Source organism: Abrus precatorius, unplaced genomic scaffold (genome assembly GCF_003935025.1).
Source record: "Abrus precatorius isolate BTA unplaced genomic scaffold, Abrus_2018 Scaffold5, whole genome shotgun sequence".
Taxonomy (NCBI): Eukaryota; Viridiplantae; Streptophyta; class Magnoliopsida; order Fabales; family Fabaceae; genus Abrus; species Abrus precatorius.
In genome coordinates this window covers 9,951,996-10,096,174 of record NW_020874395.1, presented here as the reverse complement: position 1 = coordinate 10,096,174, position 144,179 = coordinate 9,951,996, and the positions used below count along the sequence as shown (strand labels likewise).

General features: G+C 32.5%; 2 protein-coding genes and 3 pseudogenes across 2 annotated transcripts; all 5 read right to left on the bottom strand.

Annotated features, from left to right (window-relative positions):
• Nucleotides 1-31,207: 31,207 nt before the first annotated feature.
• On the bottom strand, nucleotides 31,208-34,620 carry LOC113866642 (annotated as a pseudogene).
• A 34,654-nt stretch (nucleotides 34,621-69,274) lies between these two features.
• On the bottom strand, nucleotides 69,275-72,597 carry LOC113866640 (annotated as a pseudogene).
• Nucleotides 72,598-92,546: 19,949 nt separating this feature from the next.
• Nucleotides 92,547-95,795, bottom strand: LOC113867843 (annotated as a pseudogene).
• Nucleotides 95,796-113,477: 17,682 nt separating this feature from the next.
• On the bottom strand, nucleotides 113,478-113,882 carry LOC113866639 (uncharacterized mitochondrial protein AtMg00810-like). Its single transcript, XM_027501455.1, has 2 exons — nucleotides 113,663-113,882; nucleotides 113,478-113,608 (listed from the first exon to the last, which is right to left on the bottom strand). Exons 1-2 carry the CDS (start codon nucleotides 113,880-113,882, stop codon nucleotides 113,478-113,480), a joined length of 351 nt encoding a protein of 116 aa, XP_027357256.1.
• Nucleotides 113,883-137,356: 23,474 nt separating this feature from the next.
• On the bottom strand, nucleotides 137,357-140,789 carry LOC113867316 (BAHD acyltransferase DCR-like). The gene is made up of 2 exons (XM_027502565.1): nucleotides 140,302-140,789; nucleotides 137,357-138,539 (listed from the first exon to the last, which is right to left on the bottom strand). Exons 1-2 carry the CDS (start codon nucleotides 140,749-140,751, stop codon nucleotides 137,646-137,648), a joined length of 1,344 nt encoding a protein of 447 aa, XP_027358366.1. The 5' UTR covers nucleotides 140,752-140,789; the 3' UTR covers nucleotides 137,357-137,645.
• Between the last annotated feature and the right edge of the window lie 3,390 nt (nucleotides 140,790-144,179).

Here is a 144,179-nt window from a genome sequence, read left to right as displayed (position 1 = left end):
ACTTTGAAGTTTCGCAAAAATTTTCTCGGCTACCAAGATGTATCTTTTTTTCTATAAATGATTTTTGCAATCTACCAACTCTAAACACTAATAGACACTAAAATAAATGTGGACACAAAAATTTAGATCAAAATTCAATCTCTAGCTATTTTTTTTGGAATTTTTCAAAATTGGATGAATAGTGTGTAAACAGTACGTGAACAGTGCACGATGAACAGTGAAATCTAATAGCAATTATGCAGCATCTATGTTTTCTATTCCTACTAGTCCTCTATTTTTCGCATCCAGCCACACACAATTGACCACAATGGCACCAATCACACAACTAAACACTAAAAACACGAATTAAATCTGCAAAACTAAATGTAATAAACAAAAAAAAAAAATAGACAAACAGAATCCCTACGATGAAAACGAAAACGCCCAAGAAAATGCACACGAAAACACAAAGAAAAATGCACACGAAAATGCAAACGCAGAAGAGTGAATCACAAAAACACACAATCACAAAATGATGAAATAAAAACAAAATGACTTATGTTCCCTGGCAACGGCGCCATTTTGATAACCACGTCGCAATGGTATCAAACAAGCTAGATTTTCTCAAAAATTTGTGCAATACAAGAGGCAAACCTAGGTCATCTCTCAAGGACATAAAATACATTTTATTTTTAGTTCCATCATGCAATTTCAAATTAGATTGGGGGAGGATTTGTTTTGAATTTAAACGACAAAATAACAAAAACAAAAATTAAGGATTATGAAATTCAACCAATTCAAGATCTCAATCCCTACAATGCAATTCTCGTCGTTCACACAAATATAATCCTAACGAATTTCCAATCACACTAATTCAATGCGCATCAACAACCCTAAAATCTAAATCTAGATTATGAATTCCATCAAAACAAGAACCGCAATCGCAAACCCAATGCTTTAACAAAATTTAGAACAATTGATTGATTAAATTAGGTGAATCCAATTAATTCAAATCTGAAATTAACCTATTCTTTCTATTTAGGATGCAACGAAAATTCCATATCATGAAAAACGTAATTAACCTAATTAGAAAAGAGGAAGGAAAGGAGGAAATCGATAAAACCTATTTTGAAACTCGAATGCAATGTAGTTTTTGAAACCTTGAATCGGTTGATGAATTAGCCTTGCTTCATAATCATGTTGCTCGACCAATTAGAGAAGGGGATGAAGTTTCTGAAAATAAAAGAGAGGGAGACGAGAGGAATCCTTACGAAAGCTTTTATTTAAAATTCTGAAAATTAAGGCAAAAAAGAGGAAAGAAGATCCCCACGCGAAATCATAAACCCTATTTAAAGACAAAATAATTGGGCTTAATTATGGCCCAGCTTCCTAACGAGGTTCCTAAAACCCTAATTAAGTAATGTCAACAATAAAACCAAATTCTGAAAAATTCATTGCAGGACCGCAACATTGTGACGCATTTTTGGGCCTGAAGATGTTCGAACTGGGCTTTTCTCGCAATAGAGAAGTTGTAGACCACTCTCTTATCTTTCCAGGGACACCAATTTTGTCCAATTCCGAGTAGTGTAGCTCCAGATATGGTCTTTTCAAGAAACTGTATCAAAACAAGAATTTATGGTGGGAATTAAGAAAGATTTAAATTTAAATCCTAAATGACTTACCAACACAAATCTAAACTAACACATCAAAATAATATACTAAAAAGACTCAATTAAATCGAAAACATAGAGAGAAAGATGTATTAAAATATGACTATCACTACTGCTCTAGCAAGTAATTGCAACAAAAATAGTAGCCCAGCAAGTGCAGATTCTACTCCTACTCCTTGTGCTACTTCTGCTAATGTAGTAGAAAATTTTGAGCAACTTGCTCCTCATTCATTTCTTTCGGTTTGCTATATTAATTTGTTGAATGATTTAGTTGATGATAATTTGGCTGAGTTTTCTGAATTTTCATATTGTATTAATTATCCTAACTTAGCCAATTATCCTGATTCCTTCACTTGTAATGCATGTAATGATTCTACAAAATGTAGCTTTTGTCTGAAATTGATACATATGTGTATGGTGATTTTGATGCAGCTATTGCAGATTCTGAGTAAGTAAATCATGATGCAACCATTGTAAGTTCTAAGGAAATGAATGATGATGTATTTGAACCTTCAAACAATTCAGAAGATACTGATTTGACTGCAGCAATTACCTATGCATCTAACTTTGTTGAAATGCAAGCTGCACATCCAGCTCCAATTTTTACATTGCCTCCTGCATTGGAATTGAAGCCTTTGCCTGAGCTCTTGAAGTATGAATATTACATCATTGTATATCCAAGAGAGCAGCGGCCTAAGTACAGCAGCAGAACATTATATTCTGCACATCAAGGCAATGAAGAGCATGAAGACAAGCTCATTGAGTTAATCAAGCAGCTGGATGTCCCTCCGCAATTATTTCTTCCACGTTCCCAATTAAATGAAGTGTTGTAGATTTTTGAGAAAAAAAAAATCTAGGGATACAACTTAAACTGTTATCATCAAAAGTATCTCCTAGAACTAAAGATCATAAGGCATCAAGCTAGGGACGTTAAAAGAACGCTATGTAAGAGACAACTCACAGATTTCCTAGGAATTTTTAATTGGTTTTTGCATTCAATAATGGTCTTACATTTGAGTTATGATGATTGATGAGTTTGCTGCATAATTTTGTTGCACAAGCACTTCACTCTGCATTAAGCTTGTTAATGATATGTGTTTCTGCATAACTTCAGTTTTGCAAAGAGAAATTGCATCCTTTGGACCCAATTCCTGCTTAAATTCAAGAGAGGATCAAGTGCAGCAGGAGTAAACACTTTCAGAGCTTAAGGTAACCACTTTGGTGAGAAAAACAAGAGTCTATCTTTGCACTCTCTGTAGTAAGCACTTTCAGTGGCCATAGTAGTTACTTTGAGCTCAGGTATGCATTTCTGCCCTCTGTAGTTAACACTTTCATTACTGATAGTAGTTACTTTTGAAGCACTTAAAGCATTTTTGAATTTTGCTTTCCCTGTAGTGATTACTATTATGCATAATACTAAACACGCGCAATACCCGTAAGTGTTCTTTAAAAAGAAAAAAAAAATGCACCAGAGTAACTACTATCATGAACGATAATAACTACGCGCACCAGAGTAATCACTATTGCTTACCATAGTGATTACGCGCAACTCACCCACTTCATCCACCTCTCTGGAGTGATTACTTTGATTGTGCATAGTGATTACTTTGCACACCTAAACCACATAACCACTATTTTTGCATAGATTTTTGCTATAATTTCACCCAATTTGATGGAATTGCATGTACTGCACACCGTTGCAGCTTACTTATAACTTGCATAATTCACTCACTACTTCTCTCTATGTAGCAAAATGGTGAATACACCTAGAAACACCTCAAGGACCAAAGAGGCAGGACTGCTGGAACACTTTCCTCTCTTTAAGCTCTTCAGAGGAAGAAGGAGAGGATGTAGCTGATAGTTTTTCTTCCTCCAACTCAAATGAAGACCTGATTTAGTTTTAGTTTCTTTTATGTCATTTACCTTTTAGTTATTTTTATTTCATTTCCTTGTACATATTACCCACCATTTCCAATAGTTATTGCACTTTATCACTTTTCTTTTCTTGCTTTACTTTTGCCTTACTGGTCTATCTTTGAATAGTTACTTAATGTTTTCATTCTCTTTTATATATAATTATCTGTTTAGTTTCCATACTTCTTCTTTGTGCTGAATCCATTGTGCGTCTCTTGAATTCAATTAATAGTTGAATGAGAGAGACATTGCTTAATTAATCCTAATTCATTTTAATTAGATTCTAAACTTGAATTTCTTAATTCTAGGTTTATTACTAATGTTGCGTAATCTTGGGATGAGAGATTAGAGTTCATTGAATTGCTTAATTCGAATGGAAACATAAGGTTGATTTTCGCTTGTTAAATTAATCTAATTCTGGGAGGAGAGGAAGAGTATTAAATCTTGAGAGGAATAGGGATAGAATCTACATGAATGAATTAGGGGTTACCACTTTTTATTGATTGAACTTTATAATTTTGTTTCTGGCTTTTTATATTGATCTTGAAATCACAAAACCCCCTTGTTTACTTGCTTTTTGAATACACTGCACACTATATGTTTGATATTTGGTTACTCATCCAATGATTCATGGGAGACAATCTAGGTTAGCACCCTAGTATTACATTAATTTCTGTTTATATTTTGATGAGGATTCGCGACAAATCTTTCGTTCATCACTCGCCATTTGGCCCAAAGCATCATAGAAAGAATTTACAGACAAAAATTTCTGTAGTAATTTGAAAATTAGCAATAATTTTGGGACAAGAGTTACAAACGAGAAAAATACATTGGTAAATATGGTCATTTTTACTAACTTTTTATTTGCTTATTTACAGACAAATTTTTCTGTCTATAATTGTCTTTGGTGGATTTATAGATGGATAAATCTATCTTTAATTGACTTGTAAAATACATTATTTCATTAAACTATTTACACCAGATTTTCTCGTTTGTAATGTGCGAAACACATCAAAATTGGATCTCCTACTTCATCACTTTCAATTATATCTTCTTTCTCTCATCTCTCTATCTATGTCTTTCTCTAGCATCTTCAATTTTTTGGCCTTTGCGACTGGTTGGAGCATCTATTTGGAAAATAATTTGCATCATTATGTTTTTGGTACAATACTCTAACTTTTAATTGGTTTAGTTTTTTCTAATTCTTGATGTATAATAAAGACTTAAATTTTCTAAGATAGAGTTGTAGGAGTGGAGATTGTATAACTAAGGGGATGGGTGTAAAGGTCCTTCTCTGAACCTAATTATTATGTGTTGTGGAATTGTTTGTTCTTGCAAAGATTGTAGAATATGCATGTTGTGGAGTTACAAGAGGATGTGCTCTATAACAGTTTAGGATTGTGATGTGTATATTCTTTATGTATTGATTAATAGATTGTTATATAATATATAGATTGTCAAGGAAATTTAGATTTTTGTATTAAGTGTAAACAAACATAAGGAAATATTCATATATTAGGGGAGATTCTGCTGAAATTTATATTAGAAATTTGAGTAATGTAAAATAAAAGATTGATACAATATTGGGTATCTGTATTAGGTTTATATAGTTCTTGATCTAGATATTTCTTGGAAATTGTCAATAGATATATGATATGTTGCACCCAAGTCGGGGGAAATAAAATCTAAATTCTTTAAAATTGCTGAGAAATTCATACATGTTTGTTATAATTCATTAGTAACTCATCATCAACCAGAAAGTTAGGTGTCCATGTTCTAAGTGCAAGTGAATAAAGTCAAAGTTAAGCATAAAGTCAAAAGTCAAAGTTCATTGATCAATAGGCTACATTAATTAGTGAGCTTAGTCCCTAACCTGACTCAATCCCAAAAGACTTTTACCAAGCAAAAAATTAGTTTTCAAACTTGGATTAAAAGAAGTCAAAATTGATTGTTGTTTGAGAGGATGTATGCTCTATTGCAAAGATGATGCTATTTTGACCAATTGCAAATTCTGTAGAGAGCCTAAGTTTAAACAAGAAGAGGTGATAGAAGTGGTAAACATAAAGATGTATCGCAAACTAAAATACGTTATTTGCCTTTAATCCCTAGGCTAAAATGGTTGTATGCGTCTATGAGTTGAGCTTCTTATATGACGTGACATGTTGAAAATAAGAAGAGTGATGGGATAATGACTCATCAATCTCATGTTGAGGCTTGGCAACATTTTGATCAAGTTTATCCTGAGTTTGCATCTAATCCTAAGAATATAAGGTTAGGGTTGTGTGCTGATGGTTTCACTCCAAACAATCAGTATAATAAACTATATTCTTGTTGGCCTATTGTTGTTACACCTTTTAATCTTCATCCTAAAATATTAATACAGATTTATAATGTTCTTGTATATGCTTTAAATTGTTAAGACTTTTGTGTACTAAAGTTACTTTAATTTCTATTAAATACAAATTTATCAAATGAAGTTATAATATTTTCATTAAATAATTATATTCTTTAGTCAATTCAAATATATTTGTTTCTTTTCTTTCATTAAATGGAATTAATTTCACATTTTAAATTAAATAATCAAACATTTCATTATTTTATTATACTAATTTTTGCAACATCAATGTGTAATTTACATTGCATTTGATAGTCTAACAAATTATAATAGATTTATATATAGCTTACGCTATCTTAAATTCTCTTTCAATATAAACCTCTAACTTCGAGTATAATTCCAAATATTTCCTCTTAGATAAACATATTTTTAAATTATTCATTTTTTTAATGATTTACAATACAATTGTGTAATTTTCCTTTGGCTTCTATATTGTTTATCATAGGATACATGTATAACTATGTTACCTTATATCCTAAATGTTATTATCTTATAAAAATAATTTTAATCTCAAAATAAACTTTCTCCTTCTAAATTTAGTTTAATCAACCAACTTCAGAATTTTATTATAGAATTGCATGGCCTTTAGTTTTTTAGTGCACTTGAGGATACGTAGGAGTAGAAACTAAACCTGTCAAGTCAAAAAAAAATTCAAAATAAATTTTTTCCTTTCCTTAAGATACTAATTAATATTTCGATAAAGAAATTTTCTTCCTTTAAAAAATAAAAAAAATAGTAACATTTATTATTTAGGGGTTAAATAAATATTTTTCAAAATAAAAACAGATTTACATAATTAATTTAAGGTAACTATTATTTAAACGAATGTTGTAGGGTGCTTATACCTCTCCAACACGTAAACGACTCTCAAACTCATTTCTGGCGTTAAAGATCATAATGTCTGATGATTCATATTTTGTACTCACATTTATAGCCTTATTGCATCTTCCAAATTATCTTTTCTTCTTTATTTATTTCATTTAGCATATTTTTACATTTCTTACATTAAATTGGAGTTTTCATTAATACTTGTTATCTTTACTTTATATTTCATATTTTCGCTATTCTGACCTTTGTCCACTATTTAGGCCATAACTTTTTCTGTAGATTTCCTTTTTGGCTGATTCTTTTTGCAACAGATTTTTGGCTTTTTGAGCTTCAATTTGGATATATGGATCATGCTGTTTGAATTTTAGAGCTATTTTTTTAATTAAATTTTAAAGTTCATACTTAAAACATATCTTTTATAATTAGGATTTTTATTTAGGGCTTTTATTTTAATTACTTGCGGCAACCTTGGCCCATTTATTTTTGTTTTCATTTAAGACCAGTATATATAGGGGGTCAAAATGTTGATTTTGCAACCTCTCTTTTGATAATTTTTATTTTTCTGTAAAGACTCTTTCCCGCTTTGAAGGACAACCTTTTTTGTTCCATTCACTCGCCTCCTTTCGGATTCTGCTACGTTCTCAATTATTCTTTTCTCGCGAATCATCTCGTCACAAGCTTGGGTTGCAAGATTGATTGATCGCTTCGAGTTTATCTTTTTTACTTTCTCGCAATTCTTGATTAGGTTTGTGCATGCATAATTTGATTGAATTTGATTTTCATTCTTAAGTGTAATAGTTATCAATTGATTTCTTTTACATTTGATATTTAGGCAAATTCGGTCGAATGAAATTATTTTCGTTTTAAATCATTTTTTTGGATTTTGCTTCCAATTCATTTTTGTTTTGAATTCATTTTGTTTTCCTGCGTTAAATTATTTTTTGTTTTCATTTTTAAATTTGCTTTTAGATCCTTTTTCGTTCTAATATGCATTATGCATTAATTCTTTTTGATTTGCACACATTTTAATTGCTTTTGTTCTTTATTTAATTCTGGGTTTAATTCAATTCATTGTTGCCAATTTTATGTTTCTATTTGAATTCTTAAAAATCATAAAATCCCCAATCTAACCATTGTTGCTTGCATTAAACTAGAAATAGAATGGATCTGTGTCCTTGTGAGATGACCTGCCAACCTCTCTATGACCTGATCAATGAATGGGAGAGGGAAGTGGTTCTTCTTGGTAGCCTAGTTGAGCCACCTATAATCAATGCATACTCTCCATTTGTTGGCAACTCTGGTGGAAACTAACTCATTATCCTAATTCTGCACAACAGTTATCCCAGACTTCTTAGGCACCACTTGTGTAGGTGAGAGCCATGTGCTATCTGAAATGGAGTAGATGATTCCAGCCATCAGTAGCTTGGTCACCTCCTTCTTCACTACATCAAGAATGGTGGGATTAAGTCTTCTTTGTGACTGTCTTACAGGTTTAGACTCATCCTTTAACAAAATCCTGTGCATGCATATGGCTGGACTAATTCTAGGGATATCAGCCAAAGTCCAGCCGATGGCTTTCTTGTGCACTCTCAGAACATTTAGCAACATCTCCTCTTTGTCATCATGAAGGCTACTGGAAATGATTACTGGGAGCCTCTGCTCTGTATTCAAATAGGCAAACTTAAAGGGGTCTGGCAAAGGGTTCAACTCCAGTGGTGGCTGCTACTATATGAATGATGAAGGAAACTGTGAAACTTCAGCAACTATGGATATACCAAAATCTGCACCTGCAGAGGAAGGTGAAATATAGGATATAACAGTATCAATCTCAGCATAGATGGCACACAAGCCACTATCACATGTGCAGCTAGGAAAAACATCATTGTCTAAATTAGAAAATTGCAAAAACTATGAAAACTCAAAGTCTATGTCTAAATCTACTCCTGCTCCTATGGTTCTGTTACAAAAGTGACTTCCCTAATCACTTATTTCAGCCTTAGGCACACCAAACCTGCAAAATATGTTAGTCCGAAGAAAATTTGAAACAATCCTAGAATCGTTAGTCCTGGTGGCCTTTGCCTCCACACATCTAGAAACATAATCAATAACAAGTAAAATGTAAGAATATCCAGAAGAAACAGGAAAAAGAATCCACGAAATCCATACTCCAAATATCAAAAATCTCACAGAAGATGATAGGCTGCTGAGGCATCTCATTCCTCAGGGTGATGGTCCCTTATGCTTTTTGATATATCTCACAACTCTCAGAAAACCTGGCTGCATCCCTAAAGATGATGGGCCAATAAAATCTCTATCGAATACCCTCCTAACTGTTCTCTATGGTCCAAGATGGCCTCTTACAGATGTGTTATGACAAAAATGCAAAATATCCTGAAATTCATATTCAGGAACACACCTACAAATAACCTGGTCACTACAAAATTTCCATAGATATGGATCATCTCATACATAATATTTAGTATCACTTTTAAACTTATCAACTGGAGATCTAGATGCATGAGGAGGTACAACAGAAGTAACCAAATAATTAACAATATTTGTAAACCAAGGTACATAATCTACAAAATATAAAGCAAACAGATAATCATAAAAAAAGTTATCAGAATGGGTAAGGGATTTGATGTCTCTTCAATACGGCTAAGATGATTAGCAACCTGATTCAACACACCACTCTTGTCTTTTATATCAATATCAAACTCTTGTAAGAGAAGCATCCACCTAAGTAATCTGGGTTTAGCATCTGGCTTCTTCAGTAGGAATTTCAAAGCAGCATGATCTGTAAAGACAGTTATTTTAGAGCCAAGCAGATAGGACCAAAATCTGTCGAATGCAAACATAATAGCTAAAAGCTTCTTTTCAATGGTGGTATAATTTACTTGAGCTGCATCAAGAGTTCTAGAGGCATAAGCTATGACATATGAAAATTTACCTACTCTCTGTGACAGTACAGCTCCAAGTGCATAATCTGAGGCATCACATATTAACTCGAAGGGGAGCTCCTGGGGAGCTCCTAATCTGGTGGCTGCATGATTGGGGATGTGGTGAATGTCCTCTTCAACTCCTCAAATGCCTCCTTACATGAATCATAAAATATGAATGACACATCCTTCTACAGAAGACTGGATAGTGACAAGGCGATCTTGCTGAAAAATTTGATGAATCTTGTGTGAAAACTTGCATGTCCAAGAAAAGAACGCACCTCCCGCACAGACGCAAGGTAAGATAGAGAGGTATTAACATCAATTTTAGTTTTATCAACCTGTATTCCTCTATCAGAAACAATATGTCCTAAGACTACACCCTTATTTACCATAAAATGACATTTTTCATAATTAAGCACAAGGTTATTCTTAACACATCTGTCTAAAACTCTGGTCAAACTATGCAAGCATGAATCAAATGAGGAACCATAAACTGTAAAATCATGCATAAACACCTCCATGCAATTTTTAATCAAATCAAAAAATATACTCAACATACATTGCTCAAAAGTAGCAGGTGCATTGCACAAACCAAAAGACATTCTTTTATATGTAAAAGTGCCAAAAGGGCAGGTGAATGTGGTTGTGACATAATTAATTTAAGGTAACTATTATTTAAACGGACATTGTAGGTGCTAATACCTCTCTAACACGTAAACGACTCTCAAACTCATTTCTGGTGTTAAAGATCATAATGTCTTAAAAGTTTTTCCAAATTTTCTTTAATAGACTTTGCTAACGACTATTCTTATTTTTAGAAAATATTTTTATTAGTAAAGATGTTTTTCTAAATGCATTTTTGTTGTGACCCTGGTTGTGACATATGGCAAAACAAAATTACAGAATATAAGACCAAAAATTTCAGCCATTAAACAAAAATAGATACAATTTATCTTTGGACAAAATTTAATGAACAAAATTGTAAGATTTTTATGTTTTAAATTTTTTAAATATATGCAATGGACAAAATAAAAAATTATATATGATAATCTCTTATAAAATATTTATTCTCTTAGAGACTAAATTGGAAGAGGTAGAATGAGTTCAATCTCGTTTCAATCAATTGAATCACATTAAAGAAAAATGATTGAATGTATTATGTCATGATCAACTATCTCAAATAATGATAATGAATGCTTTTGACAAAAGGTTCATTTGAGAGAATTTGGTGAAGGAAACATGATAGTAAAAATTTTACCAATATAGTAACATTATTATGACATGTGCTCTCCAAATTATGAAGAACCTACATGGAAAAGAAAAATTCCTCAAGAGGAGCTTTGATCATCACAAATATGGATAAAGAAGACCTCCCAAAACCTATGAATTCTAATGCTATTAAAAAGTACTATGCTTGAAAGTGCTTTTCAAAACTATAATAAAAAAGAAAGAACAAAAATAAAAGAAAGAAAAGAAGAAAATAAAAATAGCGTGCTAGGTTGAAAGCTTGAAAGGATAACATAGAGAACAATTAGAGCAACTTGGTAAGTTGAAAACTAAAAAATGAGCATGTTAGGCAAAATTAGGATAAAGTAAAATTCTCCATTAGACTGAAAATTAGAAAAGGAAATCTAGATGAAGGTTAAACAATTAGCTTTGAATTGGTAATTTGGCATCATTAATATTTCAAATTAGAGGTAACTTGACGTGATGACACACTAAACTCATGTAATTGACATGTCCAAATTCTTAAATTGAGGGAAAGATGATATAATCAACTAGGGCATTATATATTATTCCTTATATTTTTTATTTCTTTCACTGTTAGCCACTAAAAAAAAAACCTTTCAAGTGATTTTATGTTATTAATTTTCGTGGTAACTGCTTGATTCATCTTTCATTTTCCTTTTGTGTTATTATCCTTTTATCAAGACCTATACTTAAAATATTGATGTGCTTAACCATATGTTCCTCTACCTCTTTTCCTTATCACTCCCCATACCTTAACCACCTCTTGAATGAAAAATGTTAGAAGCTTAGGTTGCTGATAAAAATAGCTTATCAACTAACAATAGAGTGTCATTGTAGGCCTCTCTACTTGTATTGTTCGTTTGGAGTCTCTTATCTCTAGCATGATGTATGCATAAGGGGAGGATCTAATTACTATTTTATTTTCTATAATGACAAAAAGGGGAGAACATGTATACAACATCTTTGATTCATATGTAAATATTCTTGACATATATAAAATGTATTTTTCATTTCATATGTGTACTTGTTGATGAATTAGTTGTCGATTTATTTTCATATAAATATTTGTCTAAAATTGAATTGTAACTAAATCATAATCTTGTTTATTCATCAGATAGTAAGACCATTTCTCACCATAAAAAGGGAAGATTATTGAAACAAGTTCTCGAAATGATAAAAAGTAAAACTTTTGATAATAAAAAAAATACTCTTTTATTATATGAATTTTTAAATACCTTGTTAGTTTGTTCAAGTGTTTTAGTGTAGTCTGCTAGACAATACAAGTGTAGATAATTTGAAAGCAACACAATTATACAATGTTTGAAAAAGGTTAAAATATCAAATTATCAACACATATAACAAATTATTTACTCATAAAAAGCAGTCTGAACTTTGAAGATATTAGAGTCAATATACTCAAAGTTGACTTTATATATTTGAAGCATACATTGAGAAAAACAAAGAGATAATTATGTTGAAAAGATAAGAATAATTTTCTACACTTCTTTTTGCATATTACACAAAAAAGAAGAAAAAAATCAAGAGTATAAAAAGCTCGCAAATATACTTTGTAACATCTTTTTATGTAAATAATTGTCTTTAATAATTTATATTGTTGGAAATATAATTAAGAAAATTCATAGGAACTTGTATAGCTTTGGTCAAATGGTATAATATAGAAATATAAACTAATAAAATTTGATAGATTTATAACATTTTACTAAGTTAAAAACTTCAATGTCAATGAAATAAAGATATATATATATATATATATATATATATATAAAATTTAAATTATCACATCTATTACATTGGACCAATTCTTTCCCACAAATCCTTGACGAATATGACCCTAAAATGGATCAACCATCTCCATCTCTTTTCTTTCATTACCTGAAAAATATCAGTAAGGGTGAGTATTTTTCGCCCCCACTAAATCTCTCATTCTATAGATTATCTTAAATGAAACTAAAGTTATGGCCTAACATCCTATTCTAACTCATTACCAATAGTAAACAACTTACATTAACAACCATCATATCAAAGCACATACAACAAGACAACCTTCATATCAAAGCATATACAACAATTTAATCATTCTTGACCCATGCCTATGACATACATTTCTATATTAACCTATATGTCATAATACATGTATCATATGGTCTCAATTAATATGTCACAATACATGTGTCCTAGTAGCACCCTGTCGATGTACTACAACACATGTATCGTAACAACATAAATCGATTTGTAATAATGCATATATTATAATCATACAAATTTTATACTATTTCACATCTATAACACTTTCATATTCATCATACTTCCATAGTCATTGCCCCTGAGATTTTTTAGAAATTCATAGCATAGATAACTGCTGGTTAGCCGTGTAACGCCTCGAATTTTGTAATGATATTTTATATATATTGATGATGGTCTTTTTCGAGATGTTTAAAAGATTTGTCGTAAATCCTCATCAAAATTTAAACAAATTAATGTAGTACTAGGGTAACCCTAGATTGTCTCCCATGAACATTGGTTATTAATCTTCATTAGACATGTTGAAGGCATAAATTAAACAAGCAATTAAAATGGGGGGTTTTGTGGTTTCAAATCAAAATAAAGAGCAATAAGCAAATGAGTTTAATTAATTCAAACAATAGAAAACAGCAATCCTTAGTTCATCCACATAGATTCTATCCTCATTCCACTCAAGATTTAACATTCATCCTCTCTTCCATGAATTAGGTTAATTTAACAAGCGAAAATCAACCTTATGGTCCCAACGAAATTACGCAATTTGTTAGGCTCTAATCTCTCATCCCAAAATTACGCAACCTTAGGATTAAACCTAGGATTAAGCAACCCTTAGTTTAGAATCTCCTTAAAACGAAATTAGGGTTAATTGAGCAATACCCCCCTCATTCACCATTAATTCAATTCAAGAGACAAGGAAGAAGTAATTCATGAAAGAAAGGAATTATATTATCATTAAATTCAAGGAACTCAAGAACCCATGTGAATTCATTAAGGATTACACAAACTTAGCCCTCCATGGAAATGGGGGTCAAAAACGCAATTGAGAAATGCAGAAAACTCATTAACATTAATGTAAAAGCAAGAGAAATGAGAAACCAAACCCTAGGTTGGACCCTTGGCTGTCACCCAAGATTGCCCTAAGCTCTGGAAAATATTCTAAATTTAGTAAAGAAGAGAAAAGGTTCAAAAAGTTTAAGAACTCCCTACCATAATTTGGTAAAAATCTATTTATACTAAAGCTGGCGCCCTCCAAAGTAGTTACTTTCATTCTTTCATAGTAAACACGCGCAGCATCAGTTGAGTTTTTGCCTCTCTAGAGTGATTACTATGAATATTCATAGTAACCACGCGCAGGTTTGGTTGATTCTGGGCTACTGTAGTTGTCACTTTAAGCTTTGAAAGTGATCACTTTGGTCCCTTTGCTGGAAGTGGCTTGCTGTAGTTGTCACTATCAATATTGAAAGTAGTTACTTTCAACTCAAATTCCTCAAAATCCAATAATTCTTCAAAATAAGCTTGGGGATTCCTGCCATATTATTCAAATGATCAAAATATGTAAAATAAACTATCTAAATTCATGTAAATTAACAAAAAACTAAGAAAGCTATATTATTTAGCCTAATTGAAATATTCATCTTATTTACACTATCTAAGTCTATTCTTTTCTATAAAAAGTAATAAATGATGTATAAAAATGTAGTAAAATGTGGACTCATCATATATATATTGATTTATTTATATAAATGTGTGAATTGATATTTGATTGTACATTTAATGAGTGTAATGATGTGAATATACGCGAATATGAATATGTGTGTATATATATATATATATATATATATAAACAAGCATAATTGTGGATATTGATTGTGGATTGATGGCTGAATGTGTTTGAAATAGACTAAGTATGTAGTGCAGGGGTTTTCTCGTTGTAGCGAGAGGGATCTTGCTGTAGCGAGAGGGATCTTGCTGTAGCGAGAAGGCCTAGTAGAAGGACATGAAATTGTCGCGCTCTCGCTGTAGCAAGTGTAACGCCCCAAATTTTGGTAATATTATTTATTATATATATATTCATATGTGTGTTGATTTATTTGATAATGATGTTTATATGTATTAAGTACATGGATGTGTGTATTTATGTGTATGCATGACTAGATAGGGCTAAGATGGGCTAAGTGCTTAAGTACATGGCGTGATATTGGGCTGTTCTTGCTATAGCGAGAGGGTCCTGGGAGGAAGGACCAAAATTGTCGTCTTCTCACTGTAGCGACAGAGCGATAGTTTGGGGTGCATTTCTGGGTGCAGTCTCGCTGTAGCGAGATTCTACAAAAACTAGGGCGCAATTTCGTCTGATATTTTCGCTGCAACGTGAAGGCGTGTCGCTGCAGTGAGAATATATCGTTGTAGCGAGAGTGTCGCGACCAGAAAAGGATTAAAGGGGGTTTAGGGTTTGAGAAGTTATTTTCTCAAAAATCCCTTTGAATCCCTCGACCCAAAACCCTTTTCCACTTATTAAATTGCCTCCAAAGCCGTTCGGGAGCTTGATTGAAGGTTGAATCCATGTGGGGAACAATTGGAGGTGAGTTTTAATGGTTAGGGTTTCGTTTCTCATCCCCTTTTCTCTGTTTCTCGATTTCTTGGAGTTCTCGTGGAATTCTTCCATGTGTTTAGGCCGCAATCTGTGTAGGAAGCACGTCTGTGGTCAAATCCGAGTGTGAGTCTTCAATCCAAGGTAAAGGGGGACTCTACCCTATCTCAATGTATTGTAATTCTTGTGTGTTTTGATGATTAATGCAATGTGGCTGAGATAGAAGATAGAAATTGTGTGTTTGATGGAAATTGATATGCAATGTGATGTGTGATAGTAAAATTAGACCCTGTGAGGGTGATTGTGTGTGATAGAATGCCATTGATTGGTGAATTAATGATATTGTGAATAAATGTGGGCTTTGTGCCATGTATTTGAGTGTCATGTGGGCTGTGTGCCGTGTGTAAGTATGACTATTGCATGCGTGAATAAAATATGTGTGGATGGGCGTGTTAGCGCCGTTGTAATATGCTGTGAATGGTTCAGCGATACACTGGGGGTGTGGGAGATAAGGACAGTATAAATACCTTGGGGAAGAGGGAATGGTGGTGACACTGACTGCGAAATGGGTGCACCACGGGCCACACACTCTCTTCCTGACTAGACCTCTAACTATTATCTTTGTTGAGCGACCCGTGACTGCCCACGTGGTATCCGTGAGGTGGGGGTAACCGGCGACCATTCACAGTGAGAATATGTGATCATAGTGCTGCAGTGAATATGGCTGGCGTGCATATGCATGGGTTTATGAATTATACTTATGGATGTGGAATGCTACTTGTGAAAGTAATTGTTTAATGTATTGAAAAAGTACTGAAGGTGAGACTCTATGTTGACTGTGTGTTTTTAGGTAGTGTAGAGTACTCACCTTTACATTCATTTTTCAGGTAATCAAGACGATCAGCACCAAACTCAGTAAAGGGACGGATGGGCTGCTATAGGACTTGGATTTTATTTCGAAATGGTTGTAATCGAACTAGTCCTGTAGCAGTTATTTGGTATTAATTTGTAACCCTTCACTTATTTCAAAATCTTTTATGAAAATTTGGTTATCAAATTTATGAAATTATTATTTAATTGAAATTAAATTTAAGGTGTTATAGTGAGAAAGCGATAGTGAAGGTGCATTTCTGGATGCAGTTTTGCTATAGCGAGAGGGTCTCGCTGTAGCGAGGTTCTAGAGAAACTAGGGTGTAATTTCCTTTGAGATTTTTGCTATAGCGAGAAAGAGCGTCGCTGTAGCAAGAGATGCTTTGCTGCAACGAGAGTGTCACAACCAGAGGGGTATCTGAAGGGTTAAGGTTTGAGGGAATAGATTATTTTACATTTTTCTTCCCTTCTTTGGCAATTCTCTCAATCCTAAACCCATTCTTACCAATTAAATTGCCTCTAAGGTCGTTTGGAAGCTGGATTGAAGGTTAGAGTCACGTTTGGGACATTTAGATATAAGTTTTAATGAATAGGGTTTTGGTTTCTCGTTACCATTCTCTGTTTTCTTGATTTTTCTTGATTCTCATGGGATTCTTCTATGTGTTTAGGATGAAATCCGTGTAGGAGACACTTTCATTGTTGATTTACGTTGTAGGTCTTTGATTTGAGGTAAGAGGGGACTCTACCCTATCTTATTTTGCATGGAAATCTATTTATTTGCTATATGTTGTAATGTGGTCGAGATAGGATGTGGAAATATGCGTGTTTTGATGGATTTCTCGTGCTAGACATGATGTGTTAGATGTCGGTTGGTATTATATGTGTTGAAATGGTTGAATTGTGATATGGGTTGTAACTAGGAATTATGTGTATAGAATGCAATGTGAATGAATGTGGGCATATGTGCCGTGTGTGAACATGAATACTATATGTAATTGAGAATGTGGCTGAAATTGGGTGTGAATGGCATGTTAAATGCGATTATGAATATGTTGGAAGCTATGAATGGTTCAGCGATATACTGGGAGTGTGGAAGATGAGGACGGTAAAAATACCTTAGGAAAGAGAGGGTGGTGGTGACACCAACAATAAGCGTGGGTGCATCACAGGCCACACATTTTTCTCCTGACTCGGTCTCTAACTAATACCTTTGCCAAGGGGCTCGTGACTGTACACGTTGTATCTGTGAGGCGGGGGCTAACCAACAACTATCCATGGTATAAAACTGAGTAGTCCCTGAGGTTGAGGGCGTCAGAAAACTGTGATCACAATGCCACATTGAGCGTGACTATGAACAATGAGCACACGTGTGTGTGTGGATTGTTTGATGGTGCAATAAGCACACCAGTGTGTGGATTGGTATGATATGTTGAAAAGTGATGAATGTGTAATTAATGAATGATTTGAATTTGGTTATGAATAGGTATGATATGCGGTGAGTCTCTGTGCTTATGTATGTCAGTGTAGAGTATTTACCCTTATATACAGTGAAGGGATGGATGAAACTGCTATAGGACTAAAATTTTATTTTGAGAACTCTGATGTAACTGAATTTGTCTTGTAGCAATGATTTGATGCAAATTGTAATACATCTTTATTTTGAAATATTTTAATGAACTATATATTGGGAAACCATTTGAATGAACGTTTTTATTTCTCCCATTTTGCAAATTTTACTTATTTAAAAATTAAATTAAGGTGTTACAAGCTGCAGCAACATGGATACACATGTGCTGACCCGACCTCTTTTAGCAAAGGTATAGTCAGGAGTTTCGTCAAGAAATGAGGGTGTGGCCTATGAATACTCTCATTTTCAGCAATTTATTGTGCATCCATTTATAATTAGCATTCACCATCCTCATTTTTTTAAGATCTTTTAAATCTTCTCTAAACTTTATACTCCTAGTGTATCTCTGTAACTATATATACTTATTCTCTTTCTCTTTCTCAGTATTTCTCATTTTTCAGTTCCATATTCTTTTTATCGATCAACATGTCATGATAAGTGAGTTATTAATTTATATAAATTCGTGTATCGCAATATATATATATATATATATATATATATATATATATATATTATAATACACCTTTCAATGTACCATAGTATATATTTTGTAATCACACTTTTCAAGTTGTTTTAACCTACGCATCATAATCATGCATCTCATTCTTTCTTAGTCATATTCTATTTTCTCTTTCATATATCACATACTTTTGAAATAAATCAACACTTCAATTATTCATGTGAATTTATCCAATTTGGACACCTATCAGCTATCAAATTATATCTATACTTATTGCATCATGCCAATCTAACATAAAAAATTATCACACACTATCACATCATATAATTAGTACAATATGCCAATCTAACACAGAAATTATCACACAATATCACACCATACAATCAGTACAATATGCTAAAGGTCGAACACCTTCGAACTCAATCCAATTCATATAATCTCAATATGGTCTTCTAACCTAAAGTTCAGTATTTTGTGTTTTTTATTACTTAACTCATATGCATCCTAAATAACTTAGTCCTAAAACTTCTTAATGTTGTTCTAACGTATAACTTTTTTCTATACCAAAAATACACTTTTCACCATATGATTTCATAAAAATTTATTGATCATTACTAAAATAGGTTATTCAAATTCTCATGGGATCACTGTATGTATGTGTGTGTTTGTGTATATATATATATATATATATATACACGATCGTCTTACACCAGTGTAAATCTAAAACTCTTACACCCAATTTGAGCCTTTTATTTAACTTAAATCTAACGGTTATGATTTATTACTTCATTGACCATTAGATTTAAGTTAAATGAAAGACTTGGATTGAGTGTAAGAATTTTTAAACTTAAACTGGTGTAAGAAGATCCTTCTCCATATATATATATATATATATATATATATATATATAACTAAGGCTCAGGAATACTCTCTTTATCTAGAAATGAGTCTCAGAACTAAGTTCTTCGTGAGCTCTAGGAAGAAACTCCATGTCTCAACTGGTAAAACTTCCCAAGAACTAAAGTTCTTTCTAACGTCACAAAATAGATTACTATTAGAAGGAGAAAGAGCAGAGAAATAGGAACTAGAGTTGAGAGTTGACGTCCAAAAACTTAACTACATCAAAGTGGGATAGACGTTTGAGCTCCGATCCAACAGAAATTCAAAGATATTGAAGGCTTTCTCTGGGTTAGGAGAAGGAGAGAATAGAGAGATTAAAGAAAGAGAAGTGGTTTTGGAGAGAAATGAAAGATATTCTCGCCTGAGAGAGGACAGGTCCAGAGAGCACCCTATTCTCCTGCGATACCTCGCTTGAGCGAGCTTTATCTCGCTTGGGCGATCTGCTTCCCGCTTGGGCGAGCTCCCTTCTCACCTGAGCAAGAGGAAAGTTGGGTCAACTTTATCTCATCTCACTTGAGCAAGAGAGTTCCAGAATGTCCTCTTTTAAAAAATCCTATCTCGCTTAGGTGAGATCTATCTTGCTTAGGTGAGATCTATCTTGCTTGAGCGAGAAATCTTTTATCCAAATTCTTATTTTTTTCTCATAACAACAAAATTGAGGGTGTTACATACTTACTATAAAAAAGACATGGTGATATTAGAAGATATTAAAAAAAGTAATTTAATGTGTCTAACCATCAAGTTGAGGTGTTTGATATAAATATTTTTTTATATTATATAAATTGAAGACGCTCCCATAAAAAAGTGATATAAAAGATAACTACTCAAAATATTTTCAAAATCAATCTTTCTAAATATATTTTTCTTTGCAAAATAGAATTATGGTTAGCCTAAGAAGACAATGTAAAAAACACTTTTAATTTATTTTTATCCAAACAAACAATGTTGAAAAATAATACATATAGTGTTTAAGCTTTTAGAGACTAATGTTAAAATTCATAAGTTGAGATATTTATTGTAATCTCTATTAATAATAAAATTCTTAACATAGATAGTGTCAGAACTAGACATACCTGAGATTTGAGGGTAAACCTATATAAACTTGTGTCTTTCTTTGGACTCTATATGTCTTGCAATTTATAGAATTAAAATTGTTAAGAAAATAAATTCAATTTCCCTTCTTTTTTTTTTTTTTAACTACTTCAAAATGTAACTAAAAAAATTTAAGTGAATTGTTGAAAAATAAAATGAGAGTGAAAAGAGACATAAAGTGAGAAAACTATGAAAGAATAGTAAATTTATTGATAAAATATATATTCAATTGATAGAAATGAGAATTTTAAGAAATAGAAGTAGTATACCATATAAAAATTATAGAAAAATTATTTTTTTATATGAACAAAAATCTGAACCAAATGCAATATGCAATGTGGTTTTTAAATTTTTGGTTCGATTAATTTTGTATTTAATCAATTTTTAATTTTTTTCTGAATGTATTTGATGTTTTAAAATTAGTTTGACTCGATTTTATATCCTTGCTTTTAAGAAATGAATTCTCCATTTTATTCTATTTGTTGTGTACTCATCAATATTTTTATCAGTCTCGTCTCTTCTCATGTGGAAGGATTGAAGCATCAAAACCATCAAGTAGATTGATCTCTTATTTTCTTAAATCGGAACATCCAGGTCTATGAGTCTTGTTTTCTAGTTCTCTTCTAGATAAGATTTTGAATTACTTTTGTAATTTAGTTTAATTTAATATTTTTATTCATATAAATAACTAAACCCATAATTAAGAGCTATGATAAATTCTATCATGTCTGAATTGATTTTTAACCATTTTTTAAATTTGAATATTTATATACTTATAATATTTGTCTCATCACTTTTATTTCATTAATCAAAACTTATCATCCTCAATAATAAAAGGTAATTTTACCGTTATCTAGTTAACATATCTATGAGAAAATTCACATATATCCCAACTAGTGGTGGCTATAGATTTGTTTAGGGATGAAGTATGAGAAAAAAAATTACTCAATTCAGTTAAAATATAATAGAGTTAGATCAAGTTTTTATAATTTTTCTATATGTAACTTGAACTAATTTGACCTAATTATTAACAGATTAAGTTATGTCAGGCAATTGAGTCTTTACACAAAATAAATATTTTTATAATTTATAAAAATTAAAAATTGTCAAATTAAATTAATTTATTATTTAAAGATATATATATTAAAATATAAATATTATAGAATATTTTAATTTTTTTTATATGTAATGAGTTAAGTCAAATTTATCGAGTTAAAAAAAGTAAAATTGATATCTAACTTGACTCGTAAAATTTTTGTTTAAATTGAGTTGAGTTAATGAAATTTACTTGATACATGAATAGGGATGGAAACAAACTAGGCTGCTTGACAAGGGCTGTATGTAAAGGCATGTTTATTGCGTATTTGCTAGCCTAAGCCTGATACAGTTATATATTGAAAATTTTATGCTTGTAGGATGGTTACAAAATATAAGTTGTTTAGAGTATAATATAATCTTTCAATGATATTGTATGAATTACTTATTATTTTACACTTTAATAATTGTATCAATTTTTTCAGTACTAACCATTATCAATGGAAGATTTATTTGAACTTTTATTTAAAAAGATTTTTCAATATCATAAATTGGTATGATACAGTTGTTTAGTGCAAGTTTATAATATATATATGCAGAAATATAAAGATGCAGTAGCAGATTCAGAAGAACACAAGAAGCTAGTGGCTATAGTAAAAGAATTTCTGATTTTGTAAAAAAAAAAAAAAAGTCTACTAATAACCAGATCTACTTGAAAGAGTTATAAATAATTAAAAGATATGTTGTTATGGAACCAAATGAGGGTGATGTGCCAGATTTAAATTTTATGATGTCTCGTCTTCTGCGCTCCTTCTCTCGTATTTCTTTTCGCTCTGGTTTTAGTTCATCCTCCTCTTCTCCAACCAAAAATACACTTTTCAATGATCAGGAGAAAAAGTTTCCTGAAATCTCACCAAAACATAACCTCTTCGACGAAGAAGTTTGCTTTGAAGAGATCAACCAAAGAATGGATGACTGGACCATCCCAGAAATCCCTCAGGACACATTATATGTTCTTGAAAAACATTCCAAGAAAAATAGTTTTGATTATATTATTAAGACTGTTGAAAATAATATTCCTTTAGGAAAAGATTTAGGAGAAGAATTCCATCTCCTGTCCAAATCTTCCATCAATAAGCACAAACGCAAATATAAGTACCTTCACATAGGATGTATTTAGGTAGCTATCAAACCTCTCATAGACATAGGTATAGATGCTGCTATCTTAATGTGTCTTAGAGATGCTCATCATAATAATTTTAATGATTCTCTAATAAGAACAGCAGAAACTAGTTTGGGCCAAGGTCCGATTTATTTCAACTGTTTCTCAAACAAAACAGTGAGTCTTTTAGATGAACATATTCTTGACTCTCTGTTTCTCAATATTTGTTTTCATGGTTTAAACATGAAAGAGGGATCTATTCCCGCCGCTTTAATCTATAGGATGCAGTACAAAGCCATGAACTCTTGTGCTTCTAGAGTCATTCTCAAACCTCAGAGAGGTGAGACTACTTTGTTTATCACTAATATGACAAAGGCTAATGTCTCTCTTCCTAGAGTCATCAAATGGGATGAAGTTTCTCTCCCAGAAAAGTGGGTTTTGGATAAAGCTACACCTTGTGTCCCAAGACCTGCTCCTGAAATTCAAAATATTTCTCAAGATAATTCTGGAAAAGTTGAAATAATCTTTGATAGGAGAAACTCTTTCTCTTCAAGAGTTGACGCTTATAGCAGTCGATCTGATTTTGCCTCTGCTAGAAGGTCATTTTCCAATAGATCTCAAGCTTTTAGGTTTGAAATATCCAGATCTGTTCATCATGTTCCTTCACATATAAACTTACAAGGTTTAGATACATCTTCTAATATTCCTAGGAATGTCTATCAAACCGCTGAAAAAGAAAAAGAAAACCAGAGTATCCAATCTCCAACCTACTCTTCCCTTAATGAGTCTTATGATGTTATTTCATAAATTCATTATAGATAAAGAAACCCTTAGGAAAGATTTCTACTCTGAGGAATGGAAACCTCGAAGAGAGTGGTTCTTCCAAAATTACAAGGGTAAAAATAGATCCGATATCCAAGAGGAATTTTACCAATTCCTCGAAAAAGTCAAGCAAAATATTCCTTTCTTTGATTGGTATAATGCATATACCATTCATAATAATATTAATTATCCCTGGCAAGAGGATGTCATTAGTACTTCCTCTGCTAATGTTATATCTTGACAGATTAAAGATGGAAAAATTGTTCAGAGTGAACTGCCACCCACAACTCATTATCAGTTACCAAACTTGAAAGACAAAAGTCGTAACCTTGTTACGGCTACTCCTTTCAAAACCAAGAATACTAACGAGTCTATCACTCCCAATGATATCCAAAGCCTCATGGAATAGGCCAATTACACTAACAAATACCTCCAGGTTTTAGGAGAAAAGATATCTGTGAATCCTGTTAAACCTAAGGTGGAAGAAATAGCTTCTTCCTCTTCCCAACCTCAATTAGAAAAACCTCTCTTCAAGCCTTTTAAAATTAGCGCCAAAGCTAAATAGAAAATCCTAGAACTTAGACAAAAAGAAAGAACCAAAGCCATTGATGATAACCAAAATGAGCTACTTAGTAAAATTACTAGTCTGCTCACTACTGTCCCTGATACTCCCCAAACTTCTGAAGAATCTAGCACCAAGCCTAGGACTAGATCCCTTGCTAAAACCGTTAATGCCATCTCTAAAGCTGATTCAGAACAACATTCTGAGACAGACTCCGTTTTAGCTATTAATCCAGTTAATAACCGGAAAAATTCTTCAAAGCTTTATTATAATAAAGCTACTGCTCCTGATCTTGTCTTAGAAGATAAGCAAGATTATATTCAAAGTTTTAATTCTAATGATATTTACATTTGGAATATTGATGGACTATCTGAATATAATATCATTGTCAAACTTCAAAATATGTCTATCTTTGCTATGAGCTATTTTACTAACCAAAATATGCCTGAAGATACCATTGTTTACATTTCTAGTTGTAGGTTTCATTGGTCAACTCAAAGGTTGGTGAAATAATTATCTCACTGAAACTGATAGAGAAAATATTCTCTCTGCAGTAAAAATTGATGACAAAGGCAAAGCCATTGTCAGTGATAATGAATAGCTCCCTGATGCAGTGTATACTTTATTATACACTATATCTCAACATTTTCTTGGAGATCCTTCTTTATGGAGGGAGAGATCTGGTAAGCTTTTATCCAATCTTCGTTGTAAAACCTTAGAAGACTTTAAATGGTACAAAGATACTTTTATGTCTAGAGTTTTAACCAGAGAAGATTGTAACCAGGCCTATTGGAAGGAGAAATACCTTGATGGCCTTCCCAAGTCTTTCGGAGATCTTATTAGAAGTAAACTCCAAAGTCACTCTCCTAATGGAGATATTAATTATGACAGTTATGACTATGGTCAGCTTACTGCCATTATTATTCATAATGCTATCAAAGTCTGTCAAAAAGATAAACTTCATAAACAGCTTGCCAAAGAGAGAGCACTGAACAAGAAAGATTTAGGATCTTTCTGCGAGAATTTGGTCTTCCTTCTTGATCTACCAAAACGAAAAAATAGACTCCTAAAAAGGAAACTGTTGAAACTCAGAAGAAGCCTTATAGGAAGTATAATAGGAAACCTCCTTCCAAGAAACAAGAGGAAAATGTCATCTCCAGCAATATCCCTAAGAAACCCAGAACGGGTGTAACTTGTTACAACTGTGGTAAACCCGACCATATCAGTAAATACTGTAGGCTTAAGAAGAAAATTAGTAGCCTCAATCTTGATCTTTCTGTTGAGGATTAAATCAACAACCTCCTTATTGAATCTTCTGAAGAAGATTCTGCCAAGGAAACCAACGAAGATGTCAACCAAATTCAACATAATGATCAAATCTCTTCCTCTGATAGTGATGATACTCCAAAAATCAATGTTTTAACAAAAGAACAAGATCTTCTTATAGAAGCAATAAGTTCTATTTCTGATCTTCATGAAAGAAAAGAATTTTTTAACAAATTCAAAGATGTTTAAGAAGCAAAACCAAAACCCAAAGAACTTTTTACTACTAATAAGTTTGATATAACAAATATTTTCAAAAGATTAGAAAAGAATTCTAATATTAAACCTACCACTATTCAAGATCTCCATATTGAGATTAACAATCTCAGAAAAGAGATTAGAGATATCAAAGAACAACAAATTCATCAAGTCATTCTTTCCCAACTTGAAGATGATGATGAATCTGTAGTTGAGAAAGAGAAACCTCTTGAGAATAATGATTCTGAGAAAGTTGATTCTGGTAATCTGGAAGAAACTTTTATGTGTTTGATCAACAAGGTCAAAATTCAAACATTCTATATTAACATCATAATCATTATTGATGATTTTGTTCTTGATACTTTGGCACTCTTTGATACAGGTGCTGATTCAAATTGTATTTTGGAAGGATTAGTTCCTACAAAATATTTTGAAGAAACCTCTGAAAAACTCAGCACTGCTAGTGGTTCGAAGCTCAAAATTAATTATAAATTATCCAAAGCTGTTATAGAAAATCAAGGATTTAAGATCGAAACAAACTTTCTCCTTGTAAAAAATTTGAAAAATGAAGTAATTTTAGAAACACTTTTTATTAAAGCCCTTTTTCCACTTCAGATTTTGAAAGAAGGTATTTCCACCTATCATTTAGGTAAGCAAATAACTTTCAAATTTTCTAGTAAACATTCTACTAAAAATATCAATTCTATTCAAAATAAAATTAATCAAATTAATTTCCTCAAAGAAGAAGTTTCTTTTGCCAACATTGAAAAACAATTAAAGAATCCTTCACTTTAGAAAAAGATCCAATCCCTTTTAGGATCTATCCAATGTTCTATCTATTCTGATCTTCCCAATACTTTCTGGGACAGGAAGAAACATATTGCTAGTCTTCCCTATGAGTCAGATTTTAAGGATAGCCAAATCCCTACCAAGGCTAGACCCATTCAAATGAATGAAGAACTCCTTCAGTATTGTAAGAAAGAAATCAAAGATCTCTTAGATAAAAAACTCATCAGAAAAAGTAAGAGTCCTTGGTCGTGTTCTACTTTTTATGTCAATAAACCTGCAGAATTAGAAAGAGGTACTCCCAGATTAGTAATCAACTACAAACCCCTTAACCAAGCCCTCCAATGGATTAGGTATCGTATTCCCAACAAAAAAGATCTTCTTAATAAATTAAATTCTGCTAAGATTTTTTCAAAATTTGACATGAAATCTGGATTTTGGCAAATCCAAATTTGTGAGAGTGATAGGTATAAGACCACCTTCACTGTCCCCTTTGGGCATTACAAATGGAATGTTATGCCCTTTGGCTTAAAAACTGCCCCTTCTGAATTTTAGAAGATTATGAACGATATTTTTAATTCTTATTTCAAATTTGTCATTGTCTACATTGATAATGTTTTAATTTTTTCTTATTCTATTGATAAGCATTTTAAACATATAAATGTTTTTATCAATGTTATCAAACAAAATGAACTTGCTGTTTCCAAGTCTAAAATTAATCTTTTTCAAACCAATATTAGGTTCCTTGGTCACAATATTCATCAAGGAACTATCATTCCTATAAGCAGATCCATTGAATTTGCTGACAAATTTCCTGACAGAATCCTTGATAAAACTCAGCTTCAAAGGTTTTTAGGATGTCTTAATTATGTAGGTGATTTTATTTCACACCTCAACAATATTATTAAGCCTTTACATGAGAGGCTTAAAAAGAATCCCCCTTCCTGGACTGATGTTTATACCAATGTCGTCAGGGATATTAAAAATAGAGTCAGGGAGATAAGTTGTCTTTATCTCCCTATTCCTCAAGCCTTCAAAATTGTTGAAATTGATGCCTCTGACATAGGTTATGGTGGCATTCTCAAACAAAGAATCAAGTCATATGAGCATATTATTGCATATATTTCAAAACATTGGAATTTTGCACAACAGAATTATTCAACTGTTAAAAAAGGAGTTTTAGCAATTGTTTTATACGTTTCAAAATTTCAATCTGATTTGTTAAATCAAAAGTTTCTTATTAGAATAGACTGCAAGTCTGCTAAAGAAATTTTACAAAAAGATGTTAAAAATCTTGCCTTAAAACAAATCTTTGTAAGATGGCAAGCAATTTTAAGTGTTTTTTTTATTTTGATATAGAATATCTTAAAGGCACTTCTAATTCCCTTCCTGATTATCTTACCCGTGAATATTTACAGGATAAGTAAGATGCCCAAAAAGGCAATAACCCCTTCTAGGGGTGGTGGAACATCCAGAGGAAGAGTTAGGTTAGCCTTGACTCTTAATAAATCAAAATCAGAGTCTGCCGAGGCAGACTCTTGTTCTAATTCTTCGGAGTCATCTACTCCAACTGGGTCATCTACGCAAAAAACCATCTAGATTGTAGAGTCATCCACTCAACAATATGCGATTCCTAAAAAAGACTCATCCAACAAGGCTGATTCCTCACAATCACAAACTAAAATTGCTAAACAAACTAAAGCAGACTATGCTTTTCCCATTAATACTCTTTTAGCTATCCAACAAGGAAGCTTGAACAGTTTACCAAAAAAGTCTTGGGCTGACATTGCCTCAGAAGATGACATGAAAATTGATTTAGCAAGGCTAAACACTATAATTCAGTCTTTTAGTCAGTCTCAAAAGACAATCAGTCTTCCTGATAAAACAGAAAAAGCTATTAGCCTCCAAAAAGACAAGCAAAAAGCCTCAAATATTAACCATTACATGGCAAAAAGAAAATTCTCTTCTGTCATTCAAATGGAACTTGAGTTTTGGGATAAAAATCCCTACAAAGCCATTACCAAAGTTTTTCCTCCTGGTTTCCAATTTAGGCCTTATGCCATGAATAAGACCAGACAATTCTATGAATTTATTTTAATAGATTCAGATTCTGTCTCTATTAAACATTATAAAGATCAAAAAGATCTTTCTGTTATTACCCACTCCACAATTCAAATTCTCAATGTTCTTACACCAAAGAAATTTGGGAAAAATTTAAACTCTCATAAAAAATTCTCCCAACCACTTGATCCAGTAGGATATAATTACTGGGATTATATTGATGCTTGGACAAGGACCTTTTGGTTCCAAAATAAACTCAATTGACACTCTTGGTTGATATATTTCAAAAGAAATCAAACTTATGACTTTTCTAATTGGTTCCTTCAATGGTGGGATTATTTCGGACCAATTGATGATATCCTACCTTCTCTAGTTAAAGAAGGTCATGCAATATTCAAAGAAAGAATTTTACAGGATTCAAGAATTCCTGCAGATCTAAGATACTTTTCTGATTTTGCTCTGGCATGGGTATTCTCTTGGCAATATAGATATAGCAAGGCAGAAAGTGAAGAGACTCTTCCTCTACTTCACAGATATTCCTTTGTGAAATGGTGGAATCAGTTCAACGCAGATCATGCTGGGCCATCTGGAGTTGCTGAATACTTGGGAAAGAATCCAAAGTTATTAAAACTTGCTGATCCAGAACATTTCAATTCATGAATCAGAAATAAAAAATTGCAGCCTTCTTATCTGGATGCGATTCAAAAGAAAAAATGAAACAAAATTTGAAAGATGTTCTTCTTCTCCTAAACCAAGATGAAGCAGAATCATTCACAAAACAAGATTCCAAAGCTGACATATACCAAAATGAAGATGACTATTTTGGAATAGATATTCAAGAACTTTGACCTATACTATAGTTAATAGTTCTAGTAATTAACCAGAACTGTAGAAACAGTAAAATTTTCTTTTATAAAAGGAGTCCTTTACCATGTTGTGAGGCACCCTTTCATTCAGTAATCTTAGAGAGAAAAACTAGTGAGAAGTGCTTTGAGATAATTTCTTTGTAAGCTTTTCTCCAAGTTTCAATAAAAGTTTGTTGTTTTAAATTATTTTCCTCTCTTCTCCCTCTTAGCCGATTCTGTTCGGACTACTGTCGTCCGACTTTCTTCTCTCCTCCCTCTACTAGATCTATGCTAGTGCTACCGCTGTTCTAGTTTCTATGTTTTAAATTTACATATTTACTTTCTGCATATTTATTTGTAGTCCTGCTATTATTTACTTTCCTTTGATCCACTTCGGGTAATCTAGTACTGCATATATATATATATATATATTTTACTGCAGAAAGGATATTTTTTCTATCAGTTTCAGTGAGATAATTATCCCACCAACTCTTGAGTTGGCTAGTAAATCCAGCAACTAAGATGTAAACAATGGTTTCTTCATCGTAATTGTTATTTGTAAAATAACCCATAGCTACAACAGACATGTGTTAGAGTTTAGAAATGATATTATACTCAGACATATCATTGGAATTGAAACTTTGAATTGGAATATATATATATATATATATATATATATATATATATATATATATGGATGAGGCATTTTAATTGGCAAAAGAAAAATAAAGTGACCATTATTAATGCCTCTCACCTCTCATAATAACTATAGAACTTTTTCAGCCACGCTACATATGTTGAAACTTGAAAGCTTAAGCTGCTTCATACAAATTTTAAAAAAATTATATATGTAGAAAAGCCAAACAATATACTGTCAATTAGAAATATACGTACAGAGAAAATAAAAGCAAACAAACATAAACCTTACTCAACTAAAAACATTTTAGGAAAGTAAAAAGAAAAGAAACAATAATCACCAACGAATACAATTTCTCAACACCATCAACTTCTTCAGCTTTGCCATCTTAATTACCATTGTAACATAAATATAATCTGCTTTCTCATCCACCTATCTTAAGTAAGCATGTCTAAAACTCTTTTTGAACAATAGAAAACCAAAAACTCCCCATAAATCAGTTACAAAGTCAATAGTGCTAATATATTTGTCCAATTCTATCATGGATGAATCAACCAATGTTATCTTGAATGAGCAAAATTCTGTTAGAATTTTCACCTTTGCATGCTTATGCAGTGGACTACAATTTATTGAATTGAATATTGTGTTTTTTTAATCATAATCTAAAAATTAATGCTTTTAAGATACAAATAATAGAATCTTTAAAATATAGTACAATCCATATTATTTAAATAATTTATTATTTTTCATTTTAAAAATTACGTCAATTTTTTTAACACTAACCATTATCGATGGAAGATTTCCTTGAACTTTTATTTAAAAACATTTTTCAATATCATCAATTGGTCTAATGAAGTCGTTCCGTATAAGTTTATAAAATTTTTTGATAGATCAGTTGATTCTTTTGGATGACCATTTCATTGTCCAAATGCTAACTTTAAAACTTTTTCAGCCACTCTACATACGGTTTATGTATTATTTTTCAGCCTACATTTTACCTTGTAAATTAACATGTAAATTAAATGATGAATGAATTCTAATTACGTGCATAAGTATAAATTGACGAATTCTTCATGCTTTACTAATTAAGTCAACACATTAACTTGAGAACATTGAGACTATATTTTATGGACTTTGTTTGCTTAAAACAATAGTTGGTGTTGTTGAAACATCAATGCTTAAGCTACTTTTGGGAAAGGAAAAAGAAAAGAACAACAATCACCCACAAATACAATTTCTCAATGCCATCAACTTCTTCAGCTTTGCCATCTTGATTACCATTGACACATAAATATCATCTGCTATTTCATCCACCCATCTAAAGTAAGCATATCTAAAACTCTTCTTGAACAATAAGAAACCAGTAACTCCCCAGAAACCAGTTGCAAAACCAACTGCTATGACAAAGAAGAACCATATTCTTTCTACTTTATCTTTGTTGCCATCATCATCTACATTGCCTTTGCTTTCAGGGGCTATATTCAAACCATCACCAAGACACTTTTTTGAAAGTGGAGATCCACAAAGATACAAGTTACCAACATAAATAGATGGGTCATCCAAAGTTAATAATTAATTATCTTTGGGAATAGGTCCTGAAAGGTTATTGTGTGACAAGTTTAAATGACTAAGTGAAGTTAAAGCAGACATGCTATTTGGAATTATGCTTGAATATGTGATACATCCAAGGATTCCAATGAGTTCATATTTCCTATCATCTTAGGGATCTCCCCTTTCAAATGATTGTTTGACAAATTCAAGCCATGCAATCCAGTAAGGCGAGTTATTCCAATGGGTATGGATCCAATCAAATTATTTTCTGACAAGTCCATGTTCACTACTAACTTCAAGATTTTGATGTAATCAAGTTCTATTCCTTTCACAGTTTCTTTGACATCCTCTTTATACCATTCAGGTTCAGGAGGTTCTGCCCTCGCTGTATTATGAGGGAAGGGAGCCAATTCTCCATCTGCTTGGTTTGATAATTTGTTTAGAGTCATTCCTCTGAGATTGCCTATGCACCGAGGTATGAAACCTACCAATTTGTTATGAGAAAGATCCAAAATCTTTAATGTTGTGAGTTGGCATAGTTGGGAAGGAATTTTACCAGTAAACATGTCTTTTCGCAATCTAAGAATTTGTAGTGAAGGAAAAATGTTTGTGGTCCATAATGGTATACTCCCAGAAAGTTGATTTTCACCAAGATCTAAAAGTACCAATTCCTCCAAATTTCTCAAAGGCATTGGAAGCTCTCCTTGAAGACTGTTATTGTTCAAATGCAACCATAATAATGAAGAAAGATTTCCCAATGAACTTGGAAACATACTTGACAACTTGTTTGATGAGAAATTTATTTCTGTCCATATTTCATTATCCTTCCAACAGTTTGGAATTTCTCCAGATAAGTTATTCTTTGAAAGGTCAAGGTTGACCAACTTCATTTGGCACAAAGAGGTTGGTATTGAATCACTTATGAGGTTATTTCCAAGTAACAAATTCGTGATTTGGCGCATTATATGGTCAATATTTTTAGGAAGTGTACCACTGATTTGGTTATTGGAAAGGTTCAAGTGAAATAGATTATGGTTCTCGCAATTCAGAATTTTCCCAGATAAGTTGTTCTTTGAAAGATCAAGGTAGCCTATTATAGTTTGGCACAGAGAGATTGGTATTGAGCTACTTATGTGGTTACTTTCAAGAATCAAGCTTTGCAAATTAGGCGTAATATGGCCAATATTTCTTGGAAGTGAACCATTGATTTGGTTATTTGAGAGATTCAAAAACACTAATTGAGGCATGATTGAAGACCACTCTTTTCCCGCTGGAATCATTCTGTTTAACTTATTTGATGAAATATCCAAGCTTTGAAGATTTATAAGTTGATTGAAACTGTAAGGAATAGGACCGATAAAAGAATTATTTGAAAGATCAAGATATTGAAGATTTACAAGTTTCCCTAGCCTATGGGGAAGAGTCCCATGGAAAAAATTTGATCTCAAATAAAGATTTTTTAGATTTTTAAGTTGTCCCAACCAAGTTGGCAACTGATCACTAAATTCATTATCAGTTAAATATAGTTCTTCCAAATCATATTTATTGCATCCAGATAATTCATGATGTCCAAATGGTTCCCCTTGAAGCTTGTTTTCTGCTAAATCTAAGCTTTTTAAATGACACATGCTTCTGAGAATTGATGAAAGAGAACATTCCATCACAGTGAGTTCATTTTGACCAAGATCAATATGCATAAGGCTCTTCAACTCAACAAACCATGATGGGATTGAAGTGAAAGCGTTATATGAAAGTTGGAGGGATTGAATGGAAGTCATGTTTCGAAATGCCTCAGGAATTGGACCATGGAGCATATTCATGGAAAGATCAAGATCCACAAGCATTAAGTTGCCAAACCACGATGGAACTGAAGATAAGTGGTTTTGTGAAAGATAGAGGTATCGAATGGAAGTCATGTTTCGAAATGCCTTAGGAATTGGACCATGGAGCATATTCATGGAAAGATCAAGATCCACAAGCATTAAGTTGCCAAACCACGATGGAACTGAAGAAAAATAGTTCCACGAAAGGTCGAGGAACTGAATGGAAGGCATATTTTTGAAGGCATCAAGAATTGGACCATGAAGCCCGTTGTCTGAAAGATCAAGATGCACAAGTTTGTTGAAGTTGGGAAACCAGGATGGAATTGAAGTTATATTGGTGCGAGAAAGGTAAAGGAATTGAATGGAAGTCATGTTTCTAAAAGCATCAGGAATTGGTCCATTGAACTGATTCCATGAAAAATCAAGGTGGACAAGGGATGTCATGTTTTGGAAAACATAGAGAAGTGGAAGTGTAAGTTGATTTCCCCCAAGATCAAGAACTTGAACTTTAGTAAGATTGACAAGAGACATGAGTGAACTGTGAAGACCACAAACACGCAAGTAAATACGTAACAAGAAAGGAAGCGTGTTAAGTACTCGAAACAGCTTGTGTGCGTCCCCAAGGTCAACCCTACTCATGTCAAGGTGTTCCAATGACTCGAGTTGAGAGATCCAATTGATGTCATTGGCTTCTAAATAAAAATTCCAACTGAGATCAAGAAGGGACAGGTTCTTGAGATTTCCCAGGCTGCTCGGAATCCTGCCACCAAAATAAGAGTCAGAGAGAGAAAGGTACCTGAGACGTTGCATAGAGCCGAAGAACATTGGTATTTGACTCCGATTGAAACGATTTCCGCTGAGGTCCAAATATGTTAAGTATTCCAACTGCAGTAGACTTGAATCAACATTTGGAGCTCGCATGGAATGGTCATCATTGTAGCATTCCTCTGGAGGATCGAAAAATTGTTGTTTTAGCCAAGATGGAGGCGAACAAGGACTTCGGAGATCAAGTTTGACAACATGTCGAGTCACATTGTCGCAGGCTATTCCCTCCCACTGGCAACAGTCAATACCTTTCCACGAGGAAAGCCTGTTTGATGGATCAGAGGTGAAGGAGGCTTTGAATTGGAGAAGAGCTTCTCTCTCTTTTCCTATGCAGGCAACGGGTGAACTTGCACACAGACATAACTGAATTTGTGCAATGATTTGAGCTAACAGCAAAAGTAGCACAGAGGCAGGACGTAGGTGTCTTCCCATGTTTAGGAAAACAGAACAGATATTTTAAGTGTTGATGCTTTTGGATAATGGGTGTGGAATCACTTCACTTATATACACACAAACACACACTCCATTTCACTCTTATGAATTTCTTGGCAGCTCATGTATGGAATCAATTGTCAAAGTCAAGCTTTCAAGTCAATTTTAAAAAACCGTTACTTTTTGTTGTGCCCCACGATAATGTTCGGGTACAGCGCGAGAGTGACAAAAGAAAATTGATGACATATAATAATTATTAAAATGTAATATATCATTGATTTGTAAACATTCGTATAGAAAAAATATATATGATATAATTAAATAAAAGCAAATTTTTTTATTATATTTTATGCATGTTATTTATTATTTATTTAAATATTTTATTCATTTTATTAATTCATATAGATTAATGACCTCTGTTACACCTTTATTAATTAGGAGACAAGATTTAAAGGTAAAAAAATTTAGTTTGAATCATTGCAAAACTAAAAGAAGTTAAATGTCAGCAATTAAATCTGAAAAAATAAAATTACACATGAATTAAAAAATAGAAACCAAAATTATAATTCAATCTAGATTTAAATAAAAATTATGCCAATACTAAAAAAAAATCTTGAATTTATTATCTTAAACTCAATCCTTTCACATTTCATTAACTGTTAAGAAAGTAATGGCTTCTTCACAAACAATAATTAAATATGATAAAAACGTCAATAATTAAATATGATAAAAACGTTTTAGAGAAAAGAGAAGGCTAATTTTATATCAAAGACTTAAAAGATGGCTTATAATAATATTTTCACATTAAAATTATAGCTTGAATAGGAAGATTAAAATTAAAAATAAAATTTATTATATATATGTTTGATACTACTAGAATGCCTTAATAAAGCACTACAACACTTACAAGTTCGGGTGCAAACTATCTAATTTAAATAGATTTTGTAAGGTTGATGTTTGATTTGCTTAACTTTTAAATTTAAAGCTTGAACTTACTTATTTACTAAATAATGATTATCTTTTATAGTTTACTCAGTTTGGCGAGCCTAATTAAAAGTCTACTTTATAATAAATATTTTAAATAAATTAAAAAAACTTTATCACCTAGTATAGGTTTTTTCTTAACCATGTAATATATTATTTTAAAAATTACAATCAGTTAAAATATATATTTAATTATTATAGTTGACATTTATTTACAAATTAATCTTTATACTTAAAAAAATAACTTACATTTTAATTTTTATACAAGTGTGTTTAATGATAAATTTAAGTTATAATATATGTATTTTTTAAAATAAATTTAGTGTTATGTATTCTTTTATAAATTATAATTAATTAAAATATATATTTAGTACCTGTAGTTGATTATTATTTCTAAATTAATTTTTATACTTTAAAAAAAAAGTTGTTCATATTACTGTATAAGTATTTTATTATATTTTATTTTATTTTATTAAAGTGTTATGACAATCAGACTAAAATATAACAAAAACCTTATATAAAGATTAAAATATAATTTTTTAAGTATAAAAATTAATTTATAAACAGTATCAATTATATGAATTAAATATATATATATATATATATATATATATATAATAGCCTAATAATAATAACAACATAACAATAATTATTACTATTATTATTATACATTAATTATGAAGCATAGAAACTATTGAGATTACCTAAATTAAACTTTTTTAATAAATAAACTTGAAGGCAACCTAAACTCCCACCGATTAACTTCATCTATTCCCAGTCCTACAATAAGTGCAAAGTGACATATTTTGTCATTAGAAATATAAAATTTCCCCCTTAGTATTATCAGCTATCTTCTGTCCAAATTACGTATTGATCTTAAATGTGATTCAAAAGATTTTAAAGAAAAAAAATTTAGAATCATCTTTTGTAAATTAATATTCTTAAATTTTCATTTGAATTTATACATAAATTGAAACTACTAAAATTCATTACTTAAAAAATATTATAATGTACACATTTTACATAAAATAATGCTTTTATTTTTTCGTTAAAAATAAAGCAACATTCATGTTTTTGATCTGACAGTGACTTACTGGTATGGCCACCGTATAATGGTGACGTATAGAAGGGGCTCATATAAATATATGTATACAACATATATTAAAGGACTATTGGTGTATATTGTTTGTTTAATTTCATAGCTAGTTAAAAAAGACGGTTCAGTATCGTGTAAAATTTAAGAAAAAAACAAAATAAGAAACTTCAAAATATTATATAATATATATATAATAGAATTTTCTTATACTAATATAAATTTAAAAATTCTCACACTTAATATAAACTTTTTATTTAACGAATTATAATTTATTACTACACTAACTATTAGATGTAAGTTAAATAAAAATTCAGATTTTTTTAGAATAATTTTTTTTAACTTATATTAATATGAGAAGATTCTTCATATATATATATATATATATATATATATATATATATATATATATATATTATATTAAAATAGATACAATTCATTCAAATTCAATAAGTTTTTATCTTACAATTATTCTAGATGTGTAGTTATAAATGAGATAGATGATTAACAATTTTATCCATTCAAAAATTACATGTAAGAAGTTTTATAATTTATTTTCTAAAAAACTATTATAATAAAATAATTTTATTGTAAATTTATAGATATAAGCAAAGATATCAAATTATAGTGAATTTGTGAAATTTTTTCCTTTCTATTTTGTATTGGTGCTTATAGGGGATACATGCTTTTCTATATAGGTGCTATAGGGATAGAACAAGCGATGAGCTTCTATAATATTTTGTTTTTAAATATTGTTCATATTATAGGGATATAAAAAAAATTGACTTTCTAAAAGATTTTTTTTTTATATAGGGAAAACATATATTATTAGAGAGTTCAAGGAAAACTCAAAACTCATATACACAGAGAAAAAAAATTAATACTTACTCAGAAAAATAAAAAGCAAAAATATATTTATACATAGCTAAGACATATGCAATTTCGTGGGTTTAAATACTAATCAACTAACAAAATAGCTTCTACCTTATTAACAAGTGATAGTCATTTCTAGGATTTCAGAATAATAGAATCTAGGACTTCACTCTCATCCAAAACACCATTGGAAAATACAATTCTATTTCTATGTAATCACAAAGACCACACTGTACTTATCCAAATAATTAATAAACATACCCCTTCTCTTTTATTACAACCAATACCAACTCAAGAAAGCAAGTGAGTCGATAAATATGAAGGCAAAAGCAGTGAGAATCCAAGTCAATGTGCAGTAAAGTATTATATTTGAAATGAAACTGAGCATATTAAAAATAAATGAGTTGGAAGTTCTTTTAAATCATGACAGAAGCAACAAGTTATATCATCAATTTGAATACCACGATCAATCAGTAAAACTTTACAAGAAAGTGCATTCAATAACAATTGCCAAGAAAATACCAGACACTTAAAAGGGACCTTCCCTCTCCATAATCTTTGCAAGGCGTTCGCCGTACACTGATCTACACTATTAGGACCACCAAAAAGTTTAAATAGCCATGAATATGCAGATTGCACTGAATAACAACATGTAGAATCTGCCCTTCATACTCATTTATCTTCTTGTCATACCTAAATAGAAATTCCATCCACAAGCTCCAACAAAAGATTAAAAATTAAAGCTTAAGATCTCATGTTAAAAGAGTCCTCTTTGCCAACTAACATTCCAAACCCGCCTAGTGCCATCATGAAAATCATTCTCCAATACACATGATTTAACATTCCTCACCATCGCAAACAATTGCAGAAATGCCTCACACAATCGCACTTCACCTACCCACTTATCTCTCCAAAAAAAGAGTGTGCAAACTTGCACCCACACTCCTATCCAACTTCTCATCTAGCCATGAATTTCCTTGATGAATAACCTCCAACAAATCACGCCACCACAAAGAACATTTGTTGTGGACTGATGGACGCTGAATAGAAGAAGCTAATCTGTCATACCTAGCTTCCAACACCCGCATCCACAATGAGTTAGAACAATTAACACCTCGCCACAACTATTTACCAAGAAGCATCCAGTTAAACCATTGCACATTTCTAATGCCCAAGCCACCATTCTTCCGCAGTCTACAAACTGTTTTCCATTTCACCCAAGGAATTTTAGATCCATCCTTAACACCCTTTCATAAAAATTTCGTTAGATAGTGAAAATTTCCTTTATCACCGACTTTGCTGCCTTAAAAAAGGATAACGAGTGCAATGACATAGAATTAAGAACGACATTAATCAAAGTCACCCTGCCTCCAATCAATAAATACCTATGCTTCCATGATGCCAACCTCTTTTTAAGAGCCTATAACACACCCTTCCATGCACTAGGCTTCCTTGGGTTAATGCCTAACTATAACCCGAGATACTTTAATGGAAAACTACCAATCTTACAATGTAAGAACTCCGCAGCCAAGTTTTCAAAGTCATCGCTAGTGTTAATTCCCAATACACAACTTTTATGAAAGTTAATTTTCATACTTGACATTAACTTAAAGCTACGCAATATTACTTTTAAAGTCCACAAGTTCTAAACTGAAACCTCTCCTATAATCAATGTGTCATCCATAAACTGCCAATCTTACAATGTAAGAACTCCGCAGCCAAGTTTTCAAAGTCATCGCTAGTGTTAATTCCCAATACACAACTTTTATAAAAGTTAATTTTCATACTTGACATTAACTTAAAGCTACGCAATATTGCTTTTAAAGTCCACAAGTTCTGAACTGAAACCTCTCCTATAATCAATGTGTCATCCATAAACTGCAGCAAAGAAATATTCAGTCCCCCTACCCCAATCTTCACACCAGAGAACAACCCACAAGTCACTGCCTTTCGCATAAAAACTCCTAATCCTTCTGCTGCCAAAATAAAAAGAAAAGGGGCAAGAGGATCCCCATGTTTTAGGCCCTGCCCAATATGAATCTCCAATATAGGACAATCGTTAATCAAAGCTGACAGGATACCCCTCCACACACATAAGCTTCCATCCAACTGACCCATTTTTCTGAAAATCTAAAGCTACGTAACATAAACAAAAGATATCCCCACTCCACCGAATCATAAGCCTTCTCATAATAAAGCTTTAACACAAAACACTTCTTGTTATGCCTCCGCACATAATCAACTGCCTCATTAGCCACAAGCACACTATTTAATATGTTCCTTCTTGGGATAAGGGCTGATTGTTATTATGAAATTATTGAATCCATAACCCCTTTCAACCTATTTTCCAAAAGCTTAGAAATAATCTTATAAAGGTAACCTGGCAATGAGATAGGCCGAAAAGCAGATATTTGTTGTGGGCAAGACACTTTTGTCACAAGTGCTACAAAGTAGGATAACAAAGACCTAGGTAGTTTTCCATTTCTAAAAAATTTAGTAAGTATACTGGTGTGTAAAAATCGATTACTGGGCAAATGTACCCGTTGTCAGAGTAATATTATGAAAAATAGAGTACCAAGTGTCATATCCACAGGGACTGTTATTAAGAATTACTTCCTTAATTACATAATTGTTAATGAATATGATAAATAAATTTTTGTTATTAAAATTACTAAAAATAGAAGAATAATAAATTAAAAGGAACTGATTTCTTATGATAATAAATTATAGAAAAGTATGACTAAAGGTATTCAAGGAGAAAAGGCGAGTATCTAGACTGTAAATCCTCCTAAGTGTCCAAATAACTAAAATTCTTCTTCAACTACTTAGTTCCAAATCCTTATCGCTGTAGAAAATTCTGAATTAAATCAATATCTTTCTCAAGGATAATGATTCCTAATCCTCGGTTGATCAATCGGAATCTCTTCCTTAATTAATACCCCTAGGTTGCATTAAGTTCATTATGAATTCCATAATTAGGGTTAATCCTAATACAGAAAACTTACGTCTTTCTATTTCTAGAAATACATTCAAGTCCTTTTAATTGAGCAATGTTAATTTCATGCAGGAATTTTACTCAAATTCAAATAAGAAAATAAGATGTAAGACAATTGATACTACTCAATTAAACCCAAGAGAAAAGAACATGAAATAACATTAGAAGAATTTTAGAAAATTTGGTCAATTAGGATTCATTACGTCTAGATACTTAAAGGAAAATTAGAACCTAAACATCTTAAAACTAAAATTACAAAAGAGATGAATAAAAGTGTTTGATCCCATCCTCCAGCCGTCTCTGAGTCTTTCTTCTCCTTAGAACAGTGTCCCCTAGGTTTCTGTGCCAAGTTTCCTTTTATATGAATAGCCTAAGGGCTCATCTTCTCGCAGAAATTTAAATTATGATGCACGTTAAAAGTACACGCCCATGTACTTCGGCTGTGTACATCTCTGGTCTCTAAAAATTGCACTTCACATCTATTTTGAAAAGTACACGCCTATGTACACGGCCATGTACTTTGACCGTGTACATCTCTAGTTTTGATGATACACTTCAATTGACGCGATCAGTGAGATACACGCTCATATACACGGGCATGTACTTGCCCGTGTATATCTCTGGCTCTTTGTGTGCTTTAATTCCCAATATCTTTTAAGGCTTTCACTTCTTGATCCTTTTTCCTGAAATATAAATAAAATGAAATTAATAATAGTAAATTTTCTCAATGAATAGCTTAAAACTCTCAATTATCATTCATGAATTATAATGTAGGATCAAGTATAGAAAGCATTTATCACATACCCATCACTTCTTCCTTGATCACTCTCCAAAACCTCTTAAGGAACATAAAATTAAAACCATCAGGCCCTAGACTTTTATAACCCTCACACTCCAAAATCATCCTCCCCATTTCCTCCTCCGAAAAAGCATTAACAAGCCTCTCATTCTGTAGAACAGAGACTCTTGGTAAATGATTAACATCAGTAGTAGGGCGAAACCAACCTCTACTACTAAAATGATCTGCAAAATAAGACACCATATGTGCTTTAATCTCATCAACCTCTTCGACACATCTCTCCCCAATTTAAAGCACATGTACATTATTTCGTCGCCTCCTCCTGTTAAAACACAAATGAAAGAACTTTGTATTTAAATCACTCTCGTTCCCCCATCGCACCTGTTAACTTTTGTTTGATGTTAAATAGCATTAGGATGTGTTAGGAGTAAAGTGAGAAGAGTTTTAGCGGAGGTTAGTGTAGGGAATCTCGCTCAAGCGAGATTGAGCGCCCAGAAATATCCTGTTTCAGAGTAATCTTTCTCAGGTGAGATGATTCTCGCTCAAGTGAGATAGGATAAAATTAGCCCAACCGTCACTTAGCTCAGGCAAGAGTTACCTCACTCAAGCGAGTTGTGTCGTTCAGGCGAGGACTCACAGGAGAAATCTCGCCCTCTCTGGTCGCCATCTCGCTCAAGTGAGATGAAGCTCGCTCAAGCGAGCACACCAGAAAAATGTTAGGAAAACCATTATCTGCATATCTTGCTCAGGCGAGAGATTCGTCGCTCAAGCAAGATGTCATCACTCAAGCGAGAGCGCACGGGGCTGAGGGGTATTTAAGAGATTTCCAGCATGGAAATTTATTTCATTTCTACAACACACATACCTCTCTCATATTCTCTGAACTCTCTCTTCCTTATCACAGATAAAAGCCATAGAAACTCCAATATTTCACTGAACACGAGCTCAAACTTCAATTCTAAGGAATCGTTGGTGAGTATCTTAAAGCTCAAACCTCTTATTTCACTTCTATCTTCTCTATTTTCTCTTTTCTCAAAGAATCTCTTTTCTTTAAGGTGTAGAACTACCTTGGTCTGTGAACCAACTTTTTTCTTGATTTCTTAACACCTAAGAACTAGTTTTCTAAGGTAGGGAGAGTTCTATCTTATTACTAAGAAATGTTGTGTTGGTATGTATGAAAGTGCTTGATTTGATATGTATGATGGATGATACTATGTTTTGATATATTTAGAATATGACTTGCTATATGTGAAGTATGTTTTGTGGTGATTGATGAGAAGTATGATCTTTATTGAATATATATATACATATATATATATATACATATATATATATATATATATATACATGTATATGGTGGATTGAGATCGAGGGAACTAACTCTCGGCAATGATTGAGTAATATGTGATAGAATAATGAACTGTGGAAAACTATAGAAAATGAGATAGAAACATAGAAAGGAAAAAGAAATGAGAAGGAATATGATAAGGACGGGTATAGATAGTTCAGAGATACATTGGAAGCATGAAAGATGGAGAAGGCTGAAAAATCTTGGAGAAATAATAGTGATAGATACTCCTCTTAAATTGCGCAAGACAAATGAGAATAAGATCACCACAGGCCTCACACTCATTTCCTGACTAAACTCTTGACCATGTTTTTGTTAAAAGGGGTCAGGTTAGCATACGTTGTATCCGTGTAGCTGCGGCTATCCAGCGACTATCTATGCTAAGGAAGACCTTAAGGGATTCTAGGGGCAGTGAAATGAGAAAATTAAGGTGTTAGTAGTAATGAACTTAAGTTAAATAAATTAGAGTATTAATAATCTTGTTGTATGATGCTTGTGTGATTGCTTTATCTGTATTATTGAATTATTGTGATTGTGTGCTTGTAATGAAAATAGATATTCATCCTTACATGACTATTTCAGGAAATCAGGATGATAGCACCCACCGAGAGGATTAAATTAGTAGATAGTTCTATAATTAATAGATTAAATTATGTATTTAATGAGTACCAGCGACTTTGTTTCTTTAGGATTATTGTATATGAAAGTGATGTACCTATTGACATTATTATGATGGAAATAGAATTAGCGTGTAGCATCCCTTCTGATTTCCCCTTAAGTAGAATCCATCATACTTTATATGTATATATCTTTCCTAGCACTGTGAGTACCCTAACAACATTGACGCATCTGTTCACGTACCATGACTATGATTATATTGGAAAACCATCTCATTGGACGTTTGAGCGTACTACTGGTACCCAGGTTACTGCGGACCCTGGTAACGTATATCTCGGATCAGATGACGACCTCAACTCCAATGATATTGCAATGATAGAGGGATGGCATAAAGATGATTAGTGTTTTTTTTATCACGAGATGAATAGGCTGCTCGTTAGGACTTGTTTTATTTTGTATTTTGTAAATGTTGATAAATAGTCCTAATGTATTTTAATGTATTTAATGAATATTTTGTAAATATTTACATCTTGTATATTATCAACTCAATGTATGTTCATGACATTTTAATGTTTCCACTCAAAATTCGTTTAATTATTATTGTTTTGATTATTTAAAGTTCTTATACATTTGAGTAAAGTAACGAAATATATTATAATTTCACTGTTATATTCGGCCAATAATAAATTTAACTAGTTTTTCATTGTATTTAGGAAATTTTATTCTTATTATGTTAAATAAAAATAAGGATGTTACAGCACCAATTCTTTTTGGGCTATGAGACTCTCCATATTCTTCTTAGCCTTCCAAATATGACCCACCAATATCTGTTGACGTTCATTTTTCACATTGGAAAGTTCTATCACAGAATTTTTATCATCATCAAGCTCAACTCAATTGTCAAATCAGAAATCACCTTTATCAACATTTCCAAACACCTCAATATTATATTTTTTAATGAAATCTTAACATTCCTCAACCTTTGACTAGCTCTTTGGGCAGCCCATGGAAGGGTAATATCTCTATTCCACGCTTTCTCCACCACCTCCACAACTCCCTTAAGAGTTAGCTAATAATTGTTAAATAGAAATGACTTTGGACCCTATTTAACCACTTTGCGCTTTAGAATAATGGGACAATGATAAAACACATCTCTGCTTAGAACTTGAATAAAACCATCTCCCTAATAATGAAGCCAAAAACAAAAAACAAAGACTCTATCTAGCCTGTTAATCATAGAAGCATCCTCCTTATCCATGTAAATTTCTTACCCACAAGTGGAAGATCCGCAAGTTCCATTTCTTGAATGAAAGAATTGAAGCCATCCATTTTAGAGATATCATGGTCTGCTTAACAGCCCTTTCTCTCTTTCACCTGTCTCACATCATTGAACTCACCCAATATACACTACATAAATTTGCCAAAACCCTTTCTTGTCATGAGCAAATTATCCTATAACTTTCTCTTCTCACTTAGTCTACATGATGCATAGACATTCACCACAACACATAGGTTCCCAATAGCCAATACTTGCAGGAAAACACCCAGGAATCTAGTATTAGAAAAAAAAGAAAAGTATTTTACCTTTGGAAGTATCCTAAAGTGAAAGCATACCCCCTGCCAACGGAGGGCAAGGCAATCCAATCAAAATCTACTGAACTCCACAGCCACACACATAAGTTACAATTACATATCTTAAGTTTTGTTTCTTGAATTGCCAAAGCTTCAGACCTTCAGAGCGAACAATCTCACACACTTTTCGCTTCACCTGGCTCCCCAGCTCTTGACAATTAAATAAGCCAATCTTCATTTAGAATCAAAGTGAACCCATGTTCTTTCGCAATCGTTCTGTCACGTACCTCCATCTCAATCAATTTCTCTCAAACTTGCTCATCATTTCTATGTACGACCATACTAACCTTCTTACCATTGTCTAGTAACCTTGACGCCACTACCTCATTATCACAATCTATAGCAGCCATTCGCTCCCCCACCTCCACTAAAAGATCATAAGGATGCGAGTTGTAGGAGTTCTCGGAAGCATTAGCCAAGATTTCATTAGCTAGCGATACCTGTCTTTTAAGTTGCGACAGTAGTGACGCTTCTCTATTGTGATCTCTAAGGTAATTTTTAAGAGGTTCTATGAAAATTGTGCTCTTATGTCTTTTTCCTCCTTCATCACTTCGAATACCTTTCACAGAGCGTGCTTTCCGAAGGAATTCACGCACATTAACCCTCTCTTTCCCAAAACAAGCTTTGGATTGAAAGGGGTCGACTTGCGCTGTCCCATTTGTCTCCTTACCCCTTGATTCTAGATTTTTCCAAATCAATGCGTCTAATCCAAATGGGTTTGATAAATCCAACCAATCTCTTGCTATTAGGACTCCCTTCTCCACATTTTCAGAAGGCTCATTCACAGCATCACAGATAACATTGTCGGACCCATAGCTTCCACACCACCAGCCCCCCAAACCCTCATCCACCAAATACCCTTTTGCTGACATTGACACTTTACCCCTAATAACAGAATTAACCAAACGACCCTTACTTCTGATATCACCTTGCAGCACACCCTCCTTCTCGCTAGAATAGTTATCCAATGCTTCTAACTCCATTGAACCAACCTCAGAAGAGTTAGCCACGCCTTCCTCTATTGTGGCTACAATGTCACAAGCATACTCTTCAAGCATGACTATTGAGTAAAAACAATCATTGACTTTCACTGTAATGTTTTGCTTGATAAGCTTAACAATGGTATAACCTAATTGTATCCTCCTATAATCCAATCGTCGCCTTTCTACCATGACTTGGTCTATCTGGATAAAATCGCCAAGCGAAGAAACCAACTTACAAAAGAATAATTCATCCCAAGCATGCAAAGAGATCTCATAACAACGTACCCAAGTCACCCTCCGCGTAGCTACCATACTTGGGTGCCACTCCTGTAAATCATAGAACCTTTTCTCCCACCACAATTTGTTAAGTGATACTGTATCCTCTAAATCTACTCTTGTATCATATTTCACTAACACCATGTCATCACCCATGGTCATGAGATTAATATCCAATATACATTTCTGCAGGAGAGCCCCTCGTATACTTTTCAAATCCTGTTTTCTATGAAGGCATCCAACCATAGCACCTCTACACTCCTCAATCCGCCCCTCATCCACCTCAAACTCAAGGTGAGCCCAAGCTTTCTTCTTTTCCACCCACTTTTGTCCCATGTGTTTTCCAACTAGACGAGGTGCTTTAAGCTTGTCCCCATACGTATTTCCTGACGTTTTTGTAGCCCCTGTGACATCGGAGTGTCTCGTTCTGTTGCCCTCCGCAGACACCTTTGTACCTACAATTTTTTTTTTCTTGCATGCCTCGTCAAGTTGATAGACAAGTGCATCTTGCCAATGATAATAGATCTAAGCTTAGCCTCAAAACTCTTGGCTTCCACCATGTCCATAAAACGCATAAAACTAAAGCGATATTCTAGTTTGTCACTCTTTTGAGGTATGAAAATATCAACCACCTTCTCTCACCGTTGTGATGGAACGATTTTTCACTACTCGTTATGCACAAAGATTGTCATTAATCCTCATCAAATATGCAAGATATAAATGCAATACTAGGGTGTTGTCCTAGGTTATCTCCAAGGAACTTTTGGTTGGGAACATACATCGAACAAGTGTAAACATATATTTTAAAGCAAGTAAATTGGGGGGAGGTTTGTCAATTTCTAGATTTTAATCAAGAACAAAATGTAAACTAATGAAATTCAATCAATTAAAAAGAGTAATCCCTAGTCAATCAATGAGTTCTATCCCTATTCTTTCAAATGATTCAATAATCCTCTATTTTTCCCTTGAATTAAGTTAATTTAACAAGCGAAAATTAACTTTAGTATCCCAATTAAAATTAAGCATCTTAATGGGCTCCAATTTTCTATCCCTAAGATTAAGCAATCTCAAAGATTAATCAAAATTAAACAATTTTAGATTAGAATTTCGTTGGGTAATTTAGGGTTCATTAAGCAATGTTCCCCTCATGCAAATTTCATTTCATTTAGAGATTGGGGTTAATAAATCCAAGGAAAGAAAGAGTGATATTGCCATTAAACTCAAGAATTCAAGAACCATATGAGTTGACTAGGAATTACAAGAGAATTTAGCCCTCCATATGGATGGGCTTCACAAATGAAAGAAGAGAATGTAGAAACGTAAGCAACATTAATGTAAAATCAAGGAGAATCAAAGGGAAATTGGAAATTAAAACCTATAATGGATCCCTGGCTGTCACCCAAGAATCCTAAGCTCTGCAAAATGCTCCAAAAGTGGTAAAAGAATCTAAGGAAAAATTGCCTCCCGTACCCTAATTTCTAAAAGTCTATATATACTAAGTCTGACATGGCCCCATAGTGATCACTCTGTAAAACAAGAGAGTAAACACGCGCAACAACTTTAGCTTTTTCCCTTTCTGGAGTGATTACTCTCATTTTTTAGAGTAAACACGCGCATGACACTTCCTTCTGGGCGTCTCTGGAGTGATTACTCCCATTTCTGAGAGTGTTTACGCGCAGGACACTTGGGGTCTGGGGCTTCTGGAGTGATCACTCTGATATCTGAAAGTGGTTACTCTGGCCTATCCCTTGAAACCAGCTCCCTGGAGTGATTACTCTGGTATCTGATAGTAGTTACTCTCAGTTCATATTTTTTTCAAAGAGCCAAAAATTCATGAAATTTGTCTAGAATTCCCTGCACAATTATTCAAATGATCAAAATTGCAAAATATATTCACAAAAATTAATGGAAATAAGACAAAAATTAAGAAAGCTATTGTTTTCTACCTAAATAAGATTTTAATGTTATTTACAGCCTCTAAATCTATTTTTTTTCTATTAAAACTTTATAAAAATCAAATAAAATATCTATAAAGTGTGGATTCATCACGTTGAAACACCTACTGCAAGGCCGAGACACCGGTGACAAGTGAAAAATTTGTAATAAAGTAAGACGTGGAATTGTTGAGAGTTTTTTCAAAATGCCCACCAAATTTACCTCCTTTCCTAGGCCTTTGTTCCACCGTTGCATTTCAAATTAAGAAAGAAAACGATCTGTAAGAGAGAAGAAGATTGTGCAGTAAATTGCGCTGCTTCTCTCTCTCTCACGTCCTCTTCTCTCTCTTGCGCCACCCCAAAAATTAACACTACAGTGCCGAATCTGATGTAAGTGTCCTCGGAACGATAAAAATTAACACATCAGACGTGGCAGCAGTTGAGGAGCAAACTTTCTGAAAGCTGAATAAATTGTTCATACTTAGGGATGGCAATGGCTAAAGTACCTGATGGGTACCCGCAAAATTTACCCTCAACGGGTAGGGTATTTACCCGCTACACGGGTATGGGTATGGGTATGGGTATGGGGAAATACCCGCAAATTTCCATGGGGATGGGGGCGGGTATGGGTACCTAAGTACCCACCCCGCCCATACCCGCATATATTATTATTATTATTATTATTTTGCTACTTATATGAGGGAGACCTTAACCCAAAAGCCCATAATGGGAAGGAATTAGGGTTAATACTTTATGTTACTCAAGGCTAGGTCTCTTTTATAATCATTGATAATTATATAATTATATGAGTTGCTCCACAATTTGCCTATCGAGAGTTGTGTTTTAGGAGTGTAACTTACAGAAAGATCTCACCATCACTTCTTATAGAATTCAGAGATCAAGTACAACAAATTTTGCAAGTCTTCAACAAGTAAGCCTAAAACTCTATTATAATTATTATTGATATTTCTAATTACTTTTTATTGTTCTAATTTCATATATTATAGTTTGAATAATTTTTTACTTATAATGGAGGAACTAATAATTTAAGAAAACAAGAATCTAACCTACTTTTATATTTTAGAAAGTTTTTGTGGATGCTTTTGTAAAATTTTGCTCAAGATAAAGATTTTACTATTTATTTTATATAATTTCATGTCTTATATTTTCTACTCAGTTCAGACTTCTTTTATAGGTCATATTTATTTTATTTTATAATACTATATTTTCAAAAAAATTTCTATGCAAAATAAAAGGTTGAGAAATTTAATATAAATACTTATGTTACTCAAATAAAAGAATGCATATTTAAATATATAAAAATCTATCTAATTAAATTTATTTTATAAGATTAACATAAAAATATATTTATCAATAAAGTAAATTTTTTTCATATTTTTAATAGAAAAATTTATTTACTATTTTATATCGTTTAACTAGACTAATACAATTTAATTATTATATAGTTGATATGCGATTGATTTTTTTTAAAAAAAATTATTTATATATGAAACATACAAAATGTTTAGAAATTTAGTGATTAAAGTTATGTGATATTATATTGACTTGGGTTAAATAAGATTTTTTATTTAAGTTCTTGCTTTTATATAGGTAATAACAAATGAAAAATGTACGTGGAATAACTCCTTCAAAGGAATCTGAAAGTAGCTCTTCTCCAATTATTTTCATTACTCCCACACAACCTGAAAATGTTCCTAAAAGTACACTTAATGATTCTGGATCGAGTGACAGTTCTGATATTAGAGATCAATCTCAATCCCAGTCTGATACACTTCCTATTTCGGTGGATGGAGATGATTGTGATGCAACTCATGATGAAAAAAAAAGAAAGATGTCGATTGTATGGAATCACTTTAAGAAAAAAATTATTAATGGGGAAGAAAAAGCTATATGCAATTATTGTAACAAGCAACTGACAGGTAGAAGATCAGATGGAACAAATCATTTGCATAAACACTTTCAAACTTGTAAGAGGAGGCCATATAAGGATATAAGACAATCAATCTTATTGAGAGAACAAAAGAAAGTAGACAGATCATCCACTTATTTGAGTAATTATCACTTTGATCCAGAACAATCTAGAAGAGATCTTGCTTCTATGATAATAATTCATGAGTATCCGCTTTCTATAGTAGACCATTTGGGGTTTAGAGCATATTCTGAAGGCCTCCAACCTTTATTCAAGGTTCCTAGTCGGAACACAATAAAAGATGACATTATCAAAATATATTTGAATGAAAAGTTGAAGACTATGGGACTCTTAGAGAAGATTGGAAGTAGAATTGCTTTAACAACAGACATGTGGACAACTAGCAATCAAAAGAAAGGGTTTATGGCTATCACAACTCATTACATTACTGATGATTGGGATATGCAAAGTCGCATATTGAGGTATAATTTTTGTAATCATTATATGATATATTGATTTAGTAATTATTTGCATTATTTCAATATTTTTTTTATATATGTATATAATTTATTTTAAATTAATAGGTTTGTATATGTGAAATGTCCACATACAGCAGAAGCTCTGTCTAAAATATTAGTTGAATGCATGCTAGATTGGAATATTGATAGAAAGTTATCTACCATCACTTTGGATAATTGTAGTACAAATGATTCTCTTGTTGGTTTGTTACTAAACAAACTTGATTGTTCTTCTCTTATGCTTGATGGTCAATTGTTTCATATGAGGTGTTGTGCACATATTCTCAATTTAATTGCTCAAGATGGTTTAAATATTCTTGGAGATGGTATAGAGAAGGTTAGAAGTAGTGTTGCTTTTTGGACAGCTACACCTAAAAGAGAACAAACCTTTAAGGAAGCAGCACGTCAAATCAAAGTTTCCATTACAAGGAAACTTGTACTTGATTGTAAAACAAGATGGAATTCTACTTACCACATGCTTGTTGTTGCATTGGCTTATAAAGATGTTTTTATTCGTTTGAAAACAAGAGAGCATATGTATACATGTATCCCTACAACAAATGACTGGGAAATTGCTAAAGAAATTTGTAGTAGGTTGGAAGTCTTTAATCGTGTGACTGAGATGTTTTCTAGGACACAATATCCTACAACAAATATTTTCTTCCTATTGGTTTGTGAAATAAAGTTATCTCTGCAACAATGGAAAATTTGTTCAATTAAGGCTATTAGAAATATGGCTACAAAAATGGTAACCAAATTTGAGAAATATTGGTCTGTTATACATGGAATCATGGGAATTGCCATTTTTTTGGATCCAATATATAAATTAAAGTTGTTAAAGTACTTCTTTCTCAAGCTCTATGGAAGTTTATCTTCTTTTCAAATTAACAATGTGAAAAAATTATGCTACTTGTTGTTTGAAGATTATCAAGCTAAAGCCATGGGAATAGTAGAAAGTTCAACTGAAAAGTCTAATAAGACGGAAATGAATTTGGATATAGTTAATGTTAACAATTTTTTAAGTGATTATGATTCATTTGTTAAAGATACAAATGATATGCAATCAAAGTCTGAGTTGGATATCTACTTGGAAGAGAAGGTATTGCCTAGAAGTGCTAATTTTGATATCCTTGAGTGGTGGAAATCAAATGGGATCAAATATCCAATATTGCAAAAAATTGCCAAGGATATTTTGGCCATCCCAATTTCAACCGTTGCTTCAGAGTCTACTTTTCGCACAGGAGGTAGATTGTTGAGTCTTCATCGTTCTCGACTTCATGAAGATACTTTAGAAGCACTCATGTGCGCACAAAGTTGGCTGAAACATGAAAATGAAGGTATTGAATACTCTATTAATATATTTATTTAATTAAATATTTTTGTTAATTTTAATTTGATAGCTTAATTATTGATTTTCTTATTATGTACTTGTATGTTTTAGTTTCTATTGGTATTACTGGTCCAAAGCAATATGTAAACTTGAAAGATAAACGTTTACAATCATTTGGAGAGTCTGATTGTGATGAAGAGGTAAAATAGCCTAACTATATTATTTTAACTTTATAATAAATAATTAACTAATGCTATTTTTTTAGGTCTTGCAAAGTGACAATACAGGAATATAAAGTTTAGGAGTTTGTTGTTTTACAAGATCTTGAAGTTGAAGAATATGTGTGTAATTTTGTTTTTGATTTTTAAGTACTGTAGTTTAGAAAGTTGATGTCTTAAGATACACTTAACACTTATGATCTTTGAATATTTATTTTTTATTTATACTTAAACTTTGTTCGGTAAAATTATATAAGCATATTTCTTTTATAACTGCTTTTTTTTCTTAGACATGCGCGGGTAATAGGGGCGGGTATGGGTATGCGGGTACCCAAAGGGTACGGGTATGGGGACTAAAAGTACTACCCACGCGGGTATGGGGCTGAGTACGGGTATTTTTTTAAAATGCGGGTATGGGGATGGGTACTATAGTACCCTACCCATACCCTACCCATTGCCATCCCTATTCATACTTGTGAGAATTATGGGTTTTTGATATAAGCCTTGTTCAAATAAACTTATGGATAAATCATTGTAAGTGAAAGAAATAATATAAAAACTCAATAATTTATTTTATAAATTAATATTTACTTATATTTTTCAATTTTTTAAAGGTTACTCTTATTTAATTTTTTTAAAACTTAAAAAAATTATTTTTAATTTATAAAAAATTATTTATTCTTTATATTATTTTTTCTATGGCTTATGTGTAAGTTCATCCAAACAGAATCACAATGAAAAGTTTAGTGTTTCCTTGATTCTCATTTCATTGTCGAAGATTATTAAAACGTTCGAGGTAAATCAGTAATGGGTAATGATTTGACATGAATATGGTGCAATAAATAAGCAATTTAAAGTAAAAATTGGAAAAGATAGAAAGTGTCGAGGAATTTTGCAGAATTAACAGTGATAAACCTAACAACAATTATTTTAAATAAAGCATAGTTCAACATATTTTGATTACTAAAGCACCATTATACTTTATTGCAAAATATAACGTTTGCAAAATATAACGTAAACGTGGTGTATAAATAGTTCTATATATGTGAATTAAGCTTTGTTTAATAGAACTAGTTGAAAGTGTTGGGTAGAAGAAATTTAGACTGAGAGCCTCACAATGAATAACACACTATAATGTAATTTTAAAATTTTAAAACAATAAATACATAAATCAATCTCCTTAAAATCCCTAACTTGTTCATTTTTCATTAGACTTTATAGTAAAATACAACGATCTATAAATGTGAATTATGCTATGTTTAATAAAACTAGTTGAAAGTTATATATTTATCGTACGGTGGTGTGATTTGAATACGGGAGATGAAAACATCTTTAACATGTTTCTGTTTTTGTATTTTTAAAATAAAATTTTCAGAACAGCTTTTGAAACGAGGAGTAATAAACAATCGCACACATTTTTCTGTACTGTTTTCAAAAACAATCAAACAATGAAGCCCGTAACAAAATTAACATTTAAAATAACCAAATTCTATAATCATGTGTTTTTGAAAACAAAATAAATTCTAACAGAATAATGATGTAACAATACTATTTTCCAAAATATCATATGGGTAACATTTTCTCAGAAAATATCATTTGGCATCGCTCAAATAATCTAAACATGAAGTCGTCGACGTGCGGAAGGGATTCGTATGAGTAAAGGAAACTGCGAAGACTGCGTTGACGGACAAAGTAAACGGCGTCAATCACTTTGTGAAATAGACACAATTGCGTGCATTTGGGGATTCCAAAGTCCAAAGCAGTCATTATCTCATTGACTCAAAGGTCCTTATTATAAACATTTGGTTATTCACATCACAGGAGATCTAAACAATGGACCACATCTTATATCATATATGCCCACAATGACACAATAATCAAATTATATTAGGAGTATAATTTTTTGAATGATAATGTTTTGAGATATATTTTAAAATAAGAATATTTTTAAAAATATATTTTATATTATTTTAAAAAATTTATCTCTTAATTTAACTTATTAAAAAATATTAATATTTATATATAATTTGTGACTACAAAATATTAAATTGTAGTATATAATCAAGTTTCAGAAGTAACTCTAATAAAAGTTCATGATTCTAATTCGGAATGCTGGAAATTTTTTTCTTTAGATTTGTTCTTATTTTATTATAGTTGTAAATATTTAATTTCATATTTTGTTTATAAATATTTGATTTATTAATTTTTGTCAATGATAATATTTAATTAAATAGTAATAAACAATCGCACACTCTTTTTGCTGTCCTTTATGCGCCATCGCCCAATTCTGTCACTTAAGTATTGACAATTTCCTTTTCTTCCTTTGTTCTATCAAAATTATGTGATCGTCTTAGATCCAACAATTTTATTTTCATACAAAACACACACATATATTGAGTTATTCAGCTGATAATACTTTATTATTATGTGGGCTTCACATACTTTGATTCTTTCTCCATCCTTTTCAATTAATCCAAATGAAGTGAAAATTTTTGGAGATAAGGGTTTTCTTTCTTTATTATTTATTTCCTTGAATCAGGCTTTTCCAAACGAACAACAATTGTTGAGAAAAATTTTATTTAGTGTTGAGAAATTTAAGATATTAAATAGTGCAAATTTGAAAGAAAATTATCTTTACTTTAAACTTTTCTGAAAATGTAATAATTTGTAAGATATTGATGGATTAATTTATTTTTATAATTATTTTTTAAAATTATATAAAATTGATAGTTTATTCGACGTACTTAATTATATAAAAAAATTTCAAAATACATATATTAAGTGTAGAATAGTGTTCACAAATTTAGTAACTATTGGTTAGTGAAAAGAAAATTTTCAAAACTTAAATGAATAAAATTTTACCTAAATTCATCAATGTCTTCACAAATAAATGAATGACTCTTTTCATTTGTGCTCACTGTTATATAATAATTTTTTTTATTAAAAGTTGAAAATTTTAGTATTTTTATTGATTAATATTATGTGATATTATGTAATTTTTAATAAAAATTTATTAAATATAAAATTGTATTGAATATTGTTAGACATATTTTAAACATCAATAAATGGATTAGCTTTATTAACAGTTAAAAAATATTAAATAAAATTAATTACAATGTTTAATTAGTAATTTTATACCCTAAAAAGTTTGGAAGATAAAATTAAGTAAAATTATAATAATTTGAGTGGATTATTTTAATTCTTTTCCTCTCTTTATATGATTTTTAAAATCATCAACATTAATTTTAATCCTTTTTAAAAATTATGGGACTTTAGAAGGTGAAGTGGTGATCTTGGATGAAGTTCTAAAGCTAGTAAAATATGTCTCTAAAATTTTGTTTCACCTTGTAAAGTCTTAAAAGTAATAAACAATACAGTCTTAAAAATTAACCATTAGTAAATACAGAAAAAATATATCTCAAAGATGTTTGTTCGTAGTTGCTCAAATATACTAAACTGTAGGACTTTAGATCCCCTTTTAAAATCCTGTAATAAAAAACAATAATAATTATATATTGTATATCTCAACCTCGCCAAATTCAGATTTCTTACAATAAAAGTGTATAGTATTTTACCCTGAGCTTCACAAGATCTATTTACATCTTTACTCCTTATATTTAAATTTATATATAATATTAGTTTATTAATTTAATTATTTTACTTTTATAATTTTTTAAATGTTTGAATTAAGTTAATTATTCTTAAAATTAATATAATAATTAAAGATATAATATATTGTTAATTTATAACAATTTGCAAAAACATATATAAAAAAGAATTAAGAATATAAAGGGCTGATTATATTTTATATTTATTAATTTACCCAAATCAATAATATATTACACTTCTAATATAATTTTGTTAATTATTAAATGATATTTATAGTAAGAGATTTAATTTAACAATTAAATACAAATAATTAAAATTTTAAAGATGAAAACCAGTCTAGTTAAGCTAAATTAAAATAAAGGTGTCGGGTAATTGAAGTCATTATGGTGAGGTATATATATACTACACACCAATAAGCTATTTATTACAGTATAAATATTTTATAATAGGAGATAGAAACTAGAATTGTAATACATTTCATACATCTTTTAAGAAAAATGATGTTATTTTTATAATAAAAAGGTATAGTTCAATTTTTTATTGAAAGTGCAATTTATTTTAAAATAAATTAGTGTGTTAGCGATGGAATTCATATGTGAGCTTAGTGCGCCGATGCGGGTCACACCTTGATTACCCTGTCTTTGACTTGGGAGTGAAATCGAATCCAGAGAGTTATCGACAACAACAACACATTTATCGTATTCGTCGTAAACATTCAACAGTTGTATACAGATAAGACTCTCCTTTGTTAATATTAGTATGCATTATTGCACCAATATTATACAATATGATCAATATGAAAAATGATTATTTTATAAAATTAGGAACTAAAATAAGAATTTTATAAAGTTAGAAATTTAAGCAACTAATGTTTAGACGATGCAATTGTTGTTTTAACGATGCAATTCTCTGATGATTATCATATTAGCTAGCAGTTTCTATTGTTGTTTTAACAATGCAATTGTGCATGTTTAAGAAACTTGAATCCCAATGATTTTTTATAATTGAGAATATTAATACATATACAGTATTAGTAAGGCCCACTATAGAATATTTATGAGTCTACATTTTATTATGATTTTGTGATTACTTTTAATTTAAATTGTTAAGCTATTGTGATTACTTGTTAATGAATATAATATATATATATATATATATATATATATATATATATATATATAATTGATCCTAGTGTTAGGTGTTAGTTGAACTTCACCCCTTTCTATTGTATTACTGTATGGATACGACAGTTAGAGTTGAAGATGGCAGATCCGCGAGTACGGATCACTATCGAGATTGAGGGGAGACTGAAGAAGGAACCACCAATAGTCCTATTGTAGATATCCATGTCGTCATGAAACCCGTCAAGAGTAGCACGAGTATGCCAGCAGGCACACCCATTACTCCATCACCAACTCCTATTATTATCTCTTCATCCTTTGATTCTGAGTTAGATTCCCCACTGCCTGACCCTTTCACCCCACACTACTCTCCACTAGGATCTCCTGTTCATACTCACACTATTTTGTCACCTCCACCTAGAACTAGTTTACCAACTCCTAAAATGCTTAAGGTTACCTTACCTATTTCACCCACTCACCGTAGGGTTACTCATTATAGGAAAAATGGGAGAGGACCTGTCTGCATGACCACCCTTGTGAAAAGCGTTAGACCCACTCCCAGTCCCATCTTATTTACTGTCCCACCTACTCCTAGTAAGAGTCCCGTACAGTCTAGTGACGTCTCTCCAGATTCTGATCCCTCTGAAGATTTGGATGAAGACATAGTGATTGTCGTGGATTAGAATTTCATTTCTAATGATGGAGTATCTTTTGTATGCGTGTATATTTATTTCATTTTTTGAAAAACTCATGCTACTCACTTGTGTATATATATTCAGCATGTTGGCCTTTTGTAGTCCTACTAAGGATGAATGCACATTGTAAATATCTTCATAATAGTCTATATGTTGAACTATGTCCATACCTTCCAGCTTGAATTAATGCATGTACTTGTGAATGTCTATACCTAATGCGTATATTGATTTTTAGTTAGATCAATTGTTGAGAAAAGATCTTTAATTGTCTTGCAATATATTCCAAAAAAAAAAGTACCAATTTTATTCATCTCTCTAAAGCTCACTGCAAGTCACCAAACGAGTATATCGTAAGCCAATTGAAGATCTAGTCTTGACAATAATCATTGTGTGAATAAATGAATAAAAAAATAAATATTTCAAATAATAATTTAGAAGTTAATTTTAATTATTTAAAAATATATTTTATTTTAAAAATAAATTTATATTACACAAATTATAAAGTAGTTCAATTATATGTAAATCTTTACAATTATATTAATTACACCTAATATTTTTTGAACATTGTTTAATTTTTATTTTATTTTTTGTAAGAATGATTAAATAACTGAAATCACAACTAGTTCAGTGAAATGAATAAAATATCAATTAAACAAGCATGAAATTGAAAAAAAAAAGTATTCAAATGACTATATAATTTAAAAACTATATTTAATTTGAACAATTAAGTATTTTGTAGTTTTTTATGAATTAAGAAGATATTTATAAACTTTTTTTTAATCTTTTTTTTTGTAGAAAATTATTAATTTCACTTTTTATAATGAAATTTAAGTAATTAATAAAACAATGAAGAATCAAGTTGCAATTATTACTTTCATGACTTCAACTAAGAATAATTGTCATCACAAAAATTGTAATGACATCATTCTTGAAAGATTTTTTTAATCTTGCACTCTTCAAAGGAGTGTAGTTGACTTTACACTAAATTAAACTTTGTTAGATGATATCAGTACATCATTATTAAATCATGGTATATAGACCCGATCCTTGAATTTTGGAATAATGCCACTAAGATTGATGTAACATTAGTTGACTGTGTAAGGGAGAAGACTTTCGGTATTTCACTAGATACTTAGAAAAAAGTCATTAGATGTTGATGGAGCAGTCTTCATGGAAGTAAAAACTGAGAAACTAGGATCTCTAACAATAAAGTTACCTAGTTCTCTTTAGAGTAACAATAAAAAACATATGAAGCACGTAATTATAAAATCAACATGTGTCTTACTTTGCATCATGCTACATATTGTATCACCAAGAAAAAAGGTTAAGGACACAATCACAAAATTGTACCAATTCTGCATCCATCATCTAATAATGTAAACCAACATTTGTCTTCCATCTATTCTTATTGTAACACCTCGAATTGTTGTAATATTGTTGATTATTAATATAAGTGTTTATGTGAATTTTTGTGTGTTTGTGTATTTGATATATATAGATATATGTATGTATATGTGATGATGTGAACTTGCATGAGTGTCTGGGTGATTGGAATTGGATTGAAAATTTGGCTAAGTATCTGGTGCAAAGAGGGTTCTCGCTGCAGCAAGAGATGCTCGCTGTAGCAAGAGGACCCTGGGAGGAAGGTGTGAAACTGTTGCCTTATCTCTGTAGCGACAAAGCGACAATTTTGGGTGTATTTCTAAGTGCAATCTAACTGCAGCAAGAGTGTCTTGTTGTAGCGAGATTCTGTAGAAAGTACCATGCAGTTTTCCCTGATATTTTTGCTATAGTGACAGGAGGCGTATTTGAAAGGGTTAGGGTTTGGGAAATTCATTTCCCATTCCGCTCTTCGAAATCTCTTCGATTCCCTCAACCTAAAACTCTATTCCACCGATTAAATTGCTTCCAAAGCCATTTGTGAGTTTGATTGAAGCTTGGATTCATGTTGGGAACGCTTGGAGGTGAATTTTAATAGTTAGGGTTTCGATTTTCATCCCTCTTCTCTATTTTTTGGGTTCTCATGGAGTTTTTCCTGTGTTTTAGGGACGAAATCTGAGGGGGACCATTTGTTACCATCATTTTGTATTGGGTCTTTGATTTGAGTAAGAGGAATCTACCCTATCTCATTATGTTTGAATACCATGTAGTTTGCTATGCAATGTCATGTGGATGATTTGGAATGTGTGTGTGTTTAATAGAATTAATTGATTGTAGTAATATTGTAGTGGAAAGATTGAATAGAGTATAGGATGTATGATGGAATAAATTGATGAATGTGGATTATGTTGGATATGTTATGTGATGGAATATGGGCACTTGTGCCACGTGTTGTAAACGAATGTGGGCCAATGTGTCGTGTAATGTGAATGACTATGGGCATTGTGCAATATGCTATGAATGAGTATTATATGTGGCTAAAATGTGTGTGAATGGCGGATGTTAAATGCCATTGTGATTATGCTATGAATGGTTCAGCGATACACTAGAGGTGTGGAAGATGGAGACGGTAGAAATACCTTAGGGAAAAGAGAGTAGTTATGACACCAACAGTGAGTGTGAGTGCACCACAGACTACACACTTTCCTCCTGACAACTACCTTTGCCGAACGAATCGTGACCGCCCATGCGATATCCGTGACATGCGATATCCGTGAGGCGGGAGTAATCAACAACCATCCATGTGTGAAACTGTGATCACAGTGAGCATGGCTAGTGTGCAGTGAGCGCACGTGGTTGTTGTCTATCAATTGTGTGATGGTGTAGTGAGCGCACCGGTGTGTAAGTTGAAATGGAATGTTAATCGTGGCTGCAACTGCTTGATTTGAATTGTTCTAGAAAATGTGTGAAATGTGTAAGGTGAGACTTTATGTTTGTTTATATGTGTTGAGTAGTGTAAAGTACCCACTCTTACATTTATTTTTCAGGTGACCAAGACGATCAGCACCAGGCTCAGTAAAGGGATGGATGACACTGCTATAGGACTTATAATGTTTATTTTATTTTGAAAATGAAATGTATTAATTAAGTCATGTAGCAATTATTTGACTTAAATTGTAACCCATCCTTATATTTCAAGATATTTTGCTAAACTAAACATTAGAAAATCGTTTGAATGGAAAGTTTTTTTTTTTTTATTCCAATTTTTGTGAAATTTACTATTTTGGAATTAAATTTAAGGTGTTACACTTATCAATTATTTCCTTGCCTATTTTGATAAGAAATAGAAGATTCCATATAGGATGCTATTCATAGAACTTTTCCCTATACATAATTTTGACTACATCATCTTAGAAGGAATTGGTGGCCGAAACAAAGTTAAAGGTTAGTAACTTTAAATAAAGAGTGATCCTTATTTAGGAGGCCAAGTTAGCACACAAGATTATTGGAGTTAATGACAACAACGATGAATAGACTACATGCAGTTGGCCTATTAAGAAGGCACTATATAAATAGCAATGGACTAAGCATAAAGCCTCTGCCTAATAACTTACTAGAAACAACAATCTCCAAAAAGTAAACGATGATGACTTAAGGAATTGAGAAATATATGCAGATCCTTGAAAAGACATACATACCAACAATGTATGTCATTATTGACTTCTTTTCCTTTTTCTTCTCATGTATATTATTCTTCATTGTCAAAGAAAATCAAGTCTTTTGAGCTTGAAGTGTAACATCCCTTATTTATTTAAATAATTTTCTCATTTAAGTCTAGAAATATCAATATGATGGGATTAAAATGAGTAAAAGATAAATAAATATAAGAAAGATTTTAGTGTATGTAAAATCTGAATCAATGAAAATAGGCAAGATTTAAAACTTTATACATATAAATTTTGTTCGTAATAGAATTGAAGATATAATTTCGGGATTATAAATTCACAATTAAAGAAAGGCTACAAAATTTATATTAATGATCTATTTCAAAATATTACACATGTACTTTGAATCATCATTTAACATAATTACATATTGTAAATAACTTTGATTAGAAACTTAGTCAATGATATTATTACAATTTTTTTTCCAAATAAACTAAATTCTGTAGAGCAGTTCTTTTCCTACCATTCCTTACGAGTATGATCCTAGAACCAATCAATCCTCTTTTCATCTCTTCAATACCTGAAAAAGTTTGTAAGAATGAGTATCCCTCGCCCATTAAAATTCTTATTTTATAAAATCATAAAAATAGTGCAGACATATTTTCTAGTATAACATGTAAACAAATAGCGATATTCTATTCTTAACAAATTCAACCAGACTAAATTCTTTATATATGTCTTTCTTTATTTACTCATACATTCCACTTCTTATTTAATCAATGCAATCAAATTCAATACCTAAACCTACACCATTGACTTATTCATACAGTTTTCAATCAAACAAAAGTTGTCCACACACATTACTTTATATTATACCAAACATCCATTCATCTCTCAATCAAATAATGTCCATTTCTTCTTTATTCAACATAGTAGATTTCTCACTTTATCAATAGGATCATTCACTTTCTCAACTCATGCCACTTTAATCATTTCAATTCTAAATTATTCATCAAATCTCAAATTGTTGTCAACTTATTCTCCCTAGTTACGAAGGACTTACGCAGTATGGATAGTCGGTGGTCAGCTAAACCACACACGGATACAATGTGTGCGTTCACAGCCTTCCAAGCAAAGGTATAGTTAAGAGTTCAGTTAAGAAATGAGTGTGAGGCCTATAAATGCATCTCATTTTTACATTATGTACATATTAGTGAACCGCATTTACTACTCTTATTTCTCCCAGATTTCCATAATTAACTCCAAACCCTATACTCCTAGTGTATCCTTGAACTATCCGTACTATATTTCAATCGTGACACATTAAATCGTACTGTTTTAATATATATGTTACAATCACATTAGTCAATGTACTACAACATATGTGTTATAATCTCACCCGTCGGTGTATTACAATGCATATATCGCAATCACCACAATTGGTGATTTTATGACACATATATTAGTTATCTCTTTTTTACTTATATTTTCTCAACACTTTCACATAATTCCATCAATTTCATTCATTTCTATTCACGATCATATTTTCCATCCTCTTTCTCATCATTTTATTAAGGAAAACATATCTAATGTTTCATATATCCATACTTAGTCCAATTCACATATTTATAGTGGACCACACTTCTTCATTCATAATAGCTAAATGATTTTTGTCAATCTCATAGAAAATCAAGTTTTTCATTTCAGCAAGTAATCATAAAACAAAACATATTATCATACAAATCAACATAATACATCGAGGGTTAGACATCCTCAGACTCAGCCCAAATTGTGCAATCTAGAATATATTGCTGAAGATCACATTCTCTGGTCTTAATAGAGTTTTCTAGCCTAAAGTTCAACATATTCTACTTTTTTGCCATTCCACACATATATTATTTAAAAAGATAGTAATTTATCCATAAAACTACTTAACTCATTCTTACTCATGACTATTTATGGTAAACTTTGTGTCAAGTGACTTTAAACAAATCAAAACCTCTTTTATACCAAAAATCTATTTTAACTTATATAGTTTCAAGAAAACTTCATGGATTTGCTATTAAGAATAAGATAGTCCTTCCTCTTAAGATCAATAAACATATTTAGGTAGAAAGGCTCAAGAATAACTTCCCTTAACTAGAAATGGATCTCAAGAACTAAGTTCTTCATGGGCTCAAGAGATAAACTCCACGTCTCGACCAAAAATACTACCCAAGGGATAGAGTTCTTCCTAACTTCATAGGATAGATTACTATTATGAAAGAGAGAATAGAGAAATAGGAACGAGATTCAAGGGAAGAGTTCCAGAAACTTACCTAGATTCAAGTGGAATAGACATTTGAGCTTAGATCTGAGGGGGATCCAGTGTTATTAGAGGCTTTCTTTGAGAAGGGAGAGGGAGAGAACAAAGAGAACATAAAAGGAAAGATGATTTGATTACAAATGAAATTTTTAGGATGAAAGTTCTTTAAATATCTCTCAAACTTATAACTTTCTTGCTACAGCAAGTAGCTCTCCTTACAACGAAAAAATCAGACAAAATACTTTCTTGCTATTTGTTATTCTAGTTACATCGAGAGATCCTCGCTATATAGAGAGAATCCTTACTACAACGAGAAATTCTAACTACAGCGAAAATCGTATTGGGTCATCCTTGTCCACTTCTAGCTACAATGAGACTCTCTCCCTACAGTGAAAAAGCTCTAGAGAGTCTGTTTCTGGATGACTTGTCTTGCTACAGCGAGATATCCTGCAATTCACATCAATTAAACACTCTTAATTCCAAACAACATGCACAAACAACTAACATAAATTGTAGTAATAATAATAATAATAATAATAATAATAATAATAATAATAATAATAAACAAAATGAGGGCATTACATGACGTGAGTTAATAGATTGACTTTTTTGTTTGAGAGATAAAAGGCACATATCAAGGACATTCTTTGTTTGTAGATGAGAGAATTCAGCTTCTTCAACCAACTCCACTCTTCCGCCCCATTCTTTATGTTGAGGAAGCATTGGATAGACCTGGATTGGTATTTGCTTCAAATGAATGGCTCATTGATAAACTTATTAAGAAGTAAGGTTTGACAAAAGAATGAATAAAGTTGTTAGGAAAATAGATCTTCATTGCTTTAAATAGTCTTATTCCACATTTGTTGATCGTCTTAGATAAGGGTAAGATTATCTCATCTAGATCTTATCCAATCCCCTCAAACATTACTTTGTATTTCCTTACCAATAAAAAACATCAACTGCTATGGTCAAAGCTTTATGCAGATGAAACATACACTAAATTGGAGCTAGTAGATCACATAACCAAAATGATGGCTCAGGAGTCTTCCTTTAGTATCTCTGCAATTAATAGAGTCTCTTGAGACTCATTCGTTTTATTATACATTATATATTATTCTTTATCTTTTTTTATTCTTTCACTCCGCCACTAAAAAAAACCTTCCAAGAGATTTTATGTTATTAATTTTTCTAGTAACTCTAGGATTCATCTTTCATTTTCTTTTCGGGTTATTATCCTTTAATCAAGACATATATGTAAAATATAGATGTTTGTACATCTGTTCTACTACCTCTTTCCTTATCACTCCCCGTACCTCAACCACAGTGTGTCATTGTAGGCCTCTCTACTCGTATTATTCGTTTGGAGTCTCTTGTCCCTAGCAGACCCTGATGTATGCATAAGGGGAGGATCTAACTACTATTTTATTTTTGACATTAACACAAGGGGGAGAACATGTATACAACATCTTTGCTTCATACGTAAATATTTTTGACATATATAAAATATAGTTTTCATTTCATATGTGTACTTGTTAATGAATTAGATGTCGAATTATTTTCATATAAATATTTGTCTAAAATTAAATTGTAACTAAATCATAATCTTGTTTATTCATCAAATAGTAAGACCATTTCTCATCATAAAAAAAGGAAGATTATTGAAACAAGTTCTTGAAAAGATAGAAAGTCTAACTTTTGATGATTAAAAAAACACTCTTCTATTGAAGAATTTTCTAAATATCTGATTAGTTCGCTTAAATGTTTCTGTGTTGTCAAGTGTATATAATTTAAAAGCAACACAATTATACAATGTTTGAAGAAGGTCAAAATATCTAATTATCAACACATATAACATTATTTACTCATAAGAAGCAGTCTAAACTTTGATGATATTAGAATCAATAATATACTCAAAGTTGACCTTATAAAGTTGCAGCATACATTGAGAAAAATAAAGAAATAATTATGTTGAAAAAATAAGAATAATTTTTTACGCTTCTTTTTGTTTATTGCCCCAAAAAGAAAGGGAAGAAAAATCAAAGAGTACATAAAACTCACAAATATACTTATTATTAAAGAACTTGGTGATATTAGAAGATATTAAAAAAAATAATTTAGTGTATCTAACCGTCAAATAGAGGTGTTTAACATGATTTTTTTTAATGTTATATAAATTGAAGACACTCCCATAAAAAAAAAAGTGATATAGAAGATAATTACTCAAAATATTTTTAAAATTAATCTTTTTTAACATATTTTTTATGTAAAAAGGAATTATGGTTCGCTTAAGAAGACAATGTGAAAAATACTTTTAATTTATTTTTATCCAAACAAACAATGTTAAATAATAATACTTATAGCATTTAAGCTTTGAGAGACTAATGTTAAAATTCATGAGTTATAAGATATTTATTGTAATCTCTATTAATAGTAAAATTCTTAATATGTCTTTGGACTCTATATGTCTTGCATTTTACAAAATTAAAATTGTTAAGAAAACTAATTCAATTTCTCTTCTTTTGTTTTCTAACTACTTCAAAAAGTGACTAAAAAATTTAAGTAAATTGTTGAAAAATAAAAAGAGAGCGAAAAGAGACATAAAGTGATAAAACTATGAAAAAATAGTAAATTTATTGATAAACATATAATTCAATTGATAGAAATAAGAATTTTGAGGAAATAGAAGTAATATACCTTATAAAAATTATTAAAAAAATTTATTTTTATATGAAAATAAGATAAATATATTAGTGCAGTTCAGCTTTATTTTAATAATATGAAAAAAAATCTGAACCAAATGCAATATGCAATACGGTTTTTAAATTTTTGGTTCAATTGATTTGTGTTTGATCAGGTTTTAATTTTTTTTGAATCTAGTTGATATTTTAAAATCAGTTTGACTCGATTTTAAATATTCTTATTTTTAAGAAATGAATTCTCTATTTAATTCTACTCTTTATTCTATTCTTTATGTACTCATCAATTTCTTTTATCACTCTCATCTCTTTCTTATGTGGAATTTTTTCTGAATCTATTTGATGTTTTAAAATAAGTTTGACTCGATTTTAAATATTCTTATTTTTAAGAAATGAATTCTCCATTTAATTCTACTCTTTATTCTATTCTTTATATACTCATCAACTTTTGTTATCACTCTCATCTCTTTCTCATGTGGAAGGATTGAAGCATCAAAACTATAAAGTAGATTTATCTCTTATTCTCTTACGTCGAAACATCTAGATCTAAAAGAGTCTTGCTTTTTAGTTCTTTTCTAGATAAGATTTAAATTATTTTTATGATTTGATTTAATTTTATATTTTCATTCATTTGAATAATTAAACCTATAGTTAAAAGCTATAATGAATTCTATTATGTGAATTGATTTTTAATCATTTTTTAAAATTTAAATATTTATATACCTATGATATTTGTCTCATCATTTTTATTTCATTAATCAAAACTTATCATCCTTATAATAAAAGGTATTTTTACCATTATCTAGTTAACATATCTATGAGAAAATTCACTTATATCCTAGCTATTAGTGAGTTTGAGACAAAAAATCACCCGACTCAGTTAAAATATAATAGAGTTAGATCAATTTTTTATAATTTTTTTGTATGTAGCTTGAACTAATTTGACCTAGTTATAAACTGATTGAGTTATGTTAGGTAATTGAGTCTTCATAAAATAAATATTTTATAATTTATAAAAACTAAAAATTATCAAATTAAATTAAAACAATTTATTAATTAAAGATATATGTTAAAATATAAATATATAGAATATTTTTATATTTTTATATGTAATGAGTTAGGTCAAGTTTATCGATTTAAAAAAAGTAAAATTGATATCCAATGTGACTCGTTAATTTTTGTTTAAATCTAGTTTGAGTTAACAAAATTTAACTGACCCATGAACTTAATAGTGACATAACGCTATTTTTGAGCTAGTTGCGTTTCAGTGATGATGAATTGTTGAGCTAAATATCATTAATTGATATTTGGTTATTCAACGATGCTGTAATCGATCAAAATAATAAAAAATTAAATGTAGTAGTTAGGTTAAGCTACCGTAGGTCGTGTTCTTAATGATCATTGAATATTAATTGAATATCAAACACTTTCTTTTAATATGATTTGGTTGAACAAAATTAAAAATTGAATTAGATAATATGATTCACTTATTAACAGTTTAACTTAAAATTTTTCATTAGATTCAAATTATATTTCTCTATTCCTAAAACCTAACCTCAATGTTACTATGCAATTAGCATTCTGAATTTAATGTTAAACTTAGATCAAACAATTAAGTAATTATTGATAGAAAATTAACATTTCAGCATAGAATCTTAAGAATTCTCTCTCAATTCAATTCAAATCTCATGCGAAATTCAATTAAAAATTCAATTAAGCAATTAAACTCAAACAATTAAAATCATGTATAGAAATAAGAGAACAAGAAGATTAGGTCAAGGAATTGAAACAATTCAAGAACAATACCTCATATTCCTATGATTATAATGTTAATTCAGTGAATTAATCTAAAGGTTTAGCCTTCCATTACAATAAAATTCAGAATTACAAAGAAAAAGTATAATGAAATTTAAATAAAGGTAGACAAAGAAAGATTAAGAAATGAAGTCTAGAGATGAGCTTAGAAATTCGCTCACAAGGCTTTCTCTTTACCCCTCTAAGAATGTAGAAAAGAAAAAAAAAAAGAGAAAATACTTATTTAATTCTAAGTTTTTGGCTATTTATAAGTTTGTTGAATTTCTGTCGTGATCACTTTTGGTGTCCACATTAGTTACACACAACTTATTTGCTAACTAAAGCCTCTAGAATACTTACTTCCTGCGCTGAGAGTGATTACACGTAAGGTCCTTCACATACAAAACTCTCTAGAATATTCACTTTCAAATCTTAGAGTGTTAACGCGCAACCCTTTTTCAAACAAAACTCTATTGAATCATTAAAAAAACTTAAAGTATAGGTGAAAAATTTTACTCACCAGTCACTTATGCTGGTGGGTGCACATTTAATTAAGAAAGACACGAAATTAGTCATGTAAAAATTATTTTTAAAGAACTAAGAAATAGTAGTAGTATCAAATCATTTAAAGATAGGATGGTTGATTGAAATTTTTTATTTGGAAGTTTTACTTTTATGGTATCCTAAGTTTGTTCGGACAAAATACATGCTGATAGGCTAATAGTATTTAAGAGATTGTCTTTGGTTTATTGATGAACTTGTGATATAGTATCATATTTAGAGTGTTTTAAGGAATAAAGTTTAATATAGGTGGCATAGAATCAAACTAAAAGTATATAAACAAGAAGATTTTAAATTTAAATTGTGTGACACCACATTTATTTTTCTCCTCAAATATTAGATAGAACCTATATCCTAAAATTCTAACGTGAGCCTGCAACAGTGAATAAAAGTTCTGTTTTTACGCAATTTCAGATGGGCTGGTGTATTTTTCTGTTATATTACATTCATTCACCTTTTTTCTTTCTAATATTGGTGGCATCAAACTCTTGGCTATATTTTTTACATGGATGAATCGACCAACGTTATGAATGAGCAAAATACTAGATGTTTTACACTTTAATAATTATATCAATTTTTTCAATACTAACCGTTATCAATTTGGAACTTTTTCAGCCACTCTGCATATGATGAAACTTGAAAGTTTAAGTTGCTTCATACAAATTTAAGCCAATTTATATATGTAGAGAAGCCAACTTTCAATTAAAAATATACATGCAGAGAAAATAAAAGCGAATGAACATAAACCTTATTCAACTAGAAACATTTTAGGAAAGGAAAAAGAAAAGAAACAATAATCAACCACGAATACAATTTCTCAACCCCATCAACTTTTTCAGCTTTGCCATTTTAATTACCATTGTAACATAAAATATCATCTGCCTTCTCATCCACCCATTTAAAGTAAGCATATCTAAAACTCTTCTTGAACAATAAGAAACCAATCACTCCCCGGAAACCAGTTGCAAAGCCAATTGCCATGAAAAAGAAGAACCATATTGTTTCCACCTTATCTTTGTTGCCTTCATCATCTGCATTACCTTTGCTTTTAGGGGCTATATTCAAACCATCACCAGGGCACTTTTTTGAAAGTTGATATCCACAAAGATACGAGTTACCTGTATAAATAGATGTGTCACCCAAAGTTAAAAATTGATTATCTTTAGGAATAGGTCCTGAAAGATTATTGTGTGACAAGTTTAAATGACTGAGTGAAGTCAAAGCAGACATGCTATTTGGAATTGTGCCGAAAAGTAGGTTATGTGAGACATTGAAGGATTCCAATGATTTCATATTCCCTATCATCTTAGGGATCTCTTCTTTCAAATGAATGTTTGACAAATTTAAGCCATGCAATCCAGTGAGACAAGTTATTCCATTAGGAATGGATACAATCAAATTGTTTTCTGATAAGTCCATGTTCACTACTAACTTCAAGATCTTGATGTATTCAAGTTTTGTTCCTTTCATAATTTCTTTGACATCCTCATCATACCATTCAACTTCAATGACATTCCCTCGATGCCAGAGAGCCACTTCTCCATCTGCTTGGTTTGATAATTCGTTTAGAGTCATTCCCGTGAGACTGCCTATGCACCAAGGAATGAAACCTTCCAATTTGTTATGAGAAAGATCCAAAATTTTTAGTGTTGTGAGTTGGCATAGTTGGGAAGGAATTTTACCAGTCAACATGTTTTTTCGCAATCTAATAATTTGTAGTGATGGAAACATGTTTGTGGTCCATGATGGTATACTCCCAGAAAGTTGATTCTCACCAAGATCTAAAAGTAACAATTGCTCCAAAATTTTCAAAGGCACTAGAAGCTCCCCTTGAAGACTATTGTTGTTTAAATGCAACCATAATAATGAAGAAAGATTTATGAATGAACTTGGAAACACACCTGACAGTTTATTTGATGACAAATTTATTTCTTCCCATCTTTTATCTTTTCAACAATTTGGAATTTCACCAGATAAGTCGTTCTTTGAAAGGTCAAGGTTCACCAACTCCATTTGGCACAAAGAGGTTGGTATTGAACCAGTTATCAGATTATTTCCAAGTTCCAAATTCCTCAATTGGGGCATTATATGGTCAATATTTTCTGGAAGTGAACCATTAATTTGGTTACTGGAAAAGCCAAAGGAAACTAGATTATTCTTCCACCAATTCAGAATTTCATAAGATAAGTTATTCTTTGAAAGGTCAAGGTATTGAAGATTTTCAAGTTTCCCTAGATTTTGGGGAAGAGTCCCATCCAACTTATTGTTAGATAGATAAAGATATTTTAACTTTGATAATTTTCCTAGAGAGAAGGGAATGGGCCCTTGGAAAAAATTTGAACTGAGATCAAGGTACTTAAGATTTTCAAGTTGCCCCAGCCAACTTGGCAAGTGATCCCTATACTCATTATCAGATAAATACAGTTCTTCCAAATCATACTTATTGCATCCAGATAATTCATGATGTCCAAATGGTTCCCCTCGGAGCTTGTTTTCTGCTAAATGTAAGCTTTTTAAATGACACATGCTTCTGAGAATTGATGAAAGAGAACAATCCATCACAGTGAGTTCATTTTGATGAAGATCAATATGGACAAGGCTCTTCAACTCAGCAAACCATGATGGAACTGAAGTGAAATTGTTATATGAAAGTTGAAGGGATTGAATGGAAGTCATGTTTCGAAATGCCTCGGGAATTGGACCATGGAGCATATTCACTGAAATATCAAGAAACTTCAGTTTCTTAAAGTCATGAAACCATGACGGATGAACCGAAGTGAACTGGTTCCCTGAAAGGTCAAGGAACAGAATGGAAGGCATATTTTTTAAGGCATCAGGAATTGGACCATGAAGCCGGTTGCCTGAAAGATCAAGATGCACAAGTTTGTTAAATTTAGGAAACCAGAACGGAATTGTAGTTATATTGGTGTCAGAAAGGTAAAGGAATTGAATGGAAGTCAAGTTTCCAAAAGCATAAGGAATTGATCCATCGAACTGATTCCCTGAAAAATCAAGGTGGACAGGGGATGTCATTTTTTGGAAACCACTGTGAAGTGGACGTGTAAGTTGATTTTCCCCAAGGTCAAGAAATTGAACTTTAGTGAGATTAACAAGAGGCATGAGTGAACTGCGAAGACCACAATCAATCAAATAAATACGTAACAAGGAAGGAAGCTTGTTAAGTATTGGAAACAGTTTGTGTGGGTCCCCAAAGCCAACAGTACTCATGTCAAGGTGTTCCAATGACTCAAGTTGAGCGATCCAATTGATGTCATTGGCTTCTAAATAAAAATTCCAACTGAGATCAAGAAGGGACATGTTCTTAAGATTTCCCAGGCTGCTCGGAATCCTGCCACCTAAATAAGAGTCAGAGAGAGAAAGGTACCTGAGACGTTGCATAGAGCCGAAGAACATTGGTATTTGACTCCAACTGAAATGATTTCCGCTGAGGTCCAAATATGTTAAGTATTCCAACTGCAATAGACTTGAATCAACATTTGCCCTCAAGGTTGAAATTTGGATAAGTAGTCATGATCACATATGTGTCTTCCCAAGTACTATCTTCAGATCCTCCTAAGTACCATTGCACTAAAACTAGTGATATTTGCTTAAAATCACGCATTATCACACATGAATTAAGAATCTTGACTAGCTGCAACATAGGTCTTACTTCTGTAGTTTGCAAGGGTAAGGGAAAGTATTGCTGAGGGCACCTACCATGAAATTTTTTAAGCAAGGAAATGTAAAACACCAGATGTATATGAGTTGAATCAAGCAACTGCAATTTATAGGCCACTGTCCCAATACACTGCACTACTTGAAAGGGTCCAAAAAATCGCATTCTGAGCTTTTGATTTTTTCTCAATGCTACTGAATGTTGCCTATACGGCTGTCACTTCACAAGAGCATAATCCCCAACTTCCAAGTGAAAATCTCTGCGCTTTTTGTCTGCTTGTAACTTCATGTAATTTTGAGCTCGAATCAGATTAGTCTTTAGCTGATGTAAGATGATGTCCCTTGCTAATAATGATTCTTGTAAAGACAATGGATTCCTGGAGTCGCATTCATAAGGAAATACTGTAGGAGGGTCTCTTCCAAACACTGCCTTAAAAGGAGTCATACCAATGCTGTGATGATAAGATGAGTTGTACCAGAACTGAGCCCACGGTAAGAATGAATACCATGTCTTTGGATTATAAAAAATGAAACATCTTAAATACATCTCCAAAGTCTTTGTTGGGCCCAAGCTAATTGGGCCTCCATTAAAAACATACCAAAGAAAGAGGGAGAAAATAGACAAAGAGGCTGAGGCTGTTAGGGAAGGTTCTAACGGAATAACAAACTGAATGACGTGGATGAGTGAGGTAGTAGCTGAGGGGAATATAGGGTGAATTACCTGAGGCGTGAGGTAGGAAATATCTGGGAGGTCATTAGGGGTAGCTGAGGCTACAGGAGGATTGCCCTTGCTAATTACTAGCTCGTTAGATTGTTATACTTTGTTCCATTATTCTGTTTTTTTCCATTTTTACTGCTTGTAATCTCAGTGAATTTCCCTGTGTTGGTTCTATTATTTCAATATAATCTCAGTTCCTATCAAGTGCTATCAGAGCTCCCAATCCTGAGAGCTCCTGATGGTAAATACTGGAATGGAGAATAGGTTGAAGAATGTCGAACGTAGGTTGGATGGCATGCAGGTTGCTATGCGGGAGGAGTTTAGAAGGAAAATGGAAGAAATAATGACAGAAATGACTACTAGGTTAGAGTCGGCTTTACAAGTTGTGAGGACAAAAAGGGAGGGGACACACAGTAACCAAGAGGGTGGCAATGATGAGGGTGACACTTGGAGAAGAGAGGAAACAGTGAGGCGAGTTGAAGTGCCCTATTTCTTAGGGGAAGACCTTATGGGTGGGTGTATAGGGCAAAGAGATATTTTGAAGTAAATGGTATCCCAGAAGCCGAGAAGGTAGATACGACAGTGGTGTGTTTGGAAGGGAAGGCACTCAACTGGTACCAATGGTGGGAACTGCGGGTTCTGACGCTCTCATGGCCTGCGTTTCGACAAGCACTGTTAGGACGTTTCCGGTCATCGTCCTCAGAGAACCCCTACGAAGCCTTAATGGGGTTAAAATAGAAGGGAACGATCTTGGAATACAGGGAACAATTTGAGTTATTTTCTGCCCCACTGCATTTCGCCGATGAGGAGTTTATGATTAGAGCTTTTCTCAATGGTTTGAAGGAAGAAATCAAGGCTGAAATAAGGATGAGAGACTCTGGAAACTTAAGCACGGTGATGGAGTTGGCTCAGAGGGTCGAAGAGAAGAATAAGGTATTGGGCCTTTCATTTGGGCTGTCCTCTAAAGGGATCGAGTAAACAAGTCTTAAGCCATATTGGGCTGAAACAAGCGGAGCCCAATACACACCTAGACAAGGCTGGACCAGAAGGAACGAGCCTACTTCTCCTTATGGGCCTAGGGTTTCTAACCTACCCAGTGGCAGTCAGGTTGAGTTGTAATGGATCCCAAATGCTTCTCGTGATCTGTTTGTCGCCTCCTCAAATTGCAGAGGCCTCAACTTCAAACGATTGTCTGAGGAAGAGGAGAATGAGAAGCGACAAAGGAGGCTTTACTTCTGCTGTGATGAGAGGTATTCACTGGGCCACGTGTATCGCAATAAATAGCTCCACGTCATCTTATTGGGAGAAGAAGACGCGATTCAGGATGATGTCTCCGGGGAGGAGGAAACAGGGGACATTAGTCTCCAGCTAAACGCAAGTAGTATCGCAGGTATGACCTCAAAGAATTCTTTGAAAATGTGGGGAACAATCGCGGGAATAGGGTAATCGTGATGGTGGACTCACCGAGTCTCGTGGAAGAGTTAAAAATTCCCACCGAGGCAACAAAGGGGTATTTTGTGGAGGTAGGAGATGGTCAAAGGTTGGGCAGCCAAGCTGTTTGTAGGGGAGTGGTGTTAGAACTACCCAACCTACAAGTCATTCAAGACATTTTCTTATTTGAGTTGGTAGGGGTGGAGGTGATACTGGGATATAAGTGGCTCAAGAGCTTGGGGAAGTTCATTGTTGATTTGCATCAACACTTGATCGAGGTGCACAAAGACGGCAGAATTATTGAGGTGAAAGGGGACGTAGGGTTGTCTCGAATAGTGACGTCATTAAAGGCCATTAGGAAGGAGCTTAAAGGGGAGGTTGAGGCTTATTATGTAGAACTGGGTATGATTATAGTGAGGTATACAGAATTGCCCACTCAGGTGGCACCAACAGCTCCAGAGGCAATGAAGGAACTCTTGAAGGAGTTTGGTGAGTTGTTTAAGGAGGGAACAACCCTCCCTCCTCCACATGAATGTGATCATGCCATCGTTTTAAAGGAAGGAGTTACCATTCCTAATATTCGTCCTTACTGGCACCCTCATCGCCATAAGGAAGAGATCGACAGATTCATGAGGGATATGTTGGCAACGGGCTTGATTAGACCCAGTACCAGCCCTTACTCGAGCCCATTGATCCTAGTCAAGAGAAAAGATGGTAGCTGGCACACTTCTGTGTGGATTACTGAGCCCTTAATAGTATTACCATCCTAAACAAGTTCCTTATTCCAATCATTGAAAAACTTCTGTATGAATTGGAAGGAGCCACAGTCTGCTCTAAACTCGACCTAAAATCAGGCTACCACCAAATTCGCATGAGGCCATAAGACATACCTAAAATAGCCTTCCACACGTGTGAAGGGCACTACGAGTATGCGGTAATGCCCTTCGGGTTAACTAACGCTCCCTCCACTTTTCAATCCTTGATGAATCAGATTTTTAAACCTTATTTACACAAATTTGTGTTAATTTTTTTTATGATATTTTAGTGTATAGCCCAGACTACTGATGAATCCACACTTTATAGGTATTTTGTTTGGTTTTTATAAAGTTTTAATAGAAAAAAAATAGACTTAGAGATTGTAAATAACATTAAAATCTCATTTAGGTAAAAAACGATAGCTTTCTTAATTTTTGTCTTATTTTCATTAATTTTTGTGAATATATTTTGCAATTTTGATCATTTGAATAATTGTGCAGGAAAATCTAGATAAATTTCATGAATTTTTAGCTCTTTAGAAAAATATGAACTGAAAGTAACCACTCTCAGATACCAGAGTGATCACTCCAGGGAGCTGATTTCAAGGGATAGACTAGAGTAACCACTTTCAGATATCAGAGTGATCACTCAAGAAGCCCCAGACCCCAAGTCCCTGCGCTAAACACTCTCAGAAGTGAGAGTAATCACTCCAGAGACGCCCAGACTCAAAGTGCCTGCTCACTCTCAGAAGTGAGAGTAATCACTCTAGAAAGGGAAAAATCTAAAGTTGCTGCGTGTAAACACTCTTGTTTACAGAGTGATAACTATGGGCCATGTCAAACTTAGTATATATAGATTTTTAGAAATTAGGGTACAAATCTTTTGATAATTTTAGATTCTTTGCCACTTTTGGGAGCATTTTACAGAGCATAGGATCCTTGGGTGACAGTCAAGGTCAATCTTAGGGTTTGATTTACAATTTATTTTCACTTTTTTTTATTCTTGTATTGATGTTATTGATTTCCCTTTGTTTTCATCTTGAATTTGTAAGGCCCATCCTTATGGAGGGCTAACTTTCTTGTAATCCTTAGTGAGTTCATGGATTCTTGAATTCCTGGGTATGAATGTCAATATAATTTCCTTTCCCTCATGAATTTACATTTCCTAACTCTTTGAATTGAATTAATGTTTTAATGAGGGGGACATTGCTTAATTAACCCTAATTCGTTTTAATGAAATTCATAACTTAGTTTGCTTAATCCTAAGTTAATTTCTAAGGTAGCATTATCTTGGGGATGAGAGGTTGGAGCCCATATAAATTGCTTAATTCATATGGGAATCTAAGGTTAATTCATGCTTTTGAGTTACCCTAATTCAAAGAAAGAGGAAAAGTATTGAATTTTAAGAGGGATAAGGATAGAATTACATGAACAAACTAAGGATTGCATATTTCATTAATTGGATTCATTAATTTCATCACTTGCCTTTACATTAAAATTGGAATCACACAAAACTCCCTTGTTTTGATTGATTTCATAGTAAATGTTCACAACATGTTTAATATATGTTACAAACTAAAGTCCTTGGAGACAACCTAGGTTTGCACCCTAGATTCCATAAATTTTTCTGCATATTTTGATGAAGGTTAACGACAAATCTTTTTCCAAAATGAAATGAAAACTTGTCATTCATCAAATTGGCGCCGTTGCCAGGGATTTTGGTGTTAATTTTGCATTGAACTTGTTAGTTGTTTTGGTGCTATGTTTTCAATTTTTCTGCACTATTACTTTGTTTTTGCTGCATAATTCTGCAGAATTTGTTAGCTTGTGCTGCGTTTTCTTGCAATTAGTTGTAATTTCTTTTCTGTTTTTGTTGCTTAACTTCTTTGCTTCATTTTACTGCACATAAACATTAGTTTTCTGCATAATTGTCATCTGAATTTTTTTTGCATTTTTGCTGGTTTATTTAGCTTACTTCTTTCCATTGTTTATAGTTAGTTTCTAGTGCATGACTAGATCGAATCCTGGAGACTTGTATCCACTTGACCCAGAGATTGATAGGACATTTCATAGTAGCATTAGAACACATAGGAATAGTTCTGAACATTTTGAGGAATCTTCATCTCCCTCATCTATCTATTCATCACCTCATTCTTTAAAATCTGAATTTGAAAAAATGGCTGACAATGAAAGAACATTAAAGGAACTGGCTGCACCGGATGTAACATATAAAACTTTATGCATACAGTATCCTGACATTGATGCTCCTTTTGTTCTAAAAACTGGACTAATACACTTATTGTCAAGATTTCATGGCCCTTGTAGGTGAGGATCCGCATAAGCACCTCAAGGAGTTCCATATTGTTTGTTCAACCATGAGGCCACAAGGTGTGTCTGAGGGGTACCTTGGGTTTAATTGGGTACTACCGCCGCTTTGTTAGAAATTATAGTGTTATTGCCAAACCTCTCACTCAGCTGGTTAAGAAGAATAGTTTCAAATGGACAGAGAAGTCACAAATAGCTTTTGAACAACTCAATGAGAGATGGAGGTTCTGCCTACTCTAGCTATGCCTGACTTTGATCTTCCTTTTGTGATTGAGACAGATGCATCCGGGTATGGAATATGGGCAGTTTTAATGCAACAGGGTCGACCCCTAGCCTTCATTAGTCAAGCTCTATAAGACAGAAATAAGGTGAAATCGATCTACAAACGTGAACTAATGGCAATCGTGTTCGCTGTTCAGAAATGGCGCCAATACCTAATGGGTAATCATTTTGTTATCTGAATCGATCAAAAGAGCTTAAGTTCCTATTGGAACAATGTGTTTTGGCAGGAGAATAGTTGAAATGGGTAACCAAACTGATGGGTCTCAATTTTGAGATTCAGTATAAACCCGGGCTAGAAAACAAGGCAGCGGATGCACTCTCTAGGATGCTGTGCTATAATGCTATATCCATGCTGACTAACGCAGACTTAGTTGATTTGACTGAGGAAATCCTTGGAGATGAAGTTTTGAAGGGAACCATGCAGTAAGTAGTGGCACACCCCAAATCCCACCCATATTATTCAGTTTCTCAAGGTTGCTTGTGGTACAAACAGCGGCTGGTCCTCCCTAGGGAATCTGTCCACATTCCTTTATTGCTGACCGAAATCTATGAAACTTCTTGGGAAGGCCATTCTGGGGTCACAAGGACCTACAAAAAGTTGGCAATGGCTTTCTATTGGACATGGATGAAACAATATGTGGAAAAATTTGTTGTTGGCTGTCAGGTTTGCCAACACAGCAAACACAAAACCTTAAGGCCTGCCGGATTACTGCAGCCGCTGCCCATTCCAATCCCTGTATGTGACAACATCTCAATGGATATTATTGGAGGACTTCCCAAGACCAAGGGAGCTAACAACATTATGGTGGTGGTTGACAGACTAAGAAAATATGCCCATTTCATTCCCTTGCTTCACCTATATTCAGCTATGGAGGTAGCCACTGTATTTGTTAAAGAAATAGTTCATTTGCATGGATTTCCTACATCCATAGTCTTAGACCGGGATAGAATCTTCATCAATTCATTTTGGAAGGAGTTATTTCGTTTTTTGGGCACCAAATTAAAGTTTAGCTCTGCGTACCATCCTCAAACGGATTGCCAAACCAAAGTCACCAATCGTATCATTGAAGCTTACTTGAGATGTTTTGTGGGTGATCATCAACGCCAATGGTTGAACTGGCTGCCATGGGGTGAATTTTGGTTTAATTCTTCCTTTAACGCTTCCATTAAGATGATCCCCTTTAAGTCTCTTTATGGTCGTGACCCTCCTTTGATTATTCCTTACTGTCGGGACAGTACTGTGGTGGCTGAGGTGAACCAGTTACTGTTGTTACAGGATAGCGTAATTGAGGAACTTAAACAACATTTGCTTAGAGCACAGATGAGAATGAAGGAGCAGGCAGACAAAAGGCGGCGAGAGGTGGAATATCAGATTGGGGACTTGGTGTACTTGAAGGCTAGACCATATAAATTGAAGTCATTGGCAAAAAGAGCCAATGAGAAACTGAGCCCCAGATTTTATGGCCCTTTTCGTGTGGAAGAAAAAATAAGGGTTATGGCTTATAAATTATCACTGCCAAAATCATCCTAACTGCACCCTATATTCCATGTTTTCCAACTCAAGAAGGCCCCTCTTACTAGTTAGGCTAGTCAGGCATTACCTCAGTTTTTAACAAAAGACTGGGAGCTCCAAGTTGAGCTCGAAAAGGTGCTAGATGACCAAAAACTCTTGAATGGTTGTTGAGAGGTCCTGATCAAATGGAAAAATTTGCCTAGTGAAGACAACACTTGGGAAGAGTTCGATATGTTGTAGGCCATATTTCCACACTTCAACCTTGAGGACAAGGTTCCGCTCAATGGGGGGTATTGTTGGGCCCAAGCTAAATGGGCCTCCACTAAAAACATAGCAGAGAAAAAGGAGAAGAATAGACAGAGAGGTTGAGGCTGTGAGGGAAGGTTCTAACAGAATAACAAACTGAATGACGTGGATGAGTGAGGTAGCAGTTGAGGGGAATATAGGGTGAGGTAGCAAATATCTGGGAGGTCATTAGGGGTAGTTGAGGCTACAGGAGGATTGCCCTTACTAATTACTAGCTCGTTAGATTGTTGTACTTTGTTCCATTATTTTGTTTTATCTATTTTTACAGCTTGTAATCTCAGGGAATTTTCCTGTGTTGGTTCTGTTATTTCAATATAATCTCAGTTCCTATCAGTCTTATTGAGATTTTTTGTCTGGCCATCACTTTGAGGGTGATAAGAAGAGCTCATGGCTAGTGAAGTACCTTGATCCTTGAAAAGCTGCTGCCAAAAGGAGCTAATGAATATCCTGTCACAATCAGATACAATTGTCTCAAGGGACCCATGAATTTTGACCACAGTATGAATGAATGATTCTACCACAGACTTACTATTAAAGTCACTCCTGAGAGGTATAAAATGGCCAAACTTAGACAATTTGTCTATAACTACCATGATAGTAGAATAACCATGAGATGTAGGTAGAGTTGTAATAAAGTCCATTACAATATCTTCCCATATGTGCTGAGGAATAGGTAAAGGTTGAAGCAACCTAGCAAGTAATACTTGGTCCACCTTTGCCTGCTGGCATATGCTACAAATTCTCTAATGTCTTGCTGCATCTTGGGCCAATAGAATTGTGAACAAACTCGGGCAATAGTCTTAGTGACACCACTATGTCCCCCTATTTTAGAAGTATGTAATTCACGCATGATATGAGTCCTCAACTCACTATTAGAAGGAAGCACCAATCTATTTTTCCAAAACAACAGTCCATCCCTGATAAAATAATTAACATCCTAATTCAGTCCTTGCAAATATTGATTAAAAAGTGCCACTAATTGATCATCCTTTTTAATCAATTCTGCTACTTTAGCCAACCAATTATGATTAGGTTCAGACCAAGCCAACATCAAGCTTCTAGATAAAGCATCTGTAGGAATATTGTCCCTCCCAGGTTTGTATTGTATGGTAAAGTCATACCCCAAAAACTTAGGCAACCACTGCTATTGTTCCGAAGTTTGTAGATTCTGCTCTAGTAATTCTTTTAAACTTTTATGATCAGTCCTTATGATGAACTTGTAGCCCAATAGATAATGTTTGAATTTAGCTAATGCTTCAGTAATAGCATAGAATTCTCTTATGTAAGCTGACTGTCTTTGCATCCTCAAACATAGCTTCTTAGATAAATAAGCTATATGATGTTGTACTTGGCTTAGTACAGCCACAATTCCCATTCCAGATGCATCAGTTTCTAAAATAAAAGGCTCCTTGAAATTAGGAATTGCTAGGATAGGTGCAGTAGTCATAGCTTCCTTCAATTGCTCAAATGCTTTAGTTGCATTGTCATACCACTTAAAAGAGTCATTCTTAAGCAAATCTGTTAAGGGAGCAACCACCATAGCATAGTGTTTCACAAATATTTGATAATATCCAATAAGTCCCAAAAATCCTTTTAATTGTTTAATGTTCACAGGCTGAGGCCAATCTCTGACAGTGACTAATTTGGTCTTGTCCATTGCCACTCCTTGTCTTGATAGTATGTGGCCAAGATTTTCAATTTTTGTCACCCCAAATGAGCATTTTGAGAACCTTGCATAGAGTTTATGCTGCTGTAATATTCTCAAAACCGCCTCCAAGTGATATAAGTGATATGTCCAACAACAGTTGTATACTAAAATATCATAAAAAAATACAAGGACAAACCTTCTCAACAACCCTTTAAAAGTTGTATACATTAAACTTTGAAAAGTGGCAGGGGCATTAGTAAGCTCAAAAGGCATAACAAGCCACTCATAGTGACCATGATGAGTTCTAAAGGCAGTTTTATATCTATCCTTAGGATTTAATAAAACTTGATGGTACCTGAATCTAAGGTCCAATTTAGAAAAAAGGTGGCTCCATACAATTCATCAATCAACTCATCTACAGTAGGTATAGAAAAAACGTCTTTGATAGTGATGACATTCAATGCCCTATAATCCGTGCAGACCCTCCAAGATCCATCCTTCTTCTTGACAAGGATTATTGGTGAAGAAAAAGGGCTTGTACTTGGCTGAATTATACCTTCTTCCAACATCCCGGGTACCAATTTCTCAAATTTCTCTTTTTGGCTATGAGGATACCGATATGGCTTGACTTTTAGAGGTCCAAACCCATCCATCAATGGAATGGAATGGTCATGAGTCCTAAGAGGTGACAAGGCTGTAGGTGAGCTAAAAATTGAGTCATATGCATGCAGTAACATTGCCAACTCAGGTTTCATATCGACAGGTAGTTCCAATAAGGGCGTTTGAGGATAATTAGGTTCCACCAATTGTATACTAAAAATTTTCAGCTATAGAATCCGTGTGAATCATCCTTTTAATATGATGAAGATGTGCCTGAGTAGGTAATTGATCTAAATCACCTTGTAATGTAGTAAACTTCCCCTGATGTAAGAATTTCAATTGTAAAGATGCATAATCTGCTATATGTGGACCAATAGTTTTCAACCAGCTTACACCTAAAATCAAATCAGTACCAGACACCGGTAATAAGAAAGCAAGGAGATTGAAAGTACTTCCTTGCACCTGAATTGAAAGATCCTTGACTATACCCTCAGCAACCATGTAATTACCATTTCCTACCATAACCCTGAAGGTTGGTGCAGGTTCCACCAGCATTTTCAAAAATTTAGCTATCCTCGGCTGTAAGAAATTATCAGAACTTCCCCCATCTACTAACACTGTAATAGGAAACTTGTCAATCATAGCCTCAAAACGTATCGTACCAACTCCTAACCCACCTTTAAATGCATTTAAGGACAAATGATGACCATCCGAAACTACTTTCACACCAACTTGCAACAAATCACTATTTTCCCTGTTAATTATCACTTCATTTTTAGTTTCATCCTCCTCCATTTGCAAAAACAAATACTGCCTATTGGGACATCTGTGATTAAAGGTGAACTTTTCATCACAAAAGTAGTAAAGTCCTTTTTCCTTTCTCAACTGCATCTCAGTAGGAGATATCTTTTTTATATTAGCATTTCTCACAAGTGCGATTGAAGGTGTAGGTAACAATGGAGGTAAAGTAGCCTTAGTTTGAACTTGTCTATTATTAGAAGTACCACTGTTGGTAGATGATACCGGTGAATATTTAACATAGTTTAAAGTCCGAGTAGAACTACAGGGAAATATTTTTCCTCATATAATTTGGCCAAAGAAATTGCTCTAAGGACTATTCCAGGAAAATGTGCTACCACATCTCTACGAATGTCTTTGTTTAAGCCACTTATGAAACAATTTAGCAAGGCCTCAGTAGAAAGGCCATTAGATCTATTTGCCAATGCCATAAACATGAGATATTAATCAGAAACAGTACCAAATTGTTGAAGTTTAAACAACTCAGCCATCAGGTAATCAAACAGAGAGGGACCACACTGAGATTCCAATGCTGTTGTGAGCTCGTTCCAAGTTTTGACCGCATTTAGCCATTGTAGCATCTGGAACCAGGGAATAACCTCTTTCTCAAAGTGAATTGCAGCAATATCCACTCTATCAGCATCAGGAGTGTTATGATAGTTGAAGACCTTCGCAGCTTTGAAAATCCACTCTAAAACTAGTGTATTACCATCGAAATGCAGAAATCCCAAAGAAATATCTTCAACATGAAACGGTGATACAGGTGGAGTCACATTTGGTTGGTCATTATTTGAGTTCGAAGCAGCGAAGGGCTGAGATTGATGTTGAAGTAACAAATCAATAGCTCTTTGCATTTGATCTATATGGTCCTATGTAGTAGTTTGTAAATGCAATGTCATCTCACGTTGCACCTGGTCGCAATCCCTTTGTGATTGATCATGGAGTTTGATTAAATTCATCAAACGCATTAGTTCCTCGCCTTGATTAGCAACTTGTGTTTATAGATCTTTCAAACATGTGTGCTTAGCCATTGCTTTCAATGAAAGCACCAATGAAACAGTATTGCAATATATTTCTATAACAAGTTCAATTGTAACAAGTATAACCCACCTACGTAATGAATAAGAACATTATACAGAAATGGAAAACTCCAATTTATAATACTCCAATGTAGAAATGGATTTGTCCTATGGATTGGAGATCTCATTTGGAACTTCACACCTAAATAGAATGATGAATTAGATAGAAACAGTTCAAGGATCAGAGAGGGAAGAACAAAAGAATTAAAGAAAAGAAGAATAACTCAGAAGGGAGTTTAATACCACAAGGATGCCCTCCTTATTCTTCGAAGTCTCTTAAATATACACTTCTTCTCCTTATTCGATTGGTTCTCTTCACTCCCATGTTTTCCAAATTGTTTGCCACGTGTCCATCTTCTCTAGCAAACTTTGGCTCTTTTATTTCTTTTTCCCGCGTATGAGTTTCTACATGTTACAGTGACTTGTAATATTTTCACACTAAAAATATAGCTTGACTAATAAGATAAGAATTAAAAATAAAATTTATTATATATATGCTTGATACTAGAATGCCTTTAATAAATTACTACAACATCGACAAGTAGGGGTGCAAACTACCCACGTTGAATTAGGTTTTATAAGGTGTGTGTTTGATCTACTTGAGTTTTGAATTTAAGGCTTAATCCCCACTTGTTTACTAAATATCAACTATGTTTTATGGTATGCTCTAAATTTTTTAAGAACTTGGCTCAACTTACAAGCATATTTAAAAGTATAGTTTACAATAAGATTTTTTTAATAGGTAAAAAAAATTTATCAATTAAAATTTACGTGTTAATTATCAGATTTATTTTTTTTATTAGTTGAAAATCAAGGATGCTTTAAAAACAAGTTTGAGTTATAGTTAGTATATATATATATATATATATATATATATATATATATATATATATATATATTCAACCAAGTTCGTTATTATGTATTCTTTTAAAAATTACAATTGGTTAATTACACATATGATCACCATAATTGATATTTATTTACAAATTAATATTTTTATACTTTAAAAAAAAATCACGTTCTAATCTTTATACAAGTGAATTATAGGGACAAGTTTGAGTTATAATACATGTACTTTTTCAATCAAGTTTAATATTATGTATTCTTTTAAAAAAAAATATAATTAGTTAAAATATATATTTGATCTTTATAGTTGACATTTATTTAGAAATTATTTTTCATACTTAAAAAAATAATTTTAATCTCTATACAAATATTTTGTTATATGTTGATTCATTATATAATTAACAGTGTTATAATAGTCTTGATTAAAATGTAACAAAACACTCATAAAAATTAAAATATGAAAATAATTTTAAGTATAAGAACTAATTTATAAACAAATATTTAATAATATGAATATTAACTTAATAATAATAATAACAATAACAATAATTATTATTATTGTTATTATTATTATTATACACTAATTTATTAAGCTTTAAATACTATTGAGATTACTGTTCTAGGCAAGTGTACCTATCAAAAAGTAATAAAGGGTTTTCGAAAAGAGTTTCCAAGTTATCGTCCCACAGAGATTATTTTCAAGTACCAAGAATAGCTTGATTCAATTGTTTAAACGTAACGGGATTATAATAGACTAAAAATAGTGCTTAATGTTAACAATAAATTAAAAGAACAGTAATACAATGTATGAGAGAGATCAGATGAGATGAGCATAGGACTTATGAGATCACCTACTACACTTCTTTATGTTCTAATTAATTTAATCTTGATATTGGTATCTAAATATTTGTCAACCACTCATAATTAGTTCTGTTAACACCCAATGATTATGCAATGTCAATATTCTTTTCTCTGAGCAAACACTCCCAATGATCATGCAAGGTAATTGGTCGAGAAAGCATGAAGACCCTATGAGTTTGTTAATTTAATAACGGCTGAAAGAAAGAAATTAAGTATGATTGACCTAGCTCCTTATCTCGTTTTATCCTATAGTTCCGTTAATTACACGTGGTACGATCGCCTACAATGCAACTAACTATGGAATGCTAAGGGTGATCAAATCTTAACATACAAAATATAATCCAATAGAATAAAACCAAACATTAATGTAAAAATCACATAAAGTTTGTAGTAAGATCCGCCATAGCCCTAGCTATGAGTTTAGTTACTCATAACAAAATAAACTATGAAGAACGTAATAAATAAGCCCATAACCACAAAGGAAAATTTAAACAAAAGAAACCCAGAAAGGTAGAAGACGAAGAGAGTTCTCGTTCTCCGAAGGGGCGCTCAATCACTTGCTTAGATTCCAAGGGGAAGCTTGTCGTCCTTGCCAATGGTCTCCAATGACTCTCGAAGATAAGTTTGGGTAGAACTAAGAAGGGGAAGAAGGGGTGTAGAGAAGTGGAAGTATCAAATGTGGAGCATAAGGCCTCTTTATATAGACTGTGCTTTGAGTTTCCAATTGGTTGAGCTCTATCTTTTAAAATCAGTTTTATCCACAATCAGAATCTTAACTGAAAACTGTTCCAAATCTTTATCTAAATTTTAAATTTTAAAATTTAAACTCAGATTCACATAGCAAAACAAGGACTAAAAATATCTAATTTTTCTCCAAAATATTTCCATAATCCATTAATAACAACTTCCAGCTAAACTGCAACAATTAATAATATAATTAGTGTAAATATATATAAAATAAGGTTCAAGTGTATAAATATAAGTCATAAAATATATCAAAATGTGAACTTATCAATTACCTATATATATCAAACCTCTTTAAACTAAATAAACTTTTAAAATGACTTTTGTTTGACATGTTTAATAAATAAACTTTGCACACTACGCCAAAACTGAGATCTAAGAGCGGTTCCGCCGACTTTAAGAGAGCGGTTATTGGTGCTCTAAAATCCTGTGCTATCCAATGTGCTTGCATTTATTAGAGCGGTTAAATAACCGCTCTCACATGTTAACGCTTGGAGAGCGGTTCAAATAACTGCTCTCATATGTTAACCCTTGGAGAGCGGTTCCCCCTCAACCGCTCTCTAAATGGCACTTTAGAGAGCGGTTAGCGCCAAACCGCTCTAAGAGTTGATTATATTGGAGAGCGGTTCCTCACCTAACCGCTCTATAAGGTCAAGAAAAGAGAGCGGTTCCTCAGCCAACCGCTCTCTAATGTCAAGCTTTCTGAGAGCGGCTCCAACTAACCGCACTCCAAAGTAAGTATCTGAGAGCGGTCTTTTACGAACCTCTCTCTAAAGTCTAACTGTTAGAGCAGTTGTCTCATGAACCGCTCTCTAAAGTGTGGTTATTTTAGCGATTTTTCTTTAACCGCTTTCTAAAGTGTAATTTTGAGAGCAATTCTTGTTGAACTGCTCTCTTAAATTTAAAATTATTTCCCCAGGTTTTATCACATAATATCATTATCCCAATTTTTTGCATACATATTACCATAAAATATTGCAAACAGTTTACAACAATTTGTGATAACAACAAAGATAAACCAACCACATTACAGATACAATTACATACATATATTAATCAGAAATCAAATAAATTTTGCAACATACGAATATATCATTCTAAAGTATCAGAACATGAATACATAATAAATGATAAATCTGTACAGATACAATTACACAGAACGTTCACAATTAAAAAGGCTCAGCAATGTATTATACACTTTTGGCTAATGAATGATAGAATTATGACTAGGTGTTGTAAAAAAAAAAGTACTAAGAATCAATTGTGCTTAATGTGTCCTTCAAATATCTATGGTACATATATGCACACCACTCCCTTTGAACTTGATGAATTCTGTTGTCAGGAAAGGTTGATAATTGGAACTCTGGAAAATACTGAAAAGAAAACAAAATACAAATCTTAGTTATATTAGATATAATTCAAATGGGTAGACACTATCCTAATAAACACTTAGTGATATAAAATAATTTTGGATATGCACTTCTCTTACATTAAATGGGATTGTAGTCTGTCCATGGTTCAAAGCATCTCTAATGAATAGACACACATAATATCCATAGTCATCATTATTTGATTGCTTAGGACACTGTACGTGGAGGGAAAAAACATAAAAAGCATGATTAATAAATGGACAATATTGAGTGTAAATTATGCAGTGTTATAAAATAAGTTAAAAGAGTTTTTTCTCAAATGATATTGAGACCTGTATAGTGACCCAATTTGTTTGATGCATCTTTGTCCTAGAGGGCTGCACTTTTCTCTCAACTCGATATGTGACAAGAGCACTAACAATAAAATGAAAGAACAAATTTACAATTAAACGAAAGCACATTCATATATGATAGACCAGCTAACAGGTAAAATCATTTATACTTACTTATTAAATACGTTTTGCATATGTGGTCTAGTCTTTAACTGTTTGCGGAGGGGATCCATATAATACATTGTCTCATCAGAGGTGTTGATAGCAACTAGGATCCAATGTTGCCTACCAAATGTTTAAGATTACAATAATTAAATATGATAATGAAAAATATAAAACTTATATGCATGGTCATAAGATTGACTTACTCAACATTGTAAGGTGCGAATACCAGGTGATCTTCATCCATATGACGCTTTAACATGTCAGCTATATGTTGATGTGGGGTCTGATTGAGGTTTGCATCCATTTTATAGGGAGATATAAATGAAAACTTACTTGCCATATTGGTCACTTCCAAGTAAGCTTCACACAAATATCTTGTAGTTGAAAATATGAATGAAATTCCATTAAATAAGGTAGTTAACATCAAGTTTCGTATGGGAGAAAGATATTTATAAAATTGGTATAAATTAAAGAATTACCTAATGTAAAGGTTGATGCTGGAGGCGCTCAACCAATGGCGACGTAGGACCAGAGATTAACAAAAAAAGCATCATATATTTCCACTTCATGCAATACCATGGAGGCAAGTTATATATTAATAAAATCACAGGCCAAGTACTATGGGTACTACTTTGCATGCCATAAGGGTTCATTCCATCGGTTGCCAAAGCAAAGCGTATATTCCTTGTTTCTACTGCAAAGTCTTCATATTCATCATCAAATTTTTTTCACTGAGGAGTATCTGCTGGATGCCTAAGCTTCCCATCTCTAATTCTGCCTTCAGCATGCCAAGTCATCTGCTTTGCATTTTCTGCAGTGCGAAATAAGCATCTTAATCTCAAAATTACTGGGAAATACCACATGACCTTTGCAAGTGTAGATTTGTTCTTTATGTAACATGACTCATTACACTTTGGACATTGGCTTAGTGATGCATACTCTTTTCGAAACAAAATACAATCATTAGGACAAGCATGTATCTTCTCACGGGTCAATCCAATGGAAGCAAGTACTTGTTTAGCATCATATGTTCTCATAGGTAGCACATTATCCTCTATTAGCATCTCATTTAATAAAGTTAGTAACTCTGTGAAGCTTTTATCAGTCCATCCATTCATTGCTTTCAGGTTATAAAGCTTTAACACAGAACTTAATCTTGTGAACTTTCTGCATCCATTGTACAATGGTTTTTCCGCATCATCTTCTAGCCTCTCAAACATCTTTGGACAATCTCTAAGATCTTCTTCAACAACATTTGCAATGTCTTCAACATTATCACTCTCATCTGTTTTTAGTGTCTCTGAGAAATAGAGACTTGATCCCATGTGATGTGATGTACTTCCACCTTGTATCTCACCGTGCTTTGTCCAACAGGTATATTTTTCATCAATCTCATTGCACATTAGATGTTCTTCCAATTCTTCTGCATTTACTTGCATCATATTCAAACAACACCAAAAAGAGCATGGAATAAGGTTGACATCGGTTGCATGCTTAATCGCAAATCTAATAAACTCCTTCACTCCATCTTCATATTCTTCACTCAAATGATCAGCAACCATCCAACTTCAGTCCATATTTGCTCTAACTACGGTTATGACAAACCAAATGTGAATGTCTTATTAAGTCTCACATGGTAGGGCCCTATCCCATTTGAAAACAAAGTTTTTCATACCTTAATTAACAATTGCTGCATAAAGGTGTTATTTTATACTTGACAAAATTTTGGCAGCATTTCGCATTAGTCTTTTAGTACACAACTTGAAATGAGATGATTTACCTCAATCAAGCACGCACCAAGAGACAATGACAAATGCATTGTACCAAACTTTTGTTAAAAATTAAATAAAAAATTATAAAACAGCATTTGCTAACCACTGAATGACTAACTTTGTTGACAAACTATCCAACTTGGACAATTTAAGATTGAAAATAATGATTTATTCAATGATTATTTTGAACCTCAAACGGGAAACTAAGATTTCACTCAATTTCAGATTTCAAACCATAATTTCTAACAACATAACTTCAACAATAATCATGCATTCAGAACATTACATAATTTCTAACAATATAACATCAACAATAATCATGCTTTCATAACATTTCATAAGCCATAACATTAAAAAAAAGGAACAATCTTATTAAATCACTCAATCTAAGCATGGGATTTCACTTCCTATATTCCAAGTCTAGTATGCAATTTGAGGCCAGGTTTGATGAACTTATTCGAGGTCTAAAACTGCATTATAAAATTATGTAAGACCACTAAATATGATAATGTTTTTTTCACTACACCACTAAAATTATGTAAGACCACTAAACTGCATTATAAAATTATGTAAGCCCAGGTTATTTTATTCAGTAGACCACTTCTACTCCTATTCCAAAATCAAATGATCTCATTTTGTTGACGTTGATTTAATTGTAAATATCAATTTTCTATCTCATTGTCTTTTCCTGTACTCTTTATTAATTAATTATATTTTGGGCCAATTCTCGTCCTAACTAAAACACAAATTTTACTAACTCAAAATTACAGAGAATGAAAATTAACAAATAACCTAAAAATTAACAAAAAAAAATTAACAATCCACTAACCTTGAAATAATGTTGGGTTGCAGTTATGTTGCAGAGAACCAAAATGGTAAACAAACACACAGAACCAAAAATGGTAGAGAGGACGTTTATGTAACTATTAACCTAAAAATAAAATGGCGTCCAGTCAACACAGAGGACCAAAATGCTAAATGAAAGCGATAAAGACAGAAACGATAAAGAAAATACCTTCTCAGTGGCAATGCGCAGTCAACGGTGGTGTTCTCCAAAGCAAAATCCTTAGCAAACACAAAATTTAGAAATACAGAGTAGGCGCGAGGACAGTGATGAACAGATTTGGTGGTTAGGGTTTATTTTGAAATTACACTTTAGAGAGCGGTTAAGTCGTTAACCGCTCTCTAATATAATCTTTTAAAAGCGGTTGAACCAAAGAACTGCTCTGTAACCTTTATGAGAGCGGTTTCACGTGTCAACCGCTCTTTGAAAAATGGAACTTATGAGAGCGGTTACTAAATGACCGCTCTCCAAGCTAGTTTAAGAGAGCGGTTAAATCTGAACCGCTCTGATAAGTGATTTTAGAGAGCGTTTCCTTTACAAACGCTCTCTAAATTGTACATTAGAGAGCGGTTCGTATGCAACTGCTCTCAAAGGGTTAAATTAGAGAGCAGTTGAGCGTTAACCCTTTTCTTTATTTCTGATACAAAGCGGTTTTCACTAACCGCTATCTAGGATTGCGCTGCAAGAGCTCATTTTTGGCTTAGTGGCAAAGTTACATATTTTGTCATTAGATATAAAATTTCTTTAATTGGTTATAAATGTCTATTCATTTAGACGGAAAAGTAATATATAAAATTGAGACATGTCGTTGGTATCATCGGTTATCTTTTGTAGCATTCATGTCTGTCCAAATTACATATCAATCTTATTTGTTAGTCAAAAAAATTTAAAGAAAAATGTGTGCAAAGACTAAAGCACACATTTTTTTGAATTTACTCTTCGGTCACCAGCATGACTGAAGAGTATATTCAAAAAAATTTACTCTTCGGTCATGCAGGTGAGTGCACATTTAATCAAGAATGACATGAAATTAGTCATTTAAAAATTATTTTTAAAGAACTAAAAAATAGTAGTATCAAATCATTTAAAGTAGGATGGTTGATTGAAATTTTTTATTTGGAAGTTTTACTTTTATGGTATCCTAAGTTTGTTCGGACAAAATACATGCTGATAGGCTAATAGTATTTAAGAGATTGTCTTTGGTTTATTGATGAACTTGTGATATAGTATCATATTTAGAGTGTTTTAAGGAATAGAGTTTAATATAGGTGGCATAGAATCAAACTAAAAGTATATAAACAAGAAGATTTTAAATTTAAATTGTGTGACACCACATTTATTTTTCTCCTCAAATATTAGATAGAACCTATATCCTAAAATTCTAACGTGAGCCTGCAACAGTGAATAAAAGTTGTTTTTACACAATTTCAGATGGGCTTGTGTATTTTTCTGATATATTACATTCATTCACTTTTTTTCTTTCTAATATTGGTGGCATCAAACTCTTGGCTATATTTTTTACATGGATGACGTTATTAATGAGCAAAATACTAGATGTTTTACCTTTGCATGCTTAAGCAGTGAAACACAATTTAAAATAATTAAATTTTGTATCTTTTGTGGATTATATATTAAAAAAATTATGCTTTTAGTATGCTTACAACCAATAAGTTGCTTAGAGTATAATACAATCCATTTATGATATTGTATGAATTACTTATTATTTTACACTTTAATAATTATATCAATTTTTTCAATATTAACCATTATCAATGGAAGATTTATCTGAACTTTTATTTAAAGAGATTTTTCAATATCATATATATATATATATATATATATATATATATATATATGAATGCTAAAACTTGAAATCTTAAGCTGTTTCATACAAATTTAAGCAAATTTATATATGTAGAAAAGCCAAACAACATACTTTCAATTAAAAATATACGTGCAGAGAAAATAAAAGCCAACAAACATAAACCTTATTCAACTAGAAACATTTTAAGAAAGAAAAAAGAAAAGAAACAATAATCACCCACGAATACAATTTCTCAACACCATTAACTTCTTCAGCTTTGCCATCTTAATTACCATTGTAACATAAATATCATCTGCCTTCTCATCCACCCATTTAAAGTAAGCATATCTAAAACTCTTCTTGAACAATAAGAAACCAATCACTCCCCAGAAACCAGTTGCAAAGCCAATTGCTATGACAAAGAAGAACCATATTCTTTCTACCTTATCTTTGTTGCCATCATCATCTGCATTACCTTTGCTTTCAGGGGCTATATTCAGACCATCACCAGGGCACTTTTTTGGAAGTGGAGATCCACAAAGATACGAGTTACCAACATAAATAGATGGGTCACCCAAAGTTAAAAATTGATTATCTTTGGGAATAGGTCCTGAAAAATTATTGTATGATAAGTTTAAATGACCGAGTGAAGTCAAAGCAGACATGCTATTTGGAATTGTGCCAGAAAGGAGGTTATGTGAGACATCGAAAGATTCCAATGATTTCATATTCCCTATCATCTTAGGGACCTCTCCTTTCAAATGATTGTTTGACAAATTCAAACCATGCAATCCAGTGAGACAAGTTATTCCATTGGGAATGGATCCAATCAAATTATTTTTTGACAAGTCCATGTTCACTACTAACTTCAAGATTTTGATGTAATCAAGTTCTGTTCCTTTTACAATTTCTTTGACATCCTCTTTATACCATTCAGGTTCAGGAACCACTATACCAAGAAACATGTGAGCCAATTCTCCATCTGTTTGGTTTGATGGTATGTTTAGAGTCATTCCAGTGAGATTGCCTATGCACCAAGGTATGAAACCTTCCAAATTGTTACAAGAAAGATCCAAAATTTGTAGGCTTGTGAGTTGGCATAGTTGGGAAGGAATTTTACCATTAAGCATGTTTTTTCACAATCTAAGAATTTGTAATGAAGGAAAAATGTTTGTGTTCCATGATGGTATGCTCCCAGAAAATTGATTCTCACCAAGATCTAAAAGTAACAATTGTTTCAAATTTCTCAAAGGCATTGGAAGCTCCCCTTGAAGACTGTTATTATTCAAATGCAACCATAATAATGAAGAAAGATTTCAGAATGAACTTGGAAACACACCTGATAGTTTGTTTGATGACAAATTTATTTCTTCCCATATATTATTATCCTTCCAACAATTTGGAATTTCTCCTGATAAGTTGTTCTTTGAAAGGTCAAGGTTGACCAACTCCATTTGGCACAAAGAGGTTGGTATTGAACCAGTTATGAGATTATTTCCAAGTAACAAATTTGTCAATTGGGGCATTATATGGCCAATGTTTTCTGAAAGTGAACCATTGATTTGATTATTGGCAAGGTTCAAGTGAAATAGATTATGGTTCCAACAATTCGGAATTTCACCAGATAAGTTGTTTTTTGAAAGCTCAAGGTAGCCTATCATAGTTTGGCATAGAGAGATTGGTATTGAGCCACTTATGTGGTTACTTTCGAGAATCAAGCTCCGCAAATTAGGCATTATATGGCCAATATTTCTTGGAAGTGAACCATTGATTTGGTTATTTGAGAGATTCAAAAACTCTAATTGAGACATGATTGAAGACCACTCTTTTTCCACAAGAATGATTCTGTCTAACTTATTTGATGAAATGTCCAAGCTTTGAAGATTTATAAGTTGATTGAAACTGAGAGGAATAGGACCGATAAAAGAATTGTTTGAAAGATCAAGACATTGGAGATTTACAAGGTTCCCTAGACTTTGAGGAAGAGTCTCATCCAACTTATTGTTAGATAGATATAGATATTTTAACTTCGATAATTTTCCTAGAGAGAAGGGAATTGTCCCGTGAAAAGAATTTGAACTGAGATGAAGATCCTTTAAATTTTCAAGTTGTCCTAACCAAGTTGGCAAGTGATCACTGAATTCATTATCATTTAAATACAGTTCTTCCAAATCATACTTAATGCATCCAGATAATTCGCCTTGTCCAAATGATTCCCCTCGAAGCTTGTTTTCTGCTAAATATAAACTTTTTAAATGACACATGCTTTTGAGAATTGATGAAAGAGAACATTCCATCAGAGTGAGTTCATTTTGACAAAGATCAATATGGATAAGGCTCTTCAACTCAAGAAACCATGATGGGATTGAAGTGAAACCGTTAGACGAAAGTTGGAGGGATTGAATGGAAGTCATGTTTCGAAATGCCTCAGAAATTGGACCACGGAGCATATTCATTGAAAGATCAAGATGCACAAGTTTGTTGAAGTTGGAAAACCAGGATGGAATTGAAGTTATATTGGTGTCAGAAAGGTAAAGGAATTGAATGGAAGCCAAGTTTCTAAAAGCATCAGGAATTGATCCATCGAACTGATTCCCTGAAAAATCAAGGTGGACAAGGGATGTCATGTTTTGAAAACCATAGAGAAGTGGAAGTGTAAGTTGATTTCCCCAAAGGTCAAGAACTTGAACTTTAGTGAGATTGACAAAAGACATGAGTGAACTGTGAAGACCACAATCATGCAAGTAAATACGTAACAAGGAAGGAAGCGTGTTAAGTATTGGAAACAGTTTGTGTGCGTCCCCAAGGTAAACACCACTCATGTCAAGGTGTTCCAATGACTCGAGTTGAGAGATCCAATTGATGTCACTGGCTTCTAATAAATTCCAACTGAGATCAAGTATCAGGTCCTTGAGATTTCCCAGGCTGCTCGGAATCCTGCCACCAAAATAAGAGTCAGAGAGAGAAAGGTACCTGAGACGTTGCATAGAGCCGAAAAACATTGGTATTTGACTCCAATTGAAATGATTTCCGCTGAGGTCCAAATATGTTAAGTATTCCAACTGCAGTAGACTTGAATCAACATTTGGAGCTTCTGTGGAAAATGGGCCATGAGTGTAGCACTCCTCTGGAGGCGAACAAGGATTTCGGAGATCAAGTTTGACAACATGTCGAGTCACATTGTCGCAGGCTATTCCCTCCCACTGGCAACAATCAATACCTTTCCACGAGGAAAGCCTGTTTGATGGATCAGAGGCGAAGGAGGCTTTGAATTTGAGAAGAGCTTCTCTCTCTTTTCCTATGCAGGCAACGGGTGAATTTGCACACAGACATAACTGAATTTGTGCAATAATTAGAGCTAACAGCAAAAGTAGCACAAAGGCAGGACGTAGGTATCTTCCCATGTTTAGAAAAACAGAACAGATATTGTGAGTATTCATGCTTTTGGATAATGGGTGTGGAATCACTTCACTTATATACACACAAACACACACTCCATTTCACTCATGAATTTCTTGGAAGCTCTTGTGCTGGATCAATTGTCAAAGTCGAGCTTTCAAGTCAAATTTAATAAACCGTTACTTTTTGTTGTGCCCCACGATAATGGTCGGGTACAACGCGAGTGTGACAAAAGAGAATTGATGAACTCTGCTTATTTATCCGACTCAGATTTATTTATTGCTTTATTTAAAATTCTTTTATTAAATTAAAACCAAATTTATATTTTAAGCTTAATTGATTTTTAGTCCGCATATTTAAGTTATATTCAATTTTAAACTCTCTAATTTTAATTACTTATATTTAATTTTTCTAATTATTCAAATTAAACTTCCCACTCCAAACTTTCATATAATAATCATTAAAATGTAATATATCATTGATTTGTAAAGATTCATACAAAAAAAAAAAATATGTATCATAATTAAATAAAAGAAAAAAAGCATTATATTTATGCATGTTGTTTATTATTATTATGTAAATATTCTATTCATTTTTACTAATTTATCTAGATTAATGATGTGTTATACCTCTATTATACTTTTATTAATTAGTAGACAAGATTTTAAGGTAAAAAAATTTAATTTAAATAATTAAAAAACTATAAAAATTAAATGTGTGTAATTAAAATTAAAAAAAATTACACATGAATTAAAATATAGAAATGCAAATTATAATTAAATATAGATTTAAAGAAAGAGTATACCAATACTAAGAAAAAATATTTTAATTACGTGTTATTATCTTAAACCCAGTCTTCACATGTTTCATTCACTATCAATAAACTTTCACAAATAATAAATAAATACGATAAGAACAAGACAAATAAAAAAGAAAACTAGTGTTAAATTAAAAGTGGCTTGTAATATCTTCACACTAAAAATATAGCTTGACTAATAAGATAAAATTGAAAATAAAATTTATTATATATGGTTGATCCTAGAATGCCTTTAATAAATTACTACAACACCGACAAGTAGGGGTGCAAACTACCCAAGTTGAGTTAGATTTTATAATGTGTGTGTTTGGTCTACTTGAGTTTTGAATTTACGGCTTGAACCCCACTTGTTTTCTAAATATCAACTATGTTTTATGGTATGCTCTAACTTTTTTAAGAACTTGCCTCAACTTACGAGCATATTTAAAAGTATAGTTTACAATAAGATTTTTTTAATAGGTAAAAAAATTTTATCAATTAAATTTAGGTGTTAATTAGCATATTTATGTTTTTATTAGTTGAAAATCAAGAGTTCTTTAAAAACAAGTTTGAGTTATAGTATATGTAGTGTTTTTCAACCAAGTTTGGTATTATGTATTCTTTTAAAAATTACAATTGGTTAAATACATATGATCACCATAATTGATATTTATTTACAAATTAATATTTTTTTTACAACAAAACTCACGTTCTAATCTTTATACAAGTGAATTATAGAGACAAGTTTGAGTTATAATACATGTACTTTTTCAATCAAGTTTAATATTATGTATTCTTTTAAAAAAATATAATTAGTTAAAATATATATTTGATCTTTATAGTTGACATTTATTTATAAATTATTTTTTATACTTAAAAAAATAATTTTAATCTCTATACAAGTATTTTGTTATATTTTGATTCATTATATAATTAACAGTGTTATAATAGTCATGATTAAAATGTAACAAAACACTCATATAAAAACTAAAATATAAAAATAATTTTAAGTATAAAAACTAATTTATAAAAAAATATTTAATAATATGAATATTAACTTAATAATAATAATAATAATAATAACAACAATTATTATTATTGTTATTATTATTATACACTAATTTATTAAGCTTAAAATACTATTGAGATTACCTATATATATCAAACCTCTTTAAACTAAATAAACTTTTAAAATGCCTTTTGTTTGACATGTTTAATAAATAAACTTTGCAAAGTTACATATTTTGTCATTAGATATAAAATTTCTTTCATTGGTTATAAATCTCAATTCATTTAGACGGAAAAGTAATATATAAAATTGAGACATGTCGTTGGTATCATCGGTTATCTTTTGTGGCATTCATGTCTGTCCAAATTACATATCAATCTTATTTGTTATTCAAAAAAATTTAAAGAAAAATGTGTGCTTTAGTCTTTTGGAGCAAAGGAAAAAAGAAAAGAAAAGACGTGAAATAGACTTTACATGACTATCTATCTATTGGTTGTTTGAAGAAAACTGCATGGTTGGTCTTAGAGACCTACAAACACGGATCTTAAGACTTTACATGCATAGGTAGTTAGAAAAGAGGGTTTAGTAACGTGTGGAATTTGAGGAGAAAACAAAATATCAACACAATTCATCCAAATTCAATGAGTTTTTACATCACAATTATTCTACCTGTGTAGTTATGAATGAGACGAACGGTTGGCAATTTTTTTCATTTAAAAATTGTAAAGAATTTTTTTTATAATTTATTTTATAAAAAATTATTTGTAGTGAAATAATTTTATTGTAAATTTGTGAATACAAGCAAATGTATAAAATTATAGTAAATTTGTAATTTTTTTTATTGGTACTTTTAGTGATAAAAGCTTTTCTATATAAATGCTTTAGTAGGCCTCTACCTGGATTAGATTAGCACAAAATTAATTTAAATTTATTTTAAATTCAATCATACGATTATAATTTCAAACTAATTTATTTTTTTAATTAATTTCAAAATTTAGATTTGATTTAAAACTAATTTTAAATATGATTTTGGTCGAAAATAACTTTAGATCCAATACTTCATGTTAAATTAGTTTTTTTAAGTTTAATTTTTAAGGTAAAAATAATTTTTAATATATAAATGTAAGTTTAATTGTTCAGTTGTATCACTGCATTAAATTAGTATGTTTTAAAAATATTTTAGTAATATTTATTAATTATATTATATTTTATAGAAAATTTTATAAAATATTTATTATTTTTTGACTTATTTTTTTAAAAAAGTTGATAATAAAATTTTAGTTAAAATCTATAAAAAGAAATAATATTAAAAACTGTTACAATATTTTAAAAAAATAAAAAGATAAATTTTAATATAAAAATAATGTTAACTAATTTTAAAATAATTTTTATATCTTTATATCTTTAATATAACAATTATATATTATTAAAAAAATTTATTTTAAATAGTTAATTTTAATTATAAGAATCGAGGTTAGTAAAAAAATATTAGTTATAAAATATAGTTATAAATTTTTTTTACCAAAAATAGAATGAAGATTTAATAAGACAAGATATGAGATAATGCTTCCATATAGTATGAATTTGGATAAATAAAGAAAAAATTACTTTTAGAAAGTATATTTAAAATATAAATAGGATTTGAAAAAACTATTGTGAACAAAAAAAATAAGTTTAATATGCATTCAAATTTTTAAAATTCATTTAAATTAGTTATAAATTAGACATGTATAACTAAATTTTTTATCTAACCCTATGTCTTAAGGACAGAAGTAGCGAAGAGCTTCTCATTTTCCAATAGATGTAATAATACAACTCTTTAAAAGAAAGCTCAATGAATTGTTCATACTTGTGAGAATTTCGAATTTTTGACACAGACCTTATATTGGGTAAACTTGTAAATGAAGAAAAATAATCTAAACAATTAATGAAACTCATTTCATAAATTAAAATTAACTTATACTCGTCTAATTTTTAGAAGCAAACTCTTTTAATTTCTCTAAAACTTGAAGAAGTATATTGTTTTTAACTTATAAAAAAAAATTATTATATTTCTCTTCTTTTTTACAAGAACTTATATACAAGTTCACTAAAATATATAACAATAAAAAAAAAAAATAGTGTTTACCTTGTTCTCATTTTATTGTTGAAGCTTATTACAACATTTGAGGTAAATCAGTAAAGGGTAATGGTTTGACATGAATATGGTGCAATGAATAAACAGTTTAAAGTAACAATTGGAAAAGGATAAAAGTGTCGAGGAGTATTAACAGTGATAAAACTAACAACCCTTATTTTAAATAAAGCATCGTTCAGCATATTTTGATTACAAAAGCACCATTATACTTTATAGTAAAATATAACGATCTATACATGTGAATTACGCTATGTTTAATAAAACTAGTTGAAAGTTACTTATTTACCGTCCGGTTGTGTGATTTTAATACGGAAGATGAAAACATCTTTAACATGTTTCTGCTTTTGTGTTTTTAAAATCAAATTTTGAAAAAAACTTTTGAAACGAGGAGTGAAAAACAATCGCACACATTTTTCTGTAGTGTTTTAAAAAACAATAATCAAACAATGAAGCCCGTAACAAAATTAACATTTAAAATAATCAAATTCTATAAGCATGTGGTTTTGAAAACAAAATTAATTCTAACTTAGAATAATGATGTAACAATACTATTTTCCGAAACATCATTTGGGTAACATTTTCTCAGAAAATATCATTTAGCATCGCTCAATAATCTAAACATGAAGTCGTCGACGTGTGGAAGGGATTCATATGCATAAAGGAAACGGCGAAGACTGCATCAACTCTTTAAAATTAATTGAAGGGAATCATGTTTCTGTTTCTGAAACAAAGGGATTCCCAATTTCAAAGCTGTCATTATCTCGTTGAGTCAAGTTGTCCTTACAAACTTAAGAAGCCAGTAAGGAAGACTAATAAAAAAATTTATCTTCATTTAATTTAATATTATAGAAGATTTTGTTAAAAAATATTTATTAATTTTTATATATAATTTGTGACTACAAAATCTTAGATGAGAGTATATAATCAAGTTTCAGAAGTAACTCTAATAAAATTTCATGATTATTCTAATTTTGAATGCTGGAATTTGTTTCTTTTTTCTTTAGATTTGTTCTTATTTTATTATAGTTGTAAATATTTAATTTCTTATTTATTAATATTTGATTTATTATTTTTTTATGTATACACCAGTAAAGCTTCTAAAATATGAAACTGTATAAGTATATTTTGATTGATATGATTGCTAAAATTGTGCTAATAGATTCTGCTAAATATTGATACAAAAATCTTCTATAAATAGGTATAGCCTAAGGATTACACTAACATCCCCTTTCAAACTCAAGTTGAGTTTGCTTAGGAGATTCTGGACGCAAGCAGGTAGATGAGCTTTGGTGAAGATATCAGCTGTTTGGTTGGCAGAGAAGACAGGAATCAATTGAATGGTGCCATGAGTAACATATTGACGAACAAAGTGGCAATCTATTTCAATGTGCTTTGTTCGCTTATAAAAAACATATAACACTTTTATTGTCATAGTGAAGCGTAGCGGCGGAAGGATGTGTGACGCTCGTATCAGCTAATAACCATCATAACCAAAGTAATTCAGAGGTAGCATCAACAAGAGCATGATATTCAGATTATGTGTTAGAGTAGGCAATAACAATTTATTTTTTACTATGCCAAGAAACAAGAGAACTGCCCAAGAAGAAATAATAACCCGTTGTGGACCGATGATCCGTTGGATCACCAGCCCAATTAGCATCAAAGTATCCAAATAAGACCAAAGAGGAATTAGCACAGAAGTGTCAACCATGAAAAAGAGTTCTTTTAATGTATCAGAGAATCTAAAGCACTGCAGAAAAATGGGATGTGTAACGCCCTGAATTTTGTAATATTAATTTTGATAATTATATATATCTAAATGTATATTCATGTGTGTATGTATGTATATATAGGTATTTATGTGTATGTATGACTGGTTAGGCTGAGTGCAGGGCAAGAGACTGGGTTGTTCTCACTGCAGCGAGGGAATTCTCACTGTAGCGAGAGGGCTCTGGGAAGAAGGACCAGAACTGTCGCCTTCTCACTGTAGTGAGAGAGTGACAGTCTGGAGCGCATTTCTGGGTGCGGTCTCGTTGCAACGAGAGGGTCTCGCTGTAGCGAGATTCTGCAGAAACCAGAGTGCGGTTTTCTCTGGTTTTTTGCAGCGAGAATATCTCGCTGTAGCGAGAGTGTCGCGATCAGAGGTGTTTTAAAAAGGAGTTTAGGATTTGAGATTCATTTCTTAAATTCTCTCCCAAATCTCTTCAATTCTCTCGACCCAGAACCCTTGTCCACTGATTATTTGCTTCCAAAGCGGTTCGGGAGCGAGATTGGAGCTCAGATTTGTGTAGGAAACGCTTGGAGGTGAGTTTTAAATGGTTAGAGTTTCAGTTTTCCTTTCCTTTCTCTGATTTTGGGTGATTTCTGGGGTTCTCATGGAATTCTCCCATGTATTTAGGCTGTGATCTGTGTGGGGAACATTCTCGTGGTCGACTTTGAGCGTGGGTCTTCGATTCGAAGTAAGGGAGACTCTACCCTACTCTTTTATGTGTAATTTGCTGTTATTATATGGAATGTTGTGATGTGGCTGAGTTAGAATATAGGAAATTGCTGAGATATGTGATGTGAATTATGTACTGGATGTTGTAAATGGGTATGGGCACTCGTGCCATATAGTTGAATGAATATTGTGTGAAAATGTGAGCCCGAGGGCCGTGTAATATGAATGAAAATAGGCTAGGGGCCGTGTGTCTTGAATAAATTGTGAGCTATGTGTTGTGCGTGCTGTGAAAATAAAATGTGGGCCTAGTGCCGTAACTGTTAAATGTGGGCTATGTGTCGTATATTGAAATGTGTGTGACTGGGGGCGTGCAACGCCATTGTAATGTGCTGTGAATGGTTCAGCGATACACTGGGGGTGTGAGAGATGAGGACAGTAGAAATAGCTTGGGGAAGAGGGAGTGGTGGTGACACCGACTATGGAACGGGTGCACCACAGGCCACACACTCTCTTCCTGACTAGACCTCTGAGCATTACCTTTGCTGAGCGACCCGTGACTGCCCACGTGGTATCTGTGAGATGGGGGTAACCGGCAACCATTCATAGTGTAAATTTGTGATCACAGTGTCAATGTGAGTGTGGCTGGTGTGGGTATGCATGAGTTCACGATTTGTGCTTTTAGATGTAATAATGTTGTCTGTGCCTGTAATTGTTTGATGTATTGGAAATGTGCTGAAGGTGAGTCTCTATGCTTAATTGTATGTTTTGGTAGTGTAGAGTACTCACCCTTACATTCATTTTTCAGAAAATCAAGACAATCAGCACCAGACTCAGTGAAGGGACGAATGGACTGCTATAGGATTTAGATTTTATTTTGAAATTTGTTGTAATTGAACTAATCCTGTAGCAGTTATGTGATATTAATTTGTAACCCTTCACTTATTTCAAAATCTTATATGAATTCAATTTGCGAAATTATTATATAATTAAAATTAAATTTAAGGTGTTACAGGATGAGCGAGGAGCAGTCATAAAGTTACTAATTACATGAACCGCATATGCAATATCAGGCCAAGTAACAGTAAGGTAAACAAAACTACCAACAAGTTGTCTATACAAGGTGGGATCATCAAGAGGAGTGTCATCAAGTGGTGTAAGTTTGCAATTGAGTTCCAAGGGGTTAATTCAGTTTTGCTATATGTGATACTAGCTCAAGAAAGTAAGTTTGAAGCATACTTTGCTTGTAAGAGATAATAGCCTTTAGAATTTTGCGAAAATTCAATACCCACAAATAGCTTAGAGAACCAAGATCTTTCATTTCAAAATGATGATTGAGAGAACACTGTAATTCTAACATTCCAGACTCATCATCTCCAGTTATTATTATGTCATCAACATAAAGTAATAGCAGTACAATGCCACCTTTACTTCATCGATGAAATAAGGCAAAATCATGTGGACTTGAAATAAAGCCAAATTGTGTAATAATAGAGCTGAATTTGACAAACCAAGCTCTGGGAGCTTGTTTTAAACCATATAAGATGTGACGAAGCTTACAAACCTTATGAGGAGAATGATAACCTAGAGGAGCATGCATATAGACCTCTTCTAGTAAATCACCATAAAAAAAGTTGTTTTTGACATCAATTTGATAAAGCTTCCATTATGAACTGCACCAATAGCTAAAAGACTACAGACAAACGTTACTCGAGCCACTGGAGCAAAGGTTTTGTCATAGTCTATCCCATACTCTTGAGTATATCCTTTTGCTACTAAGCGAGCTTTGTAACACTCAACAGTCCCATCAGAACGAGTTTTGATTTTATAAATCCATTTGCAGCCAATAGGGGTTTGGTTGGGTGGAAGATCAACTAAGTCCCAAGTATGGGTTTATCTAAAGCTTGGATTTCTTCAATCATAGCTTGCTGCCAAAGAGGGTTAGTACTAGCCTCACAATAAAAGGAGGGCTCATGCAGATTGCAATAGCAAAATAGCGGTGATAATCAGTAAGATAATGAGGAGTTTCTCTTACCTGAGTAAAATGATAAGGAGTAGGTGCAGGATCAATAGTTGGAACAGGATCAATAAAAGCGGGTGGGGGAGGTCCGATTTCAAGCACATCAGAGGTACTTGGATCAGAATTGAAAAATAACTCAATAGAAGAATTAGTAAAAAATTGAGTTGTGGTGTTAAGAGAGTGATGAAATTTGGATAGAGAGGAAAGTTTTCCTAGAAAGTAACATGGCGAGAGATGCGCAATTTGTTAGAAATAGGATCCCAACAACAAAAACCTTTGTGTTCAATGCTATAACCAAGAAAGTAACATAAACGAGCACGAGGTTCCAATTTTTTATGCCCATGATGTTATAAGAGAACAAAACAAGCATATCCGAAGGGTTTAAGGATGGAATAGTCAGGGGGCTTACCAAATAATTTTTCAAAAAAAACAAATTTTGAAGCACCAAGGTAGGAAGACAATTGATAGTGTACACAACATTAAGAGCAGCTTCTCCCCAAAATTTTTCTATACACAAGGTAGAGGGGAGAAAAGCATGAATAGAGTCAAGGATATGTATGCTTGCGTTCAGCTCAACCATTTTGTTATGAGGTGTAAGGATAAGAGTGTTGAATAATAGTTCCTTACTGATTGAGAAATTGAAGAAAAGAAGAATCGCGATATTCCCTTGCATTGTCAGTACGAAGAGTTTTAATTGTGCTAGAGAAATGAGTTTTAAACATATTTGCGAAGTTAATATAAACTTGAGATAACTCAGATTGATGTTTCAGAAAGTAGATCCATGTATAGAGAGAACAGTCATCAACAAACAAGACAAAGTAATGAAAATCATTTATTGAAGAAATAGGAGAAAGATTCCAAATGTCAGAATGAATGAGACCAAAAAAACTGTCTGAAGTAGAATTACTATTTGGAAAGGATAATGCAGGTTGTTTTGCAAGTTTACAATTGACACATTCAAAAGACTCAAACTTTGTAGATCCTAACAAACCACGAAAACTAAATGCTGAATTTTACTAGCTGAGGCATGACCAAGTTGAAGGTGCCATTGGTGAATGGAGGTGACAGCTGCAGTCACACATTTTTATGGAAGATGGAGGAATTGAAGCTCAAATAACCGACCCACCCTGCAACCGGTCCTAAGAATTTGTTTCGTGTGTCGATCCTGTACCTGGACACCAAAAGGAGAAAATATCACATTTAGCCCGCATTCACACAACTGACCAACAGAGATAAGATAGAGTATCAAGTTGGGGATATAATATGTGTCAAGAAGACTGAGATTGGATGTAGATATATGGCCAGTATGAGTGATGTTCATTATGGTGTCGTTGGCTATATGGATGGGGGGCCAAGGAAGAGGCAGGTGTGGCAAAGGGCAAGAGCTTAATATTAGTTGTCATATGATTACAACATGCAGAGTCAAAGAGCCAAGGAGAGTTAACCGAAGTAGCAGACATGGTAGTAGAGGTATTGGAAGAGATAACATGTTTAAGTAAAGCTTCAAGATCACTCATAGTGCAGGTAGTAAAACTCTCTGTAGAAGCAGTAGAGATGGACGAAGGTCCAGCCTTTGGGACAATCTTGAATTTTGAGAATCTGACTTTTGGTCTTGGAGGTCGTGTGGGCAGTGTTTAAGAATATGGCCAAAATCATGACGATATCTGCATTCTACAATAGGACAAGTAGAAAATTTATGACCATTTTTATTGCAATTCTAACAAAATTGATTGCTTGGTTTCTGATGTGTGGATCGAGTAGTTGCAAAAGTTGTAGTAAATGGAGGAGCTTTATCCAGATTAAGGCGAGTTTCTTCAAAAATAATTTCCTGAATGGCAGCATCCAAGATAGAAGTGGCTGTTGATGTAGTAGAGAGGCTTGAACAGCTTCATACTCTGGTCAGAGAGGCATGAGAACCTGAATGAGATGAAGATGATCTTGATAAGATCCATACTGTTACGACGTGGAGTATCGTTATGACGTGAAGTTCAACTTGCTGCTATTGCTGCTATAACTTAGAAGTTTCAATTTTATTGTTTAAATATCTAAGTTTCTGTTTTAGTTTAAACGTTCGTGTATCACGTAATAGCTATTTTTTAGCTTTCTGTTAAGTTGTAAAGGCTATATATTAGCCACTTTGAATTCAATAAAAGCAGTTAATTTGCAAGTTATTTCATTCTCTTCAAACTAGTATCAGAGCCCCTACTGGGCCTGATACATATAACTAAGCTGCAGCTTAGCTATAAGGAACATAAAGTTCAAAGATGAGCGACGTATAAGGAACATAAAGTTCAAATATGAGCGACAAAAAGTTTTCAGCAAAAATTCCTCATTTTGATGGTCTTCATTATGATCATTGGAGAGAGTTGATGGAGAATCTCCTTCGTGCCAAGGGTCTATGGAGCTTGATTGAAGATAGTTTCGAGGAGCCTAGTGATGCGGCAACATTGACTAATGCAGAATTGGAGCAGTTGAAAACAACCAAAACAAAGGATCACAAAGTCAAGCATTATCTTTTCAGGGCCATTGATAGATCAATCTTCGAACAAGTCATGGATAGACGCACTTCCAAGATTGTTTGGGATTCCCTAAAGTGAAAATTTGGGGGTAATGATCGTGTGAAAAGGTCGCTGCTTAATTTTTTGAGAAGGGAGTTCGAGGTGCTTGAAATGAAAGAAACAGAAACCATTACCGAATACTTTGCCAGAGTGATGGCAGTGGCTAACAAAATGAAAAGTAATGGAGAGGATATACCTGACTCGAAGGTAGTGCAAAAAATTCTTTGAACATTGACGAAGATATTCACTTATGTAGTGGTTTCAATCGACGAGTCAAATGACACAGAAAAATTGTCCATTGATGAGCTTCAAAGCTCTTTAGTGGTTCATAAACAAAAGTTTAAAAGAGTCAGCCGAGGTAGTGAACAAGCCCTCAAGGTGGAAAGCAGTCGAGGACGAGGAAGAGGACGTAGAAGAGGGAGGCAGTCCTTCTCAAAGTCCACTATGGAGTGTTTTAAGTGCCATAATTTAGGGCATTTTCAGTACGAATGTCCAAAATGGAACAAAGAATCCAATTATACAGAATTGGAAGAAGAAGAAGAGCTCCTTTTAATGGCTTTTGGAAAAGAAACTGAAGTAAAAAGGAATGATGCATGATTCTTAGACTCAGGATGTTCTAATCATATGTGCGGAGACAAGGGACTTTTCTTACACATGGTAGAAGGATATAAGCATTCTGTTAAGTGTGGAAATAACTCTCGAATGTCTATAGCAGGAAAAGGTAGTGTTAGATTAATGTTTAATGGCACGACCTTTCTTGTTCAAGATGTATATTATGTGCCTGAGCTTCGAAACAATTTGTTGAGTGTGGGGCAGTTACAGGAAAAGGGTCTTGCCATTCTCATAAAAAATGGGATATGCAATATCTACCATCCATGCAAAGGCCTGATTGCTCATACAAAGATGAGTGTTAATCGTATGTTTATCCTTCTGAACGAAAGCGCCAACACCACTATTCCCGTTGAAGAATGTTTGCATACTTCCCCTGATCCCACTTACCTTTGGCATCAAAGGTATGGTCACTTAAGCTACAAAGGATTGAAGACACTGCAAACAAAGAAAATGGTATGTGAACTACCTCAACTATAAGCCTCCAATGTCCCTTGTGAACATTGTTTTACTGGTAAACAACACTGCAATCCTATCCCTAAGAAAAGTGAATGGCATGCTAGTAAAGTCTTAGAACTCATACATGCAGACATTTGTTGACCAATAGAGCCAATCTCAAATAGCGAAAAAAAAATATCTCTTATGCTTCATTGATGATTACAGTCACAAGAGTTGGGTCTATTTGCTCTTTGAAAAATTAGAAGCTTTGGAGTGTTTCAAAACTTACAAGAAATTGGTGGAAAAGGAAGCAGATGCACCCATCAAGTGTCTGCAGACAGACAGGGGAGGAGAGTTTAACTCTCTTAATTTCAAATTATTTTGTGAAAAAGAAGGAATAAAGAGGCAACTTACCACAGCATACACGCCACACCAAAACGGAGTAGCAGAACGGAAAAATAGAACAGTGATGAACATGGTACGCTGCATGCTTTCTACTAAAAAGGTTCCCAAAAAATTTTGGGCTGAAGCTATGAATTGAACATTCTACTTACTGAATCGATGTCCAACACTTGCTATGACAAACATCACTCCTCAAGAAGCCTGGAGTGGCGTCAAACCGTCAGTTGAACATCTTCGAGTTTGGGGTTGCATAGCACATGTGCACATACTAGAGGCAAAGCGAGGTAAACTTGATGATAAGAGCTTTCCTTGTATTTTGTTGAGCATGAGTAATGAGTCAAAGGGTTATCGTCTATTCAACCCTAAGACAAAGAGGATTGTAATTAGTAAGGATGTAATATTTGAGGAAGAAAAGAGTTGGGAGTGGGGACCTAATTATAAAGAACAAATAGAAGCAGATCTAGTGTGAGATGATGATGGTTTCAGTAGTAGTGATGAGAAACATGGAGGTGAGATAAATACTGATGGATTAGAGGAAGAAATGGAGTTCAATAATGGCGTTGAGGATAATAGGAACAGTGTAAGGGTTAGCACGGCTAGGAATGAAGTAGAGAGTTCACAAGAAAATTTGATTGAAAAGAGAGGGACAAGGACACCATTTTGGATGGAAGGTTTTGTGAGTGGTGAGGGGCTAAGTGAAGAAGAAGCGAAGTCCTACATGGTACAAGACAATATAAGTAATGATCCAACCCTGTTTGAGAAAGCTATCAAGCATGAGAAATGGAGAAAGGCTATGGACAGCGAAATAAACTCAATTGAAAAGAACCAAACCTAGGAGCTCATGAACCTGCCAACTGGAGCAAAAGCAATTGGAGTGAAATAGATTTTTAAGACAAAATTGAATGAGCTGGGTGAAGTTGATAAATATAAAGCACGGCTAGTGGCTAAGGGGTATTCTCAACAACACGGAGTTGATTTTTATGAGGTATTTGCCCCAGTTGCACTAATGGATACATTAAGGATGATTGTGGCACTTGCAGCATGCAGAGAATGGGAAATTTTTCAATTGGATGTCAAATCTGCATTCCTTCATAGAGAATTGAGCGAAGACGTGTACATTAAGCAACCAAAAGGATATGTAAAGAAAGGAAAGGAGCACAAGGTTTACAAACTGCACAAAGCCTTGTACGGCCTAAGGCAAGCACCAAGGGCGTGGTTTAGTTGCATAGAGTCCCATTTCATGAAAGAAGATTCCAAAAATGTCCAAATGAACAAACCTTATTCATCAAAAGAAGCATTAGAGGCAACATATTAATCGTTAGCATTTATGTTGACGATTTGATTTATACCGGTGATGATGTAGGCATGATGATTGAGTTCAAGAAGTCTATGATGCAAGCTTTTGACATGACTGAATTAGGGAAGATGAGATTCTTTCTTGGCATAGAAGTGCTGCAAAAACTAGAAGGGATTTTCATGTGTCAAAGAAAATATGCCACTGATATCTTGAAGAAGTTTGACATGTCTGAGAGCAAACCTGTGAGAAGTCCAATTGTTCCAGGTTTTAAGATTAATAAAGATGTTAATGGTACAGCTGTGGATGATACTTATTTTAAGCAAATTATTGGAAGTTTAATGTACCTTACCGCTACAAGGCCAAATATAATGTTCAATGTAAGCTTAATTAGCAAGTATATGTCAAAACCAACTCAATTACACTTACAAGATGCCAAAAGAATATTAAGGTACTTAAATGGAATTGCTGGCTTTGGAATTTTCTACAAGAAGGGAGAGGGAGAAGACTTGCTTGCTTTCACAGATTCTGATTATGCAGGAGATGAAGAAGATTCTAAAAGTACATCCGGTTATGTTTTTTTATTGAGTTCGGGAGCAGTGTCGTGGATGTCTAAGAAACAACCAATTGTTGCTCTCTCAACCACTGAAGCAGAGTTTATTGCTGCTTCTACTTGTGCATATCAAGCTGTGTGGATGAAAAGGATATTAAAAAACTTAAATCATGTTCAAGAAACCAGCACTCTCATCATGTGTGATAATAGCTCAACAATCAAACTTTCAAAAAATCCAGTAATGCACGGAAGGAGCAAGCATATCAGAGTACGTTTTCATTTTTTAAGAGATCTTGCAAAAGATGAAGAAGTCAAATTGGTGTATTGTGGAACTAAGGAGCAGATTGCAGATTTGATGACTAAAGCTTTGAAACTTGAGGCATTCGAGAAGCTGAGAAAGATGATGGGAATGTTTGACCTCAACGACGTAAACTAACTACATAGTGCATACTGCAGTTAGTTTAAGGGAGGGAATGATAAGATCCATACTGTTACAACATGAAATATCGTTACGACGGGAAGTTCAACTTCCTGATATTGCTGCTATAACTTAGGAGTTTCAATTTTATTGTTTAAATATCTAAGTTTCTGTTTTCATTTAAATGTTCGTGTATCATGTAATAGCTATTTTTTAGCTTTCTGTTAAGTTGTAAAGGCTATATATTAGCCACTTTGAATTCAATAAAAGCAGTCAATTTGCAAGCTATTTCATTCTCTTCATATCTTCACTATTTTTGGGCTGAGATATTTGATTCCAAATCGATTGCACTTGAGCAAGAAAATCATTCACTGATTGACCAGAGTCTTGCTTGAGATTGAGAAGTGTTGTACACAATTAATAGTAGTGAGCCAATCCAATGGTTTGATACTTTTAGCCAAGAAATCCTAGATTGCTTTTGCAAAATTGTATTCAACAAATTGAACGTGAATTGATGGGATAGAGGTACTGCATAACCACTTAATGATTTGATGATTTTTACTATCCCAATCATCAAGACAGTATGCAAATTTGGTATCAGTCTCATCTTTGGCTTTAGTGGGCTTAGTAATATCTCTAGTAATTATACGCCAAAGCTTGCGACCTATCAAGAAGCTTTTCATTCCTTGAACCCAAAGGTTATAGTTGGAGCCATTCAAAGTAGTTATAATGGATGTTGGGACATTAGATTTCTCCATGAGAATAGAAAACAGATAAACAGAATGGGGATATAGTAGATAGAGGCCATAGAAAAAAGAAAAAAAAAATGAGAACAGGAAGGGATTCTAGAACCTAAGCTCTGGACACTATGTTAGCCGGAAAGATGCACAACATATGGAAGGAAAACCTTGTTTTGTTTATTGCATAATAACCTATACGATGATACAATCTGAATATATATACACTAGTAAAGCCTCTAAAATAGAAAATTGTACAAGGATATTTTGATTGATATAATTGCTAAAATTGTGCTAATAGATTCTACTAAATATTGATACAAAAATCTTCTATAAACAGGTATAGCCTAATGATTATGCCAACAAATAATATTTATTTATTTTAAAATTTTAAAGTATTGGGATGGTGTTTCCATGGATGATTTGGACAAGAATCAAAATGAATGCAATTGAGTCTTTTAAGAGTGATTAGTATGTAGCATTTGATTGTTGCATCATGCGTAGTTACTATAGGGATGGAAGGAGGGAACTGTGTTGACATCAAGAGCACAGAGACTATAACTTACTCTAGGAAGATTTAGTGAAAAATTCGAAAGAACCGGAGAGGCTAAATTAATTTTGAAACTCTTCAACTAATAGGCAAACACGCTACTAAATATAATATGACAAAATGTCAAGAAAAGAAAATCTTATATTATAATTGATATGACAAATCATACTTGAACATAATATGGCAAAATGTAATAACAGTTTTTTTTTTTCAAAATAAGGCAAAATTAAAAATAAATTATTAAAATAATGTATTTTCAAAAAAAATTTATTAGAATATTTTTGTTATGTCAATACAATAACTATGTACTTTTTTTATAAAAATTTTCTATTTGTGAATGCTTAAACTCAACTCTCAAATTTAAAGTTAACAAAACTTATTTTTTGTTATTAAAAAAATAAAATTGACAAAAATCTTCAGTTGCATCAGCCGAGTCACAAGCAATATTGTTAATCAACATAGGTAATGAATTACTTAACATGAGTATAAATTAACTGAAGAGAAATTGAATGATCATGATTAATAACCTTATAGACTCTTACACTCTTGACAATGCATAGTCTTCAGCAACCTAGCCAAGAAATAGTCAACCATAAACAATTGAAGTCATATCTTTTAAGGAACCAATAATGATTTGGTGCAAACAAGGACAAGAGTAGAATTCTTTGATTTTTTGAATCGTTGTTCTTTTCTTTTCTGTAGTTTCTTCACTGCTTATTTTCTTCATCATCCCTCTTTTGTTGTTGTTTTGCTCACATCACTCCATTGTGGAGATTGTGGAGTTCTCACTCTCAAAATTGAAATTGTAGATATGATCATTATGATTTGCAATACGTCCTCTTCAACATTTTTAAGAGTTCTCGTCAACTTTATTTTTTTAATAATAAAAAAATAAACAAAATTGTTCTTTTCATCTTTTAACTTTAGGGTAAAATTCGCTTTCGTCCTCTAACTTTTATTTTTATTCATTTTCATCATCAAAGTATTGTTTTTTTTTTCTTCTTAGTTTGTCCTTTCCATTAGCTCTCTTATATAACCTAACAGAGATGTCCTACGTGAACCTTTTTTATTTAAAAATTTATTGAAAATTGGTGAAACTCTCCCCTTCCCCCTTTTTCCTTTCTCTTCCCTTCTCTTTCCTCCTCCCGTAACTTCCCAACCCACTAGCCATGTCTCCCTCTCCTGCAGCTCTTCTTTCCCTTTCTCATAACACTTCTCCCTTCCCACAGCCCTGTATTCCCTCTAGTTCCCCTTTTTCCTCTCTAAAGCTTTTCCTTCTCCCTTTTTGTTCTCATTTTTGCATCATTTTTTACGCTTGCTTATAGCCCTTTTGTGGCTGTTGAGAGAGAAAATATTGAATCTGTGTGTTTAGGGCACAACAGAGTTATTCCAATTTATAGAGAAGAGTAAATAATTACAAAATATACAGTTACTATATTTACAAGATTCTAATAGATTCTAATACTCCCCCTCAAGCTGGAGCATATAGGTCATATGCACCAAGCTTGTTACATATGTAGTTAATCCGAGGACCCCTTAATGACTTAGTAAAGATGTCTGCTAGTTGGTCATGAGAATTGACAAAACTAGTAGATATTTCTCCAGACATGACTTTCTCTCTAACAAAGTGACAATCAACTTCAATGTGTTTTGTCCTCTCATGAAATACTGGATTTGAGGCAATATGCATAGCGGCTTGATTATCATATATAAGTGACATATATGTGACCTCTCCGAACTTTAATTCCAAAAGCAACTATTTGAGCCATATAAGCTCAATACTCCGCTTCCGCACTCGACCGGGCTACAACATTCTGCTTCTTACTTTTCCAAGAGACAAGGTTATCTCTGACAAATATACAGAATCCAAAGGTGGACCTTCTATCTATGGGAGATCTTGCCCAATCTACATCAGAATATCCCACAACTCAAGTGTGTTCTTTGCCTTCATACAAAAGACCCTTTCCTAGAGCTCCTTTGATGTATCGAACAATGCGAATCACTGCATCCCAATGTTCCTTACATGGAGAGTTGAGGAATTGACTTACTACACTAACTGCAAATAAGATATCTAGACAGGTAACAGTGAGGTAGTTCAACTTTCCTACTAATTGTCTGTATCTTTCAGGATCTAGAAGAGGCTCCCCCTGATTTAGCAGGAGCTTGACATTGGGATCCATGGGAGTGTCGACTGGCTTGGAAGTTAACATTGTTGTTTCTTCCAAAATATCCATTGCATATTTCCATTGGGAAATGATGATCCACTTTTGGACTGTGCTACTTCTATTCCCAAAAAATATTTGAGTTTGCCAAGATCCTTTGTCTGAAAATGTTTGAAGAGATGTTGCTTCACCTGTACAATGTCTTGATGGTCACTACTTGTGATGACAATGTCATCAACATAAACGACCAAATAGATGCAACCGGTAGGAGAGTGACGATAGAAGACAGAATGGTTAGTCTCATTTCGAGGCATGCCAAACTGTTGAATCACGTAGTGAATCTGCTGAACCATGCTCTGGGTGACTGCTTGAGGCCATATAAGGATTTTCACAATCGACATACAAGACCAAAGGACTCCCCCTGAGCAACAAAGCAAGGCGGTTGCTCCATATAGACTTCCTCTAGCAAATCACCATGTAAGAAAGCATTCTTAATATCCAGGGATACCAAATTATCACTTTGTAAAGTTCGAATAGGGATACCAAATTAATTTTTTATTTCATTAAAAAAAAGACTGAAAAATTGAAACATTTCATAACGTTCTTTCCTTAAGTATAACTAAGTACAACAGGAAAAATCATCTATAAAAGTGACAAAATACCTAGATCCTAATGTAGCCCAAACATCTGAATGAACTAAAACAAAAGGGGACGAAGCCCGACTCATAATGCGACTAGAAAAAGAATGACGAACATGTTTGCCTAATTGACATGACTCACAAGACAAAGACTCTGACTTAGAAAGACTAGGGTATAGCTGCTTCAACTTATCAAGACATGGATGTCCTAATTGAGCATGAATCAGAAGTGGAGACGCTTCTGCTGAACCAACAAGAGAAGGCTTGTTGAGCTAATAGAGACCATGAGACTCACATCTGGAGCCAATCGTCCTCCCCGTAATTTGGTCCTGCAGGGAAACATAATTTTTGGTAAAAGATATGACACAATCAAGAGACCTAGTAAGTTGACTAATGGACAATAAATTAAAGGGTGCCCTAGGGACATAAAGGACATTGTTAATAGAAAGAGAAGGAAGAGGATGAACATTACCAACACCTTGGGATTGAGTTTGAGACCCATTTTCCATGGTGACAGAAGGTAAATAACCAGAAGTAGAAAGAGAAGAAAAAAGGGATTTATTACCAATGATGTGATCGGTGGCCCCAGAGTCAAGGACCCAAGGGCCTGAAGAGTGAGAAAGACCAACGAAGGAATTACCAGTGTGTGCAACAGCAGCAGTAGAACCGGAGGCCTGACGATCATCATACCATTTCAGAAAATCGTCATAAGAAGGTGATAGATATGGATCCAGAGCCAATGTCGAAGCAGAAGTGGATGAAGAAGACACAGAACTCTGGGCCACCTGGGCAGTGCGAGGAGGTTGACCATGCAGAGTCCAGCACTTATCAATTGTGTGTCCCGAGCGGTGGCAATGATCACACCAGGGACGTCCTTTGCCGCCCTTGCGCTGTGAAGGTTGGTTGGTGTGCGAGAAACCAAAGCCAAAGAGTCAATAGGAATGGGAAACAAAGGCTCAGAGGAGGATTTGGGGGGCACACGGAGGAGGGTCGCCCAAGTACTATCCATAGTAGCTTCTGTAAGGCTCCCCAAGATCTGATCACGAACATGAGAATATTCTGGGGGCAGACCGTATAAAGCCAAGGACATGAAAAAATTCTTGCGATTGTCAAGTTCTACATCTGGAGTGGCAGCAGGAGGAAACAATTCGTTGAACTCACAAAGAAGGGTTGATACCAAGCCAAGATAGGCCGACATAGAATCCTTAATTTTCTGGGCACTAAGGACAGTCATGAGGTCTTCACAAACTTGGTAGAGTCACCGAGAATTGTTTGTAAAGAGTTGTTGGGCTTGTGTCCAAACAGCCTTGCAAGTTTTGTGAGTGCGAAAGACATCACGAAGAGATGAGTGAATGGTGGCTCGAATGATGCAACACAGTTGAGTGTCAACCTTTTTCCAGAGAGGACGGTCGGCCTCCGGGACATCATCTGCTGTTTGGGTGATATGTGTCTCATAACCCTGTCGAACAAGCCAAAGTTCAATGTGAGAAGCCTAGGAGGAGTAGTGCTTACCGTCCAATTTCTCAGAAGAAAGAGGAGTAGTGACATGGTTGGTAAAAATCTGGGTATCAACTTTTGGAGTGCTAGAGACAGCCATTGGTCAACGAGAAGAGAGAGAAAATGCCCAAACAGCAGCGAAAAAGGGCAAAATAAGATAGAGTAAATCTCCAAACGCAAACCGAGACTGAACACAGGTAGAGGAGAGAGGGGCGAGCAAACCCCAATCGACGGCGTCAGGAACGAACGTCGGACGCGCTGTCACGCGCGAAGAGAGAAGGCGGCGCATGAGAAAACTGCCTGAGGAGAAGGCGGCGCGTGGGGGCGCGTGAGGGCTCTGATGAAGGCGCGATCAGTGGGGTTCGGCCGATCTGACAAGGGCGATCATGATGGCGGGGTTTCCGTAGTGATCAGAGGTCGGACAACGGCGGCAGCAGCGACGGAAGAGGCAGCGGCAGCGGCGATTGGTGGTGGCGAAACAGTGGCAGCGGCGCCAGAAAAAAAAAAAAAAAAAAGGCACCGGTGAACAGTGGGTCCACCGAGAAAAAATAAGGATTAGGGTTGCCTCTCTAGGCTCTAGATACCATGTTGGGAGAGAAAATATTGAATCCATGTGTTTAGGGCACAACGGAGTTATTCCAATTTATAGAGAAGAGTAAATAATTACAAAATATACAGTTACTATATTTACAAGATTCTAATAGATTCTAACAGTGGCAAAAGCAATTTCCAAATTTAATTTTTCTTTTGAAATAGGTGATATTAAAATAAAATCATTATTTGTGTAAAAGTATAATTCGAGTAAAATAGGTTTGGTTTTCTTTTGTTTAGTTTGAAAGCTACATAAGTACTGTTGTTTCCTTTGATGTTTTCCCTGCTCTTTTTTTTGTTTTTGTTGTATTAATGTTTCTATGATTGTATCTATTTTTGCTCTCTATGTTTTTCTAAAGATGTAGTAATAATTGACAAAAAAGTTAATAATAGTAACAAAGAAAAGACAATTAATGTTGTTCATAATAATCATCAAGTTATTTTTTTTTAAATTTTAGCATATTGATTCTATATTTCCAACATGAAAATGTCTCTAACATTCTATATTTCTACAATAAAAAGAAACTTGTTGTTAGAGCTTCAACAAACCATGGTTTATTGACAAATCACAGGTTGTGAAACTGTAACATTCAGTTGAGCCTTTGGGAAAAATTAGATGTGCTAAGAAGGTAGGTAAGAGCAATTCACACTATTCAAATTTCATCAAACATCATGGACTAGTTTATCCTCCAATAATTGAATCAGGAGAACCTTTGTGGAAGAATTATTATAAATTTAAACCATTATTTCCTAATCATCCCACTCATACCAATCCTATTTATTATCCATTGGATGACCCTCTTGTTACAATCTCTAATGAAGCTAGAAATGAAATTTTGAAAAAAAATCCAAAGTTTTAAACAATTTGATAGAGTTGAAGACACTTTAGACCATTATTATATTTGCAATAATGGATTTTAATATCAAACATTTCAAAAGAAAAATTAAATTTTAAATTTTTTTTTGCCACAAAAAAGTTGCGAGCAAAGAAAAAGAGGATTGTGAGAATGAGAACGAGAGAAGAGAATGAAGGCTTCAGAAAGGAAAAGGGAAACAAGAAGTAAAAAAGTGGTGCAAGAAAGGGGAAGGAAAGTTACGGGTAAGGGAAAAGGGGCTAGAGAGAGAGAGCGGGAGATATGTTTGGTGGGTTGGGGGGAAAGAGATGGAGAGATATGGGAGGAGGAAAGAAAAGGAAAGGAAAAAAGGGAAGTTTCACAAATTTTCAATAATTTTTTTAAATAAAAGATTTCATATAGGATTAAATAAACGATGCTAAGTCACTTCAGTGCCACGTAGAACGACTATGTTAGGTTATGTAACAGAAATAACGGAAATGACTAATATGAGAAAAAATAATAATAATTTGATAATGAAAATGAATAAAAAAAAAGTTAGAGGATGAAGCAAATTTTATCCTAAAGTTAAGAGAAAAAAAAGTAATTTTGCTTAAAAAATATTAAAAAAATAAATATCAGTCTTATAAAAGTCTAAAAAATACCTAGATAGAAAGCATGTTTCATAAATGTCCTATTTTATATTAATTTATTTTTAATTTTACCTTATTTTGGCAATAAAACCCTGTGATCATAGAATACAAGGTCAAAAACTTTCGACCATTAAACAAAACTAGATACGATTTTTCCTTGGATAAAACTTAATGAATAAAATTATAAAATTTTTATTTTCTAAATTTTTGAAATATATGCGATGCACAAGATAAAAAATTATAACATCTAATACTATTAATATATTTAGTTACATTAAATTTTAAGAAAATATAATTTTTGACATGAATTTCAAAATACTCATATGCTCAAACCTATCATGTAAATTGTGAATATCAATTTTTGTTAAAAAAAATAGTTTTTTTTGGTATTTTTTTTATCTTATTTGACTAAAGCATAAAAAATTGGTCCTTGCAAATTTAGAAAATAAATTTAACTTTTAATGGAGAAATTAATCCTTACTTAATTGTAAAGTAACACCAAAGGATTGTTCTTATATATATGAAAAAGAAAATGCATTAAAAACTGGTTTTGTTTTTAGTATGATAAGAATAAAAAAGGAAGCACTCAGCCTCACATAAGCACGAGGGGAGATTGAAAGAAAATGGAAATAAAAACGGAGAAGAGAAGGGAAATGGGACACCAATAAAACAGAGAGAAAGGAAAACTGAGAGGAGGAGAAGAATAAAAAAAAGGTAGGAGAGATTAAAAAATAAAAGAATAAGGAATATTAGGAACAAATTAAAACAAAAAAAATAAAGAGGAGGAGAAAAACTATGAAGAGGGTGTCAGCAAAGAATTTCAAAGGTTGAAAGAAAGAAAAAGAAATTAAAGAACATTGCAGACTAATGAAACCTTAAATTAAGGCAATTTCACATTGTTGAAGTCAAATTAAATAGTTAGAGTGTCAAAGATCTCAAATAAGAGCAAATTTATTCTCTTGGAGACTAAATTGAAGGAGACAAAATAGGTTCTGTTTGATTTTGATCAATTGAGTCATATTGAAGGAAAATGATTGAATGTATTATGTTATGGTCAACTATCTCAAAGAAAGATGATAAATGTTTTTGACAAAAAAGTTCATATGAGGAAATTTGGTGAAGGAGACATGATACTCAAAAAACTTTTACCAACATACTAAAATTATCGTGGCAAGTGCTATCTAAATTATGAAGGATCCTACTGGTAAAGAAAATCTTTTTAGGAGGAACCTTGATCCTCACAAAATAGGTGGAGAAGACCTCTCAAACCTTGTGATTCTGATGCTGTCAAAAAGTATTATACTCAAAAGTGACTTTTAAAAATATAATAAAAAAGAAAGAACAAAAAGAATAAAAATAAAAAAGGAAAGAAAGAAAATAAAAATAGTTTGCTAGGTTAAAAACTCGAAAAGGTAATATAGCAAAATTAGAACGACTTGGTAAGTTGAAAACTTAAGAAAGCAAGTTAGGCAAAATTAGGGTAAAGTAAAACTATCCATTAAATTGAAAACTTGAAAAAATAATCTAGATGAAGGTTGAACAATTAACTTTGATATGGTAATCGGGCCATCATCAGTATTTCAAATTAGGGATAATGTGACGTGATGACACACTAAACTTAGGTAATCGATGTAACATCTTAAATTTTTAATAAATATTTTTTTACAAAAATGGGAATAATAAATTTTTTTATTTAAATAATTCTCAACACATAGTTTCACAAAGTATTTCAAAATAAGAAGAGTTTACAAGTTTATATAAAAAAAACAACTACAACACTAATTCAATTACATCATAATTTCAAAACAGATAGTCTAAGCCTTATAGCAATATCATTTATTCCTTCACTAAGCCCTGTACTAATCGTTTTGGTCACCTGAAATCTCAGATTTCTGCAAAATTTCGCTACAGCGAGAACACAACAGTTTCACCTCTTTTTCCTAGTGCCTTCTCGCTTCAGTGAGAACACCTTGCAGCACTGATGTGACATATTTTAGGTTTACATTTATAGTTTTATTTTGATTAATAAATACTTTTCATATGCTTTATTTTGAGAGTTTTTATCATTTTCTAGTTATTTAAATAAATTAGGCTTGTTACAAATAACTGCTTTAATTTTGTATTTTCAGTTACTCTGACCTCTAACTACTCTTTTGGCCATAAATTTTTCTACAGATATTATTTTTGGATGATTCTAATTGCATTGGATTCTACACATCTAGGGCTTCAAAATGCATATATAGATAGCGGGATTTGGAGTTTTTTTCGATTTTTTATGATTTTTTTAATGTTGAGGCAGGTTTATTGAATATTTTGCAAGATTGCATTTGGATCCTTGTTATTTAATAATTGTATTTGGGCTTTTAGATATTATTGAGGCTGGCGACTTAATTAACCCTAATCAGAACTTATAAATAGACTAATAAGGTTCTGAATTTGGGGAAGTGATTAGACACTTTGAGATTTTGACACTTGGTCAAAATAAGAATCTTTGTTTTTACTTTCTCTTAAACTTTCTTGTTCTCTTCTCATTCTTAAGTGGGGTAAGGGTTTCGATAGAAGGCTAAACGTCTCATTTAATCCGTGAAATCCAAATGTCGTAATTTTGACTTGAGTTCTGCGCTAAATTGCTGCTAGTTTGTTCTCTTTTCTTTCTAATCTCAGAATTGTGTATTGCGATCATAATTGACTTTTCTGTTGTTAGAATTCAAATTAGGACTTGATTGATGCTCTAATTTGATAATTAATGCAGATTAGGTTAAATGATTATTTGATTTAATTTGCAACTCTATTCAATTAGGATATTCAATTGAATTAATAATAAAATTGGGTGATTGTTTAAACGCAGATTTAAATCTTTAGATACTATAATAGTCAGAGTTACATGCAATTGGTATTCTGTGGATTAATATTTATTAATTCATTTTTACTCACTTTAATTTTGTCTGTAGTTTAATTTGATTAATTACAATTTTTAAAACCCCAAAAATCTTATTTGCATTTTTAAAAGAAAACCTAAAATTGAATTTGAGTGAGAATATGTATCTGTGAATCGACTCTATACTACAAAATCTTTAGAAAACTTAGTTGTTTTGATAGTGACTCGGCATCGTCTAACAAATTGGTGCCGCAGCCGGGGATGCATTGTCGATTTTGATTTGTTTTAGGGTTTAGTATTGCATTTTCACTTTCTAATTTGTAATTTTGTTTGTCTTTATTTCGTTTCTGTCTCTATTACCGAGATTCGATATTCTTATTTGTTCATTTTATAGGGTATGTTTAATTTCAATTTTTGTCGCTTTGTTTTGTTCATTAAATTTTGCTGTTTTAGTGTATTTTGAATTTTGAATTTTAGATTTTTTTTTTTGAATTTTGAATTTTAGATTATAGGGTGTGTTTATTTTTTAGATTATATTTTATGTGATTTGCAGAGATTTTGTAGAGATGAGGAGCAGTGAATAAGGATCCCTCAGATTTAGTTTAGATTCGATCAAAAAAAATAATTTTTAAATATTTTTAAATTTAAATTTTAAATTATAGTTAAGATTTGAATAGATTAGATTTAGTTTGTTTTGGGTTTAAAGATAGGATTATTTTTTTTGGATAGATTAGTTTTGAATTTACATTTTGAAAAGAAAAAAAAAACTTTATCTAACCAATTTGCTTATTTAAATTTAAATTTCAAATTTTTTATTTATTTTGAAAATAATTTAATTCATATTTTTTTAAAAATTAAAAAAATAAATTAAAATAATTTTAATTTCTATTTTTTTATTGCATTTTCTGTTGTAATTTATTTGATTGATTTTTATTTTTTCCTTGCATATTTTAATTATTTAATTTGTATAAGGTTTGTTTGTTCTCTTACACACCATTAATCATGCATAACATGAGCGAGGCCCTATACCCGAATCTGAATAAACTTTAGGTTAGGAGAGTTGTGTAGTGATAACAATTTGGATGAACGTCTTGTTTGTCTATCACGAGAATTTCAGATAGAGCTTATCTTATCTATATAAGTCCTTATGTCTAGTAGACTACCTACTGATTAAGGATGACTTTGTGGAATGATTTTAGCTCTAGTAACCTTTTATCTTTAGGCTTACAAACTACCCAAGGTAAGAATGCATGTCGTAAATCATTAGGTTAGACTCCTAGGAACCGTGATAGAATACTGTGAGAGCATATTCTTTTATTATCTCTCTACATTTTTTTTATTATTTATTATTGTTTTGTGAGTTGCAAAAATTATTGATATTATATTGTTCATTTTACGCGCTTTACTGCTCAAAATAAAAAATTCCATCGTTTAGAAAACTTTTCTAAATTTATTTTTATTTTTTTATTTTATTTATTTTTATTTTATTTTATTTAAATTTTTATTTTATTTTTGATTTGGAACAGGAAAAAATCACAAAAAAAAAAATAAAAATCTTAAAAATAGAAAATATCGCAACTAGTTTGACTTTGACTTTGTTGATCCTGTTGACTTCGACTGATCTGCTTCTTGATGCATGACTAGAACCAATTCTGGTTAATTACTTGCATTTGATCCTGTGATTGAATGCACTTGGAACAAGTTGAATAGACTTAAATTGGAAGGTAGTGTGCATAGTCATTATAGTGATACCCTTGATAGTGTTGGTGTGCACACTAATTGTGATTATTCTGATAGCATATTTATGCATTATGATATTATGGCTAATAATCAACATGAAAGAACACTTAAAGAATTGACTGCACCAGATGTCACATACCAACCCTTAGGCATCCAATATCCTGATGTAGATGCTCCATTTGAGTTAAAATCTGGTCTAATCCATTTGTTGCCTAAGTTTAATAGTAGTGCAGGTGAGGCCCCTCATAAGTATCTGAAGGAGTTTCACATAGTTTGCTCAACAAAAAGATCTCAAGGAGTTCTAGAAGACCACATCAAGCTGAAGGCTTTTCCATTCAACTTGGATGGTGCAGCGAAAGATTGAAAATATTACTTGCAGCCAGGGTCTATCACTTGCTGAATAGACATGAAGAGGATGTTCCTAGAGAAGTTCTTCCCTACTTCTAGAGTAGCCACAATCAGAAAAGAGATTAGTGCCATCAGACAGTTTAACCAAGAGAGCCTCTATGAGTACTGGGAGAGATTCAAGAAGCTATATGCAACTTGTCCACACTATCAGATCAGTGACCAGTTGCTTATTCAGTACTTCTATAAAGGCCTTGCTCCAATGGAGAGGAGCATGCTTGATGCAGCAAGTGGTAGAGCTCTCATAGACAATACATCATTTGCAGCCAGAGCACTAATTTACAACATGGCAGAGAACTCTTAGCAGTTTAATACAAGAGCCATGGCACTAATGAGAGAGGTGTATAATGTGCATCAACCAAACCATATGGTAGCAAATTCTAGCAGACTTGAGAGCAGAATTGAAGAACTCACTACTTTTGTGAGATAGCTAGTTGTTACACAACAAACTATTCCATAAGGAGGGGTGACTAGAGACTGTCATATTTGTTCCTCCATAGAGCATACATCAGATTGTTGTCCTTTGTTGCATGATGGTAGCCAACAAGCTTCTGCCCATGCAGGTTTTAGTGGAAGACAAGACCAATACAGAGCTTCAAATTTCCAACAACCTCAGAGACAAAAACAGCAGTATAGGTTCCAGTACCAATCTCATAATTCTACCTTCAATGATCATCTAAATGAGAGATATGGTACCTCTGAGCAGCAGCAGTAACAACAACAGACTAGCCGAGCAAATAATGGCTATAGACAACCCCCTATGAGTCAACAGCAAACACAGCAAAATCCTGAGCCTTTATTGGAGGATTTGATCAAACAAATGGCCAAGAGCAATCTGCAATTTCAACAGAATGTCAATGCCTCCATTCAAGACCTGTAGACACAGATTGACTAACTTGCTACTACTATAAACCAGTTTAAGCCTCAAGGTTCTAGACAACTTCCTTCTCAACCAGAGGTTATCCTAGAAATGTGAGTGCCATAATATTAGGGAGTAGGAAGGAGATATCAGATAACCAGAAAGATGAAGAGGTACAAGATGATGTGGAGGCAGAGAAGCAGCAAAACAAAGAGCAACAAACTGCCCCTAGCAGTTCAAAAATTGTACAAAAACTACTCCTTCCCTTTTCGAACAGAGTGGCCAAGCCAAGGCCACCAACAGACTTTGATAAGAAGCTTTTTCATACATTTAGAAGAGTAGAAGTGAATATTCCACTGCTGGATACGATAAAAAAATTCCAAAATATGCAAAGTTCCTTAAAGAGTCGTGCACTAACAAGAAGAGATTGAAAGGGGATGAAAGAGTTAGCCCTCATACAGCCCAATATGTCACAAAAGTGCAAGGATCCTAGCACTTTTATTGTCCTTTGCATTATTGTAAATTCCACCTTCAGCAATGCATTACTTGATCTTGGTGCTACCATAAACGTGATGCCTACATCAATCTATAGGTTTTAAAGCCTCAGCCGTGTAGTCATTCAATTGGCAAATAGAAGCACTGAATTTCCTACTGGAGTAGTAGAAGACGTGCTTGTGAGAGTGGATAAGCTGATATCCCCTGTTGATTTCTACATTCTGGACATGGCAGAAGAATCCAGTATGCCTACACTGATCCTTGGTAGACCTTTCCTGAAAATAGCAAGGACAAAGATTGATGTGCACTCAGGAATTCTATCTATGGAGCTTGGAGACGATGTTGTGCAATTCAACATCTTTGAGGCCATGAAGCATCCATCAGAGCTCCATAGTGCATTTCATATAGATATTATTGATGTTTTAACTAAGAAATTTTGTACTGATTTTTCTGATATTTCTAGTTGTGCATGTACTATAGGAGATTTGTGTAAAGTCTGTGCTGAAATATATGTATATTTAATAGTTGATGATATTTCATGTGATGCAGCAGTAGCTTTGGAAAGTTCTAGCTTGATTATGACAAGTACACATACCTCTGAACCTGCTCAGATACATGCTGCAAAATTAGACTTCTCCACCAGGACACTTCCCTCTATTATGCAGCCACCTACACTCAAGCTGAAGCTTCTGCCCAAGCATTTGGAGTATGCATTTTTAGAGGCTAATAATAAGCTGCCAGTGATCATTTCAGCAGATTTGGATGCTGCATAAGAAGGGAAGTTGTTGCAAACTTTAGTTGCCCACAAGCAAGCAATTGGATGGACTTTGACAAACATTCTAGGAATTAGCCCATCCACTTGTATGCACAAAATTCTGCTGGATAAAGATGCAAAACCTGTGAGATAGTCCCAAAGAAGGCTGAATCCCACCCTCTTAGAGGTGGTGAAGAAAGAAGTTGGTGAACTGTTAGTTACTGGGATGATATAGCCGATCTATGATAGTGAATGGGTGAGCCCGATCCATGTTGTATCCAAGAAGATCGGTATAACTTCACCAAGAACCAGTTTGATGAGCTGATTTTGATAAGAATTCAGAATGGGTGGCGAGTCTGTATTGATTATAGTAAGCTAAATCAGGCCATTTGCAAGAACCACTTTCCCCTTCCTTTTATTGATCAAGTCTTGGAGCAGATAATAGGGAAATCCCATTACTGCTTTCTAGATGAATTTTATGGTTACTTTTAAATACACATAGCCCTAAAGGATCAGCATAAGACTACCTTCACTTGTCCTTTTGGTACCTTTGCTTACAAATGGATGTCATTCGAACTGTGTAATATGATAAGCATTTTTGCAGACTTCCTAGAGACCTCACTTAAAGTATTCATGGATGACTTTATTGTTTATGGGTATTCATTTGATGCATGTTTAGATAGCTTGTCTAGAGTATTAGATAGATGCATACAATTTAATTTGGTTTTAAATTATGAAAATGTCATTTTATGGTGACTGAAGAGACTATACTAGGGCATGTAATGTCAAGTAGGGGTATTGAGACTAATAGAGCCATGATTAATGTAATTGTTTCTTTACCTTATCCTATTTCTGTAAAAGAAGTTCGCTCTTTTCTTGGCCATGTAAGTTTCTATAGGCGTTTCATCAAGGATTTCAATAGAATTGCGTCCCCATTATCTACCTTTTTGCAGAAAGATACTGATTTCATCTATGATTAGACCTGCAAGCACATTTTTGATGAGCTGAAGAGGCGCCTCACTTCTACTTCAATCATTCAACCTTCGAGTTGGGAGATTCTGTTCGAGCTTATGTGTGATGCTTTAAACTTTACAGTTGGTGTTGTCCTTGGTCAAAAAGTAGAAAAGCAACCCCATGTCATAGCCTGTGCTTCTTGGACATTGGATAAAGCACAAGCAAACTACACCATTACAGAAAAAGAACTTTTAGCCATTGTTTTTGCTTTAGATAAATTTTGTTCATATTTACTTGGCTCTAAAGTAATTATTTTCTCTGATCATACAGCTTTGAGGTACTTGCTTAAGAAGTTAGATTCTAAATCGAGACTAATTTACTGGATGCTTCTTCTGCAAGAGTTTGACATTAAGATCAGAGATAGAAGTGGTGCAGAAAACTTAGTGGCAGACCATTTGAGCAGAATTTAGCAGCCACTAGAAGATCTCCCTATTAGAGACACATTTCCAGATGAGCAGCTTTACCACATTGGAGGGCATGATCCTTGGTATGCAGACTTAGTAAATTATTTGGCTGCTAAGGAGATTCCTACATAGTTTTCCAAAGCTTAGGCTACCAAGCTAAAGAGTGATTCCAAATACTATATTTGGGATGATCCATATTTGTAGAAGATATGCAGTGACAAGATTATCAGACGATGTGTGCCCGAACCTGAGTTCCACTCTACACTTAGATTTTGCCATTCCTTGACTTGTGGTCGACACTTTGGACCTCAACGTATAGCCCAAAAGATTTTAGATTCTAAACTATATTAGCCTACAATATTCCAGAATGCACACAACTTCTATAAGACATGCAAGCGATGACAAAGAACTGGGAACATCTCGCGTCGAAATGAGATGCCTCAACTACCTCTCCTTTTCTGTGAGGTGTTTGATGTATAGGGCATAGATTTTATGGGTCCCTTTCCTGTTTCATTTAGCTATACCTGTAACGCCCTGAATTTTGTAATATTAATTTTGATAATTATATATATATCTAAATGTATATTCATGTGTATGTATATATGTGTATATATATATATATATATATATATATATATATATGTGTGTGTGTGTGTGTGTGTGTGTATTTATGTGTATGCATGACTGGTTGGGCTGAGTGTAGGGCAAGATTCTGAGCTGTTCTCACTGCAGCGAGAGGATTCTAGGTGCAGCGAGAGGATTCTAGCTGCAGCGAGAAGGCCCTGAGAATATCTCGCTGTAGCGAGAGTGTCGCGACCAGAGGGGTATTTGAAGGGTTAGGGTTTGATAAGAGGGTTATTTTCACGATTACTCTCTCTCTCCTTCACGATTCTCTCTACCCAAACCCATTCCTATGGATTAAAAGCCCTCCAAGACCGATTGGAAGCTAGATTGAGGATTGGGGAAGTGTTTTGAGCTCTTGGAGGTAAGTTCTATGGCTAGGGTTTTTGGTTTTCGTCCCTTACTTTCATTTTCTGAGGTTTTCCTTAAGTTCCCTTGGAATTTTTGTGTGCTTTAGGGATGAAATCCGTGTGAGGAAGCGATTCTATCAATGTTTCGTGTCGGGTCTTCGTTTTTGAGGTAAGGAGAGTACTTTACCTTAGTTATCTTTGTTAGGAATGAGTTTATTTGAACGAATATCGTAATGTGATAGAAATAGGAGATGAGGTTATGTCTATTGATGAATTGTACGAATTGGGTTGAGTCCGGAGGTGTCCGACCTCTGGCATATTGTGTGAAATTGAGTGATGTGCTTGTGTTGGTTGCCATTTGATGCAAGGAAATGATGTGAATTATGTACTGGATGTTGTGAATGGGTATGGGCACTCGTGCTGTATAATTGAATGAACATTGTGTGAAAATGTGGACCCGAGGGCCATGTAATATGAATGGAAATAGGCTAGGGGCCGTGTGTCTTAAATGAATTGTGAACTATGTGCTGTGTGTGCTATGAAAATGAAATATGGGTCTAGTGCTGTAACTACTAAATGTGGGTTATGTGCCGTATATTGAAATGTGTGTGACTGGGGCGTGCAACGCCGTTGTAATGTGTTGTGAATGGTTCAGTGATACATTAGGAGTGTGGGAGATGAGGATGATAGAAATACCTTGGGGAAGAGGGAGTGGTGGTGACACTGACTGTGGAACGGGTGCACCACAGGCCACACACTTTCTTCCTTACTAGACCTCTAACCATTACCTTTACTGAGCGACCTGTGACTGCCCACATGATATCCGTGAGGCGGGGGTAACCGGTGACCATTTATAGTGTAAATCTGTGATCGCAGTGTTAATATAAGTGTGGCTGGCATGCGTATGCATGGGTTCATGATTTGTGCTTGTGGATGGGATAATGTTGTCTGTGCCTGTATTTATTTAATGCATTGGAAATATGCTGGAGGTGAGACTTTATGCTTAATTGTATGTTTTGGTAGTGTAGAGTACTCACCCTTACATTCATTTTTTAGGTAATCAAGATGATTAGCAGCAGACTTAGTGAAAGGGGTGGATGAAACTGCTATAGGACTAGGATTTTTAATTTGAAATTAATGTATTTGAATAGGTCCTGTAGTAGTAACTTGATAGAAATTGTAACCCCTTTCCTTATTTTAAAATATTTGATGAAACTAAGGGTTGAGAATCCTATTTGAAATAAAATTTATTTCATTCCGAATTTGTAAAATTATAATTTATTGAAATTAAATTTAAGGTGTTATAATACCTATATTTTGTTAGCAATAGACAATGTCTCCAAGTGGGTGGAGGCAAAAGCCACTCGTACAAATGATGCTTGTGTTGTTGTAGATTTTATGAAGTCATATATTTTTGACAAATTTGGATTTTCCAGAGCATTAATTAGTGACTAGGGATCACACTTTTACAATCTCACAAAGGCTGCCTTACTTCAGAAGTTTGGGGTTATACATAAAGTTTCCACACCATGCCACCCTCAGACTAACGGACAAGCGAAGATCTCCAATTGGAAAATAAAGCAAATCTTGGAGAAGACTGTTCAACCCAACAGAAAGAATTGGAGTCTATGCTTGGAGGAAGCTCTGTAGGCTTACAAAACTGCCTACAAAACATCCATAGGAATGTCTCCTTATCGGCTTATTTTTGACAAGACATGTCATCTACTAGTAAAAGTAAAGCATAAGGCATTTTGGGTGATCAAGCAATGTAACCTAGATATAAAGGCAGCTGGCTTGCATAGGAAGCTTCAATTATAAGAGTTGGAGGAGATTTGTAGAGAAGTATATAAGAACTCCAACATCTACAAAGAGTGCACCAAGGCTTTTTATGATAAGCTAATAGGGCGTAACGAGTTTCACATTGGTGACAAAGTCCTTTTATATAATTCTAGACTTAAGTTGATGCTCAGTAAATTGAGATCTAGGTGAATGGTCCCTTTCTTATTATTAATGTTTTCCCTTATGGTGTTGTTGAACTTCAGGATATGGGATCGCAAAGGAGCTTCAAGGTTAATGGGCATCGGCTCAAGGTTTTTCATAAGGACTTGAAAGAACATAAACAAGAGGATGCCACTTTTGAATTAGCCGTCTACCCCGATTTATAGGGAGTTTTCTTACCTCTCTCTCACTTATTGGATTGTTTGAATTATCTTTATGCTTATTGTGTTATCCATTGAGCACAATGTTAATTTCAAGTGAGGGAGAGTACTACGTTTTTGGTGTGTACATAGTCTAATTAAGTGATTATTTCATGGCTTTGATAGATTGATTAAATCACTCTTCGGTTTGATAGGTGGACTTTGATATCTTATGTGTTTGATTATTTGTGATAGAATATATACCTTGTGAGGTTTTGAGCCATATAGATAACAATATCATGTCATTTTACTTTCCTTCATTGTGTGATTACACTCATGGTTGTATGACACTAGAACTTTCCTTGAGCCTTTTTAAGACTATATTTCCATATGCTTGCATTAACATGATAGAGACATCATTTCTTTCTTGCAAACTACTAACCAAAAAGCTAATCTTGCATTATTTACATCGTTTAAGCCTCCTTGAGCCTAATTGTCCTATTTCTTATGATCTTAGCTCATTTCAAGCTAAAGTTGTAAACAATAAAATGACCCAACATTAGGGGATACAAGAACTTTGGAATTGTTTTGGGAATGATCATAGAAATAAGTGTGGGGGAGATTACTTTAGAAAATGCAAGAAAAATCAGCTACTAAAAAAAAAAAAAGAAACAAAGAAAAAAAGTATGCAATAAAAAAGAAAAGAAGCATTGGATGGCTAGCAAAAATAAAAGAGGTTTATTTTTGGATTGTATTACATTATAATTTTTTTAGAAGATTTACTTTCATGCTTACTTTCTTTGGATTCGTTCCTCATTATTCTTATATCCTCTTTGGTTTTATCTTGATTACCTTTATAATTTTTTCACCTTCACTATGCCCCTTTATAACCTAGAAAAAGCCCTCTTGATTTTTGTGTGTATGTGTGAATTCTAGTTGAAAAGTAGGCAATGGGAAAGCTCATGGATGATCATGCTTCATGTTGTGCATTTTGAGTGACACATTTTACCTTATACACTTGAGTGATTGAGAGTATATTGTGTGAGGATTCTATCTCTTATGGTTCATTCACTTGATTTGATAAGTTCATTTCTCAATTTGAAGTGTGAGGATTGATTTCCATTCTAGCCATGATATTTGAACTTGATGGGCTTTGTACATAGCTTAATTTGTTTTAGGTCCCCTATGGTTTGATTTTGTGATTTGCCCCCGAGGGCAAAATCTTAAGTGTGAAGAAATATAATGTGACATATTTTATGTTTATATTTATAATTTTATTTTGATTAATAAATACTTTTCATATGCTTTATTTTTAGAGTTTTTATCATTTTCTAGTTATTTGAATAAATTGGGCTTGTTACAAATAAATGTTTTAATTTCGTATTTTCGGTTATTCTGATCTCTGACTACTCTTTTGGTCATAACATTTTCTATAGATATCATTTTTGGCTTATTTCAGGTGTATTGGATTCTACATATCCAGGGCTTCAAAATGCATATATGGATCATTGGATTTGGATTTGTTTTCAATTTCTTATGATTTTTTTGAAGTTGAGACAGATTTGCTGAATATTGTTGCAGGATTGCATTTGGACCCTTGTTATTTAATAATTAAATTTGGGCTTTTAGATATTATTGAGCCTCGCATTTTGGCCACTTAATTTACCCTAATCAAAACCTATAAATAGACTAATAAGGTTCTAAATTTGGGGAAGTAATTAGACACTTTGAGATTTTGAGATTTGGTAGAAATAAGAATCTTTGTTTTTACTTTCGCTCGAACTCTCTTATTCTTTTTTCATTCTTGCGTGGAGTAAGCGTTTCTGCGCTAAATTACTTCGAGTTTGTTCTCTTTTCTCTCTAATCTTAGAATTATGTATTGCGATCTAAATTGACTTTTCTTTTGTTAGAATTCAAATTAGTTTAATGCGGATTAGGTTAAATGATTATTTGATTTAATTTGTAACTCTATTCAATTAGGATATTCGATTGAATTAATAATTGAATTGAGTGATTATTTAAAAGCAGATTTAAATCTTTAGATACAGTGATAGTCAGAGTTACATGCAATTGATATTCTGTGAATTAATGTTTCTTAATTCATTTTTACTCATTTTAATTTTGTCCGTAGTTTAATTTGAATAATTGCAATTTTCAAAACCCCAAAAACATTATTTGTATTTTTCAAAAGGAAACCTAAAATTAAATTTGACTAAGAATGTGTCTCCGTGAATTGACCTAGGTTTGACTCTATACTACAAAATCTTTAAAAAACTTAGTTATTTTGATAGCGACTCAGCATCGTCTATCAAGCACCCACACTTAGCCTGTGTGTGTGTGTGTGTATATATATATATATGTATATTCAATCAATCATATTATATAAACGTATGTATATCTGCACATACTTACACCCACATTCACACTGTAATTCAATACTCATCATCATCACATCCATAGTCAACTCATTACACAATTAATTGCACATTCAAACATCAATTCATACACACACACACACACACACACAAACATATATATATATATATATATATATATATAATTAACAATACTACAAAATTTGGGGCATTACAACTCTCCCTTTCTTTAGGGTTCATCCCTGAAATTCAACCAACTACACAAACAATCCTAGATCCAATTCTCTTATTCTACTCTTCATTTCCCAGGTGGCATCTCCCTCATCACTTGAGCTCCATATCACCTTCACTAATGAGATCTTCTTGTCCCTTAACTGCTTAACACAGTGATTCGTAATCTTCACTGGATATACATCATATGACGAGTTCTCTCTCACTTGAACCAGGTCGAGATCAATCACGTGAGAGGGATCTGACACATACTTCCTGAGATTCGAGAGATTCAGAGGTAATATTATTCGGTACGCTGCAAACCAATTCTACTTAACACTTTGAATGACCCAATGAACTTAGGAGATAACTTCTGAGATTTTATAGCTCTCCCAACTCCGGTCACAGGTGAAACCTTCAAAAACACATAGTCACCTACCTGGAACTCCAAAGGCTTACTCCTTCTATCATGGTAGCTCTTCTGTCAATCCTGTGCAACCTTCTTCTTCTCTCTAATCATTTTGATCTACTCATTTTGCCTTTGGATCATATTTGGTGCACATAAAGTCGCCTCTCCAATTTCATACCAACATAATGGAGTTTTGCACCTTTGCCCATACAAGGCCTCAAATTGCGCCATTCCAATACTGGCATGATAGTTGTTATTGTAGGTAAACTCCACCAACGGCAAACATTCCTCCCAAGTCCCCTGCTGCTCAATCACACAGGCTCTTAACAAGTCTTCCAGTGACTGGATGGTTCTCTGCTTCTGACAGTCGATCTACAGATGATAAGCTGAATTAAGCTTCAACTTAGTGCACAGTGCCCTCCGCAGGCTCTCCCAAAATCTTGAGGTGAACCTCGGATCTCTGTTGGACACCAAACTAGTCAGCACTCCATGCAGCCTGACTATCTCCCTTACATACAAATCGGCGAGTCTCTCCAACTTATACTTCATGTTGATCGGGAGAAAATGTGCAGTCTTGGTCAATAGATCCACAATCACCCAAATGGCGTCATGGTTGTTCCTGGTCCTCAGCAACCCAGAAACAAAATCCATGGAAATGTTGTCCCATTTCCACTTAGGGATCTCCAAAGATTGCAACATCCCTGGTGGACGCTGGTGTTCTACCTTCGTCTTCTGGACGCTTGTCTTAAAACTTTATTTTTAGTTTAAGCTAATGATCTAACTAGCCACTTTACTGTTATGTCAAAATTTAGAAATTTATTGATTTTTTTAATTTTTCTTGTTATGGTTTCTTTACCTTTTTTTTAAAATCAAAGTCCAAAATTTGATTGGATTCTTTAATTTTTTGTTAAAATCTAAAAAATGACTAACTTTTTTTAACATTTCCATCTATGTCTAAAATATGATTGTTTCCTTTGTCAAAAGTTCAATATTTACCTGACTTTTTTACTTTCTATTAAAGTTCAAAACTTAACAGACTTCTTTACTTTTTTGTTAAAGTTTAGAACTTGACTGACTCCTTTACATTTTTTTCAAGTTTAGAACTTGACCTGCTCTATTTACTTTTCTTGTTAAAGTCTCTTTATTTTTTTGTTAAAGTTTAGAAACTGATTGATTACTTTATTTTTCTTGCCAAAGTTTAGAACCTAACAAACTCTCTTTACTTTTCTTGTGAATGTCTCCTTATTTTTTCTCAAAGTTCAAAAGCTAATTGATCAATTTACTTTTATTGTCAAAGTACAAAACCTAATTGGTTCCTTTTACTTTCCTCGTTAAAGTCTAAAACTTATCCTTTACTTTTCTATTCAATTCTAAAATATAATTGACATTTTCATATTTTTGGAAAAATCTGGTACATTACTTGTAACTTTAATTTTCATTATAAATCCAGTATATGTCTAGCAATCTTTTTTAGCCTAAGCCAATATGTCTATTTTTAACCAAAATTAAATGTTTACTTGATATTTTGTACTATCTCTCTAACACAATCTTCTATATAGTTTTAATGTTCATTTCATATTTTTTTAATTTTATGATAAGTCTGTAATTAGGCCCTCTTTTATAGTTCATATATTCATATTTGACTTTTATTTTATTTGGGTTTTACACTAATTTATATATTAATTATGTAGTTTGGTATAAAGAGGCTATAAGTGGATTTTGGGTGCATTCTGAGCCCAAATTGATGGAAGATTAGAGCTCGGCAGTAGTCAACACGCTCAGACCCATTCAATAAGCATGGGGGTGCTTTGAGCCCATGCACGGTCGTGCTTAAGGCCTTGCACAGCCGTGCTCATCTGCGGGAAGCCCAATTATGAAGATTTTTAATATTTTCAAATCCTATAAAAGGGAAGATTTTTGGCACCGTTTTGACACTATTTTTATCTTGGCTTTTGCTCTGGGATACATCTCATCTCGTCTCTTTTGCACGGGATCTTTGGCACACTCTTAGCGGAACTTGAAGCTTCGAGCGATCGTACTTAAAGACCAGGAACACATCTTACACTCTAGTTTTGCTACTTCTTTTCTTTATGGCTTTATTTATGATTGTTTTAGTTCTTTTCTTTAGCATGAATAACTAAGTCTATAGCTAGGGCTATGGGAACTATTGTTCATGAATTTATGAAATTTTGATATTTGAATCTAAATTTGATTTCTGCTTTGAGATTATATTTTATCCTATTGCGCTTCTTTCTTAATCCTAATTAATTATATTGTCAGGCGACCGTACCACAGCTAATTAATAGATCTATAGGGTAAAACGAGACAAAGAATTAGGTGGACCAAACCAATCTTTCTCTTCTAATCATTATTAAATTAACAAGTTCATAGGTTCCTTAAGCTTTCTTAAATTGATGTCTTGCATGACCATTGGAGATGTTAATTTAGAGAAAAGAATATTAATATTGCATGACCATTGGGTTTTAATCGTATTCGTATGAATTATTGGTAATCACAAGGAAATCAGATTTAGAGTTAAATAGAAAAATAACATAAAGGATTGAATGAAAAAATCCATATGCCCTAGGTTTCTCTCCAATAAGTTTAACCAAGATGTGCATTGTATTCCTTGCTCTTAGTTTTATAATTGATTTTATAAATTCTTGTTTTAATTAATCTCGCATATTGGAAGCTCAACAATTGAATTAGAAAATTCTTAGTAATTGAAAATCAATCCTTGTGAGACAATATTTCAGAAATTTAATTTAAAAACCCTTTATTACTTCTCGATGGGTACACTTGCCCTCTAAACATTTTACAATCTTTTTAATATTACACAAAAAAAAATTATTTACTTCTTTACTAATTCCTATAACTATAAATATTTGTGTACATATTATTTGATAAGAATTGAGTAAAGAACTATGAATATTTATTTTTGTCCAAAAAAAGTTATTTTTTTATATTTTTTAATCCTATTTTACAAAAGCAAAAAAGAAACAATTTCATTTAAAAAAAATTAGTTCAGGAAAATTTATAAAACAAATTTGACTTCTAATGAAAAAATTACACATTTAAAATTAGTTTTACTTCTAGTATGGTGAGAATAAAAAAAAAAAAAAAGGGAAACATTCAACACAATATGAAACAAAGAGGAGAGCACAAGAGAAATTAAAAAAACAATAAAATGATAAAAATTATCATTTAAGAATCAAGTAAGTATTTTTTTAAAATTATAATAAATTTAAATAAATAATTAAAAACAAATGTTATTTAAATAGATATTATAGAGTGTTAACACTTTTCATACATACAATAGATTTTTTAGTCTATTTTTTTTTCAATGATAATTGTTTTTAATTTTTTTAATAAATTTTAGTGGCGGTTATTCTACTTTTAAAAAACATTTTATTCCTAATCAATGGTTTTCTAAAACACTCATCATCCCGTTACAATTCAGGTTACTACATAAGTATTTCAATAAAGTGTATTTCAATCTTTCACACACATTTATTTCAAAATGGAATAAAAAATATACATGAGAGAGAGTAGTTCTTGATACCTCATCTATTTATTTATGCTAAATTTAAACTTCATTTTAGATAAACGGAAAGTAAATAAATAAAAAAGTTTCTGATAACTTCTATTCAACAATTGTAAAGCTGTATGTAATCATTTTTTTTTTTCAATGATTAAACTTTAAATTTAATCATTTTGTATGATCCAAATTTATAATTTCACAAATTTAAAATAAAAAATATTTTCATTATATATATGTGTATAGCTAATGGCGAGACGATATAAATACTCCCAATATCATAAATGATAAGAGATTTTCTAAATTATTTTATGAAGTCAATAATTTCACTTTAAATAAATTAATAAAATTATGATATTACATTAAAAATGTAATTAAATCTTTTTTTATAAGAAATTTTTTATTAATTTACCAAAAAAAAAATTATTTATCTAAAAATTATAAATAATCATATATATCAAGACATTCACACTGAAATTATGTATAAAATGAAACCAATTTAATGGAGCATCCATTGTCAAAAGTATAACCAGGAGACTAAAACTTCAGGGAAGACGCTGGTTAATACTGTCGTTTGACGTTTTATTTTTCTTATTTCATGTTTCAACCCAACCCACTATTATTGAATAAAATGACGCCAAGGTGGTCAACTAGCTTAAAAATTTGTACTTGAAAATAAAAATTCTTAGTATTTCTCCTGTACATGTGCCCGCATAATGAATCATTATGTTTGAATGTTGTCACGTTGTTGAGCTGCCAAACTCTCTATGAAATTAATTCGAGTCCCATTTCTTGTTTTAGAAGCGGATAACGTAGTACTGAAGGCGTCTACCGATTAGATATTCTCGACGAAACACTTCTAGTTAACCTTCTTTCTCTCAAATTCGAGTGATTTATTTAATTCTCTATATATTGGTTAAAATTAATATATATTTTTTAAAGGTTTATAAATACAGACACTGTTATTTTTAATACATTTTTAGTATAATTTTTAACAAAATTTATTATTTTTTATCCCTTATATAACCAGTCACATTGGTTAACAAAAATAATTATATATTTATAAATTCACTTTTTTCTCTTTATTTAAATAACATATTGCTATAAGATATTCCCTTCTGATCTTTATTCTTGTCATGGAGAAAGTACGCAACGTGACCGTACAGAGTTGAACAACATTAATAGATTCAAAATCAATCCAACCCAAAAGCACAAAATATAAAATATCCTATCCAACAAAACACCACAGCCTTAGATTAAATAGCACCAAAAGTAAGAATTCATAATTGAACGAACAATCTAAGCAGTAATACTTCCAGATTCCCTCACAAGAACGTGATTTTCTATCCATCTTCTTGTTGAATTACTCTAGCTAGTAGCTAGTTTAATGCTTCCAAAAGAAAATCCTTGTCTTGCTCCAATCTTCCCATAGCCTCAGGCTCCAAGGTTAACTCCACATCAATGCTCCTCCCTCCACTCTTCCCTGGATACAAATAAATCATTCCATCAAACTTGTTATTAGTTCCACTCCTCACATTCTCTGGCTTCCCCCACCCAAAATCAATGTCATAAACCTTAAACCTAGGGGAACTTCCCACAGCCACACAATTCACCCCAGCATCTTTGAATTCAAAAATTTTTGGTGCACTCTCCCACTCCTTGTTACGTTCATCAATTGCCTTAGCATTATGTGCTTCAATGGCTTTCTGAATCAAAGAAGCCCCGAATTGCGGCGGCTGGGCCGTCAATAGTCCGGCCGCCGTGACGGTGAAAATTGCCTGAATTAGGTTTCCAAAGTAGGTTTCTGGCATCGGCGGCTCAACCCTTTTCCGGCAATCCGCAAAGACGGTGAACACGGTGTAGTCTTCTGGCTTTAGGTTACGTGCATGGGTTACATGGCGCCAAACATGAGTGGAGAGAGCCTGAAAGGTTGAAAATGGTTTTGAACCGTCCGATGGAGGGTTTTCATTGATCGTTGACTTGATCTTGTCGATCTTTGACTCGGAGAACTTGAAGATTGTATCCCTGAGTACAGGCTCGGGCTTTGCCTCACTGTTGGATGTTGGTGGATTTTTGGGCTCGGGTAAGGTGAGGTCCAGCTTCACGCGAGTGTTCCGGGCCTTGGTGCGGTCAAGAAAGGGTGAGGCCGACGTGGATGGTGCTCCGCTGCAGATCTCGGCCCACGAAGTCATGAATTGCCATGTGGCAGTGCCATCTAGGACAGCATGGTTGAAAGCCAGGCCCATTGCAAGCCCATCTACGAGCTTAGTCAACTGTATACATTGCAATGGTTATATCAATGAATCTATAAAGCAATGGCAATTAAAATGAGAACCATGAAAAATTTCAAAAATAAAAAAGAGAGAATGAATGTGATAGGTGATCAGTGAGGCGCACCATAATGGCATAATGTGGTGGCCAACAACGTGCTCAGCAATTTAACACTATCCTTACTGAAATAAATTGACATCTACGACACATGTGGCTTCATATTTATCTATCAAATTGATTTTAGATTATGTAAAGTTATTATGTTTCATCTTTTACTTTTTTACACTGCAGCTATTTTTTATTCAAGATAATCTGTTCAAACTGAAAAATAATAAATTCTAAATTTTTTATAAAATTATTAAATTTAATATAATTTATTAATTAATATTATTAAATATTTATTTTTTTAATAAAAATAATATTTATTAAATTTTTATTATTTTTTATTTTACATATATTAAAAAATAGTTTAATAAAACCTTGTAAAGTTTTCAAACTGTGCACTACTTACCCAGATTTATGTATTTTGCAAAAACATTAAATCAATTTCCATATATATTGCAATTAGTAAAAGAGTATTTTTTTTAAAAGAAAAAAATTGTAATAAAAGGGCATGATTTTTCCCAACATTGTTTTATTTTTTCGTTCATTGTGAAAAATCCTATTAAATTGCTTACTCCTTTTGTGTAGGCGTTTTAAATTGAATATATCTCTCACTATCTTTCCCTTCAAAGTCAAAGATACAATGAAAGGAAGGGGATGAGTGCGGCAGGAATTAAGAGCCACACAAGTTAAGTTAACCAGTCGAAGGCAGTTGTCCCTTTCAGTAGGATTGAATTGTCACATTTAAAAGGAGTAATTTTTTTATTAAAAGAATATTTTTATTATATTGGAAATATAAAAATATATTAAATATTTTTTTAATAAATTTATATTCTTATTATTTATTTAAACTTAATCCTAAAATTCAAGTTAACATTTTATTATATTATAAGCATTTTGTACTATCACCAAAATTTTCAATAGCATTTGATCTTTCAAATAATTATTGTCATAACTAAAGTCATTTAATAATTCAACAATTAAATAATGGTATTTAAGATTTTTAGTGGAACAAATTTTAAGCCTCAATGGTTAAATAAGTAGTTATCATTGACAAACTGAGACACAAAGTTGGAAGTACTGATGTGATGTTTATCCACATTGTATGCAAAGGGCAGAAATGTGATCTCCAAATTAAAAATCAACTATGAATACTACTTGCTAACCTCTTGTGTAAGCCATTTATGGAGTGGGGTGGTGGGGGGTTGTTCAGTTGCCCCGGATCCAAAAAGGTAGATGAGAAAGACACTCATTCACCCCCCAATGTCATAGATCTAATTCAAAAAAATCAATATAGCTAGATGCGGTCCAAATGGATATAAGAGAAAAAGGGTGTTTTGATGACATCAATTGATTTTCCCTATTTTATAATTTTCTTTTCTTAGCAAATTAAGAGAAAATAAACTAAAACAGGGCAAATCACTACTAGTTTTTGCTAGTTATGGAAAAGTGGGTGCATTATGGTGCCATGCAAAACCTCTTTGCAGTTAGATCTACTACAAATTAGCACAATTTTCCCCATACTCATTGTTCTCTCCCACACCCTTTTTTAGATAGTGTTAGTTATCATTCATTATACATTTGTATTTTTAATTAAGGGAAAGTTAATGAAGAACTTAAAACTAAATCAACATGCATTCAACTAAGGACAGACTAAATTACCTGAACTGCTAGCAAGGGCCTGTGCATGCCTTCCAAATTCAAGATACCACTATAAGGTATCAACTCCTTCAAATTACTAGTACTTTCAGCCACAGTTAAATCATCCACACCAATCTCTTCAGCAACAGCTTCAATAACCTCCACACCAAGCATATCATCATCATATTCCACCCTAAACACACCCTCTTCATCTTTCCCTAACTTACCAGCTAGTTGATGGAACTCCTTTAGGACTACACCAAGCCCAATTTTCAGCTTTTGGACCATACCCTCAAAATCTTCACCCATGTAAACTAGTAGCTTTTGGTTGTAATAGAAGGCTAGGTAGGGAAGATCAAAAGTGACCAATTGGTACTCTTTCTTCCCAATGTTCTCTTCAGGTTTCACATGGCTCTTGTTAGTGATTTTGAGATTAAGAGATTCTTCCTTCTTCACAACCTCACTTGCCATTGTTTTTGAGGGAAAAAAAAATGAAAGAAATTGTGAGTTGGTTTGATGTGTATGTGGGATTTTAGATGATTCTTATAGAGCCGTGTCGTTGGGTAGCATTTATGGAATTCATGAGAGCGGTTGTGACCAATTAATAATGCTTGCTGTGTTAGTTTGGTAGGAGGTAATTATAGGCTCAGAAATGTTTGGTCAAAACATGAAAATCTGTTCTTAAGAATTATATTATTTGGTTGCTAACGAGTTAAATTTTGATCCAGTTTTTAGCCAAAAATTATAAGTTTGGTTTAGTTATACTTTGGATTCATTTAATTTAGATTATGTATGTTTTTTTTCCTCTTTCAAGTATTTTTTTTAACTAACTAAATTCCTTTATTTTGAAAATTAAATAAATTTGGTCACACTGTCAATTTTTTTCCTTAAAATATTTAATTTTATTTTAAACAAACTTTTTCACAAAGTAAAATTATTTAAATTTTATTAAACCTTCTTTACTAAAAAATTACTAACTAAATTATCCAATTTCAATTAAAATAATAAAAAAAACTATTTATTCCTTTTCAAAACTTATTCTCATATCCTATAAAACTTTTCAAGTTATATCACTTTACACTAGCTTTTACATTTTAAAAGTAATTTATATTTCAGATTCAGCGTAAACCGTGGAATATTTAGATAAAGGATGAGAATATAATTTTTTTAGATAAAAGTAAGTTTATATAAATATCAAATTTACTTAATTTTAAAAATAAAAAATTTATTCAATTAATAAAATTATATATATATATATATATATTATTTAAGTTAAAAACTAAAACTAAAATAAATTATTTAATTTAAAAATTAAAAAACTATGAAAATTAAATGTCTAAAATATAAAATAAATAAAATTACAACTAGACTTAATTATGATAACTAAAAATATAATTAAAATCTTATTAAATATTTCTAATTTAGTGAAATAAATTATAAGTTATGTAAAATAACTTGCCCAACTAAAACAAAACACTCTAAGTGAGGTTTAAAGTCACACTCTGAGTATCATTTTTTATTTATCACTTTAATATTTTATTATTTTTAATAAAACTTTATTACATATAAATTTTATTGTATTTTTATATTCATACACTAAAAAATTAAGTTTAACAAAAAAAAATTTAAATTTTTTTAATTGATATCCTTAAAAAACTTGTTTATTTTTTTTTTCAAAATGATAATTTTCAGAACCGATCATATTTATTGCTAGAATAAATGCCAAAATAAATTGCCTAGAAATTGGCGTTGGTCTATTAAAACTAAATTTTGAAAAGACCATACAAGCGCCACTCCAAAGAAATTTTTAATTTGATTTAACTACTTAAAATTACATTTATTTCAATGCATCAATTTTTTTATTTATTTTAAATTAACCACTAAATGTGAATTTATGATTAATTTCACTTTTTTCACTCAATTTTAATGATATAATTAATTTACTTAATTAATATCGTAGTCATGTTTTTTTTATAACTATGAATAGATTATTATTAAGTTAACATTGCAAATGATTAAATTGTTTACACGACATAAATTATCTTTTTATTATAAATGTCTATTTTTAATTTTTAATAATATTAATAAATATGTTCGTGCGTTGCACAAATTTGATTTATTTTTATTAAATAATTTTTAAAATAAAAAATATAATTTAAATACAAACTATATATATATAGTAAATAAATTATTATATTAAATATGTTAAATTTTAAAAAATAAATAAATAAATAAGTACATTTTTAATATATATATATATATATATATATATTATGATACATATTATTACTTATTTTATAATAAATAAATTTTATATGATAATAATTATCATAAATTTTAAAAGATAAATAAATAAATACTAACATATTTAAATTTTTTTTAAAATTCTCTAATTTTTTCAAAAGGTTGATAATATCAACATATATTTTATTTACTACTTAAAAAGTATATTTTTATAATTATAAAAAATAAATAAATTTAAAAAATTATGATACATAATAAATTGATGATAATATAATATAGTTTTCAATACTTTTTAATTTATTTATTTATTAATAGATAAAAATAAATAAAATTAAAATGTTAGACTAAAAGAAACATGTTAATTAAGTGAAGTATAAATAAAAAAAAAATTGTTACTGTCATAAATTTATTAAAAATTATATTAATAATAATTTCAGCATAAATACATAAAAAAACTATATGATAATGTATAAAATTATAATATATTAATTTTTTTAATTATATATACAAATTTATTTTCAAAAAATATCATAATATTAGAAAATACTGCAAAATTAAAATTTGTATAATTTAGTATATTTTTAGAGTTAATTGTATTAATTTAAAACATTTGATAAACTAAAAAAATATTTATGATAAAATTATGAAATTAATTTTAAATAGCATATATTTTTTATTTAAAAATCTAAAAATAATATTTATATTATTTCATAATATTATAAAACCATTTGTTATTATAAAATTTTAAAATAAATAGTTATAACAATAATTTATTAATTATAACAAAATTATTTAATGAGTTATAAAGTTTAAATAAAATATCCTATAATTTTTTATTTATATATTGTGATATTTATTTACCTAAATTTATATGATAAATTTTTTATTTATAATTATAATTTAAAATTGCCAATAAATTTGTTATGATATTTTTTATTTATAATAAATTTGTTAAAATAATTCATTCGACTAATATATACAAAAATAAAATTATATTTATTTAACTAATATATGATATTTTAAAAAATATGATTTTAATATAAATATATACAAAACTATATGTTAATATCTAAAAATAAAAATATATTATTTTTTTGTTAATTAAATAAAAATAATTTACAAAAATATTATAAACAAAAATTAACAATAATACAATATATATTCTTAGAAGATTAGTTGTTAATAAAAATAAAAATATAAAATATAGAATTGAGTTTTTTTTAAGTGATTAAAATATTTTATATTACTTGATAACTTAAGAGAATTAATACTAATTAATATTATAAAAAAATTTATTAAATAACTAATTAATTATAAGAAAGTTATGTTGTGTGGTCATAAAATTAAAATAATAAATTTATTAATTTTTTTATGTATTTTTTTAATTTTAAAAATAATTAATATATTTTTTTAATGATATAATAATAGTTTTAAAAAATGTATTAAAATAAAAAATATTAATTTAAATAAAATTTAGAAAATAAATTTAAAATGCTAGATGAAAGGGAACATGTAAATTAAATTAAAAAAAAAAACTTATATTATTGTTAGGTCCATAATTTACATTCATTTCTATCGTCCATATATTACCATCCTCACAGTCAATATTAAAATTAAAATACACACAATGTTGGTACTTCTTAAATTTATAATTC

Coding starts and splice junctions, on each gene's coding strand:
- LOC113866639 (XM_027501455.1), bottom strand. CDS start 113,882: ATGGATCCCAATGTCAAGCTCCTGCTAAATCAGGGGGAGCCTCTTCTA. Junction 113,609..113,662: donor CAAAGGAGCTCTAGGAAAGG/GTCTTTTGTATG, acceptor ATTCTGATGTAG/ATTGGGCAAGATCTCCCATA.
- LOC113867316 (XM_027502565.1), bottom strand. CDS start 140,751: ATGGCAAGTGAGGTTGTGAAGAAGGAAGAATCTCTTAATCTCAAAATC. Junction 138,540..140,301: donor GGCCCTTGCTAGCAGTTCAG/GTAATTTAGTCT, acceptor CAATGTATACAG/TTGACTAAGCTCGTAGATGG.